The following is a 128,520-nucleotide window of genomic DNA, read 5'->3' on the forward strand; positions in this document are numbered from 1 at the left end:
AAATATGAATTTGGCCTTTGGAATACATGTTTTTTATGTTGTTGTTTTTTATGGTGGAACATTGTTCCAGGGATGGTGTTTATTATTAAGATTAGTATCTCAGAAAAATAGCCAATAACACTAGTTGGACTTTTCATTTGTAAATGCATGAGTGTAATGATTATCAGTCTTTATGATATCTCCCCATCATATTAACCTCTATCAGCTATAAATGAGGTATTCAACAAAGTCAGCAGACTCCATAAAACTCACCTTAGCAATCTCAAAGCTTTGTTATCTAATTTTATTTGCCATGTCATAAATTGCATATAACATGCCAAAAAAAAGTTTTTTAAATTGTAATTGTTTTATGTTAAATAGGCCTAAGTCTTCATTTAGTAATTTCCTAAATGCAATAAATATTTCATTTATTGTGTGAAATATGTGTATCATTAAATCAAAAGGCTCGTAATACCTCAGCGATGAATTCCCCGTTCTTTGAAAATCTTTTTTAATTTTTATTTATTTATTGATAAACATGAAATCTAGACTTGCTTTTAAACATTCTGCATTTCCAAAGAAAACTTGTGCATAAGTCAGATAAGACTGAGTTGATGACTTCAGATATCATCTGATGGCTCTTGACCTTTGATAGGCCACAGCCTTTAAAGATAACTGTACATGACATCAGAGATTTCTAGATACGCTATCATTTGCTTTTTTGGCTGTATGATGCAAATGGTATCTTTGAACTCATTTTGTTGAGCACACCTTTAAGGACCTCAGTTTCCAATGCAATAAAGTTGATTTTATAACACTGCAAACTCATGGTGAAACCATCAACTGACATTCTGTCATACATGAAACCGACCTTGCCCCATGATTGTCATATTTTTGGAGACAATAAATGACCACATTTTATTCTAAGTTTAGAATTGGTGACACTGCTGATGCATTCTGTAATGTACATTCTGTAAATCAAAAAGAACCTCTCAATAATAGTAAAAAAATAGACAATTTTTGAGAAAAACGAGACCTGAATCTGGACAAAAACATAATTTTAATGATATAGTACAGTATAACATTCAATATAAAGTTTTTAGTAGTTAGTCTGGTGGCAAAAATCACATGTTAGCATTGTGGAATGTTGCTACATTACAGACAAAATACAAAACAACACTATAATCAAAATTCGAACAGCGGGCTGTCTACAAACCAAAGTCTGAAATGAAAGGTACGTTGTAAATTGTTGGACACGGTAGTGTGCTTTGGACTTGTAAGAGTCCTCATGTGACGGTCAGTCATGAGTCTATAAATGGCATTAGGGAGACAGCATCTATGGCAATGAATGTCAACACACAATGACAACGAAAAAACACAAATATCAGACATGCAAACTCAAAACGGGGAGAGACTGGGCACTTTTATATTGATGTCCCCGATATTGATGTTACGGGGTATTTCAGGAAGGTTCATATTTTTCACAGCGGAAACAGCTCGTGCTGGTGCTGCAGACAGACCACCCTGCCAAAAACACAAAAATTACTTTTATTTAGTGCAGATTAACAGATCTGTCTATAATATTTAGACTTTTATTTTTACTCTTTAGTTTAGAAATAAAGTACATTTATTATCAATCTTTTGTTGATTCCGAATGTTTTTAACTAATAATCTAAACATTTATTTATAACCTCAAAAAAACTCGGCCCATAAACAAAATCCTGTGACCCAATACAATCAGTCCAGTGGAAATTTTAAGATTGTTCACCCAAAACGGAAAATTCTGTTATTAATTACTCAACCTCATGTTGTGCCAAAATCCATTAGACTTCGTTCATCTTCGGAACAGCTACGCAACTACAACTTTGACGCTTCAAATAGTTCATAAAGAGATCGTAAAACTAATACGTATGAATTGAGCAGCTTAGTCCAAATTTTCTGAAGAGACTCGATCGCTTTATATGATGAACAGATTTACTGTAGGCTTTTGTTCACATATAAACATATCAGTTGTGGCTCAAGCCCAAGCATGTTTGCTTGTCGTGCGAGAACCAATGAGGTTCACACGTTTGAGCTTCTGCAAGAGGTTTGTTCAGGTTCGGCTGAGCTTCTGTTTATGTTCGCTGATCAATATTTAAACGTGAATAAAAGCATTCAAATAAAATTTTAACGTAACCACTCAATTTATATGAATTAGTTTCACAATCTCTGTATGAACTTTTTGAAGCATCAGTGTCAGTTGCGTAGCTGTCAATGGAGGGACAGAAATCTCTCAGATTTAATCAAAGTATCTTCATTTGTGTTATGAAGATGAACGAAAGTCTTACAGGTTTGGAAAGACATGAGGGTAAGCAATTAATGACAAAATTTTCATTTTTGGGTGAACTATCCCTATAGGGCAAAACCCAGCACAATACAAGATATAATACAAATAATATTGTTATTATAATATATAACATTGTATTTAGAAATAGTAATTTTCTTCTTTTTCAGAAATTTCAAACACTAACCAGAAGTTATACAAGAAAACCTGAACCAGCTTGACAGACCATTTTCAGGTCAAAGTCCATAGGGGAAGTCATGAAGTGCCGCCATCACGTTTCTAGTGTCTTTACATAAACATCATGTGTGGATGTTCCTTTGTTCTCAGCCATGTGCGCTTTATTGTCTTGTGCAACATATCCTCATTTTAACCTCTTCTACGTATACACAAGAGTGCGTCAAATGTTGTCAAACATTATTGATCGCCTCGACCCCAGATAGGATATCAGGTGACCATGAATCACTGATATCTGCCCAGACATCTTTCACTATTAATTATATCATTTTAGTTCATTCACATGATGTACTGTTTCAGGAAAAACAAAGTGATACTAAACAAGATGAAATGTCTTTATAGTTTGAGATATCGTTCATATTTCTAGCGTTTCACAAACATTCCAATGGCTCGGTGTAAAACATGCAGTAAAAAACAAAATGAATGTGTACAACACATAATATTCAACAATACTATTCATCTGACTGTACTAACCTTGTTGTATTAGAACTGAACTGAGCTGGACGATGACATCATTTTTTTTGCAGAACTTCTTTATAGATGAAATTAACTAGTAGTTTAATAATTGATGATCTTTACAACGGAACTGAATCAACACTGAACAGACTTCAGCTGAACAACATCATTTGTCTGATATCACTGTAAAGCTGCTTTGAAACAATCTGTATAAATAAAGTTGACTTGACTTGAATACGATTTAACCTGATTTTTTTTTTCTTTTACATTTTTGTTAAAAATGTGCATATAGTATGCGTCACATTAAACTATTTAGAAATTCTCCTTGCTGTTTCAGTTGAGGCAAAGATGTTTGCATGAACTTATGTCAGCTGAACTGGAGTGACTTCAGGTAATGTAAATGTGGAACTCACCTCTGATTTCTCCATTCTATTCTGCAGCTCCACTTGGCCGACTATTTCATTCATGTTAGTTTCCAGAACCATCCCGCCCATGACAACTTCCTGGAGAATGTAATGGACCTGGGAAGAAAAAACTAAAACTTAAACCTACTAGACTATGAGAATCCGGTTGTGCCTTTGTTTTTCATTAGTTAATACAATAATGACGAATGAATAAACAGCTAGGCTAGACCATCCTATTTAAAGGGATACTCCCTTTAAATTGTGAATTGAATTGTGTCCCAATTCATAGGCTGCATCCTTCGAAGGCTGCGAAGGTTGGAATGAGCGTTGTTAAAAGGATTTACTCCACTTTTTTGGAAATAGGCTTATTTTACAACTCCCCCAGAGTTAAACAGTTGAGTTTTACCGTTTTCGAATCCATTCAGCCGAACTCCGGGTCTGGCGGTACCACTTTTAGCATAGCTTAGCATAGATCATTGAATCGGACAAGACCATTAGCATCTCTCTCAAAAAAATGACCAAAGAGTTTCGATATTTTTCCTATTTAAAACTTGACTCTTCTGTAGTTACATCGTGTACTAAAACCGACAGAAAATGTAAAGTTGCGATTTTCTAGGCTGATATGGCTAGGAACTATACTCTCATTCCTGCATAATAATCAAGAAACTTTGCTGCCGTACCATGAGTGCAGCAGGCGTAATGATATGACGCAGCGCCTGAAAATAGGTCTATAGGATAGACAAACTTAGTCCCGGTCACGTTGGAAGTTGCCGAGCTGGGGACTATTATCAGGCGCTGCGTCATATCATTACGCCTGCTGGACTCATGGTACGGCAGCAAAGTTTCTTGATTTTTACGCAGGAATGAGAGTAAGTTCCTACCCATATCAGCCTAGAAAATCGCAACTTTACATTTTCCGTCGGTCTTAGTACACGATGTAACTACAGAAGAGTCAAGTTTTAAATAGGAAAAATATCTAAACTATTTGGTCATTTTTTTGAGAGAGATGCTAATGGTCCTGTCCGATTCAATGATCTATGCTAAGCTATGCTAAAAGTGGTACCGCCAGACCCGGAGATCGGCTGAATGGATTCGAAAACGGTAAGACTCAACTGTTTAACTCTGGGGGAGTTGTAAAATGAGCCTATTTCCAAAAAAAGTGGAGTACATCCTTTTAACAACGCTCATTCCAACCTTCGCAGCCTTCGAAGGATGCAGCCTATGAATTGGGACACAGCTTATGTTTTTGATAATTAAAAAGAACTGGTTTGTAATAGTCACTTGTTGGGGAATCGAAATACAGTACCATGAGAGCGATTAGAGAGCACATGGCTCTGCTTCAAGATGAAAACACCTATTATTGTGTAGTATGGCTTTTTTAATCAAATCACATTCAATTTGGACTGTAAACTTGACTTATTTAAAATCAATACTTTCACACAGCGCCATAAAACCATTCAACTGACTGAACCGGAGCATGAAATGAAACCATAACCCTAAATGGCGAATTCAGAAACAAATCCATCAAGTTACAGTAAAGCCATACATTATTATTTCCCAGTAGTTCCTTAAACTCATAAAACAATATTATTGATTAGATAACTAACAAAGCCAGCATAGTTCACACTTCTATCGTGAACATTTTTTACAATGGTGCCATAATCCAACATGCCATTATCAGAAAGTATATTCTGACATACATATAACCTTTCCATTACATGATGGATCGATTTATGATCACTGCCATTTATTCATGCCCTAATGAACATTTAACAGCACCACTTTTTAGGTAACCAAGGAGGTAAAAAGTTGCACGAGTCATTATGAAGTGAACATCATACACCTGAAAACTGACCTTATCCATGTGAAAGATTAAGTCCAGTTCACACACATTCTCAAAGCACTTGTCCAGGGTTTCCACAAAGACCTGTGTGATAAAATAATGTACAATAGTGAATAACAACATCTTTCAAAGAGATTTCTAAAAGAGATTGTGTTGCACAAAACAAAAAGGAGCGAATCAACCACTCATGCAAAAAAGTACTGTGGCAGTACCATGGTATCAGATGGCAGTGTTATATACTGAATGACTGGTATTTAAATAGTACTTAAAGGTAATACTAGTATTGTTCAGTGAGCATTAATGCAACCTGATATTTCAATGAACAATTGTATTAAAACAAGGGTTGTAAACATTGCCTTGTCTTTATGTAGGCAATATGAAAAACATAATCCCCCTTGTGGCTGTAAGCCATTACTACAACAAGAGAATGGCAGTATGTGTTCACCTGTATGAGATCTAGGATCCCCAGCTCACTCTCTGATGAGTCCACACAAAACACAAAGTACAGAGTGGCATAGTGTCTGTAGATCAGCTTGTAGTCGGAGCCGCCAATCAAACTAAGCAAAAGGAAGAGCAAAACTACAGTAAATTCCCTTTGAGAGCATCCATCTTTATACAGTCATGGATAGTGAAATATAGATGAAAATCATATCAGCAAGCCCTTATGTACAAGCTATTATGTAAAAACCCTTCTGTCACCTTCCGCCCTCCAGAAAATTGCAGACATTATCGTCTCTTTTGGACACCAGATGAAAGGTCTCCCTAATGATCTGTTGCTGCATGTCTTCTGCCTGTGAAAGAAATATGATAAACTGATTTAAAAATCGTTTTGTCCTGGATTTTCACATAAACTCATTACATATATAAAAAATATACAGAGGAGAAAAGCAAACACTATAAGTATACACCACAAAAAATTGTTTAATATTATATAAAAATGACGCTTATGGACATATTACATAGTTATAGATTATTACATTGATAGAGTGGAGATTGTCTAGGCTACATATAATAAGCATTACAAATGAGGAACTGACTTTCCAATAAGAAGTTGGGAAAACAATCAGATACGAAAATAAATATTCCTTGCACGAAACACATTTGACACACATCATTTATCTGAAGCTAATACTGAAGGTTAACTACGAAACATTTAAGAAATATCAATTAATTAAATTTATCTGCTGATAGTGTCTCAATGGTAACGAATCGCATTAGTTGGCAAATGCAGTTTCAGTGTCTTTATGCGCTTATCTTACAAAATATTGGTAGAATCTGATGAGCCTGGGTTTCCCATGGTTGTTAAAAATAAGAATAGCCTTGATCATCCTTGTTTTTTGTTTATTTTTATGTGGTTACTCGTTTTTAAGCGAAGCTTCTGCTTGTCAATAAAATTACTCTGAGTACTTCCGTGTCACGTGACTTACGTTTTTTACATTGTAAAAGTCTTGTAAAACTCTAGACTGGAAAATCAGCTTGTTTCTTCACTTTACCGCTTAGCTTATCTACCAATACCAATATTATTATATGAGACATTGGTAGATGAGCTAAGTGGCCTTCTTTAATCTTTACTTTGTTAATTGGATATTATAATACTTAAATTTAGTAAGCGTTATTTGCTAATATTCATATCAAAACCAATCGTACATATGATCCCATTATACTTTAAAAACTATGACTATCATGGTCATTTAAAACGATTTTATCTAATTTAATCTTCCGTTAATCAATGTCCACATACGTACAATAAACTCAAATTTAATTATGAGCTGAGTACCTTTATTTTGACACGCTCACGGACCGCAACGTGACCCGGAAGTCCTGCATTTCCTCTTGTCGCATCAGCCGTGTGTCGTGTCTGTCAGTTATCTGCTACTTGCATAAACAGCCCGAATTAAAATATGAAGCATTTGACTGGAGAGTGACATTAAACACTCTGCATGTGGAATGAGACGGTATTAATTTGCTTGCTTACTACGGTAAAAAGAGTGTTTTGGTAACGCTGCTGTTTACATCTATACAAACTGATATTTGTATTGTGAAAAGAAGCTTTGTATTTGTTTGGTAAGTGCATCCTCGTGACCTTCTTTATATTTGTCAAGATTGCTTTAATAGCTAACACCGATTTTGTATTCTAATTTTCTTGTGGTCATTCAAGTGCACGTGTAATTAAGCCATTTTGTCATTAGTGTAATTAATATTTATGTATTTATTGTAGTAAGGTGGGTGTGTCTTTAAGAAAAATATATCTAAATGTAAAGAGTTAGAAAACACATGTTCTATTGTAAACAACAAACAATGGTGTCGTTTGTGTCTGGTCTCTTCTTAACTGACCTACATTGCCCTAGTACTGACTTTAATGGTGTTAGTAACCATAATAACACACACACAGATAAGAATTTGTGATTTGTACCAGCATGCAATTGAATGTTAACCTCCATTATGGTGTATTTTTAAATGATAAACCCTCTAGAAATGTGTGTCTTAACCTTTTATAGTTTAAGAAAAATGGATGCAATAAAGTTTGAGGATTCTTTCCTGATAGTTCTTTGGGAATGATTTAGCCCTTTTTTTTTTCAATAGCTGCAAACTGCTTTATTCCTTTTCTGTGTTTTATTCCAGCTCAGGACGGACCATCCGTGAATAATCTACTTCATCTCTGAGTGAGTTTCATTCATTTGTTCAAGCTTGGATGGAAGTCATATGATCTGCACATCCTGGAACGGGTTTAGTGAGCCCTTCAGTGCTGTTTGCAGTGGTGGCAGTAACCAGGCGTTCTGAGGGGTGTGGCAGAGATTTATGAGCTGCGCCCGAGACCTATTTATTCACTTTTGAAACTTCCTTATACCCAAAACAGCCTGTATCAGTGCAGCAAATCACATTTTCTAGCACAGACAAGAGATTAGACCTTACGCTACTTTAAAATTGGATCTTATAATCTGAAAATGAATATAAAAAGGTAACTGTATATTATGCGTATGTGTTTTTATTGTACTTATGGTCTAGTCTTAGTTAATAGGATTGCGAAACAGCCGTTTTGCAGAGACCTGAAGAAATTTCAAAATTTGTTCTAGTAGTGTTTTGGAATGTGTACTAGATGGCGCAATTGGATCATATTTATATTTATTCTCACTCACTTCTCTGATACAATTGATTATCTATCTATCTATCTGGGTTGAGGTAAAGTTTTATAAATCATTGCTTTTGTGTATCCCACAGATGTTGGGGATGTGACCTTCTCTCTCATTATGATCATGACTGTCCACCCCGTCCTGGTCCTGCTGCCCATCCTTGGGCTCTTTGTGCTTCCATGTGCGCCCGTGCATTTGAAGAACGGCTTCAAGATAGTGGTTAATGAGACTTTGAACAGTACAGAGGAGTGTAACGTGAAACTTTGTAAGTCTATTTCTAGGGCATTTGAGATATCCTTTTGATTTTTATACATTAATTATTTCATTAATTTTGTTTTCATTCAAGTATTAACTGAAAGCATGTTGGGATAACAATATTTACAACTTTAGAAACCATCATTATTATTAAGTTTTTTCATTTATTTAAGGTAGCATTTGCCAGAAATCCATGACACAGGGCTTATTTTTACTATTTATATTTTATTATTATATTTGTATTTTATACTGAGATATTTTAATTAATTTCAAGCTTTATTAACAAAAAGAAACCATTTCAAAATATATATTTGGGTCAATGACATGACATGCATATTTCTGTGTCCAAGAGCATTATTTCCTTTTAAAATAATTCATTTAAATATAAAATAATAAATTCTTGACATTTCACTTTACTTTATAACGCCTAGTTGAAATCATTTTTAGTTAAGAGACTTAAGAAAACTATTTAAAATGGTGTCTAAAAAAAATGTGTTCAGATAATTGAAAAACTTTTTGTCCAGCAATTTGTATATTCTCAAATGTCAGGGTGGCACAACTGCAAACATGGCTCTTACCTGTTATGACACGATAATAACCAGTAAACATAATGCATTATCCAGTGGACCCCAACTGATCCTTGTGCCACAGTGAAAAGGTTTGTAGATCTCTCTCAAATACTGGTAAAAACAGGTAGTACGGGTAGGTTGTTACACTTTCCATGTCAGGTGGTACAACTACATATATATACATATAACTATTTGGTTGTACTATCTGACATAGAAACAGTCAAAAAAATGTATTTAAACACCTTTAAATCTTCTTTAACAACTGAAACTTGTTTAAACACATTGTTCATGACTCAAAAAGATGTTTTTTTATTTTATTTTTTAATGTCAATGACCCATTTATATAACATAAATTACATATATAATATTACACGGATACAATTTTTCGCACAAAACCTCATTGATGCAAACCATTTTGAGAACTTTACCATGGTGTCATGTCTACATCAGCAGAATCTGCTAGAAAAGTGTCAGCTAGAATTTCAATGTCAGAGAAAACAATTTTCACCCCAAAATAAACATTCAGTCACCAAACCTGTATGGCTTTCTTCTGTGGAACGCAAAAGAAAATATTTTAAAGAACCCTGGGAACCAAACAACATTGGACCTCACTGACTTTCATTGTATGGATCACTTTTAAAATATCATCTTTTGTGTTCTGCAGAAGTCAGTCAGTCATGCATGTTTTGGAACAACATGCGAGTAAGCGATGACAGAATTTAAATTTTTGAGTGAACAATCCCTTTAAGTTTGCAACATGATGCGTGTGCATGATCAGCTAAGTTCTGTCTTGATAAGGCAAGTGACATTCCTGTGGCCATCCTTATTGTTGACCCCTGCAAATAATATAAGACAGGCGGGAAATGTAAATGACAGATTTGTTTGATTCTTTTCCACTATTTCCAAGAGTTAAAACAGCCGTTTTTTCTTTTTTTGTTTCTTTAAGGGCTTGAGAATAAAATGCAGTCTCTGTGCTACCTTCAGAGATAAAACAGGGTACCTGCAGAATATCATATTTTTCTCAAAGTAAAGCCATATGTTTTGTTTTCTCTTTTTATACATCACGTCTTTCCCTTGAAGAACGTGCACTTTCAAAGAGGGCCATATGTTTCGCATTTAAGATGAAAGAGAGGCCTGGGCTGGCTGTTCTGCTTATGCGCCAGGCGCTGCTTCAGCGGGCCATACCCTTCTACAGGGTGTTTTTTTTTTTTTTTTTTTTTAAATCACTTTTCCTCTCCTCTTGCTTTGGCCACACACGTTGAACTTGACTATCCCGCCACCTCTGTAAACACGCAGACAGCCAAAATGACCCCGGGGCACGCTGGCTTTGTGTTTGTGCGTAGAGCGGCTGGCCCTGCCCCGCCCGACACCACGCACGTACACAGTCGGTATTGAGTTTCCGTCACGTTAACCGTATGGAGATCGAAAGCAAGGTCAGAATCACCACCGCCATCTGGAAGTCTGAAATGTTTGGAATGATGGGGAGCTATAAATACATAAGCATTCCACATTCCAGCTCAGGGAACGGTGTGTTTTTTCGACACGTCAAAGACCAAACGTACTATGTAGCGACCGGTGGCGACTGCTGAAGTCTTGACGGGTCCTCTACGATTTCACACCGGACTCCATTCGCCTTTGCTTTCGTGCGTTTTCTGCTTTAAACAGCTGGAGAAGTGTTTAAAAGGGAAAAAAATGCACACGATGCAGCTGGCCTATCAATTTAGTGCGTCAACGCTGACCAAGAGCTGATTCAACTGGCATTTTTCACCTCACCGAGGTTGACTATTGATTCACCTGGAGCTTTAAATGCTGGATGAGTGTCTGAGAAGGGAAACGGGGGCATTTTGGAGCATTCTGCAGTGCCAGTGCAAGCAAATTCTTTCCAGCCCCGTTGGTCCTGCCGTGCTGCAGCCACCTGGTTAAGTAATCAGGGGAAGTGGGAATAAGGGAAAGAGTGGAGACGGATGTGGAGGTTGAGGTGTGCAGTACCTAACACACACATGGCTGCTGGGAGGGGATCAAAGAGAGGTGCAGCAAGGCCTGTTTTTCTTCCCAGACGTTGCTCGTTCCCGAAGACTGCAGAGCTCAGGATATGCAGTTTGACATCCAGTAATGAGCATTCAGGGAATGTCTCTGTCCCAATGAAAACAACTGAGGTTAATGAGTCACAGATCGCACTGGTCATTTTAGAGCAGGCTGTAAAATATATTTGGACTTGATACTCTAAAAACAGCCTTTAGAAACTTAGTTTTGGTTATTTGTCCTCTTAAATTTGGATTATTGGTAGCACAAAGTGTCCGTTTGTTTGTTTTTCTATTTGATCATATTGGAAATGTTGATGATGCTATTCTGGGAACGTCCATATTGGTGTAATGTACCGTATGTTTCAGTTTTTCATCTCTTGTGCATATATTTGCATATGATACATTTCATTCAGCAACTTTACCTCCTATTTTGGAAGGATTCAGACTGATATTCAAACTGGTAACTCGTTAGACTTTTTGGATAATTTGTTCAGATTGTTTTTTGGGGTTTTTTCTGTGCCACTGATTAATTTACTCAGCAGTAACAATTCAGCAATCTTACATGGTTTTGAAGTCAATCGAAATTGACTGCAAACAAGCTTTATTTTAAGCAACAGCTTCTTTGAAGAGGAAGTCTTGTTGATTTGTTTGTTCTTCATTTTTCAGGTCCGGAAGGTGGATCTTGTTCGGGGGCTATTTTTGATAAAGAAAAATCTCTGTGTTTTCTGATCAGCTGCCCAAATAATACCCAAAACTCTTCTTGTGGAAATGTCACGAAAATCAGCGAGCTGTTCGCGGAGACAGGTGTGACCACAAATGCTTATACCTTTACTTTGGGTTTTCTGCATTTGTGTTATATATATTTGTGCTTTCATCTTTTGTAAGTAATTGATTTTTCTTCAGTAACTTTACCTCTTATTTTGGAATGATTCGTTACACTGTTTCAAAACAGTAAATTGTGAGTCTTTCTAATTGATTCATTAACAGAATTGACTCATTTGTTTTATTAATTTTGTTAAATAAATCATTTATGTGCGGGTTCTTTTTAAAGAATCTAAAACACCACAACCAATGTTGTCCAATTCACAAACAAATGACTCTTAGAGTATTTTGTTTTATGAATCAGACTACACTGGTTGCACTATATATTTTTGATGTATTTAAAAAGAATGGCAAGAGTAATTTGTTTGTGAGTCAGACTACACTGCTCCAACTCAACAGAATGATATGTTTTCTTACGATTTCCTCATCACATTTCATCTCATCTCACTTGTTCCAGAAAATCAGCCATGTCAACCGTTTACCAACTCAATCTTTGTTTTTGCAGAGTCTGACGATGTGGACAATAATCCGACTAGAGAATCGGTGCTTCAGCCAGAGTCTTCTGGCACCAGCTCTTCCCAATCTTCTCCAGACGGTTCTTCATCTATTACCACACTACCATCGGCCTCTGAAGCTAACGTCTCCATCTCCACGACTTCCACTACTACAAAACCGACTACTTTACAAAACAACTTGACAACTAAAGCGACTACCAACATGCTGACAAATTCAACAGAGAAATCCTCCACAGCTGATGCAGTGCCAAAATCAGCGATCAGAACAACCATTCCAACAACACCAGCCATGGCCGCAACCATCCCAACAACACCAGCCATGGCCGCAACCATCCCAACAACACCAGCCATGGCCACAACCATCCCAACAACACCAGCCATGACATCTACCACCACAACTACTCCCAAACCAACCACGACCAGCCCTAAACCCTCTTCAGCAACTACCAGCACCACAACCACCACAACAGTTGCACAAACCATAATTCCAAAACACCCTTCTTCACCTTCACCATCAGGGAACAAATCTTCTGTCAACATCTCACCATTAGTGCCTACAACAACTTCATCCAATTCTTCCTCTAAACCAGTACAAGCTTTTCCCATTCCAACATCCTCAGATGAGAAGCCAATGCCAGCCATGCCAAAAACCTCAATGAGCCCCTCAGTAGTGACATCCAAAAGGGACCAAGCCATTGTTAAGGTGGCCGGAAACTCTTTGACCAGCCACCTGTTGAACACAAGCTCTCTGCTGGCCGTTCTTCTGTTTGGCCTCCTCTTTTTCGTGGTCACGGTGGCGCTGTTTCTCAAACAAGCGTACGAGAGCTACAAGCGAAAGGACTACACTCAGGTCGACTATCTCATCAATGGAATGTACTCCGATTCGGGGGTCTGACCGGGATTTTGTGGTTTACATTTCAGTGTATTTCCGTTTGGTAGCAGATTGACTTTGGTTTGAGGCCCCTTGGTAGCACTCGCTCGCATTTCAAACGCTCGAAAGCCCTGTACGACTTCTAGCTATGGGAATCTAGCTGGTGCTCGAGTGAGTTGGTATGACATATCTTTTGTTTCTATGCAGATTTAGCTTCCACATAATTCTTGGCACACGGGGCTGAAGCCTTAGTATTAACTTAGCCCTCAACCTTCGTTCAACGAATGTCATTATAAGGGATTCATAGTGCAATATTTGGATATGTTTTGTCTAATCTGTCATGTTCAGTGTTTCATCTGCAGCTGATGAGTTGGTTGCAATAATTGCCTTTTTATGTTTGTCGGAACGGTTCAGGAACATTTAAAGAGTTATGAATTAATGCCTCATTTTTTCTTTTCTTTTTTTGTATGTGAGAGTAAGGAATAAATGCCAAACCAGGAATTGTGGCACAGAAGCACATTATTGTAAAGCCAAGGGAATAACTCAGCCATTGTTTATTTAGTGTCTGGAACAAAGAACAGATGATGATCGCGTTAGTTGGGGATCAGAGGATGGTATGAAGTATGATAGTTTGATATGTGCCAAATTGATTTTGTAAGTCTTAATAGCTGCACTGTTAAAAAAGATGTATAATAAATAACTTACTTTGCACTCTGTCTTTTTTATTGTGTGAAATCTGATCCATGTATTGCTGAAATCTGTGCATCATTTTCCACAAAAAAAAAAAGAAAAAGAACTTTCATCATGGAGCTTCTATGTATTTCCCTGCACTTAATATATTAAAGAGGTGGTTCACCCCCCAATATTTAAATGGTCACCATTTGAGTAGCACATTAACACATGACAGGGCTCTTAATAAAAAAAGCACACTAAAATGAAACATTTAGACTAAGTAACTGTAGGCTACAGCCTTGTATGCAAAAAAATAAAATAATAATAATAATATATTGGTAAAAATTAAATGTATTTTAGAATACTATTATTTATACATTGCATGTTGGTAATATGTCTCTTTAGTTACACGTCATGAACAACGTATAAAGTTTTTCGTATAACGTATAAACGATTTCCGGCTCATTTTGAATCGGACACAACCGACAAATGACTCGGTTCAGTGAGGAATCAGATATGATCTCAATAACAACTCTAAAATGATTCACAGACTTAGTGCATCTGATTCAAGCTGATTTCGGGGCTGTTTTATTCATCTTTTTTTTTTTTTTTTTACTTTACTCACTCATTAAAAAGAACTAGTTCATAAGAGTCATTTGGTCTTGAATCAGACATAACAGCTCACATGTGGTTGTTGTCACGGTATCTTACGAAATCGCAAATGGTGCACACGAAGTTGAATTGTTATTTGCTATTGAACTATTTTTGGTTAACTCATTGCTGCCAATAAAAACAATCCTCTAAGCACTGCTTAAAGGGATAGTTAATCCAAAATTCGGTCATCATTTACTCCCTCAAGTTGTTATAAAACCTGAATGAATTTGGAACAACTTGAGGGTGAGTAAATGATGACATATCCTTTTAACACATTTTAGCATGTTTTCGTGTTTTCATAATGATTCTGTCTTCATTCTGGTTCATGACCAAGCAGAATAGGATGCATAAGTTCAAGGGGTCTCCTTGCTTTTGGAGCCAGTGTGCCCCAAGTTTCCCATGGTTTCAAAGTGTTTTATGAGTAGAAGACTACTTATATCAATCAGCCTTTGGAGTAAACAGGATGCCACACATAAACAAGCCACATCTGTCAGCCAATAATTGCACCTTGGATATGTTCAATGCACATTGTTTAATTTTAAAGGTCTGGAAGTTTAATTGGCAAGGAAGAAAATATCAAGTTGAAAGGAAGGTGGGCTGACACCTTTACAACAAGCTCACCAGGGGACGGTTTTGTTTTGGGGGGGAAGCACAACAGCAGTTCCTTGAAATGTGGATTTTATTAGAGAAGCACGGGATAGAGCATGGAGTCCGTTGTTATCTTCTCCAAGCGGTTGTGTGACTAGTTGCTGACCTTATCTGGCCTTAAAAAAACATCTTTTCACAACCTATGATTACCACATTTCTTGTCGAGCGCTGCATTTTCGTAATTCTCAAAGGAATCGTCTCAGGCCTCAAAATTTCCCAATCTCTCGCTTTCTTTTGGCATTTATAAATCCTAAATTTTTACTTCACGCCAAAAGAGAAACAATACTGATGAATGTCCAATAAAAATGTTAACCTCGCTCTCCAAACAAAACAGTGGGCCTCTCATTTGTTTTGATGGTTTGGTATTGATACTCCGCTATTAGCCGTTTATTTGCTACAACTTTCAGCGCAATATTGCTGTTTTCCACGGTTGTGTAACTAAGTGGCAGACACATATTTCAGCACGGCTTCAGGCCGACTATGAAATCCTGACTATGAGTTTCCAGTGAAAAGTATAGGTAGCAAGCATCAGGGTTAGTGCAAAGCACATTGACATGATGCCTCTATAAACCCTTTGTTTTAAGAGGACTTGTTCCAGATGGCATCTGTTACGCGCGAAATATGTCTTGCATTAAGTCTTGGATGCATTAATGCAAAGTCTAATATTCAAAAGTAAACGGGCAGTGGAGAAAGTGATTTTTTATTTACGCGCAGTGCTCGGCGGATCAAAGAGAACGCCGAGAGCTATTGCACAGGTGACTGTAAAGGCAGGTTTCATTACAGCATATTTCTCTAGGCCCGGGAATTACTGCCTGCTTCGCTCACACGCACTACCGCGCACATATGCTTTCACTTTAGATTTGGAGTCAGTTGCAGAACTTTACCATTCAACTCAATGAGGGCTTTCAGTCTGCCAGGGGTTCAGTTTGATCCTTGATGTTTACAGCACCTCAGGACTCATGAAAGAGGCCAAAATAAATTTGCATCATTGTATTTTACCCTTTTATAAAATGAGCTTTCATATGAGCATAAAGAAACATAACAGGCTAGCAACTAAAAGGAGAAGGCTGTGCCAAGCTTGGCATGTTTAAGCTGCTGTTTTCTAAAGTACAGAGAAGAATTGATGTGTCACTCACTCACAAAGCATGTTTTATGCATTTTAAAACTTCCATCTCTCCCTGTAGGAAAGCAAAATGAGATCTCTTTAACATCTCATTTGTTTCTCAGATTGTTCTCCAGAGAAAACGACTCCAGAAGACACTAATTTGTCTCCTAATGTTTCAGAACTCATATGTGACCCGTGATCACAAAACCAGTCTCAAGTCGCACGGGTATATTTGTGGCAATGCCAACAATACATTGTATGGGTCAAAATGATCGATTTTTCTTTTATGCCAAAAATCATTAGGATATTAAGTAAAGATCATGTTCCATGAAGATAATTTGTAAATTTCCTACCGTAAATATATAAAACATTTATTTTTGTGAGTGAATGCAGCACAACGCAAACATAAATAGACGACTTTAAAGGCGATTTTCTCAATGTTTCGATTTTTTTGCACCCTCAGATTCCAGATTTTCAAATAGTTGCATCTCGGCCAAATATTGTCATATCCTAACAAACCATACATCAATGGAAAGCTTATTTATTCAGCTTTCATATGATCTCAAAATTGACCCATGTGACTGGTTTTGTGGTCCAGGGTCACATATTTCAAAATCTGCAATCAGAGAACTCAAATATGTCTCATCAACTTCTACCAAATTCTATACAGAATAATAAAAATCATTCAGGGAAATAAAAAGAGACTAAAATGAGTCAATTGCTAATATACCAGAAGCGCCATACGGTATAAAAGATTTTTATAATTCTGCATCAAACATTGATGTTCCTTCTACTAAAAATCCCCTGAAATACCAGAAGCCGCATGAGATCAGGGTATGCAGTGGAAGGTCTAACATCACTTCCCTTCCACTGAAATGACACAAAATTGAAATATTTCCCCCTTTTAAAAAAAAAAAACATCATAAAAACAGAAATGAAACTTTTAAATTAGTCATGTCATGTCCCTGACTTTTCCCCAAGGCTTAGTGTGTAGGCTATACCATAGTGGACCTATAGTGGGCCCCCTTCATCAGGGCCCAGAACAAGAGGTCCCATTTTCCCTGTTGACAACCCTGGCTATAGTGTGTATATATAGAGTCCTATGATTTAAAACATCACAATTAGTCATTGTACGTCTTTACTATTAAATATAACTAATAAAAAGTTAAATGCACTGATTTAAAGTCAGCATGCATTCTTGAAGACTTTACAATATTTTGAATACATCAGAATTGAGTTTTATAATTCTTCTGTTCTGTTCTTTTTACATTAAAGCTTCTGGATTTATTTCTGAAAGTCTATTTCTGTTTAAACAAACCTAAAAAAAAGACGTTTAGATCATTATTTTACAGTGTTGATGTTTGTTGACTATATTTTTTAACTGTATATATGTCAATAAATCATAATGTTAATATACAAGCCTATTTGAGTGATTAAAATCTGTTTGTTACTGTTTGTACTGATAACTTATTTGGACACCCACATGATAACATAACGAAAGATCACTGTGATACACACACACAAACATATAACACCATCATGGTAACACACGACATCATGATAAAACAGTAAACATTACCTAAAAAAACGAATGCAACATAAAAAAATTCCAATTGACAAAATAAGAAACTGCTTTTTAAATAAAAATTAAATATAATAAATATTTTACTCTAATATACAGTAGCCTACCTGTCAAAGGTTTGGAACCATTACTGTTTCTATAAAGTGTCTTTATGCTCATCAAGCCTGCATTTATTTCATCAAAAATACAGAAAAAATTGTAATATTGTGATATATTATTACAATTGAAAATAATCGTATTCTATTTTAATATAGGCTACTTTAAAATATAATTTATTTCTGCAAAGATGAATTTTCATCAGCCATTACTCCATCTTCATTGCATGATCCTTCAGAAATCATTCTAATATGCTGATTTATTATCAGTGTTGGAAACAGTTGTGCTGCTTATTTTTTTATAACCTGTGATAGTTTTTTCAGGATTCTTTGATTAATAAAAAGTAAAAAAAAAGAGCAGCGTTTATTTAAAATAGAAATCTTTTGTAACAATATGTTCAAAAGTTTGGGGTCAGTAGCCTACTTTTTTTTGTTGTTGTTGTTGTTGAAAGAAATAAAGACTTTTATTCAGAAAGAATGTGTTAAATTGATAAAAAGTGATAGAAAACAAACTTATATGGTTAGAAAAGATTTCTATTTTGGATAAATGCAGTTCTTTTCAACTTTTTATTTATCAATGAATCCTAAAAAAAGTATCATAGGTTCCAAAAAAAAAAATAAAAAATTAAGCAGCACATCTGTTTTCAACATTGATAATAAATCAGCATTATGATTTCTGAAGGATCACTAAACCCTGGAGGAATGAGCCCAATTCAGCTTTGCATCACAGAAATAAATTATATTTTAAAGTATATAAAATTAGAAAACCATTATTTTAAATTGTAATAATATTTCACAATATTATAATATAATATAATATTTGTCTGTATTTTTGATCAAATAAATGCAGCCTAAGTGAGCATAAGAGACTGCTTTCAAAAACATTAAAAATAGTAATGTTTCCAAACTGATGACTATACATTTATCCATTTTACTGTAGTATTTTACGTTTTTCTAAATTACTAACAGTGTGTGTCTTCGGTTGTACTATTCTGGCGAGGCGAACTCGCCACAGCGCAGCACAGTCCCACTTGATGACGTCGATCAGTTTCCGCTGTCAGTCATTCCCTCCTCGTGCCTCCTCTACTATCGCTAGAAGAGTCGCTCGGGCGAAAAAAAGTCCGACTCATCGACCTACGGACTACAAACTTTCTCCTAACACAAATACCTCGAAGAAATGGAGCTGGGATTATGGAATTAAAGCCCGGAGAGCTTGCGATGGAGATTTTATTGCTGGAACTGCTGCTTTGTTGTAGTCTGACGGTGATTCGTGGTGAGTAAAATAGTTTTTGTTAAGTTTTTTTTTTTTTCTACGGCTCTGAGGTGTTGAAGTCATTATATCACCGAGAACAATGTGATACAAAGTAAAACGCACGAGCGCGAAACAAACTAGGGCACGGTTGGTCTCGTGCAGGTTTTTGCCTATTTTGTTTTAGTTTCGCACGAGCGTGTATTTTACAGAAGAAATGTAGTAGTGCAAAAATAGTTTGAGAAGTAACTTTAGTGAGTCAAGTCTGCGTAAAGTTGAGCTGATTTGGTCTCAACTATAACGTTAGTCTGCGGCGGGTCTGTTAACCCAGATGTGCACTTCTGGAAGTTGAGTTGAAGCTTATAAACTAAATTAAGCATTTTGTGATGACTGCTGTAAGGATTTGACATGTTTGATCGGAGTTTTTTTAGCTCCCAGGACGAGTTAACCGCTCTGGTTGTGTGTTATGGAGGCCTCGGTGGTGTCGGATGTCAAACAGCGAGAAAACAGTGTAAAGTTATTAAATGGGCTTTTAAAACTTTTTAAAAGCCTGTTGTTTTACCTGACCTTCATCTGAATACTATTATTGGCTATTTAGCGGATAAACTAACGTTACAGTTTCAACGGAAACGCTGCTGAAGTTCAGGAGTAAAAAGAGACTCAGCAAGCCCAGATACCTCCAATATAAAGAGCCAGATTTGTTTTCTAACACATTTTTAGTAAATTCATAACCTTAATTAACATTACTTGTTCATAGCAGGCAATTCGCTTGAAAGTTAATTAGTTAGGGTACGTCTAAATGGGTAGCCTAGTTGGTGTGTCCTTATTTTTTTAGTTGAACGTATATAAATATTATGTCTGTCTGTAATTAGTCTCCATTTCTAGTTTTTTTCTTTTTTCTTACTTAACTAGTTCGTTTAAAATTGACCTGCAGGGTAATAAATTATTTTTTAGAAGTAGCCTATAGTCTTTCAATATCTTAAGCTACACGAATAGTAATTATAAACTGTAAAACATGATATGATCAATAAGGTATGAAAACATATGTTTTTACATTGCTTTAACTCATCAAAATTAGTTAAACAGTTTTCAACTTTTTAGTTGAAGTTATACAAGAATCAACTTCTTTTTTTTATGTCAGTTTAATGCAATTTAAGTTGACATCACTTAACATTCAAGTTGATTGTACTTAAATCTTTAAGGCAGCAACTTTTTACAGTATAAAAGAATAAGCAAAATAGTTTTTGGTGAAGTATATCACATTTTTGAATGTCAACTCCCTTTTTGAATATACATGTCAACTCCATATTTAGGCTATTGGAACAAAAACTATTAATTAAATCTATTTTAAAAAACCCTGGGCACATATGATTAATATCAGAAAGTTTCATAATGTTATTGAGCAGCATTGCTGGAAACTTTGCTGTTAAAGTTGCTGGTGAGAAATGGGCGTTCAAACAGGCCTGTGCTTAAATATTTATAGTTTTAGCACCATGTACTCATTATTGGTTTGCTGGGATGTTTATATTCACTCCTAGCAAGAGCGAGAGATTGAACTCTGGTTTGGTTTTATTTCTGGGGGAAGCAAGCAGAACCGTGTGAATATTTTAATTCAGTTTCATTGAGTCATTATACGCAATGCAACAACTCGTCTATTTATATTGTATTCAAACTTTCTTACCAGCCACTTCACATGGTCCTTTTATATCAGACTAGTCTACTAAACCATTCCAACAAACTTAATTGCTTAAATAATGCTTAAGATGATCAGTTAATATACATTGGAATAGTTAGAAATGCTTTGATTTTATATATTGTAAGATATATTCAGATTTGATTGTACATGAACATTTGAGCAAAAGGGTTTACGAAAGACTTCTTATTAAAAGTTATAATATAGTGTTACCAAGTTGTCAAAACAACATGAATCCAGTCCATTCCAATCCTATAAAAAGGTAACGATACATATCTAAAAAGGTTTTACAACCTGATTCCATTGGAAAGCCTTTAAGTTCCACAAAGAACAATTTGCTTAAATTGTCTTTATTGTACTAAAAGAACACTATTTATATAAGTGTGCTTTAAAGGGATGGTTCACCCAAAAATGAAAAATTTTCTTTCTTCTGTTGAACACTAAAGAAGATATTTTAAAGAATGTTGGTAACCAAACAGTAGGAAAAAAAAACTATGGAAGTCAATGGGTGCCGCCAATTGTCTGTTAAAATATCTTCTTTAGTGTTCAACAGAAGACAGAAACTCATACAGGTTTGTAACAACATGAGGGTGAGTAAATGATAACATAATCTTTTGTGTGAGCTAGCCTATCCCTTTAAAGAACCCATAAACCAAGATTATAATAAAAAGCTTGTAATATCAAGAATTTGAACAAAGTGCCATTGCAGAACCTTTAATTTTCAAGAGTTAGGGAACAAAACCTCATTCTTCTTGGCCGAAATGTACCTAAATTATTGCAGGCTACTTTGTTTGTATTGTATGCAGCTGTTGTTGCATTATTACAAGCTATTATATTGCAATTATGAGAACAGACCGTCATGTTATTTGTTCTTTTAGATTGTGGGCTCGGTGTTCTTAAATTTTTGGAGGAAAACCTGATTTATTCAAGTCACGTCAATAGCAAGTGGTTCATTTGTTGACATGCCACCATGTAAGGTTTGGTAATGTCTGCCAGCAAGCATCACTGCAAATGTCAAAGCCTCATTTCTGTAGTTTTTTCTAGTGGTATTAATTCAGATTTAATAAGTAGTTGTAACCCAGTATGTGATTTCTTTTTTTGTGTATTCTAAGATAAAAGCGATTGAGGATAATCTGTTGCATGTATTGCTAATTTAACATGCGTGAACAACAAAAGGCCTTGTTAAATTTTAGCATAACAATAACCACAAAACTTTTGATGCAGTTGTTAAGCTCCTACAGCCAATGCCAATCACTCCTTAAGCTAATTAAACAAGTTTGCATATGAATAAAATGATTTATGGGGGGAAAATTAAGGAAATGTAGTATCTAGTCCCTGTTTTTATCCTCTTATGTGACTTTGCAACACTGTAGTTTAGTTTTATTTAATTTTGTAGACTATGTAAGATAGATAGATATCTTTTTAAAAATGCATTTTGAGAATTCAAACGTCTTTAAGTGTGAATTATTCCTTTATTAGGATCATAAGAAGGTGTCACAGAGTTCACCTTGTTTTGTTTTTTTAAACGCTTTGCGTGTTTGCATACTTGCATGTTTTCCTTTACACAGTCTCTTGGCTTTACTGTATGGTCTCTTGCTGATATGGGTTGGAGGAAGTGAGCGACCGGTTTTGATCGTAATCAGACAGATCAGGTAGGTAAAAGGAGATTGAGGACAGAGGAAGAAAACAGATATAGTGAATGAGCTGAGCAGCCTTTCATTTGAAGCTCTTTTACCCACTTTCCAGGAGTCTTCACGTGTTCGTAAACCTCTAGCCTCCTTTGTGCTCCTCCCTTCTGTAGACGGTTAATTCTGGTGACAAGCTCAGACTCCTTCAGCTGTTTCTTTGTGCTGTTCCTCTACAAAGGAGGAGCCCGGTGGGCCCAGGTGCTCTCAAACTACCCCTCCTGGCACTACAAAAGTCGGAGAAGAGCGGAAGTTCCTAAGTCATATGGGTGTTTGGTTATAGAGTGGAAATGAGTTCTCCTAGGGACGTCTGTTTAGAGAGATTAGCGATCTTCACGGTGTGGCTGAAATTTTTTGCTGGACTTTTGCTGGATTTTGTTTCCTCTAGTAAGCCGCATCGTTTAAATATCCATTGAAACGAAGCTCGCTTTGCTTTTGTCCTTATATCTGTTGACTCTGAAACCATTATGAAGTTTCTGGAGTTCATCTGTTTTCCCTTTTCTTTCTATAGTGCACCTCAGAAGTGCACTGGGAGAAAGATTTGTGTCCACAGAACTTGTAGAAACTCCTTAAACGAATCTTTGAGTGGCTTCTAATTATGTTCAATCTGTCTAACTATCTGTCTATCTGTCTGTCTGACTGTCTAAAATTAGTTTTATTCTCCTATAGCTAACTTTCTTTATCATCAAAAAAAGAAAAAGATTTAAAAAAGAAGAAATAAATTGCCTTACAAATAAATAAAATTATGCCTAAATAATGCAAACAAGTCATTGGACAACATTACTTGCGTATAAAGAAACAAAATGTGCCATAGAAAACATTTATAATAGCCTCTGTGCGGACAGTAATGAAATGATTTTAATTTAACCATATTGTTTATGAAAATGATGTGAGAAAAATAAAAGCTGAATGAACACCGGGAAACTGAAGTGCTTTGTTAGCTGGTTAATTAACCATTAACTGTATATTTATACAAAATAAACATACTATTACAATTATATCCGCACAAAATGGCACAAATGCAAAAGTGAACTTGAACTAAGTTACGTGTTAGTTAGAATGTGTAACTCCTGTTGTGGATGCGCTCTTCAATGCACTGAAACACTGCAACTAACTAACCCAAAGAAGTCACAACGTTCTTATTACAATAGTGCTCTCTTCATAATGTTATGTAATATGACAGTCCCAATCATAGGTATTAATGTGTGCATTGCATCATGCGCTGAAGCTAAAGATGATCACCTTTACTACCGCGTTAATTCTTAACTAAATGCATCCTATATGAGATAAATCAAATATGTATACAGACAAAATCCCTAGTTATACTGTAGCATTGAACAACCTTTATATTTTGTAATAAATGTTAGTCACAAGGGCTGAGAATCGAATTTTCTTTAAATAAAGCCTTGCTATCCTTCAACTAATGTGTTTGGTTTTGTCCATAACTGAAGGAAACGACACAGGGTGAGTAATCTCGTCTGTTTAGGTAGGAGATTGTGCTGGGTAGGGGTAGTGGTGGTTTTTATATGCATCATGCTGGTGGCTGACGGTGGTGTATTTTCTTGCACATTTGGGACGCAGAGGTCTGTGTGATCTCATAAAACAGTGCAGCTGTTGGGACGAGGTTATCTTTTTAATCCCCACTGCTCTGTGCTCGCCGGGGAAGGAGGTGTCCGAATCCTCCCAGGCTCTGGTAGACCATTCCAAAGGCTTTTCTGTGCAGATGGAAGCATGTGCTGCAATTATACTGCTTGATTATGCATTGCCAATAGTCCCACCAAACTAGGGCTGGCGATAAAACGATAGCGATGATTATCGCAATTTAGTTTTCCTCTAACACAACTGAAAATGGGTCGACCAGTTAACAGCATGGCGCTGACTTTCTGAACAATACTGACACTAAAAACAGGAGAAACATTGAGCCAAAAGCAATAGAAACCTTTTAAATCGACAAGTCGCCAACTTTTACCATGATTTACTATAGTAACGCTAACTGAAATAACGAGATTGTGGCAGAACTGTGGGATATTCATACCAAATTTGTATTAAATTATTAATGTAGACATTAAATGAGTAATGTAATATAATTAAAAGTCTTTATATTCAGAAAGACAGTGCACTCCTATTACTATGAATGGGAGAAAGTGCAATGCGAAATATGGCGGAATAAGTCCCGCCTTCTAAAGAAAAGAGCCAATCGGCGATGGGTAAAGTCGTCGCATCACTCCAGCTGTCTTTAGAAGCTCCAGTTCCTATAGAAACAGTCAGTGTTCTGAGATGTGCGCTTAGGACTGTGCATGTGCATGCAGGTTTTTGGTCATGATTTGAGCATTTAGAAACAAAATCACAGATTTCACAGTTTTACCTGCCCTTTAAAATGAGGTTGGTAAAATTATTACGTATTTTTCCTGTTTTTGTTAACGAACATAAATTGACTTCTCATCCCAACTAAAGCAACTGCTACTGTCAACTCAAGCTACTGTCAAATGTGCCAATTTAAGAGAGAAAATATATAATATAAATTTCTGAAATGTTCACCTGGCTGTTTGGCAAGTGTTTGTCATGTTCTGATGAAAAAATCTGCCTTTAAACTTAAAATAAATAAAGATTTGACATTTATCGTGTTAATTACGATATCGACTGATTTTATCGTGATAACCTTTTTGTCCATATCGCCCAGCTCGACACCAAACTGTGTAATATGTGAATGCTTAAAGAAACTAACTGATAAGAAGAAAGAATAGACCTGCATCTCCTTTTCAGAGTGATTCGAGTTGGTTGGTCTCTGTCTTTTGATGTATTTGGAAAGCTGGAAGAAAGAAGTTAAAGAAGTGGACCAAATGACTGAAGGAGCAATCTGTGGGCCAGGCGAAGTGAGGACAGGGGGTTTTTGTTTGATGTCTGGGGTCTGTTGTTGCTTACAGCCTGTATACTTCACGCCTCTGTCACTGTTTAGTAGACGAAGTGCTGTGTTTGTATGAAGTGTATACAATGGTAAATCATGCTAAAGTTGCGTTTACACTTGCCAGAAAATTGCAAGACACTTCCTGTGGTCAATGCCGGGCACACAAGTTTGTGAAAAACTGTACGGAAAGGTCAGCTTAAAGGTGTTGTTTTGGACTTAGCATCATTTTGTCTATAGTAAATTTGTCTTGAAATCAGTGATCTTGAATAGTTTTATATAGCCCAGGTTACAGAGAAGGATTGATCAAATCTGGCTTCCTAGAGTGTTGTATTACTAAACAATATGTGTTCTTAGCAGGAAGTCACTGGTGTGTATATATATATATATATATATATGAAATATCTCTTCAGTACTTTCACATTTTTCTTTTGTTTGCTCAAAGTTGGATTTTCAAAGTTAAACAACAAGTCATAAGTATATACTTCAGATTCGGGTTTTTTAATTCCAATTAGGCAAAAGTTAATCAACAATTTAACATCAATTTAGTATAAATTTGATAAAAAGAACACCATTTTTATATTTAATTTTAGTCTATATATATATATAATATGACAACTATATAATATGAAAAAATATTTTTTATAAACTTCAACTCTGTTTTATAGTCATTTTAATAATATGCCTATAAAAACTACTGACTTCTGAAGCCACTTTTTAATTATTATTTTTTTTTGTAATATTATCTTAAGGAGTTATGTTGCAATTATGTGGCTTAAATTATCTTCATTTTATGCTCATCAGTGTTTGGTGCCACACTTTTTAGTAATGAATGGCTTATTTATAGTTGCCTATAATTTAAAAGACCTTGTTACGTTATCCCTGCTGACTAGTGAAAAAATAACCCTCAAGCCCAAAATTGCTGCGGTGTTTGCTTTTAGATAGCACCAAATCACACATCGTGCACTGTTTAGTCTCGTAAGACTGCTTAGTGGATAGCAGCCTGGGCAGAAAGCTGAGATCACGTGATGGAAAATGCCACTTTAAGGACCATTGAAATCTTGAAGTAAGTTACAAATTGCTATTACTTTTCCTCGTACTTTAGGTTGGCATCTAAACAAACCTCTAATCACAGGAATTAAAGTTTGGCGTGTAACTCATCCTGCAAAGTTTTGCTACAGACTTGAGTGATAGCTATCTGAAATCATGCAGTTTGTTGAGGAGAGGCTATTAAGCGATCAGACTTCGTTTTTACCTGGGTGAGGAAAAAACCTGCAAAAAAACTTCCATTCAATGGCTCTCCTCACAGATTTTAACCCTAAAGCATGACATGTAAAATAATAGTCATACATACATACATACATACATACATACATACATACATATATGTATATATATATATGTATATATATATTTTTATATATTTCTAAAAATTATGTGTGGATAATCAACTAAACCTACCGTAATTTGCTTCATTCCAGTCAGTTCACCATGAAATATTACTAACAATATAAAAGTTATTCTTACATTTACTTTACAGTTATACTAAAAGGCCTTTTACTTGCTAAAAAAGTATAAACTATCAATCAGACGACAGAAGGCGTGTAACAGATTGTGTACAGGTTTTTCATGTTGCTAATTTAGAAGCCTTCGAAATTTGCGCATCAAATATGATGAAGTTGGCTTTATAGGGTTAATATTAATCCTTGAGGAGTTTGAAGTGTTATTATTAATAGCATTACCACGAACATCAGAAACCCACAATTGCTTGCCGATGGTGACATGGTTCTTAGTAAAGCGGCATGCTGGTAAACCACAGCAGGACGTCCCAACCCTCAGCGCACTCACCATAGCCATTGTGTCTGCAGCTAATGACATCATATGTCCTCCCCTCCACCCCCTAGAAGTTATTGACTGCGACGTGAGTGGCACTTGCTGGCACATGCGGACGGGTGCGAGGTGCCAACTGGCAGTCCCCGTGGAGATATCTGGGTGCCAAAACGAAGGGCAGACATTTCCGTTGTTTCCTCTGCTATCCTTTCCCTAGAGAGCGTCACATGTGCCTCTCATTTAACTCGATGAGTTCATGAAAAACACTGATTATTTAGAGACCGGGAGCCTGGATTGCTGCTGACAGACGGAGTGGATTACCAAGCACGTTTTTTGAAAGGGCAGATTCCTTGGTAGCAAAAACGCAGTGTCATAATTTGTAACGAAAATGTTATTGTCTGTTGCTCCAATATTTTTTATGATGATTTAACCCAATGAAATGAAACCTTGCCCATCTCTTTGGTCACATCTGAACTTTCGCCACCAGGTTCTCCTTTGCTGCTCTTCGCCAACCGGCGGGATGTTCGTCTGGTGGACGCGGATGCGGGCCGGTCGGAGTCCGCTGTGGTCGTCAGTGAGCTTGAGGATGCGGCCGCAGTGGACTTTCTTTTCTCTGAGGGCCTGATATTCTGGACGGATGTCAGTGAGGAGGCCATCAAACAGACCCACTACAACCTCACTACTATCTGTAAGATCAGTGTTTTTTGATTTGGAATTACTGTAGATGCCAATCAACACACTCACACTGACGCCGAAACGTTTGTCAATTTTCTCTCCTGTCTGTAATAAAATAATTTTAGAGTGCAGACCTTTTTTGCATTTTTGAATTACTGTAGATGGCAATGTAGATATTGCTATTTTTGAAAATTGTATTTCTTTGAGCACAATGCTGCTTTCCATACTACTAGTTATGCACTGATACTAAAATTCTGGATGATACCGATAAACTGATAAATAGAAATGGTTAATTATTAAAAATCTATACCATTTTTCTAAAAATAAAATGCATTAAATAATCAAAAGATAAAAGTAATAAAGCAAAGTTGTGATGCTTAAGCGAATATAGACATCACAACATACACTACTGTTCAAAAGTTTGGCTGCATTTGTGTTAAAAAATGCAATAAAAACAGTAATATTGTGAAATAGGTTTTCTATTTTAATATATGTTGAAATATAACGTGATGCAAAGTGGAATTTTCAGCATCATTACTCCAGTCTTCAGTGTCACATGATCCTTCATAAATCAATCTAATATGCTGATTTATGGTGCTCTTATTATCAAAGTTTTTGCTGCTAATATTTTTGTGGAAAGCGTGACGCATTTTTTTCAGGATTCTTTGATTCTTTGAAATGTCAAAAGAACAGCTTTTATTTGAAATTGATATTTTTTTAAACTTTAGAAAAGTCTTTATTGTCACTTTTGATTAATTTAGTGCATCCTTGCTGAATACAAGTATTAATTCCTTTAAAACGAAAAAATCCTACCCCAAACTTTCAAATGGTAATGGATGTCTAATAATATTGAAATGTCATTATTATAAAAGTGGTGGTGTTGTAGAAAAGCTCTCTTCAAGAAATAGGACTGTTTTGGAGTTAAATATTTGCCATAATCTAGTGCTTTAAGTTAGCAGTAGATGATGACAAAAGTAATGTGAAAAGCAGTTACTAATAAATACAATTTTAAAATAATTTAAAGAAAAAGAAAAAGGCCAATAACTGCAATATAATCTCATTCATGGTTCCACATATTCAAAAATGCATGTGATCAGTTTTGAGACAACCGAGAATCAATGCCGTTTGGCATCATTTCTCAGTCAATTAGGACATTATTTGAATATGAATACATTTTTGCTGGCTGCAACCCTGCTATAGCACAGCAAAAATGTTGGATCATTATCTGGAGGCAGAATAAAACATTTGAGGAATGCTTAAACTGATAATACTGTTATGGAACTGAATGGACGCCTTGTTTTTCAGCTATGAAGGAGGCCACACTGGGCAAAGGGCAGACGGTGGTGGTATCAGGTCTGGATTCTCCCGATGGCTTAGCCTGCGACTGGCTCGGACGCAAACTCTACTGGACCGACTCTGAGACGAACCGCATCGAAGTAGCCAACTTGGACGGCACCTCTCGTAAGGTGCTCTTCTGGCAAGATCTTGACCAGCCCAGGGCAATAGCGCTAAACCCGGCTCATAGGTGAGTTCCTTCCTCTCTGGCCTCATTTCCTCTTTTTCTCATCCCCATTCTCCATTCAGTGGGTGGTCTTCGCATGCGTCCTTCCACCCTTGACCCCCCAGCATTCATTAATATGTGCCCTAGTTGTTTATTTATAGGCCATTAGAACTTCTCCCCTAAAGGGAGATTGGGATGCAACGTAGCGTTCAGGCTGTTTCCTGTTGTTGTGTGGCGTGTAGATCCTGCATGACAAACCTTCACTCTTCTGGTGCCGTTTGTTCGCCCCGAAGTAGATTCCACTTGTGCGTCCACTCTGACTTAGCTGGCAAGTTGGTTTGTTTATATGCAACATGTAACTTGAGTTCAGAGAGATCGCTCTCACTTACATTACTTAAGCCCTGGCTTAGCATGTACGCACGTACTTGGCTTGAGACATGTTCGGTAATGTGAGTCACAGTCTGTGCCATGTCTTATAGTTGGAGGATTGTAAAAGTTTTAGGATTTTATTTTGGGTGGGGGCTAAAACAACACAACGTACATTCACATCACATGTTAACGCAGAGGTCAGGTTATGCTCACGTGAGAGTTATTCACAATCATGAAAGTTTATTATTTGCATGTGTATTAAACCTTGCCGGTTAAACATTTTATTTGCATGCTGTTCTGCATGTGCACACTAAAAGCCTGTCAAACAGCACGCGAGTACTTAAACCAAGTTATATTTTGCGTATTATTGTGCTTAAACTGTCAAATACACACAAGGTTTACATAAACGCAGTCGGTTATGTCTTAAGTGAATGTAAACAGTTGGGAGAAGACCAGATGTGTGTCTGTATATTAGATCCGTGCATGAGGTTATAAAGTGACAGCAGCCTAATAAACCTACTGCCGCTTGTCATTAATGTTAATTAAACAACAAAAGACAGAGAAAATCACTTATTGCTTTTCACTGCATAACTTTAGTAGCTTTATTAAGAATCAGTGTATATATAATTTATACAGTAAAGTTGGTTGTGCTTGATTTTTACATTTAATTACTTGAATATTACTGTTAAATACACTTACTGTGAAAAAATAAAGCACAGTTAATTTCAAAATAGAGAAATTAGTTTGGATGTACTGCTCAGTCAACTGGAAAATATTAAAACCAACCAAAAAAATTCAATCGTGAATCGTGATTTTCCTGAAAAAAAAAAATCATATGATATTTTTGCCATATAGCCCACCCCTAATATTAATTACTTTTGGTCTTTATATATTTCTGTCAAGTTGTCACCACGAACATCAGAAACCCGCATTTATGTATGTATATGTATGTTACGTAATTATTATTTTAAATAAAAATGTATGTTGGAGAGATATATATAGAGAGAGAGACTCTGGGCTGTTTTCTGCCGATTAAATATCAAGGTCATTTTAATCGTGACAGCTCGAGTCTAGGTTAAAAAAACGAAATGCACTGCTGCTGAACTGTGCTTTTCACAATTTTATCATCCATCTAGTTGCGAGCCCAAGGCTTTTAGCTCATTGTGTATTTATGACACCCAAGAGCTAGGACATTTTTCCCAGAATGCATTTCACTTTGTACGGTGTATGATGAAGACATTAAAAATGGGGCCAGACACTGTTCCTGGCCTGTAGCCTAAAGAAACACCTCCATACCGCTTGCTTTTTATCAAAACATTAGTTGCCTGTTTTGTAAAGTTCATTGCATTTGAAAGAACAAGTGAGAGATCCGTTGTTCTCCAGCGCAAAAGATCCCGTTACTTTGCAATTCAAAAAGTTAACGTCTGGCATTTTTGAGCAGACATATTTAATATAAGCTTCGTGCACTTCTATTTTCTTATTGTCACCGCCCGAGAGCTTTGAGTTGAGATTTACCGTGGAGATCCAAGACCTCTGTCGGGGCCCTGCTTCAGATCACTGAAAGGGGGCTCTGCTTTTTACAACCCCCTCAGAGTGAGAGCAACCGCACGCAGGGGCCCCTGAATTATGTTTGTCTGTTCTCAAGACACGTTCATTGTTTTCACATTCTCCGAAAGAGGCTTGGGAGGAGTGAAAAGATGAATTGCCATCAGATGAAAAGAATGGGTGTTTTTTTATTTATTGCCATGCTAAATTTGCTGACTCTTCTTGAATTTTAAAGTATGACCAAAAAAATAGTTTTTATTGCCAGACAGACATGGCACATCCAGATATCTAACAAAAGTGTTTTATTTGGAGTTATATAGCAATGAGGTGCCTGTTATTTAACGTTTGGAGCCATTGTTCATCAGTTCATTGGGTGGCTCCAGTTGATGTTCTCTGTTGCGTGGCCAAGCATCAGGTTTATATCTGTGTATAACACAGACAAAATCAAAACAAACTCGCTCGCACGCACTCCAGAGATACAGACGCTGGTTGTTTGTCAGAGAGTGTTTCTTTAATGTGATATCTGGTTTTGGTAGCAACAGCACAAAGACACTCAGCGTTGTTATGGTACTTTACCTTCTGTAGAGTAAAATCTCTAGAATTGTGGTTATAAATATGGTAAAATATGTTAAATGGACATTTGAGTACGGCACTCCCTGTGGTAGCTAAACACATTAGCGAATTAGCTTTCTGAGGAGTGCTTATAACCATAGTAACATGATCATATTCCTATAGCCGTTACACTAACTTCTGCCAGACTTAAGGACATGTGAGCGAAATCACACAAAAAAGGTTGTCTATTGTTAATAGTGTAGCGATGTATGAAGCACAGATTGAAAGTTACTTTCAAACTTTCTGTTAGTAACCTTGGCAAGGTCCACGTGAGGAACTCTTTTGAATTCCAGATCACATGGATTCCTATCGAAATGACTGGAATTTGAACAGTAAATGGGACCACGTTTCGCAACTGAATCAGACCACATAATTTATCTTATTTGATAGCTGTAGCAATGGTGTTTGAAGGCCATACATTTAATTTCTCAGAGAGGTTTTTTAGATGGCTAGTCAATTAGCCTACCATTGTGACTCATCCCTTGCTAATAGGCTAAGTTGCTAAATTTGAAGCCAAAGTCCCAGTGATAAACCTCACTACAGATTGACATTCGAAGAGTTATTGTCCTTGTTACTGCCTTCTGCAAAACCATTGTTCAACCGGCTCTTTGTTCTGTCAGCCGTCAGATTTCAGCAGTGGTGTAATGCTAAAGTTCCTAATTGAGAAAAATACAGCACAACCGTTGGAGCCACAGGCAGGCTAATAGGATGCATCTCAGGGGAGGAAGGGCTGGTTGAGTTTTCATGCTTGGTCTCCCTGCTGGCATGAGGCTTGATAAGTGTTTCCGTTGGCGACACGCTCGCTGTCGTAGCTTGTACGCCACAAGTAATCACGGCTTCTCTGGGCGAATCCTTCCCTTTATGCATTTTTTTTTTTTTTTTTTTGTCAGTTGTCTTTTTTTTTATTCATTCCCCTTCATTCCTCCTTGTCTTCATTCTCTTTTCTCCATTGGCTTTTTTTTGTGTTGATAAGAAAACTTAACTGTGTTGATAAGAAAACATAACTTTTCAGATTTCCTGTTCCCTCACAAATAGGCTAATAGGGTATACTTGACCTACAAAAATGGCTAGACTCATACACACGATTCTTTACAACATATTTATATTTTATATTTATTCATTTAGCAGACGCTTTTCTCCAAAGCGACATGAACAGGGCATTGTTCTGTTTAAGGAAGTTATAAAACAACTTACCTACATAGTTAAGTTAGTCGACAACGTGTAACAATTCGCTGATATGACGTCAAGACAAGAACAGTTCCATAATTCCATTTGAGAGGTGTAGTGTAGGTGTAAAAGTCATTTGCACGCCCTCATTTTCTATTTTCTGAGAAACACAAATGGAGGTATTTAGTACAGTGTTATTGCTGATCACTTCCATATAGTGAAAGTCAATGATAACAGTGTTTTTAAACTGAAACAATGAGAAAGAAGTAACATAAAAGTGGTCCATACGACTTGTACACTCTATTCCAAGTGTTCTGAAGTAAAAAAAAAAATGCTTTGTGTGAGAAAAAGACTGAAATTTAAGTTGAAATGCATTGAAAATCTCTATTTTATGACTTGGCAAGTGAAGAATCATTGCACACAAGTTTGTCGTCAGTGATACCAAATGACATTGGTTTTTGCATCTTATAAATTATGGCTGTGTATTTTATGTAGGGTTGTATGATTTGGGGGGAAAAATTGGATTGGATTTTTTTTGTGTGTGTGTGGATAATTTTAATTTGCGATGTTAAAAAAAAAATTGCTGTGCTGCTTTGTAGGGCTGTACAATTTGGCTGAAAATGTTGTGATTTATTTATCAATATGTCTAAATTATTATTTTTACTAAATAAATATTAATCAAAATAAAAAATATTCGTATTGTAATATTTCGCGTGAGGAGCAGCATGTGCAAACCGAGCTGCCCTTTTTTTGGTATAAATTTGATATTTGTCATGTTAGTATAGTTAGTTTACGATCCTTTTTGTTTTCCATGCACGTTTGAATTGGCTGCTAGCATTTCCTGAAGACATAAAAAGGCTTTCTGCCAGCAAAGAAGATTAGAGTTGTTGAGCATGTGCTTGGGTTTGGTTGCTGTGTTGTGTTTCCCTCATATGAAGTGTTTCAAGCGAGACAGGCTCTGGCAAATATAACGCTGATATGATTTGCTTTGAAAACAGCCTGCTCTTGAAACGTTTGTTTAGTCTAACTCCAAATCCATGTTGCCTAACCTTGAGCAGCTTCCAGTCAATATGTAAACCGTTGCAAACTCAATGTCCGACCATACTTGAGTGCGTTTGTTCTGATTGCATGTTATACTCCTTGCAAATAGGGATGTGAAAACTACATATTTTCATCGTCTAGTCGGTGGGTTGTCTGAATGACTGGTTGACTACTTTTGACTTTGTTTTCTCTCGGATAATGGAATCCAGCTGACTGACCTCTTTTCTTCTCAGGTACATGTATTGGACCGACTGGGGGGAGGAGCCGAGAATAGAGAGGGCGGGAATGGATGGCACAAATCGACAAATCATCATACACAACAAAATCTATTGGCCCAACGGACTGACCATCGACCTCGAGGAGCAGAAGCTCTATTGGGCAGACGCCAAGCTCAGCTTCATCCACAAGGCCAACTTGGACGGAACGGCTCGGTCAGTTCCCTTATTCCTTCTCTCTTATTCTCAATTCATCTCCTTGTATTTCTCCCCCTTTACCATCCGGTTTGAAGCTGAATGGTATGGAGTCTGTGGCCCAATCCAAACACTCCCTGCACGTAGGCCCTGCTCGGGGGACGACCCCCCCTCCCCCCACCACCACCACCACCACTTCCGCCCACTCTTAACTTGAGATGACCTCCGTGCCATATACCACTGTAACCCGATCCTGCTTGGCATTATGGGTATGATTTGGGCCCCAAAGCCAAAGGGTTACATTTCCTTTTGTGTATGTAGGATTTTGTAGCAACTTCAATAAAGAAAGGTATGTCGGACCCTCTGCTATGTTGAGATTTGCATTGCTAGTCGATCTGCCAGAGTCGTATGGTCTGACTAGGCCTGTAGTTCAGCAGACGTCATTGAAAGAGGAAGCTGACCTATATCTGGAGACCAGAGTATCATAGACGCACGCGTATGTGATTTTATAATTGATTATATGATAATTGATTCCTTAATTTTTTTTTAAAGTGGCCTTCCATCTTTCATTAAAAACCTAATTATTTAATAATAATAACCTAATAATTATATAATTATAATTATATTATATAATGTTTTTTTTTTAAACTTTAAGTGGCATTCCTAGTATTCCTAAAATATTGGAAAAAAAATGTATTATTATTTTTGAAATATAACATTTGTTTCTTTTTTAAGTGGTGTTTCTATTCTTATAAAATACAAATCAATTTAGTAATTTAATTTCATTGTTGATTATAAAAGTTAATTTTTATTCAATTTTAATTCATTAATAATTGATTCGTTAATTTTTTTAAATGCCATACCCTGTCTTATTTTTATCAGTCTGAAAAGTTAAGTTATTTTTGAATTATTCAATTAATAGCTGGCTCCCTTATTTAAGTGAATTCCTTATATGCCAAAAAAGACAAATCAATTAAAAAATTTATAATTTATTATTTAATAATTTCAATAAATAATAGTTGATTTATTTTTAAATGCCGTTCCTAGTCATAGAGTTGTCAGTCTAAAAAGATTGATTGATTTAAATTATTTTTCAATTATTAAATTGCTAATTGATTCCTTCATTCTTTTTAAATCGTATTCCATAATTTATGTAGATGTTTTTTTTTTCTTCTGTTTATTGTATGTTTTTTTCTATCCCTACTGTGTCATGTTTACTTTCAAGTAATAATTTACTCTGCTTGGTTATTCTTTGCCCACATTTGTTGTGTAACCTGGAAAAAAACGGAGAGCATCTAGTGTCATTCTTTAAAAGGTCTTTTCGACTGAATCAGATTTGATTGAGTGCAGTTGTCTTACAGCTGTGGATCAGTGGTGCGCTCTTTATTCCAGCTTCTTAATGACACACAATCCTCACACAGAATTGGCTGGAGAACAGACACTTTGTAGGGATACTGCTTACTGTCACATCTTAATTTAAAATGGTTAGCGCTTCTCTTTAAACGTTTACCCTAGTTTGTTTTTCAAATAAAAAGCCCTTCAAACACCTTTATTTAGTAGGTGTTTCAGATTGCTTGCTTCAAACGTTCCCGTTACTACCAGGAGTGCGTCAAAAGCTGTGAAAAATCTGGTTGTAATTACGTTTTGAGAACACTGACCCCCACACCACCACCACCCCTCCCCTCATTCTGCTGTTCGTCACACACTATTAAAATCGGGAGGGTGAACAACATGTCAAGTCTAACTCTTCCATGCACGCACACTGACTCCCCCGACCTAACCAGGAAAATTTATCCACTCTCGAGCCACTACAGCTTGATGATTGATGAACGGCATTTGTTGGAATGGCAGAATTATGGTTCTGAACACTTGTTGCTTTGATCCGCATCCACTTATTTATGTCGGGTCGGTGGTTCAGAAGGCCGCCGTTCGGCCGGACAAACGCGACAAGCGGCGCTCCGATGGACTCTGAAGGGAACTTCACTTAATAAGGGCAGCTGTACAGTTCGAGCACGGGGATGACTCCCTACTAACGACCGAAACAGATGTGGTCTTACAGGTCGATGACAGCCTGATTTGTTTAATTCCCCCCTCTTCTTGGAAAAGAAGTCCTATGGGGGGTTTCGGTTTCGCATGAGCTCTAGATTTCCTGAAGGGTCTAAAAAAGACTTCAGTCCAAAATGTTGTTGGCTTCTTGTTGTGGTCTTAAATTCACGTTCTATATGCCTTTTTGGAAAGGGTAATACCTTTAGGCCTCTTATGTCTTTGAAATTGAGACATGTAGGACAACCGAAGTCCCTAACTTACATTTACTGGAATTATTTCCAATATAAAGAATTCCGACTGGATTCATAAAGCATGCTGGCTTGGAATGTGTGTTCCCTGCTGAAAAAAACCAGCTTAGAGCAGGACATTCCAAGCTGGTCCAGGCTAGTTTATACACATTAGTGCTGGTATAACTGGTGAATTCTGGTTGACCAGCATGGTTCTGAACGCATGAAACCTGGAAGTGTTGCAGTTTACATGAGTTAAAGGGGTACTACACACACACACACACTCACACACTCACACAAACACAAACACACACACAAATAAATTCTGTCATCATTTACTGAACCTCATGTTGTTTGAAACTTGGATGACTTTGTTTTCTGTGGAACCGAAGATGTTATGAATAATGTTTTTGTTTATACCGTCAAAGTCAATGGGGTCCAAAACAATGGAATTTTCATTTCTGGGTAAAAATATATATTATAAAATTGATTTATTTTTTTAAATTACATTTTGTAAAAAAAAAAAAAATTTTTTTGACAGTCTCTTTTGGTCACCAAGGCAGCATTTATTTGACCACAAATACAGTAAAACAGTAATATTGTAAAATATTTTTATAAAATAATGTTATTTATAAATGTTTTGCTCTCACTTATGATCAATTTGATGCATCCTTGCTGAATAAAAGTATTTTCTTAAAAAAAAAAAACAGAGACCCAAACTTTGAATGGTGTGATAAAGATAAAAGCTTTAAACGTCCAAAATGCAACATGTGTTGGCCATTCGAGCGGGCTGTCTATTTACATATATCTGTTGACGCTTGCAGAGAGGCCGTCGTGGAGGGTTCTCTCACCCACCCATTCGCCCTTACTCTTTATGACGAGACGCTCTACTGGACCGACTGGCAGACCCGATCCATCCACGCTTGCAACAAACACACCGGAGAGAAACGGAGAGAAATTCTTAATGGCATTTACTCACCGATGGACATCCAGGTGCTGGGCCAAGAGCGGCAGCCCAACAGTGAGTCTACACGTCACAAAAACTCACAACACTTGTTGATAGATGGTCTTTCTTTTTTGTCAAACCAGAAGAAAATACAAATTTTTATCCCAGGGCTCATGAGTTAAGTGCTGGCCCTGAGATTCAGACTGTTATGAAGCTCTAATGCACATCAAATTTTCACAAATCATGATTGCGAAGGAACAGAAATGTTCCGTGTTGCGCTCAGGTCAGGTTCCCTCAAGAGATCCTTCACATTCCATGTTTAATTTTTTTGTCCTTCTTTCAGCACTTACTGTACAGTCTCTTTGTAAAAGTTTCGGCCTTTTGGCCCATGAGGCAATCTGGGTAGAATAGTTCTCAGGGACTGAAATTTTTCAAGTGTCCTGCATTCCATTCTGAACAAATAAACACAGCTCCTCAGTGGAGACAGGGAACAGTCCCAGCACGATCCCACCCCCACCTTAGTCTGTGTGTGAGGATGTGGGTGTGGATTGCTCCGGAACATTTAACAGCCTGCAAAAAGCCCAACTATAATGTTTGTTGTGTTGGAGGTAAGATAATAAAGAAAGGATGTAGCAACCATCATGCAAATAAAGGGTGAAGATCTAGACCAGTGAAGTTTGATATATATAATGTATAAACACAGACAGACATACATACAATATATATGAATTTATATATATATGTGTGTGTGTGTGTATATGTATACACACACACACACATTATGTAAACACAAACTTTTATGTCAGATGTGATTAATCGTGATTAATCGATTTGACTGCACTAATTCATACTGTGTGTGTGTGTATGTATATATATATATATATATATATATATATATATATATGTATGTGTGTGTATATATATATATATATATATTTATTTATTTATTTATTTATTTATTTATTTATCTTACTAATTGACATTGACTGATGACTGGTCCTCAGTTCAGGGGCACATTTTTATACTGGCACATTTTTAAGGACAAAGAATAACGATTGACTATGCATCTGTGTATTTAGTAATACAAATAGATGCATAGTCAATAATTATTCTTTGTCCTTAAAAATGTGCCAGTACCAATATTTTGTGAATTTCCTCACATGTCCCTGAACTGTGGACCAGTCATCAGTCAATATGCTGGGCAGACTCCACATCTGCAAGCAGCACTGAGAAGAGGGGGGATGACAAGTGTTGGGTCAGGGCCGCATGTGTTTTCCTGATGGGAGCAGATGCATTTTCTGAGAGGGTATGGCGAGCAGAGCGTGACCTGGTGGAAATGGAAAAACCTGTTACAGGAAATAAAATGTTTTTGCTGCCACCTGCTATTGTTCAAGGGTTGCAGTTTTGTTTAGGAACTGAGCAATGCTGCTTTTTCGAATCACAGGTGAAAAGGAAGTTCATGGCCGTTTGATAACAAATACTCCATCATATGAGGAATATCTCAAGAGTTCCCCAAAAATAACACAATTTTTCAAACAAGGCCTACTGTAGGAAAGGAAAATCACAAAGTAGATCTCTTTATTATCTTAATGGTTTCTCCTAGACATAAATGTAATTAAACTTAGACTGTTCCTTAAATCATCTTCACCATATTTTTCAGATTTGCCGTGATAACAGCCAGTTGATATCTAGATTAAGCAAAACATTTCTAAGAACTCCATTAAGTCTCCTGAGCAACCTTTGAGTAGGGTTAATCTGTTCAAGCCATGGCTATTTAAATACCAGACCAGTATTTACAACATAATTCACTCCTCTAAAACATTAATCGCCCTATCTGATAAACTTTCTCAAATGAAGGTGTTGATGTGGTGAAACATTCACACACTCTTTAGTTTGCTTTGTTTTCTGGTCATTTTTTAACCTAGAGGTCATTGCTCTTTGCAGTAATGTCTAATAAACAACAGTTTTATAGCTTTCCTCTTTCCCTGACTTTGCTCCACAGTTCAAACTCCATGCAGTGAAAGAAACGGAGGCTGTTCCCACCTGTGTCTCCTCTCTCCCATGCCGCCCTTCTACAGCTGTGCTTGTCCAACGGGGGTTAAACTCCAAGAGGATGGAAAGACTTGTCGACCAGGTAAAAAAGACAGATAGATAGATAGATAGATAGATAGATAGATAGATAGATAGATAGATAGATAGATAGATAGATCTCCTTTTCTTTGAGGAGAATGGAAGGGTTGTGTTGCATTTATAATTTTATTATGATGTCCCCGCTCTCGAGCGTAAAATTAGATTTTTATGAACTGTGGCCTTTCATGGGCTGGTTTTGGGATGAGGATTGGCATACTTTGCATCTATAAAACATTTGCATCCTGTCCCGCGCAGAAAACCATGACAGAGACTAATGTTTGACAGATGGCGGCCCCTTTGAGTTCACAACTCAAAATCACTCTCTGATTCAGCAATCATGAATCATAACCTTGTTCCATAACATCTGAACAATTTCCCTCCATTTTCTCATTCTCACATGAGTTTTAGCCTAGAGGTAGAGCTAGTAAACGTAGTTTGGGGCTTTTGTGGTCCTGTGTCAAGGTAACCATTTAGGGGCTGACCAGGTTAGACCAAGGTTTTGTGCGTTTAGGTCCAGTTCAGGAAATCTGTTTGTTTGAATTACTCAGGGGTTTGTATACATTCCCACGTCTCCACACTTCTTAAGGAGTGCCCCTTTGCTCATTGTACAGCACGTTTCAAAAAGATGGACCCGATTTGAAATCGCTACATCTCTGCAACCACGAACCGCCCATGAATGAAACTCTCACCACTTGAAAGGGCGGGGCATAGAGTTTAAATGGCTGCCGCTAGATGCCTCTCCCAGCGCATCAACAGCCTCTAGCCTCAGTTGTTTGTAAGATGGTGAGATCTTTCTGAAACACCCTGTTAATTGTTGATAAAGTCATCATGGGGTGCTCGGAAGTAAAGGGAATTTTACAATGACATTTCCCTGCTCTGTAAAAATCGTTGAAATAGATAAAATCATGGGATTTATCTGTTAATTTTTTTTTATTATTTTTTTTTTTATAACTAACTTTTAATGAAAAAAATCTTATTTCATTAGTGAAATATAGTAATTATAAAAAAGTAAACTGGGGACAGCAGAAAGATCGAGTTGTATTTGTATGCCCAAAAATGACTTTTTCCACAAAAGTGAAATGCATTTGACTGTTTGCAATTTAAAATGAATGCAATTGTTATTTTGTTCTTGATGAGGATGTACATTTAAGCATTAAGGGCTACTCTAAAATCAGGCGTCACCCCTGGCTTGCTTAAGGGTTTTTTTCCCAGCCTCTACAGAACAGACTCATCCATTGTATCTGTGCACCCAGCCTGTTAACAACAGACTGCTCTTTTATTAGAAAAAGTTACATTCGCCCCTTCCCAAGTTGCTCTGCCTTTCTACTTGAATTTATAACTCCTTCAAATTTGAGGTAGTGTATTCCCAGGCCAGGAAACAATAAGATGTATTCTTTAAGTCCTCATTTCAGTGGTGCAAGTGAAACATGTAGCTGTCCAGAATTGCGTTAGTGGAGGACAGGGGAGGTTGTCTGGCCAAATGAAACATATTCCCACTGACCTCAGGATTAAGCAACCCTCCTGAAAAGTTTGACAACTAATCAGAACTCAAACAATACCTCATTGTACTGGACCTTGATTAGCGGCAAGGCAAGGGCACAAGCGGGTCCAGTAGGACAAAGGATTAGCATGAGCAAACGTCCAAACCTTGTACTTGTTTAGCTTGGTTGGCTAAATTGAAGGCATTTGTTTTGGTTTTGTCAGACGTCAACTCACTTTGATAACATGCAAGGCAGAACGAAGGACAAATTAAAACTAAAAGCAGCAAAAAAAGCACAAGAAACCCTAGAGGAGCTGTTTTCCCTCTTCTTATTGGTGTCAGCGCTGATGGATGTCACTACTTATTGGGTGCCGTGGACCGCAGCTGGTGTTGTGGGTACTGAAGCGTACTCGGTTACAAAGAGAGATTAAATAAGGACAAGGTTGGACCTAATTGCTTCCACAGATTGGGTCTAGACAGATTCTACTATTGGTATTTAAACCTGGCATGTGGTTTTTGTAATGGAGCAATGCGATCTCGCAGTGCAACGTCTGCAGGGACAACTCTGCAATTCATGCTACTAATTGCTATTGTCAGCCTTAGTTTTCTTTGACGAGTTGAATTTATGCCCTAGGCATGGTAGTAGTCTTAATATACATCTTTGTAGACCTTTTTGCATGATGTTTTACTAGTTCCTGTCATCCTAATTAATGTAGACAGTGTAGGTCAAAGGCCACAGCATCTCTGGTACTTGAATCTTTTGCAGGATGGACAAAAGAACAGAAGTCTTCATTGTTCTCCTGCTCAACCGTATGAGCAAATCTCTATCTTATTCCCAGGGGCAGAACAGGTGCTTCTACTGGCTCGCCGTACGGACCTTCGGCGGATATCCCTGGACTTACCTGACTTCACGGACATAGTCTTACAAGTCAGCGACATCCGGCACGCAATCGCCATTGACTATGACCCGGTTGAAGGATATGTCTACTGGACGGACGATGAGGTTAGGGCCATCCGCCGCTCCCGAATTGATGGAAGCGACGCCCAGACTCTGGTCACCAACGAGATTAATCATCCAGATGGAATTGCTGTGGATTGGGTGGCACGCAACCTCTACTGGACGGACACTGGCACCGATCGCATTGAGGTGACCAGACTCAATGGCACTTCTCGACGCGTCCTCATATCTGAGAACCTGGACGAGCCACGAGCCATCGTGTTGGATCCAATAAATGGGTATTAATGTTATGCACTTAATTTAAGGTAATTTCTGAGATCTCTAAGGAGATTCCCTTTGAAATACCTCTTGATTCTGTTTTGCAGATACATGTATTGGACTGACTGGGGGGAGATGGCCAAGATCGAACGAGCAAACCTGGATGGCACTGACCGTGTCGTGCTGCTAAACACCTCTCTTGGTTGGCCCAATGGTTTGGCCGTAGACTATGTCGCAGGAAAGCTTTACTGGGGTGACGCCAAAACGGACAAAATTGAGGTAAGTCAGCTAAAGTTTTACTTTAAAGGAGAATTGCTGTGCTGTGGTGTCACATTGTTGCGTGGTTTACTCATTCGATTTCCCTTTACTAAAAGCATATATGAGTACCAATTAAATTTGATGGTGTTCCATGCTCAACAAGGTGAATTGAGACTCTTGCTTTGGTGCTGATTGAATAGTCTGAATATGTGGAGTAATGAGAGGGGACCTGAGAACTGGCAGAGAATCCAAGGGCAAATTCCTTGTCGAAAGTGAGCAGCTAGTCCTTCAAGTACTTCCTTGAAGTGATCATCGTAATGGCCTTGTCGAAGGCTCTTTCTCGAAAACATCCAGTTGTTTATTCGAAACTAACATTTGAATTCCACCCCTATCCTGCTGTAAGTTATCCTGGCAAGCCAGACCTACATCAAGATGTTAGGTCTGGCAACTCACCATAGACACGGCTCAATCCGAGGGGCGGGATAAACGGCTGTCTTTCAAATTCACTCTGCACGCAATAGGACAGCGCTTCAACCAACCAGAGCGTTTTCCCAACAGTGGAGCTAGTTGATAGATTCAACTTTTGCCATATCTGGCCGGCAAAACTACGAACACATCTTCCTTTTTTTAAGAATAACTTAAGTGCCGTTCTTTGCTCTTTTCTCAAAAAAAAGCTTAACTCCAAGTCCTCCAGAGTCGCGGCCAAAGCCGATTCGAAAGACTGTTCTCCAGCAGCCGCCATTCTTTGTTTTCAAGTAGCAGGGAACCGTCGCAACACTGTCGTCATTATGTTAAGCCCGCCCCGCCTACTCCATACACGACGTGATTGGCCTGACCCAATTTAGGTTTTTGCAGCTCTGAAAGTCAATGGAGAGTTGCTAGACTACCCTGGCTGCAAAATACATTTTGCTGCCGCTAGGGTGCGTCTAGATTTCTAGGCTAGCTGTAAGTGAAATTGCAGGAAGATTCTAAAGGGAGAGTCTTGAGACACATGTGAGACTTGAGAGTGCATTAAGTGCACATTCTCCATTGACACTGTCAGCTTATTAAGCTGTTTCAGTATGGAGTGGTTTTGGAATCTCAGACAAGTTGTGTAATATCTCAAAAAAGAGGGACACCAGACATCCGGTCAGTTCCCGAACTTTTGTTTTTGTTCGAAAACCCAACCATTGTGAAACCTCAAGTATATTTGAAAGGATTTCCTGTGTAAGGTTTCATATTTAGATGGATTTTTTTTCTGTTTTAGCATTCTAACTCAGGCCTCAGACCAAACATCTTGATTTATTCTGTCACAATTTCTCTCTGTCTGTTTTCGTTTCCTCAGTGTCTGTTCTTTTGTGGCACAGGCTTCTTGGTTTGGGCGTTTTCATGGTTTGGGCATTGTGTAATTAGTCAGCTACCTGTAGGCACAGGTCCCTGGGTGTCATAATACAGAGTTTTTTTCATGCAGTCAATATGCCTGAAAGCCTGTCTTGTAAACACAAAAGAAGCTAAGGAAACATCCCCCTCTTATTTTCTCGTGCTCTTTTGCTTTTTCTTCTCACGCTGACTCTCAACGATCTTTTCAAACCTACCTCTCAATATATTTCTATACTTGGACTAATATTCTCTTATTCTCTTATGGATTCCATTAATATTTAATTTATTAACAATAGTTAATGCATTAGGTATCATAAACTTACAATGAACAATTTTACAGCATTTATTTAGTGCTAATTTATAAATAATCTATTATTCACTGTTAATTTATATTTTTATATTCATAATATATAATGTTATTTTTTTACAATTTGAAATGTTAAAAATGTGTTTGAATGTGAAGTTAATATTCACCTAGATTAATAAAATTGTTGTTTGTTAGTTGAGGAAACCTAATGTATTAACTCACATTAACAAATGGAGTGCATTATAGATCAATCTGGAATTTGTCAGTCAATAACAGTACAGTCAATTACATGTTATGTAAGCCCATAAACCTGTTAACCTAGGTGTGTGGCAAGTTTATGTAAGCGCACTCAAACTGTGCCTTTAAAGGGTAGGTATTATTTATTGATACACTGAACTCCCAGCGAGCAGCCTGCTTTGGACGTTTTGCTGACAGTCACAGCTAGCAAAATGCCATCACAACTAACCTGTTCGTAACCCAGGGCTTTTTTCAGTCTGCCAGGTTCCCTGCTGTGGCGTTTAAAGAGAAGGGGCAGTAGGACAGGCGGGCCGAGGGTGAACAGCAGGGCAAGGGTGGCCTAAAAACCACCACGACTCTGCGCGAGTCCCTGTTTGCGTGCACTCTGCTTTACTCTCTTTGAGATGCGGAGGTGTTTTCTGTGGCCGTCTAAGGGAGGAGCCTAGGTGGTGTTTTCCAGTGTTAAAGCTAAGCTGAATGAGTTGAGGATTAGGGCACTCCTGCTGACAGATCGAGTTCGGTAAAAGGCCAGATGCTCATTGAAGTCCACGTGCAACACCTTCTAGAATAATCCTCTCCAAATCATCCCAATGAAGGACAACTGAGCACTGGCTCTCTTTAAAGCTGTGTTTCCTATAAAAAATATATTTTTCCCTATTTTTGACATATAGCACGGTTGCGCTTCGGGCGACCCGGGTTCGAGTCTTGGTCCTTTCCTGATCCCGTCCCCTTCTCTCTCTCTCCCAATTCACTTCCATGTCAGACTTCTACACTCTCCCATCTCAAAGGCAAAAATAAATCTTATTTAAAAAAAACACACTGTTTTAGCTGAAGCTTGTATATTTGACTACTGACAGTTTCATCGTATTCTCCACAGGAAAGAGAGTAGTAGGTGTTTTTTGTTAATTTGCAGCCTAGGTTTTATAATCAGTTCCGCCATTGAGCAACAGAAAGCCCTTTTTTCGAGAATCGACATTTGGATGAATTTGAAATTCAGATGGATTGGTCACTCACCATCACCTCGGGAACATTGTGTTGCTCAGATTTAATGAAGAGTTGAGTTATATTTCATTGAAGTTACAATCTTGTCTCGGATGTTTCTTCCTTACTTTTTTGGGAGAAATAAAAATAAACACAAATAAGATATTTATTTACTTAAATGCAGGTATCTTGGTAGATCTGATTGCAGTGTGAGAGATTGTTGAGATCTTCTCTGAAACTCTAGAGGAGACTTGTAAGATTACTGTGGCATTTCATTTCATTATCAGCTTTGTCTTAAATGTTACTCCTTAAGATATATAAAAAAAACATTTTTTTTAAACAAATGAGACAATTGCTCAGATAATTTAGTACAGAATTTAGCAGTTATCTTGGCAGATCTGAGTGCTGCATGAGACATTGTTGAGATTCCTGGGGACTGAGGAGTAAAAGTCTGTTTAATCTCATTGCTGTAACTGAGAAACAGTTGAGACATTAAATAAATCTCATTTGTGATTGTTCTTTCCTATTGGGATCGTCACCCCAGAGGAGCATTATTATTGCTCGTTTGTTGCTCTTTATTGCTTAGTTATTTATCATTTGAGGATCAACTTTGCCTCAAATGTTTCTTCTCAGTTAATTTAATCTAGATGAATTTGATGAGAAATGTTTGAGGTCATACTGATATTTCTGACTTTTGTTTGCAGACTTCAATATCTTGGCAGGTCTGAGCACAGTTTGAGACACTGTTCTAGTGATACTCTAGAGGGGACAGGGTTGTTTTTTGAGGAGAAAAATCTGTTTAGCAGAAGACTTCATTCATTTGCTCCCCATTTAATGTCATTAACGTGTAGGAGAAACAATTGAGATATTAAAGAGTCCTCATTCAGGATTTTTAAGTTTCTTTGAAAGTGTTTTGAAGGGAGATTCGGGACACACTCTTTCTCCTGTCTGGCTGAGGAGGGAAGCCCTGTGGTCATGTGTTCAGAACTGACCCCCTGCCTACTCCAGAACAAAAGCCGCACAGAATAGACGCGAAACCTCGCGGAGGTCCTCCTCAATCCACGCACGCCACCCCACCCCTGTACCAGATGCACTTTTTGGGTGGCTGCGCCACATTCCCCAGGCTCCTAGCAGCTGACAAGTGTGTTCTGTTCTCTTTTCTCACAAGGGTTCTTCAGATTCACCTTAATGGAGGCGGAGGCCATTCTTTAGCTGGCCCACTTACCCTCTGAAAGGAAGAAAAGCCCTTGAAGTGCTAATCGCCGGAGTTGCAGGACAGCCCGGCCATCAGTAATTTCTCATTAAAGATTATCTTTTTTGCATACTGATGCTCGCTTACCTCATTTCAGCTGCCCTTTTTGTTTTGAAAGGGCCGATTCTGGACTGCCTCCGAACAGAGTCACATTTACATGTTACTGTTTGCCTTTTTTTTTAGTTTTTTTTTTTTAACCCGCTTGGCTCCTTTTGGTTGATGGTGGGTATGAGGGAGGGCGGTTCTTTTTTAGGAGCTGAAAACAACATTAAGTTTTAAATGAGGAGTTTTGAAAAGTGCCTTCTGGCATTTGGAATGTGGCTGTTCACTGCCTGAATGGTTATAAATAGAGGAATGGAGGCTTTCGGGCCCTCCTCCCTCCCTCTTGCCTTCTTGCTTTTTTCCCCCCCTTTAACACGGCTGGTGATGGGCCATGTCTGAAAAGGCCCTTTTTTTTACCTTCCTCCATGAAAAGTTGAATTGCATTTGGGGCTAGGGACATTTCCATTGTTAATTTTTCATGTTTGTGAAAGGACAATGTAGCAGTTTCTTCAACCTGTTTTTGAGACATGGTTTTTAGGTTTGACAGAGTAATGTTTCTGTTAAAATATTATGTTTTTCTGTAATATATGGCTGCCTTAATTGGCCTTATAGGGATAATTTGCCCAAAAATGTGTATTCTGTCATCATTTACCCTCATGTCATTCTTTTTAGTCTCTTCTTTAATTTTTCTTCCCGTTTTCTTCCTTTTTCTGAAATAATGGTGAGAATACAAAAAATGTATATATTTATTACAAAAAAACATTTCAAACACTTGACGCTCACTCTTTTCCATGCAATTGCAATTCAATCTATAGAGCATCAAAAAAGATGCAAAAGCACCCTGAAAGTAGTCCATATGACTCGTGCACTCGTCTTCTTAAACCATTTGATAGCTGTGTGTGGGAAACAGACTTAAATTTGCATTACAATTAACTGAAACTATTGAATAAATTAGAATTGAATCAATTATTTATTTTATTTTTGGTTTTATTATTGGTGATTCATCCCCTTTTAAAGCGTCACTGCTACAGTCATGCACTTTCAAACGGACATCCGAGCTTCTCCTTGTGTGTTCATGAATGCAGCTATCTTCAAATCTATCTTCACTTCACTCAGTGACCCGATCACCCAGCAGTTAACAGCTCACTGAAGATAGTCAGTAAATAATATTGACTTAAATATCCTCGCACAAAGCTATTGACTTAAGAAGACTTGGTATGTAGCGCATTAATATTATGAACCACTTTTATGATGCTTTTGAAGGTATGATGCTTTTGATAAAAAGGTTTTTATCCTTACGTTTGACTACACTGAAGCACATCCAGGGGTCTTTGCGTTCACAGTCGACCACCTGGAATGTCCTCACCTTCGCGATACAGATCTCCAACTGGTGTTTCAGGTTCATGGCATGTTCTCTTTAACGACCGAAGGATCATTTTGTGTGCCAAGAGCATCCTCTTTCATCTCAGGTCCTCCTGAAAAGGAGGCTTGATTATTGGCACTTTGCACTGGAAGGTTTTTTCTTAAACCGTATGGGAATTGTGGGGCTTTCATTTCTGTCGCGCTCTCCGTGTGTTTTCGCCTATTTACTGTGCAGTCAAACTCTCCCCCTTCTTCACCCCGCCCCTTTGAACCCTTTAGATGTCGCCGCAGACCCCCTCAATTCACCCCCTCGGTGTAGAGATGTTTAAGATAACTCATTTGACTGATGTGCCGTCCTCGGTTTAGTAAGTCCCTTGCTTTGTGGGGCAGTTATGTAGATTCTGCTTTCACAGAGTCTTTTGTAACCCTGATTGTGCAGTGCCATGGGTGCCTTCTGGGTTCCCATAAAGGCAAATATGTAGAACAGAGTGAAGCAGAACTTGCGCAAAACAGGAGGGCTTTTTTTTTAGGGTCGTCTCAAGCGGAGATGCGAGTATTGTTGAGGAAAACTGTTTGAAGAGGATATCAGAGAGTAGTTTGCAGTAGGTTTGATTAGTTTATTTATTTTAATATATATTTTTAATGGTATCAGGTGAGCCTAAAACCCTTATATTTGTCAACTGGTCGGTGTGTTGCCTAACTACTAACCGACTAGCTACGTAGTTTTGCACATGCATAAACCTAAAATTTGTTGTCCACTTCTTGTGCAGTCTATAATGATAAATGAAATTATTGTATACCAATCCCTTTCTTCAGTACAGTTCTGTATTGTCTATTTGCCTCGCTTAAATAGTCTTAATAGCTACGTTTTCCCCCTTTTCTCTTCCCTAAAAGTCTTAATTTTCCTCTCAATAAAGCCATTTGACTACAATGGATCTTGAAGTGCATTTTGATGGCCCTTCAGTATGGCAACACTGTGACAATGAAAAGCAACAGCTTGAAAGAGGGCTTTTATTTGCAGCAGAACGATGTGAGGTGGCCGAGGGCTCGTCTACTGATGGATGCTGGCAAAAAAACATAAGTGTGAAGAGGATCAATAATGCTTTTCTCTAAAGTCCCCCAAAGCGTCTGCTCCAATGGCCCTGGCACATTGTGGCCGGCGGGAGCCGTGAAACTTGATTTGCACAGGGTTTTTCCAGCGAGGGGCCTCTCGCTAAAACATTGGCCATGCTAATGATAGTTCTTTTGTCTGAGTTAGCGGCACATCCAAGGCCCATCAGAGTGAGGGCTGTTTTGATTTGGACGGTAGTGGTAGAATAAGCTGTTTTGAAGAGGCTGTGAGCTTCAAATGCATCTCCGTTTACATGGAGTTCGTACAGGTGATGGATGTCCCACACAGGTCTGGCAGACTGCCAGAGAACTTCCTTCCCAGGCAGGAAGTTGACATGTTATATTTGTATACTATATTATTATACTACATACTACAATATGCGATTTATATAGCTCATTTCAGATGTAAGAAACCTAAGTAGTCATATAGTTGTTATTAGTAGTACACTGAGTACTGTTATAGTATTTTTTAACTTTTATTTTAGCATTTTATTTAAATTCACATTAAGTTTTAGTAATATTGTTGTGTGCTTTTAGTCATTTTTTTCAGTTTTAGTAATTTTAGGATTTCAACTTAAACTTGCCCAGGCAACATTTAAGCACATGTTTTTCAGAAAAAACAGAAACAATTTGTAATAGTTTTAGTTAATGATGACATATGTATATGTATGTATGTGGATGTATGTTCGTCACTGCAGTCATCTTTGCTTTGATTGCAATCCTCATCCATCAATACTTTACTAGTGAGACACTGGTTTGCTTTATCCAGCTGAGCAAAGTAGTTTGCGTTTCATCTGGCTATACAGCTGTGTTTTGATGTTCTGTTTAGTCTGTTTTTCACACAGTGCAACGCGTGAGGCTTCAGAAGTAATCACACTATGACAATTTTCTTTACATTTGCACTGTTTTGGACTGATTGTTTAAATTAATTCGCTTACTGGATCATTGGATTGAAAACTTTCCCGGAGTTTAACGGTTTAAAATTATCTGATCGCAAAGAGAGAAGCAAAATCGGGTTAAAGGGTTAGAATAGAAATCTCCATCTACCAGGGTTACAGGTGCTTGCACCTTTGTAACTGCTTGTATATACGTTAATGGCAAAATTACACGTGCTTCAGTCATTTATTTGCATTAGATTAATTTCACGTGATAAGGATTGAATTAATTGCATGCATTAACGTGAACAGCCCTTAAAAAAAAAAAAAAATATATATATATATATATATATATATATATATATATATATATATATATATATATATATATATATATATATATATATATATATATATATATATATATAATTTTTTTGTGTATAAATGATGATTTAACTAGGATTGTAAAATGGATTTAACTTGGATTGTAACTTGGCAGTATGCTGACCTTGTGTGTATGTCTTTAACTTAGTCTGTAATTGAATATTGCCCAGAAAACCGTAACATGGTATCGATGCTCACCATGTAGGTACGACGAGTGGTCTATGCTTTCGTTTTTTTTTTGTCACTAGAATCTGCTCAAATGTAACAGAATTGCAAATCCAGCCAGTGGTAGTCCAAGCCAAACAGCACTATAGTTAATTGCCTGGTAACAGTTTGTTGCTGTTGCTGGCTGTTTCACCATGAGGTCTTAAACTTTGATGTTCCAGGCTCCAAGGATACACGGTTTCACTTGAATTATAGGGGTATAAAAGACACCTGACTTTCGTAATATTTTCCATCTCCTGTGGCCAGCTCTGCGCACACAATCCAGCAATTCTTTCGCTAATGCAGTTTTTTTAGAAATGGTTTGAGAAAACAAAAACGCTCAAATGTAATATTTTTTACAGGCGAGCAGGGCTTTGACAGCCTGCAGAAAAGCTTGAGATGGCTCTTATTCATTATTCATGTAAATGAATACATTTTTGTGTCTGCATATATAGTGTTTTATGTGTGCTTAAATAGTAGGCTAACATTTTTAAAAAAACATAACATTTGATATTTATTCCCATATCTATGCACATTGCATTGTGTTTTGGCTTGTTTTAATCTGAATCTTCTGTTCTACAATATGCAATTTCCAATATTCTGTTTGTTTCATGTAGTAATACGGAAAAACAAAATATTTGGAGCAGGATGATTTTTTTGTGTACCGTCCGTACGGCGTATCTTGTTAAAACATTTTTTTTGCAGCTTAAGAAATTTATTTTTGATACAATTAGAGCAAAGAATTGTCAGTTTTAAAACACTGGACCAATCAGATGGATCGTGGGGTGGGATTATCATATTAACATATGGACAAGCATATTATACCTATTGCATTACAGTGTGTTGCATAAATCCACCTGTAAACATGCACTTTTTGAAAAACATGCGTTTTTCAAAGACTTTTCAATATTGTATACTAGATAGGCCCTTTCTAACAATATATGAAACTACAATTCTTTGATTTTTTTATTACCTGTTACTGTCATGATTATTATCATATTGTGTAATAGGAATTTCACAATTTATCACCAAATTAAAAAGCAGTATTTTAGATTTGGTCAGATTGCTTTGCTTGTAAGCATTGTAAAGTCCAGTTTCTGAGCTTTCATGCAACACTGAAAGGGTTAAAATGCAAAAAGTATGACATGAATCAGTTGTCTTACTGACCATAAAATGCTGTTTATTGTCAGTTATCATTATTTCCCTGGAAATGCTATATGGGTGCTTCATGCTTTTGCAACCGGTTACTCTTTCCCTGTCTCTCACATTACAAGTGAGACTTGTGAAAGTGTAACGTCTGCCACCCTTGGCCTGGTTTCACTCAGCTGTCCTAGTCATTCCTGTCCTGTAGCTTGGTTATTGTCACCGCAATCCATCTCATTTCCTGAGGGATGTTCGCCACTGTCCAACATCTGTCAGCGGGAGGGTGGTGAAGGGGGAAGTCGCCCAGCTCTCCGCTCCTGTTCTGGAGATGTTCACGGATTATTAACATAATACAGCAGCAGTCCCAAAAACACAGCAGCAGCAGTGTTGTGGTAAGCAGTCACCGGCAGCTGTCGACTCTGCTGTCTGCTCACAATGCATCCCATATGTACCCCAGAGAAAACACATTGTTTCTGAATTTACAGCCAATTGAGACTTGTAGCTTTCTGCTCGGGTTAGACAAACCTTTGGCTGTCCCAGGCAGAACGGCATACTACTGTAGAAAAATCAGCATGGGAACATTTCAAGTTTACACGAGTCAAAGAACATTACGAATCCATTGATTTCAGTGGGAGTTTGTGGAAATGATGCTGAGTCACGTGACCAAACCATCACGAAACACACACTGCTACATCAGGCTTTAAGTTTACAGACAGGAATTGTATGTTGGATAACAAATTAATTTGTATTGCATATAATCTAATAATGATATTCTAAATATATTCTAAATTAATATGTAATTTATGTAAGTAACTAATAATATATAATATATTTGAATATAAAATCATATGCAATGCAAATTAATATTAATACTATATTAATAAAAGAATATTGTGTATGTATGTGTTTTTTTCTGTTAATTTTCATATTGAGATGGATCGATGCTTTACACCATGTTCACTGTAACACGTAAATTTGATCTTTATATTCATATAATTTATTGGTCACACTTTAAATTAGGGTCCAATTCTCACTAGTAACTAACTATAACTTTTGCCTCAATAAAATCCTAATTACTGCTTATTAATAATTAGAAAATAAGTAGTTAAGTTTAGGTATTGGGTAGGATTAGGGATGTAGAATAAGGTCATGCAGAATAAGGCATTAATATGTGCTTTATAAGTACTAATGAACAGTCAATATCCTAGTAATATGCATGCTAATAACTAAGCAACTAGTTAACATTGAGAATCTGATCCTAAACTAAAGTGTTACCAATTTATTTTCACCAAAGAGAATGAGTCACTTTTATTGTTTCAACTGCCTTATTGCTGTCTATGAACTTAAATGTCGCATTTGTGACAGTTTTGGTAAGACGAATACTTTCCTCTCGACTGTCTGACCTTCTCATCTTACTGCTCTTTGTCAAAACATAAGAGCTCCACTCCCCGAGTCTGGGTGTGTGAGGGGTTTTTTTCTCTCAAAGAAGCATTAGGCATCTGAAAATAATAGCATTTACTTATGTTGGCCTGTTTATGAATAGGTTAAACAGGATACAAACATTTTTGTGAGGTCTCCTTAAATTCGGAGATGGTGCCAGCAAGATTTAAAAGCATGAAGCCCAAATGGAAAATGTCACATACTCAATAAAACTAGGATTTAACTGTAATTAACTGTTTAACATGTTAATTTATTTAAACTTCTGTATTATACATATATATGTGTGTATATATATTAATATATACAGTATATACTCTGTGTGTATATATAGAGTATGTGCATATATTTATTATTTACAATTTATTTACGTTTGTCTTTTTGTTTTTGTCTCCAGACTGTTAGAACATCTTATATGGCAAGAAAACGTATTTAGAATATCATTTTAATATCACTTTTATCTCCCAAGACGTCTCAAGATGATGTCTCAAATGTGGCTCTTATAATAAATATCCGACACCAACTGTTTAACATGCTGGTTTCTGTTGTATGCTGTCAGTTAAGGCCATGGGAATGATAACGTCCCTCTCAGGACTCCAGTAGCCCGTGGGAGTCGCCAGTAAGCGGATGACCTGCAGGAACATGAGTCAATATTTTTGCAATTTCATAACCGTCAAGTCGCATCTTTCATTCACTTTTTGATCCGCCAGCATTTCTCATCGGGAACTTTCTCAGCGCTTGTCTCCCCGAGCTCATTCAAAGTCGGAGGAAGTGCAGACGCAGCGCCGAGCAGAATGGCGAGATTTTTTTTCTCTTTTTTTTTTTTTTTTTTTTTTTTAAAGAGAGAAGCAGAGTGGCCGATCATTCTGTTTGAATTAAGGCAGTGCTGTTCTTGGCCCAGACAAGCAAACAACAGATAAAAAGATAATATCATCCACAGCTGAGTCGGCCTGTCAGAAGAGCCGGCCAAACCTCAGGTGAAATCGTATGATGTTTCAAAGCTCACGCAGAAAGGGGAGGTTATTTTGCAGGATTTTATTCTTGACTGGGTAATTGAAAAAATCTGGCAGGTGACTCCTCAGGGTTTGGCATCCGAGTGCAGATGTGTATGTTCTGTTACAAGGTTTCACATTCAGCGTCCAATCGTTTTGATGCGTGAACACGCACTTTAGTCCTTTAGACAACAAAGAAAACAGATGTCTCTCTCTTGTCAAAATTGAGTTTATCAAGAAATCATAATTTTCTTTCCCCCCTCCAATGGAATATTTTGTAATACGAGTTCTTTTTGTGACTGTCTGTCTGTCTGTCTGTCTGTCTGTCTGTCTGTCTGTCTGTCTGTCTGTCTGTCTGTCTCTCTCTCTCTCTCTCTCTCTCTCTCTCTCTCTCTCTCTCTCTCTCTCTCTCTCTCTCTCTCTCTCTCTCTCTCTCTCTCTCTCTCTCTCTCTCTCTCTCTCTCTCTCTCTCTCTCTCAATAGCTCTGTGTTTTCGGAGGCCATGCTGTCACCTCACTCGCCTTCATATTGAATTTGCTTGGCACCCTGGTGCCAGGACACTTTTTACAATCTGGCTTTGAAGAAACAAACCCCAGCATCTTGACTTTTCGTCGTTATTGATGAGATTTTTGGGGGGCTTTGTTGTGTACCTTTTATGTTTTCCTTCATCAAAATTAGGGTTCGCACTCTCTATTCTTGGTGCATAATTCTCGGTGAAGTGGAAAAAAGGCCGTCAAAGAAAAACAAAAAAGACACACCCTTCTTTCAGTTTCGATGGCCATGTCTAATTGTCTCTGAAAATTGAATAGCATTTTTGTAAGCGAAAAGAAAGACTCCCGCTGATGGGAGGACCATCAAAGTGCAAGTTTTTGTGGTACAATTTATTAGCCAGGCCATGAAATTAGTAGTGTGGAAAAATGAATATTTTTAACTAACACATTTATTTTTGTTTTTTAATTTTGTTATAATATAATTAATTTTAGCATATATGCATACACTGCCATTCAAAAGTTAAAAATGTGTGATTTTGGGGGGGATTTTATTTTTTTGTTTTGAAAGAAGTCTCATGCTCATCAGTGCTGCATATTTATTTGATCAAAAATACAGTAAAAACAGTATTATTGCCAATATGTTCATTACTTTTGCTTTAGTTTAAATCCTACACTGCAAGCACATTTAGCTTCTCTGTAAGTGTTCTGTGTACTACTAGTTTTTATCATTGTATCTAAAGCCTTCAGTCCCCTCAGCATTTGCTTTTGTGTGTTTGTGTGACCTCAGAGACCTTCCTGGGTTTGCTGGGGTCTAAAGGGGGTTCGGCAGCTGGCCGCTCCTTAAACACACACAGCCTCTGTGTGCACTGGCAGCCATGCGTTTCTATAGGCCTCACCTTCCCCCCGACGGTTTCCCCTCATTTCACTCTACCATCCCCCTTTAAATACTCCAGGAACTTTTCTGGGTTCCAGATCGATCAGCTGCAAACTTGATCTCTTGAGCGAACATATATGGTTTTGCCAGAGATCAGCGAATTAGTTTTGTAGCACTCCACCCTTTCCCTTTCACTCAACTCCCGCTGAAACAAGCGAGCAAGTTTGATTTCATAGAACGGGATTTGAGGAATGCTGCTGGGATGCAGTGGTGGAGTGGACAGGAGGGGTCAGTGCAAGAGGAACAATGTCCAATGCTGCGCAGCAAAGGGGAAACAGATGTCGGCAAGGTATGCCATCCAATAAAACTCCTGATTACACAAGTGGAAAGAATTCCTACCTCACTCTAAGGCGGCCATGGGAAAACTGGACCAAGCCTCTTTTTTTGTTGTTCTCAAGCTCAAGAAACGAATATATTACGTGTTTAAGACCATATAAACTGTAGAAGATTGTGTATCCATTTCGATTTGTTACGATTTCTTTTTGAAAGAAGTCTCACCAAGGCTGCATTTATTTGATCTAAAATACAGTAAAAACAGTAATTTTGTGAACCACACAAGATGCCTGATGGGCCTCCATGGGTGTGTTTTGTGTCTCCGCTCTGCATTGGTGCCATAGAAACACCATTTTGTCACGTCATGTGTCGACGGCTTTGTGAAGGAGGTGGGAAAAACCAAACACTTTTGTAGTCTAGGGCCCCTCCTCCGTTGAAAACCCTGTCGTGGCCTTTTCAGAAGACAGGAGGCAGCTTGAAATGCATGTTCATATCACCTCCTTTGGGAAAAAAAGTCTTGTGGTGGTACTGTGTTATAGTTCTAGTATCAGATGCAACTCTAAGATGTGTCAAAAGTCCCGCGCCTGGCCCATCACCTCATGCTTCTCTCCTTCATGAACTGCTGTAGGCCTCTAACCTTTCTCCAGGGTTGAGAAAAGTCTGCATCCCGCAGGAAGGCGCCCGGTTTAAACCCTCGAGACGTCTATGTGTTAGGAGGAGTGTAAGAAAAATGCACCATTGTGGTTTCAGCCCACTGTCTGTGTCTGTTAGCATTCCTCCAGAGTGTCAGTGCCTCCGCTGTCTCAAACTGTGAGGAAAGAGGAGGTTTTCACAATAAGTTTGTCTTTTCCAAGTATTAAAACACCTCAATCCATCCACAAGACCACCTTCTCTGACCGAGACAGAGGCAGTGTTCAGAGTGCATGCTGCATACTGTTCAGAATATACTGTCTACCATTTTTTTATTTAAAAAGTAGTATGCATTGTGGAACAATAAATGTTTCACATAACAATATTACATTTCATGTTTTTTCTTTTGATTCTGCTTGACCTCATTACATATCTCAGAAATAAATATGATTATTTTACATTTAAAATCCGGTATTGTTTTAAAATGTCTTAAGAATGTTTAAAGGGTTAGTTCACCCAAAAATATAAATATAAAAATGGATATTTTTCTTACAAAAACACATCGCTTCGCTTCAGAAGGCCTTTATTAAACCCCTGGAGCCGAATGGATTACTTTTATGATCGATGGATGCGTTTTTTGGGCTTCAAAATCTCAGTTACTATTCACTCCCATTATAAAGCTTGGAAGAGTCAGGATTTTTATTATTTAACTAACTCTGATTGTGTTTGACTGAAAGAAGAAAGTCCTATATACCTAGCATGGCTTGAGGGTGAGTACATTTTGAGATCATTTTCATTTGTGGGTGAACTCACCCTTAAAGTAAAGAGAGAAATGTTAACATTTTATTTTCTGTTCATTTGTCACTCTCGAAATGGAAGTGTGTTGCATCATGGGATACAGTTGTAGTGCCTCTCTGGGTTACACAGTACTTAATGCAGTTCGCTCTGCTCTAAATTACATTTTTGTAAATGTAATAGGTTATCTGGATTTTGCACAATATCAGAGCTTCATGCTTGCTTTTTTTCCAAGTAGCACGTTCTCCCAAGTTAAAATTTTTAGGGAATATTCTAACAAACAAACAAACTTTATTAATAATGCAGGACTTTTAATTATAAACAAGCCCAAAGAGGCTCTTATTTTGGTATGCCTGTGCTTTACTTTTTCCGGCTGCAATCTACAATGTGTTCATTAAGATGTTTGTTATACCATTTAAGATATTTAAGACTTTTTTTTATAAACTTAAATTTCATAAAGCTTCATAACTTTTTAAGATAAATGCATTTTACATTTCTTACATAGTCGCACAAGTGAGTGAAACTCTTGCACTGTCAAGCCCTGAGAATACATACTTCCTTCTGCTGAAATAATACTTGTACTGAGTTCTTATGCTACTTCCAACATAGTATTTGCCTTCTCGGGGGTGGCAAATGTACCAGCTTCCCTCCCAACCCCCACGAGATTCCACCATATTGCCAAAATTACTAAGAAAGGAAGGTGCTAATTTAAAATAATGTGCACTTATTTCTTTTCCATCTCTCTTCTTACTTTCTTCACGGAGGAAAGGCAGCCACTCCGCAGGCCTGCATTACAGAAATAAATCAGGTGGACACCCCTCCCTGGCAGCCGCTGGCAACCGCCCCAATCCCAAAACCCCCTCCACTGGTCCTCACAGGAAGAACTCTGGGTTGGGAAAGACAGCGCACAGGAAGTCTTTGTTCGAAGAGCTACTTTACCCAGGAACAATATGCTGCATTAATACGCCCGTCACTCAATCTTGACCTGCTCGTTTGAGCGTTTATAATCTCATTCATCATTCAGGGAGAAGACATGATAGAGTAAACTGTCATGGGTTTCTTTCTGCAAACAAAGACATCTGGCTGCAGGCGGTTTTAAAATAGTAAAACAAAAACAAAAAAAACTTGCATTTCTTGCAAGAAACTGCATTTCTTAGTGTCTGATTGCACAGGTATAGGATGTCAAAAACTCCCAACAACTTTTGCAACATAAAAAGCATGGATGCTTTCCAGTAATGACTTCATATTGAGTACATTATGTGTATTATCAAAAATAATAATAATAAAAATCAACGCTTTTATCAACTCATAATATTAGTTCAGTGAAGTGGTGGTTTCGGTTATTGGAAAAAGACATTGCAAGTGTTTGAACTCAGATCAGTTGCAGGCCTTCGTAATTAGCCCGGAGAAAGTAGCTTTCGAGGTTTTTCTCGTTTCAGTTTTCGACAGTTTTTTCCAGAATGCATTTGATTAGGTGGGTGGCATTTACTGCAACTGACACCCGTTTGCTAAATGTGAAAAATGGAAAGCCGTCTATTTTGAGAAGTAGTAATGTCAGGACTGTTTCCAGAAACAGTAATTGCAACCTTTTCAGAAACAAACCCAATTCCCAGCAACCCACTTGGTTTCAACCTCCCATCTGTCACTTTCTCTTGCTTTCTCTCTCTTTTTTTTTTTTTTTTTTTTTTTTTTTTTAAGATTCAGGCATGTCCTGGCTCCACTCCCTATATCAGTTTGCGTTATTTTCCTCGCTGTAATGCAACCCTTGTGACTGGAATCTTATTTTGTCACATTCACTGGAGTAGGAATGATTGTGTAGCCTTTCTTTAGTGAAAAAAAACACACTAAATGTAGAGATTCAAAGAGTCATGCTCAAGCTTGCGTACTCTGTAATGACTTAAAATAGCTACTCTTTTGGCAGTTACATATTTGGTTGGGGATTTTTTTTTTTTTTTCCACAATTGGGAAATCCTAGCTGGTTTGGATTAGGATACTGCAATTATGGCAGTTCAAATATCTGAGTATTTGGAGATCTGTCCAATGCTGCATGTGGTGTACAGCTGTTTGGCGAGCGTAAACCGATTCAGGCTGATTTGTTAGTTTATTTCCTGTTTTGTGCTGTTAATTGAATCGTTTGATCTGACCACACATACAACTGTCAATGTTTTTAAAGGGATAGTACAGTAAAAGTGAATAGTGAATGGTGACAGGTGACGAAACCATGTATTCTTTTTTTATTCACAGGTCATAAATGTGGATGGCACTAATAGGATGACCATTCTAGAGGACAAACTACCTCATATCTTTGGTTTTACGCTGTTGGGAGAGTATATCTACTGGACTGACTGGCAGCGGAGGAGCATCGAAAGAGTTCATATTGCCAACAGCACCCGTGAGGTCATCGTCGAGCAACTTCCTGATCTCATGGGTCTTAAAGCCACAAAAGTCTCAGAGACCTCTGGTAAGTTTAAGATGGGTTTAAAAATATTTTGACTTGAAATGGTTTAATGGTCTACCTGAAAGGTACATGGAAAATCAGGTCAATGATATCAGCAAGTTTTACTTTTTTACTATACAAGTATTAATTATATACTTAATATAATATTTTATTTATATATATATATATATATATATAATTTTTAAATATTGAAATTATATTTCTATATAATGTTAATAAAATTGTATTTATTAATACCAATGTCTCATTAACTAAAACTATTAAATATAATTTTTGCTAATTGATAATGCTGAAGTATGTAAAGTATTTATAGGTATTTAATAAAATAAAAATATTAAATATTAGATAAAAACAAAGGAAAATTAGAAATGTTGCCTTAATTTGAAGTACTAAAATGACTAAAGCCAAAACTGAAATAAAATTAAATAGAATAAAATTAAATTAAAAAAATTGGAAAAAAACCATAAACAAAAAAATGACAAAGGCACTTAAAGTTACTAAAACTTAAAATAAAATAAAATGAAAACAGAAAAGATAACAATAAAAGCTATTTCAAAAGAATAATACTAAAATAACACTAATAAATACTAATAGTAATAAATATAATTGTTTATTATTTGATATTGAAGGCAATATTGTGTAATATGTATTTAATTTATAAATAATCTATTCAAAAAAAGATAGACTTCCTGCCTCCGCTAACAGAAATGCTTCAAACAGCTTCAGTATATCACTATGAGATCAATGCATGTCCATGAAGCTGATGCGTAGATCTCCATTTGTGTGTATTCAGGCACTAACGGCTGTGCGGAAAACAACGGCGGCTGCAGTCACCTGTGCTTCCATCGGCCTCAGGGTCTGACCTGCGCCTGCCCCATGGGCTTGGAGTTGCTGAGTGACCTGCGGACTTGTGTGGTTCCAGAAGCTTTCTTGCTCTTCACCAACCGCGCTGATATACGCAGCATCTCTCTGGGCACCAACAGCAATGACGTGCCCATCCCGCTCACCGGGGTCAAGGAGGCCTCCGCACTGGACTTTGATGTTTTAGAAAATAGGATCTACTGGACTGACGTCAGCACCAAGGTATGGACTACTTTTGGGTTCATCATGATTTTAACTTGGTAATTCAGTGTGCCTCACCTCGTTTTAAAACAGAACGTTGTGGCGGTGAGTGATTCTGACATTTTGAGCGTATGATTGTACATTAAAATCAAAGTAATTTTAAAACCCAGGATTATACAAAGTTCTCTGTATCAGTGGAGGATGATGAAACGATTTCATCAGCTTCTAACCCAAAGCAGCTGTTGAGCTCAGATATAAAACGTCAGAGGGAAAGACGTCAAAGGTGTTTCACCTCAAAAGATCTGAAGAAGCCGGCCTTTTTGAATTCCTTCTGAATATCCTTGTAAAACAGTAAGAATGAATATAAGAAAATATTCAGAAACATTGTTGTGCTGGTGAAAACAAAAGCAATCTTGGACCAGCATAGAAATTCTATAGCTGGATTTTTAGGCTGTTGAGACAAGAAAATGTTTTAAAGTGTCTTTTACAATGCAGCATTAAAGCATTAGCAGCTAACCGCACTACAGCCTGTTGGACTAAATGTTTTTCGAATGTTACACTTGTGTTATAAGGGGCTTTCGCACCGGGTTGTTCTAGGAACTAGCCACCAGGGTGCTTCCCCGAGAACTAAATTCCCCTAGGGCCTTTTTCCTGGTTGCATTCGCACCGCCAACATGAACTCTGAAGTGACTCTGGATTCACTTTTGTTTTGACGGTGCTGAGAATGCCAGAGCCCACAGCGCTCACATTCTCCATTAATTTATTCGTCTTCGTTCGGTTCAGCCCATCAGCATACACTTACGTCACTGATAGTTCCTATCGTGCTGGGTTAGACCCTACTCTGAAGTAGGAGCTAATTTAGTTCCCCCGAAAAGGAGTTCCAAGAACTAAAATCCTTTCCAGTTCCTGTGGTGTGAACACGCCAAAAAGTGGGTACTTCTGCCAATAGTTCTAGGAACTATGTAAAGGTTCCTCCAGTGCAAAAGCCCCTATATATATGTATATGTTTTTTTTATTTTGGTCGTTTCTATTTTCAATTATGTTGTGATTTTAGTTCATTTTTAACTAAACAAATATTTTTTTCTTAAATGTATTTAAGAATCTTGCCTTGAGTAATAAAACCATAAGAATGGTTATGATAGAATATGGTTGTTGATAGAAGATGCATCTAATCTAGCATAAACCTCACTAGTCAATAGAGTGGAAATTGAAAACATTGTGTTTTATAAGGAATTGGCTGTTATTAATGCTTTTAAGCATTAGTATTTAGTCACTTTTAGTCACTTTTCTTCCTCAGACTATCAGCAGAGCCTTCATGAATGGCAGTTTGGTTGAACCAGTCATTGAGTTTGGCTTGGACTATCCTGAGGGAATGGCTGTGGACTGGATGGGTCGAAACCTCTACTGGGCGGATACCGGCACCAACCGAATTGAAGTGGCCCGTCTGGACGGCCAGTACCGACAAGTGCTGGTCTGCAAAGACCTGGATAACCCTCGATCTCTTGCTCTGGACCCTGCCAATGGGTAAGATCACTGGCTTTAAAGTCTGTCCTGCTCTGACTCGGACTCTTGTGGCTACAATTGTGCCCTTTAAATTCATTGCCTAGTACTTCTTTCAACCTAGTGTCTGCCATCCTGCACATGCATACACCGTGTTCACCAATCGGATTGTGATGGTTAACCATAGGCTTCCTACATTTTTTAGCCCTCTGGAAGTATGCTAATCGATAATTACCACTACTTAAATATCTGATTTAACTCTCATACTCAAACACAGACACGCTTATTGGTATTACAGTGCTTCCTCAGGGCATCAAGTTGTATGTGTGGCAGAAGACAAGTGGCAACATGCCGCAGCCCCTGCGTGTGGCTCAGAGGAATGAAGTCATGTCTTCCAGTGCCCAGCAGGCATTCCTGTGGCTTCTGAGGCACGACTGCCTCTATTAGCCGACACATTCTTCAGCATTGTCTCTTCTTACCTTAACACTGAGAGGTGTTGAATCAGTTGACTCTTAGCCCAGTGGTGTAATGAGTGGGTTGAGGGATTGGTCTCGTGTGCGTTTTACTGCTTGCTTACGCATTGGGGGGAAAGTAACATTTGTGTTGTTTGACGCAGGCAGATTAGCCCTGCTATTCCTTTTCAGTTTATTTGCTTTTGTTTGATTCAATATTTATCTATTTAGTTGTTTGATAAATATTATTCATTTTATTGTTTTATTAATTTATAGTTTTTAAATAAATTATTAAATTAATAAATAAGTTAATGTTTATTAATTAAGGTATGGTTAATAAATATAGTTCATAATTATATAGCTAATAAAATTACTAACAAATTAATAGTATATATTATTTATTTATTTATTTATTTATTTATTTATTATATATTTATTTTTAATGTCATATTTATGTTTAGTAGCTAGATTAAACATTTATATATTAAATAAGTAACATTTTTAAATATTATGTATAAATAAACATTAATAACTTCATTATCTAATAATGATATTTAATACAATTAATTAATATTTAATAATTTGTATTAATGTTTAAATGTTAAATAAATATATTTAACTATATTAATTGTATAGCAAATAAAAATTACTAATAAATTAATAGTGCTCATTTTTTTGTATTTCATATTTAGTTTTATTTGCTGTAGCCATATTAAACATTCATTCATGATTCATTCATTCATTATATTTTCATAAATGTATTAATATATAAATGAATTAATAAATATTGATATTATTATTATTATTACATATAAATAAATATTAGTAATTTAGTAAAAAAATATTTTAATTACTTGTTATTGTTTATTAAGTGTTTTTAATTTAAATAAATAAATTATATTATATATTTATAATTATATTTATGACTAATAAATGAATAGCTTTATTTATATATTTATTATTTTATATTTAGTAATATGTAATATTTAGTATATGTAATATTTATGATTTATAGAATGTGTTTTCTTGTTAATATCAACCTGCCCAGGGACAGCAGATCAAAATAAATCAAATTCGTCAGTGTGATGGCTGATAAAGTTTATTCTAGTTTTGTCAGATATGCAGTCAAGTAAATGATTTGGGTTTGCAGGTACATGTACTGGACTGAATGGGGAGGTCGACCCAGGATAGCCCGCGCTCACATGGACGGTAGTAACATCGTGACTTTAGTAGACAAAGTGGGCCGAGCCAACGGGCTTACGATCGACTACATCGACCAGCGGCTCTACTGGACAGACCTGGACACCTGCATGATTGAGTCTACAAACATGAAAGGTGACAAATTATAGCTTTTGAAAACCATAAATGCCTCTTGAATCATAGACCGTATTACACCATCCTACCTCCTTTATTAAACTATAAAAGCATTGTCCTCAGGTTTGCAGAGGGAGATAGTGGCCGACGATCTTCCTCATCCTTTTGGCTTGACCCAGTATCGCGACTACATCTACTGGACCGACTGGAACCTGCGCAGTATTGAGCGGGCGGACAAGCGCAGTGGCTTGAACCGAACCGTGGTGCAGGGACACCTGGAGTATGTCATGGACATCCTGGTTTTCCACTCCTCTAGACAAGATGGCGCCAACGAGTGCTCGCAGAACAACGGCCAGTGCGCGCACCTCTGCCTAGCATCCCCCTCTGGAGCCCAGTGCCGCTGCGCTTCCCACTACACCCTGGAGGCAAACGGACGCAACTGCAGCTGTGAGTTTATTAAACGAGACATATCAAGTGTTCAGTGTTGCTAGATTTGTATCATTGTTCCTCCTTTGGCTTCTAATTGTCTTTGCACTCAACAATTTGGGCAGGTAATTAAGATTTTTTTTGCCTTGCCAATATTTTTGCTAAATGTATTATTATTAATAGTAATAATTATTTATTATTCAATATTTTATAATTAATATAAATATTATTGCATAAAATCCAATCAATGCATTTTAATCAGGGTTCAACAATAAGGAAAATGTTATTAAATAAATTATTAAATAAATAATAATAATAATAATAATTGATTATTATTATTTATACAATGTTTTTATGTATACAACTACAAATTGTTATTATTTGTATATCAATGTTATTCATAAAATGTTGATGTATACTACTAGTACTACTGATTATTATTTAATAATATTGTCCTTATTGTTGAACCCTGATTAAAATAAACTGTTTTGAGTTTTTATATTTTAGCAGCCATCGGGGCTTAAGTAATCTATGATCTTTCAGCCATAAAGTTCACTAGGTTTTACTTGACATTAAAGTGAGTCATGGGTTTTAAGATGCATTTGGCAGATTGAAATGGCATTAGAAAACAATGGCTCCCAGCCATGCAAAACTCAGTCATATGCATTTAATTCCTTATAAGCTTAAAAATGACTGAACTTGGATTAAACAAGCACGCCAGGGAGCCCGGTGAGAGCATTTGGCCAAGAGTGCAGAGGTCTTGGCAATGCTAGTGTATTTCTACTTTTTTTAAGTCCCTCTTGTTTCTTCATTCTTTCATTGCCTGGAGGGAAAGGCTGATTGCGTTTAGTTAGTATGATTGCGTTTAGCTGACCTTCACCTTCTGATCAGTGGAATGGAGCTGGCTTTGAATTGTCCATTGTTGACCTGTGCTTTATTCCTTATTCTCGCCTCCCTGTTGTTTTGCTCAACAGCGCCCTCTAGCTTCCTGCTCTTCAGCCAGAAGAGCTCCATCAGTCGAATGGTACTGGGAGAACAGAGTCCAGACATGATTCTACCAATCCACGTTATGAAGAATTTGCGTGCCATCAGCTTTGACCCGTTGGAACGCCTGGTCTACTGGGTGGATGGCCGACAAAACATCCGCAGGGCCCGGGATGATGGCACTCAGGTGACAGTTCAATCAAAGAACTTGATTATAATACTCACCTGAACTGCTCTGATTGCAACAAATATTTATTATTTAATATATTATTTACATATGTTTTACATTAAAACATTTAGTTAAAACAATTATTATAAAAAAATTAAAATAAATTAAATCATTAATTTTATTATTATTATTATCATCATCATCATCACTGTCCCAAAATTAAGATAATACAAAAATTTATCATTTTTAAATAAGATTTTCATTATTATTATTATTACTATGTTGATAATAAATGTTGTTGTTCTTAATATAAAAATTATTTGAAAAATTATTTATAATATATATTCATTAGTATTATTATCATTTAAAACCATTTCTTAATATCTGATCCACTTTTGTATTATCTTCATTTTGCGACTCTGTTTTAGCATACTGATGAATTATTTGTGATCAATTAAATTGATCAGCATACCATATGTTGACGGTCCTAATTTAAAATGATGTCATCTGATTTATCAGACGTCCACGGTGATGACCCCAACCAGTCTTACCCCGAAGCAGCCTCATGACCTGAGTCTGGACTCCTACAGTCGCACCGTCTACTGGACCTGCGAGAGCACCAACACCATCAACATCCATCGCATGGACGGCGACGTTATCGGAGAGGTCCTGAAGGATGATGGGGACAAGCCACGTGCTATTGTGGTGAACGCTGAGAAAGGGTACGATTATTAATTAGCGGAATAAAGTATAGGGCATGATTATTACAACCTGCATTCAATTTAATTGCTCATCCAGTCCAAAACCTCAGGGCCAGATTTTGTTTTTCAGCTTTGGTTTGGCTCCTTTTCATAAACATAACAACACCTTATCAATTGTTTATTGATATATGGCCGGCGGACTTGAAATTACAGCATAGAACTGGATACCCTAATGACGGCGCACTTCGCCATTGCTTTCGTATTGTCGGAAAACTCTTGATTCCATCCAGGCCTCTCCAATAGCCAAATATGTGGAACAGATGGCCCTCTGTGGTCCTCGTGCTGCGGCGTTCGCTAGCGGCTCGACCAAGCACAGGCGTTGGCTGCATGCACTGTAATTGTGTGTGTCCCATTGTTAGTGTGACCGTCATCAGTGGGTTTTCTATTTATGTCTCAACCTCATCTTGGTGGGGTGTAGGGGACTTCTCCCATAATAGTGGCAGGATAGAAAAATTATGGCACAAAAACGAGCATGTAATGTTTGTTTGTGTGTCTGAGATCAAGCTTGTGTTTTTACTGTTGCAGTTATATTTAGTTGCACATTTTATCCCCTAAATTGTAGATGTCTGAATAGAATAAGAGTTTTGTCATGCCTGTTAGTGTTTTCATTTTAGTTCACGTTTTAGTCATTTTATGTGCTTTTGTCATTTTTTTTACGTTTTTTTTTTTTTTTTTTTTTTTTCTATTTAGTTTTCAGTTATTTTTAAGTGTACGTTTACATGACAATGATATACTCAAAACGGAAAAGTGTTTCCTTATCGTATTTCGCATACAGACGACAGTGTTCGAACCCCGTTCACACGGATCCGCGAGAACTGTATTCTGCCGCCAGGCCAGTAGTTGGCGATGGTAAAGGAACACTAGGCGCCTATAGACTGACAATATGCATGCGCATGACGTCACCGTTTTCACAAATCCGTTTTGTAGTTTACACGGAGACAATAATGATATGGTTTTAAAAACTTCAGGCCCCCAAAATGCAGTTGTCATGTAAACGAACAGCCAAAGCGCATTAAAGTTTGGCTGTTCAAGCCAAGTTTTTAATCTAGTTTATAATCTAATTATACGTTTTTAATCTAATTTATATTTTTATTTCAGCTAACGCTAACACTGGCCTGTTATGGTTTGTTTTGTGTTTCATATAATTGATAATCAACTTGGTGTTAAAAGCACAGATTAAAGAAATGTTTCGCTAATCGGTGGATCTGGATCCAAAATGCTGTCAAAATGTCGTAAAATTAATGAAGCATTGGTTTACCTAGTTTTTCAGATCGTTCAGGATCAAAACATCTTCAAAGATGTTAGCATAAGGTTTTGTTTAACATGCAGGTGGGAAATGTAATATGTGATGAGCTACATTCCCCACACTGAAGTCAGGCTTTGGCAGATGTTTAGTGAGTGCATTACACTCCATAGTGCTCTGACTCAGAGAAGGCATCTTCAGATCCATCAGCCAAACCAATGTTGGGGTTTATTCATTTCTTCTGTCCCCTTCTTAGCATTGGAAATGTATCAAATAAAATGTATATCGCCCCCAAACTTTTCCCAGAAGTAACTGTTTTTTTAAGCTGTGCTGTTTTCTCATTTTTAATGACACTCAGACACTGAATTGGCATCGATATCGATATTGCTGTTCAGTTTTTTTTTAAGCCGAACCAAATTGCTAACAGATGCAAATTGTGTTTCTCAGACAGCGACTGAAAACAAAGGAGCAAACGCACCTTTGAGAGTTATCACAAACTAGTCTAGACATAACATTAGGGCTAAAGGGCTTTTGTGATGTGTGAAGATATACAATTCTCCCACACAGTCAAAACAACACGGCCCTATCAAAGTTGTTCTTTCTCTTCAACAAATGAGCGTTTATCCAAGCCTACAGATCATATGTTGGTTATTTAATGCAATAACATAAATTACTACAAACACTTTTATTAGATGTTGAAACATCTTGAAAGATGTTGTTTATAGAATCCAATTAAAATCACTTTGCCTTTACTGCATTTTAAATTAACTTCCAAACCTTTTTTTTTCCACAGCTACATGTATTTCACTACTGTCCAGGATCGTTCGGCTAAAATCGAAGGTGCGTCTTTGGATGGGACGGAGCGTGAATCCCTGTTCACGACCGGTTTGATCCGCCCCGTGGCTCTGGCTTTGGACAACAAGCTGGGCAAGCTGTTCTGGGTGGATGCAGACCTGAAACGGATTGAGAGCAGTGACCTGTCTGGTAAATACTATTACATTTGGCTTTTCAAATACTAATTTTATGTCAAACTGAATTTTGAACAGTTATCTAATACAATTATAATAATAATAATAATAATAATAAATAATAATAATAATAAATAAAAAATATATATATATATTTAAAACAATTATATTAATTTTTATATATGTAAGTAGGGAAGCACTGATATAACAAAGCTGGCCAATAGTGATAAGCCATTAATTATTTTATGTTATGCCCAATATTAAAATATCTACACTACTTTATCAGAATATTTTTTTATAAGCTAATTACTGTAAATTTCCAATATCAGCCAGTACAATAAATAGAAAAAAAATCACTAAAATCAACCAATAAACTGTTGTAACAATCAGTGTTGTTATTGGTAACTAAAACTAGAACTATTAAAATGTAAAAATAAAGCTGAAATAAAATCGCATAAAAAAAGGTTTAAGGTTAAGTACTTAAATTTAATTAAACTAAAACTGAACTAAATATAGCTAATATATATATATATGGCTAAATATTTCAGAATAATAAAAAAGGGAAAAAATAAACATGGATATAAAAATAAAATAAAAGCCAATTCAAAATATTAAAAAATAATAGCACATATATAATACTAAATTAACAATTTATTGTGCCTAATTATCAGCATTTGAGTGAAAGTTGATTTTTGTACAATTATAAAAAACAAACATTGTCTTGGTTGTAATATTGTACCAAATGTCATGATTTAAGACTTACGAAATGTTCCCATACAACTCAATGTTAGTCATTTATTTTGATGTCAGAGCGTTGCCAGAAAAAGTATGTATTTTCACTACGTAACCATGTCACTGAATCTCAGGCTCAGAATGTTTTTGTTTCCTTTCTTGTATTGCATTGCCCATGGGCAAATTGATTGCGATCAGTTCTGAAGTATTCTGGAACACCATGTGAAATAAGGACAACTTTCTGACCTCTCCAATCAGATTTGATCCTCTAACCATGTCAAATGACAGCTATGGAAACCAAACAAATACAGACAGAGAGCACAGGCCAGGTTCAATCTAGATTTACGCTGTATATGTTCAATAGCGGCCAGTCTAAACTAATCAAAACAGTATAGTCTGTGTTGTCTAAACATGGTCTATACATTGACAAAACTCTAATGAAGAATTTGATGGACTGTAACATAGTTCATTCTTCTGAGTTTATTTAAGTGCGTTCGTCACCGAAAATCACTGACTTGTCTGATTTCTCTTACTTATTTCCAATGAGCTGCCAGTAAGCAAAGTCTCTCCAGATGCTGAGCTCTGATGTTTGATGTTAGCATGAGACAGATGATCACACCTTAAGCCACGGCTAATCTCCTTGCGCAACAGAATCCCTCTGCAGCCAAATGACCAACACAAAGGCTGAATAGATATGATTTATAGCGCGACACAGGGAAAAACCTGAATTATGACTCTGCGGATCTCTTTGTTTGCTTTCCAGGGGCCAATCGGATCGTTCTTCAGGACTCCAACATCCTTCAGCCTGTCGGTCTGACAGTGCTGGGCGATCACCTGTACTGGATCGACAAACAGCAGCAGATGATCGAGCGCGTGGACAAGCTGACCGGAGAGAAGAGGACCCGCATTCAGGGGCGACTCCAGTACCTGACCAGCATCCATGCGGTGGAGTACATGGAACCAGAGGAGTTTGGTAAATTCACAGTTTCTTACATTTCTTTAAGACTAAATCATTAGTTCTGTTCCAAACCCTTGTGAGCTATGTGCATAAAAAAATATAATATAATGATTTATGGTGTATAAATACAGAATATAAGATGTCAAGTTATTTACCAATTTAATTTAATGATCTACTATTGTATACAAATATTAAGATATTATAAATTTAAAGAATAAAACTTTGCATATTATTTACTTACTAACATTATATATATATATATATATATATATATATATATATATATATATATATATAACAATTTTAAGATATTTTGAAAATATTAATTACATTTAAGAAGGACTAATTAAAAGGAATGTACCTAGCATATTATTCTATTATAATTAATATATATATATTTTTTATTTTATTTAATATTTATATAATTAAAATATTAATTATTTAAGAATGCTGTATTAATATTAATATTAACGTGTTTATCTATATATATACATACATATACACACGTATGCCAGCAAAACACGTGTGTGTGTGTGTGTGTGTGTGTAAGTAATTGTTTTAACCTGCATTTCACCTTGTTTGAGCTGCACAAATCATATGTTGACAAAAATCTGTATAATTATGTAGTTAATGTCCACATGGCTTCAGAGTTCCTATTATTAAAGAGTATAATTTGTCTTTTAATCTCCTTAACAGCATCCCACCCTTGTTCCCGTGATAACGGAGGCTGCTCCCACATCTGCATCGCTAAGGGCGACGGGACGCCACGCTGCTCTTGTCCCATGCACCTGGTGCTGCTTCAAAATCTACTCAGCTGCGGAGGTACATTAGACATATATACACACACATATCTGAGGCATGAAACCAAAAATGCACAAATCGTTTTTTATGTATCTGCGCTAATCGCATTTTTACTCACAACCTCCATCAGAGCCTCCCACGTGCTCTAGCGAGCAGTTCACCTGTGCTACTGGTGAGATCGACTGCATCCCCATGGCGTGGCGCTGCGACGGCATCGCCGAGTGCGCAGACCACAGCGACGAGATGAACTGCCCCATCTGCTCCGAACTCCAGTTCCAGTGCGACAAAGGCCAGTGCGTGGACTCTCAGCTGCGCTGCAACGGAGAGCCAGACTGCGCAGATGGCTCTGATGAACTGGATTGCGAAAGTACGTTCAACTTTTCCGCAGCAAAAGAGCAAGACAAGCAGCTCTCCTTTACAAAGGGATGTGCAAATACAATTTAACTTTCCTTTTGAATTACTTTCATACTTTCAAATTAAATCAGCTCATATTAATCAATAGTTTGCTGTGTGAATCAGTACAATTATTCTGAAACAACTCACCAGTCAGTCAGACAAATCACTGAATCATCACTGGAGAGGCTCAAATGATTCACTTGAGTCATTTAATGAACAGCATTTTTTTAATGTCCAACTCGATTTTGGGTTGAAAAACGTTATAGGCCTGGTTTCACAGATTAAGCCAGGATTAGGCCTTTATTCAATTAGGACATTTAAGTAGCTTTTATAAATGTGCCTTAGAAAAACATTATGCATCTTGAGAAAAAACAATGGCACTGACATATTTTAAGGTATGTCGCTGCAAGTTGCTTTCAGTTGAAACAGCTCAAACATGCATTCTGGTCTGGAACTAGGCTTAAGCCTTGTCTGTGAAACCGGGGGATAGTGTTAAAAAAAATTAAATAACTGTCTTGTTCATATGACAATGTATAGTTAAAGAAAGAGCTTGACTTTTGTTGCAAATTCCTATAGGAAACACTGATTTGTTCCATTCATAAATTTATGCTGCCTCTTTTTTTTATTTATACACTGAAGCTGTTTTAATTGGCAGTCTCTTATCTGTCCTCTCCCTTTTTTCCCCCATCAGCCATTTGTATGCCTAATCAGTTCCGTTGTGGCAACAACCAGTGTATCCTGAAGAAACAGCAGTGTGACTCCTTCGCAGACTGCACTGACAAATCGGATGAGCTTTTCTGTGGTACGTTGACCATATCATACAAAATAAAGCATATGGTGTTTGACATGCATGCATAACTTGGTGATTGAAACGATGCCTGCAAGACGAAAACATCCGTTTGGCTTATTCACAGATTTCCCTCCGCCCCCCAACGACCTCCCGCGTCACACCAGCACCATCGGCCCCGTCATCGGCATCATCCTCTCTGTCTTTGTGATGGGAGGCATGTGTTTTGTGTGTCAGAGAGTCGTGTGTCGCCATTACAAGGGCCCCAACGGAGGCTTCCCCCACGAGTACATCAGCGGGACCCCTCACGTGCCCCTCAACTTCATCGCACCCACAAATTCACAGCACGGTACTTTTACAGGTAAAGGTCTGCCGTTTGATAGCTGCTGCGGTCTCTTAAGGTGAATGGTTTCTCTGCCTGTGATGAGTCTTGTGGGTGATGAGTCTGTCTCGCTGTGGCACAGGTATTTCCTGTGGGAAGTCCATGATGAGCTCAGTGAGTCTCATGGGCAGCAGCAGCAGTGGGGCGCCTCTCTACGACAGAAACCATGTGACAGGAGCTTCATCCAGTAGCTCTTCCAGCACAAAAGGAGCTTTCTATCCACAGGTACTGTAATATTCATCAGTTTATTGTTTATAAGAAAGGACCAGTGTTTATTTATTTAATTCCATCTAGGACAAAAGGGTTTTGTATTTTAAATTAAATGCTTATTCATATATTTTATATTGTCTGGTTTATTGTTGTTTAATACCATTTTTATTTTATTTTTCTGATCTGTGTGTAGATGCTCAACCCTCCTCCATCACCAGCAACAGATCGCTCACTTTACAACGCAGAAGTCTTCTATTCGTCCAACAGCCCTTCCACAACCAGGTCTTACAGGTGGGATTTAGTACAGAGATCCTGGATGGATGGATGGATGGATGGATGGATGGATGGATGGATGGATGGATGGATGGGATGAGTGGATGGGATGAGTGGATGGGATGAGTGGATGGGATGAGTGGATGGGATGAGTGGATGGGATGAGTGGATGAGTAGATGGATGGATGGATGGATGGATGGGATGAGTGGATGAGTAGATGGATAGATGAGTAGATGGATAGATGAGTAGATGGATAGATGAGTAGATGGATAGATGAGTAGATGGATAGATATATGGATGGATGGATGGATGGATAGATGGATAGATGGATAGATGGATGGATGGATGGCTGAATAGATGACTGGCGATGGACACATAGCTCAAACGTCTCCTCCAGTGACTGATCTGTGAATCTTTCCCCTTGACAGGCCATATTTGATGCGAGGGGTCGCGCCCCCCACCACCCCCTGCAGCACAGACGTGTGTGACAGTGACTACACCACCAGCCGCTGGAAAAGCAATAAGTACTACATGGACCTCAATTCAGACTCTGACCCCTACCCCCCGCCCCCCACGCCCCGCAGCCAGTACATGTCAGCGGAGGAGAGCTGCCCTCCCTCGCCCTCCACCGAGCGCAGCTACTTCCACCTGTGCCCCCCGCCCCCCTCGCCCTGCACAGACTCCTCATGACACCCGGCAAACCGCCACGCTCTGTACATAGTTTTAAATAGTTAAAGAAACAAAGATTTTATTTAATTTTCCACACGCTTTGTTCAAGAAACATTTCAGCTTTTTGGGAGGAACAGGAAACGTTTTCCGGATATTTTCACCCAGTTACGTGATCAGCGGTCGTGACAGGACGAGGCTTGCACGAGTTAATTATATTATGACATTGTTTTTACCCCCCCCCCCACCAATATGTAAGAATATGAACTGAAATGCAACCGTGTCACTGTTTCAGGATGGTCATGATTTAACCATCTTTTTTTCATAATACCAATTATAAAGAAGTTTAATTGCGAACCAAATCGTCTATATAACACCAAAATCATCCGCTGCAGAGGAGTTGTACATATGTGTAATTAAGTAAATAATTAATGTTTTTCGTAATGGCAATGAGGTGTTGTTTTGATTATGTTCTATGTGAATATGATACTATTCCAAGCATATGTTTGGTTTGTCCTGTTTACCAAAAGTGTGTTTGCTGCTATTGTACATAAATCTTTTACTGTAAATAATGACAAATGAAAACAGCCAGCTAAAATGTTTTGTTTATATAATGAGAACTGACCATAGACCATTGTAAAATTGTTATTAATCTCTTATAGAAAAACATACATGTGAAATGCCTTTGCTTTGAAGGAGTCTTGTTTAAAAGTCTTGTCTTAAAGGGATAGTTCAACTAAAAATCTTGTCATTCCAAACCTGAGACACATTTTCCCCCGTGAAACATTAAAGATGATGTTTAGCAGAATGTCCAAGCTGCTCTTTTCCATAATGAAAGTGGATGGGGACCAAAAAGTACCGTAAAAGCATCATACCAAACGATAGCTTTGTGAAATTTAAGTAATTATTAACTATCTTTCTTGGCAGCCGTGGTCACCATTCACTTTCATTATATGAAAAAGAGCAGCTTGGACATTCTGATAAACATCTCATTTTGTTTTCTACAAAAGAAGGAAAGTCGTAAGGGTTTGGGACAGCATGAGTGTGAGTAAATGATGACAAAATGTTCATATTTTACTGAACTATTCCTTTAAAGAAGCAGAAAGTCACCTGCTTTGTAGTGAGCTACATGGATTTATCAGATCTCATGGACTGAACTCATTGTAGGTGTTTAGTAAAAAACTAAAAAATAATAATTATAGTAATAATAATACAACAGTAAAACTAAGCTATGATTTAAACAAGGATATGTGGTTAATTTTACTGTAATATTATGGTAACAAACTGCTTTTTGTAATTCATGAAATGCAATTTTCAAATTTTGTTCCCCCCTTTTTTATAGTAAAGTAAAGTAAACTGTATTTCCCTGTTTATAATGCTAATTCGATGGAGATAATGTTTTTTAGGTTAAAACGTCTTGTAGCACACATTGAAATGCCATGTATGTGTGTTTAAAATGTACTTTTATCTCTTTGCCAAATTGAGCACTTATGGAAATTACATGTGCATAACTAGAATTCTAGATCTAGAAAAAACTACAAGATTGAGTTTCACAGACTGATTACAGTAGTTGCTTTTACAGATAGCCATACAAAAAGACATATAGCAATGTCTTTTAAGGCAAATATTAGATGAAAGGAAATAGTCAATCTAGAAAACTCAGCAAAGACCAATTTAACAGGTGATGCAAATTATTTTCCAGAGTTATGGATCTCATTAAATTGCCCTCAAGGTAACACTATTCATCGTGAATGTGACTGAATGGAGATTATTAGGATTTTATACCACTTTGGCAGGTCAGCGCTTTGACTGAATCTGTCTATATCGTACCATCCACTCTCGAAGAGCTTTTTGCTCATCGGTGCACCACCAATGTCTTTGTTTTGTGTACAAAAATGCCTCATATAATGCACACTTGTGACAATTTTTGTATCAAAAGCATTTTTATATATAATAAAGGTTCTATTTTAAGAAATGCAATATTGTCTTCTTTAACATGGTGATTGTTAATGCAGTATGTCTCATAAGCTGTAAAAAAAAAAAAAAAGTTGCTACCTTAAATTTTTAAGTACAATCAACTTGGATGTTTGAGTCATTTTAACTTAAACTGACTTTAAAAAAAAAAAAAAAAATGAGTTGAATCTTGTATAACATAAAAAAAGTTAAAAAAGATCACTTAACTTATTTTGATGAGCAAGCAGTGTAACAACACATGTTGTCATAACTTATTGATCATATAACTTTTTACAGTGTATGAACTCATATTTACATAGCTGAATAAGCAAGTTATATGTTACTTTACATATGTGTGTAAAAAATGCCTCAAATCATGTGGCTTGTTAAAGGCAGATGTGCTTTTATTTCTCTAAGTGATCCGAAAATCAAAAAAATCCCTTAGATTTACAGTGAACAAAGAGGCCCGAGGCTTCAATAAGGCAAATGTTAATTGAATTGAGCACAGTGTGTTTCAGTCCAGTGGTAAACCAACAAACATGACCAAGAATGCAGAAACACTTCAGATCATTCCAAACAGGGCTTTATGAAATGTTATTGTTGAACGTGACATTGCTGTAGTGGAATTGCATGTTACGGTAATAAAATAAATCTGTGTTTGATCGTTGCCAGTGGTTCGGGATTTCAGCCATTTTGTCTTCTGCTGCCCTCATGTGGGTAAAAACAACAACAAATACAAATGAGGTTGGTATGGCCCTCTTCCCCTCTCATATTTATATTAATATCTTATTCCTATTTGGAAAGTCTTAAATATATTTTCTTTAGTTTTTAGTCTTTAGAAAATAGTCTTATATATATATATATATATATATATATATATATATATATATATATATATATATATATATATATATATATATAAAGAAGCCTATTTAACCCCGTTATACAGAAATTTGTACATGTATATATAATTTTTTGGGGGGTGGGGGGATATTGCCTGTAATAGTACCATTCTCTTGAAAGACATTTGCCCTTACATCATTATTATTTTTTAATAAATGTTTCCATCAGTTTATGAATGTATTACAAATGTCGCTTCACAAGGGCTATAAAAAAATGAGGTCCAATGCTACTTTACAGCAGTTGGGAACTACACGTCCATTCCCCTTTCTCATTTTTCATCTTAAAGGACTGTCTTCAGCACTTGACAGAAGTGAACACATGTTGTCAGGCTCCTGACTGGGCTGAAGGGGGTGGGGATATGTCGACACCCCTCCATGTACCCATCTGTCTTTCTTTGTTTATGATCCATGTAGTAGAGGAGTCAAAAACACGCCTTGGAAAAAAGGCACATGAGAACACGTTTATACATGTCAGGAGGGAAAGAACCCACGGCATCCTGGAGCTCCTGACTATACATTTAAAAACAAAATTGTTTTGCCTAAAATGCCTGGTTTTATTAGTTTTATTTATTTAAATATATATATATATATTTTATTAGTCAGTAATCAGGCACAGCAAATTACTTTCTTTAGGTCTGGTACAATTTTTGGAGCCAATGTTGTTATTCTTAACTAAAACTATTCAAATGTGTTAAATTCCATTAAGTGAAAAAATAAAATAAAAATAAATAAATAAATAATAAAAAAAGAAAAGAAAAAAACATCAGATTAAAAAAAAAAAAGTACAAAATGAATGTAGAATTTTTTTTACCTTGGCAACAAATTGAAATAAAATAACACCGATTGGAGCCCAATATGTATAAGCGCCATGCAAACTAATCTGTGATTAATAACCCCAATTATATAATTGTCCCCAAGATTATCATTCTCTTCTGAACAGGCAATTCTTGTGGAGAGCTTTAAGTTTCATTTCTTTGAGTGTTGTTCATCTGAGAGCAGACAGTACATTCAGAAGATATATGAAGAGAACAAAATACCAGACCGAACTGTGCAATCGTGATAACTGCCTCTGTCTGATGAAAGATGGCATGAGAAACATCTTTCTCACAGCCCCAAAAGCCCAAAGTGCTTCTTAACATTCATTTTACACAACTTTCATGACATGATCTTTGATTAGTATAGGCAGGATTATGTTAGACAATCATATACACATGTTTGATTTTTTACAGAGTAAAACCGCTTCAGTAAATTCATGGTTTTTATCATAGAAACCCACGTCAGCTCATGGCAGTCCGTAATCAGAAACACAGTGGAATCATAGGGTTAATTTGACACATGTGAAACACATTAAAAATGGCTGCTTTTACTCTATACAATGAATCCATTGCAGATTTTGTTATGATTATGGAACATAGATCTTGCATGTCTGAAATACAGCCGTCATCAGCTGTAACAGATCAGTTCCACAGCCTGATGCTGTAGATTTATGCCTCACATTTAACATAAGGGTCATACGTCAGATCCTATTTGCCATGCTACACTAAACCCGTAATTGCCTGTCTGCACTATGGACAGGCTATAGAGCATAAAAATGAGGCCCTGACCTTTTGACCCATATTTTATCAAAGGGCTCAAGAAATAGAAACATAAAAAATACATAAAAACAAAAGAAAGATAGATCAGGTTCTCTTAAAGGGATAGTTAAGTTCACCTGGAAATAATCATTCACTATTCATTCATTCGTTTGTTTGTTTGTTTGTTTTTTGCGTGAACTATATCTTTAAAACACGCTTATTTTATACTATATGGGTTGGTGTGAATTAAACTCCTGTTTTATGTGATCAGCCCTTTGAAATAATGACTTTCTGGCAAATAATTCCAATCTGGCTGCTCCATTCAGTAATATGTGTTTCACGCACTCGTAGCTGATTGGACCATCTGCATGTCAATCACCGTGACGTCTTATTGTTGCTAGGGCGTTGCAAGTAACGAGCCGGTTAAGGCCAGGTTAAGGCAGAAAGCGACACTGTGAACGATGTGCTCTGTGTAACATTGTGAAGAAACTACAAACCCGTCGTCTTTATATTTTGGATATGATGAAATTTAAGAACTCAGTTCAAGGGACGAGCTCTCACAAAGAAGGTAAGATAAAGCAATATGTGCGTTTTGATATCGCCGTACTTTAGTTTTGAAATCAGTACTTGATTGGCATTCTCGTGATCCAATCAGCCGAGCGATTTTAAATCGACCTAAAATACTATTGGCCCTAGGTAATGTGGGTGTGTTTAATTATTTAGTTTCACTTAAATAATGCTTCTAAAAGATATGGTTATAACACTTTTTATATTTCCAACAAAGTGGATGGTGTTTTAAAGATTATCCTTGTTTACATGACGTTTCTAAATCGAAGATTTACCTCACACGGTCCGAGATTACAAATACGACCAGCTTTAACTGGCATCCACTGTAGCCAATCAGCGCGCAGCAGTGGATTTTGATTGACAGCTCTTCTACCTTAGGTGGGGGTTGGGGCTGTTGAAGTTGATAACGCCGCCATCTTGAAAAGTGAACTCTGATGGTCTCTCTTTTCGCGCCTGTCACAATCTGTTATAAACACCTCATTTTCTCATACCTCGACCTGTTTTTTCTTTTTTTATTCCGGTGACCGTTTTATCCAAAGGTTCGCCCGTCTTCATGCCGGGCTTTGGCAATATTCCGCTTTCTTAATCGGTACGTATTTGTGTTGTGTGTGTCTCTGGTAGCTTAGCATTAGCCAGCTGCCACTTCTCTGTTTTGTCGAGTCAAAATGCTTTATATTTCCAGCATTTCTCTCATTTAACTAAATTATTTTTTACATATAATATGGCTAACGGCGTATTTAAACTAACCCAGGCTCTATAAAAGTGTCAAATCTTAACATTTCGCTGGCGGAAGCTCAGTGTCGGCTAATGCCGGGGCCCGACATACCGAAAAACTTCAGAAAGTGAGACACAAAGCCTGTGTATCAAAATATTTGTGAATTGTCCGCAGAGACAACATTTTGGGGCAATATGAGTGCTTATGAATATTCTATTGTAATGTTCGAACGGGCTTGTGGTGCCCAAAAATGCTGTCTAGGTAGGCAGTTCACTGGGTTTTGAGACATCACCAAAACACCAACAGAAAACCCGTCTGCACATGTTCTTTTTAAGATTATATTTTGGAGACCCAACAAATCGAGTGTTTTAGGTACTGTTTTTGTTTTCATATAAAAAAAAGTTATAAATGTGTTCCATAAGGATCATTCAAGGACTTTGGTTATTTTAATTAAAGGGCAAGACATTGGGTTAAATGTAATTCTTTTCTATAATAATCTTATTTCACTGTAGATTTTAAACAGTCGTCAAGCTCTGTGGAGTTGGTTACTATATGTAGTACTGATCTCATATCTTTGTGTTTGCATTTGTTTTCCCACATCCTTATAAACACTGCTAAAATCTTCCAGCTGTTTATTTCTTATCTTGTGTGATGTGATTTTATATGAAAGCACATACAAGACTGTTAGCATGAGCAGATCGCTCACTCTTGTAAAAGACAATCTAGTTGGTTTGACAAGGCAGGCCATTTTTATAGTTCATTCAGGCAGATCATCTTTGCAGGCTCGATTCTGAGTGCAACCGGAGGACTTGTGGTGTTGTTGTGGCCTCTGGGATGCTGGAGAGGTTTGGCAACACTTTTTATAGCCCCTGAGAGGGAGTCACGAGGACTTTCTTCAGCTCAGAGTTGCTCAAGCTGAATGGTACAGGTATATAACATCTAGTGTAGTATGTTGTTCTTCAACCTTTTGCACTAGATAAAGTGAACCTGGAAAGATTTGTACCGAGTGTCAATGTCTTAAAAGATCACATCTAGCTTTGTGATGAAGGTAGAGACTAGTAAATCACAGTTTAGTAGGTCTTTTGGTATAAGGTGATATAAATAGATGACATTAATTTTAAAGCAAGTGTCTAGAATAGATGTTCTTGACGACCAAGATATGTTTACGTTAAATTGAGACTTTTACGCCAGTCAGTTTTTAAGTGCATGTGAAATTTTCAGACTTTAAAAGATGAAAAAGAAATGTGCCTAATTCTAGTTATGTAGAAAAGGTGTTGTATCCACTACTTGTATCCACTCATAGAAGTTTATTGACCAAAAGTATGTTATGTTTCTGTAGTGTTTCGGATGTCAGCTTTATGCATACTGGTAGTATTATTAATATACATGCTTCGGCCAGTCTAGGCTACAGAGAAAAACCTGTGGTGTCTTTTTTTTTTTTTTAATGCACGCATCCAATTATAGATGTTCTATTTGGCTCGTCGAGTCGTCACTACACATTAATTTAAAACTTGCACGTCACTGTTGACTAACGAGTTAAGAATTAGAGGAAGTGCTGCAGATAATCATGATCTGTCACTTTGATTGATTGGTTTTGTTAAATTCCATTTATTGGAGGGTCGTGGGATTTTTAAAAATGTTTTTGAAACCAGCCTCTTATGCTCACCAAGGCTGCATTTATTTGCACAAAATGTACAATATATTATTACAACTGTTTTCTAATCAATTTCCTGTAATGGTTAAAGCTGAATTTGTAGCTGTCTTCGGTGTCACAGGATCCTTCAGAAATCATTTGGTGCTCAAGAAAAAAAAAAAAAAAAAAAAAAAAAAAAAAAAATATATATATATATATATATATATATATATATATATATATATATATATATATATATATAAAATATTTTTGTTTAACAGTTGTGCAGGATTCTTTGATGAATAGAAAATATTACATTTATTTGAAAGAACTTCATATAATGTAAAAGTCTGTCACTTTTGATCAATTTATTGCTTCCTTGGCTTGCTAAATAAGTTTCTTTAAACGGGTGTTTTGACCTGAAACCTTTGAACAGGCCATTTCATTTTGTGTGAAGAGTATTTGTTGATATACCCAGTAACTAAGTATCAATAGGCTATTAATTGTCATTTTTTAATTAATGAGAATATGTGAGCACAACCCCCCCAAACTGCTTCAACCCATGGATGTTGCTTGTGCAATAGCAGCAGTGATAATTTATGCCTATATCATTTGAGTTTGTCTATAACTGCTTAGGCTTGAACAACAATACATTTAAATACAGATTTAAAAGTAAATCAGGGTTGTTATAGGAAATTAAGTTCTCTTTATTAATTCGGTCACAGACTTTTGAATTCTATAGCAAACTTCAAGTTAATGTCACTGTACAGTAAAATGTTTTAACGCTTGTTATTTTATTTGTGACATTGATATCACAAGAACTTTTATAGCAATAGCTCTTTTTGAAGGAGTTTTAGGACGAATTTTGGGTTGTTTGGGATGTTTTTAAAAGTCTGTTAATTGACGGAAAGCATGTTTGCTTGAGAATGGATGGAGGCCAATGTCAAAGCTCTTTCGAGTGAGCCTAGCTCAACTCCCTTAGTCTATTAATAAGCTTTCCTTCCTCTTAACCATTCATGAAAGTCCAGATGGCTGCTTGCCAGCATTGTAACCTTTCACCTCACTGGTGTGTGTCCATCCACCTTGTAGACTGGAAAAACAGTTGGGTACCCTTAATAATGCATAGCTGCGTGTGTTGGTCTCTTCATTTATAATAATTTAATGCCAGAGCTGTCAAATGGTCATATTTGGATTTAACCCGGTATAATTGAATCTCTTATTTGAGATATTCTGTCATCTGTGCCTTATTTGAAAGAAAAACTAACTGAAAGGAAAATGAAACCACAAAGTCATGTGCACATTGAGGTAGTGATAAAGACTAATCAGAGTAGTTAGTCTTGTATTAGTGCAACTGTTTTTGTTGTGTTGCTAGGTTGTCAATGTCGTCATAAGGAACTTGTTTGGTTTTCTTCTAAATTGCTTATTTTCCCCCTCAAACAAAACTACCTTTTGTTTTGTCAGTGTAAACTGGTGCATTGTTTCTGTATTAAATAATACTCTATTGATAGAACTAGAATTAAATTGTCTTTTTGAGAACCTGACAAACTGGAAAAGGGTTTCTTGTTATTAACAGCATGTGTTTTTTTTTAGATTATATTTGTTTTTAATGCTGTGACTAATAATGACTAGCGAGTGTGATCAAAATCGGGCAAGTCTGTTTATAGAAATGACTAATCTTTGATTTGTTTGGGTTAGAGGAGAGATGAATTTCACTGTTTTTTACCGATGGCTAAGGTATGTTAGATGTAACACTCTCAATCCTGTCTGTTCTCTGTTGCAGGTGTGTGTTGAGTGCTTTTGCTGTGGCAGAGGACGTTTCTGCTGCATGTATCCTTTACTTGAGGGTCTGTCCAGTTTCTACCGCCTGTGGTGCCTGTAATGGGCCAGAAGTCCCAAAGAGCACAAGCATTATTTTATTTTTAATCAGAGTTTTTACTCTCTGGTCTCTGCTACACTCAGGTAAGCCTTTTTGTAATTAGTCACCTTTTTAAATGTAGCATCTTCACAGTCACAATGCAAATAAAAAAAACTCATAGATGAACAAAACCTGACTTTGTTTTCAATTCTTGCATCTGAAAACCACCCCCTCCTATTTATTTATTCCTCAGCAGCACCATGTTTTGGAAATTTGATCTGCATACGACGTCCCACATCGACACACTCCTGGAGAAAGATGACGTTACGCTGACAGAGGTAATGGATGAGGAGGACGTCCTACAGGAGTGCAAGGCTCAGAACCACAAGCTTGTGGACTTCCTGGTGAGGCCACCGTGCATGGAGGATCTCGTGGGCTACATCACCCAGGAGCCCAACGATGATGTGGAGGAGAAGATCAAATATAAGTATGAATATGTTTGATGCTTGTTCATACATTCGTGCTAAAAAAGACTGTTTGACCTATGTTGGCTGTCTAGTTTTAGGGTACATTATATTAAGGGGTATTTGACTCATTATTTAGATGTTTAATTGCATGTCTTTTTCATGGAAAGGTATCCCAACATATCCTGTGAACTCCTGACCTCAGACGTTGGCCAGATCAATGACAGGCTGGGTGAAGATGAAAGTTTACTGATGAAACTCTACAGCTTCCTACAGAATGAGCCTCCCCTCAATCCACTGCTGGCCAGTTTTTTCAGCAAGGTCCTGAGCATCCTTATTGGGAGAAAACCAGAGCAGGTACATGATCAGACGTACTGGTTTGTGTTCAGGAGATACGGAGGCATGAAGGTGAACTAAATCTCCTTTCTACCTCTAGATCGTGGAGTTCCTCAGGAAGAGGGAAGACTTTGTGGATCTGATGATCAAACACATAGGGACCTCTGCCATTATGGACCTCCTGCTCAGGATGCTCACCTGCATTGAGCCACAACAGCTTAGACAAGATGTATTAAATGTGAGTTATCATACCTACATGAATGTATATTAAGGTTTCTATGATGCTACGTCTCTGTTTTGTTGAGGTAAAGCGGTTTGGTTTTGTGCATGCACAGTATTTTGTTTTGTAGATCTGGATGTTTTTCATTTGAATACAGCAGGGAATTCATCATGGATTACTCATTTAATCCACTCACTGTCATCATAATACCACCTCACAGTTTCCTCTTCATCTGTTCTCCTGCAGTGGCTAAATGAAGAGAAAGTTATACAGCGGCTGGTTGACATGGTACAACCATCACAAGATGAGGATGTAAGTGAAGTCCAATAAAGATATTAACAAAACAAAAAATTCTATTTAAAATGTATAACATGTACACAAGTTAAACTGAAATGTGTGCCTGACCGTCTCTTATTGTTGAGTCCTGATGACCCATCCCTACTCGATAGCTGCGTAACAGTAATTGTTTGTTCCCTTCACATAGAGACACTCAAACGCGTCCCAGTCGCTCTGTGAGATTATTCGGTTGAGCAGAGATCAAATGTTCCAAGTACAGGGCTGCTCGGAGCCTGACCCCCTGCTGGCCACTTTGGAGAAGTAAGTTTGTCCATGTCAATACATGTATTTCTATTGACTTCATAAAGTGGCATTTTTGGAGGGATTAAGGTTGAGCTCCAGTTTCAGGCACGCTAAAACTGTAGTACTGAATTGACTGTTTGTTTTCCTATTTAGACAAGAGACAGTAGAGCAGTTGCTTTCAAACATCTTCGACAAAGAGAAGAACGAGTCTGCCATAGTCAGTGTAATCCAGATTCTCCTAACTCTCTTTGAGACACGAAGACCAGCGTAAGTACATTTTAGCACAAGTGCATTTTTTTTTTTTTTTTTTGCATTTGCATTTTCAGTTTATGTCTGACAATCATTCTTGGTTTTCTCTTTCAGGTTTGAAGGCCATCTGGAGATTTGTCCCCCTGGAATGAACCACCCATCATTCTCTGTCAATCAGAGTATTCTAGATGCCGTCAGACCAAGACTGAAAGATTTTCACCAGCTTTTGCTCGAGCCCCCAAAGGTGAGTGTGAAAACACTGTGAATGTGTGTTGCAACTTTGGCACGTTATATCAGCTGACCTCATTTAGACTGTAATCTCCAAATTCCTAATTACATTAAGCTTTAGACAACAAGACTTTGTTCCTGTACATAAATAACCTGGCAGAATCTTACCCTTTCAAAGAATAGCTTGTTATACATGCATATGTATGTATGTATAACAATGCATCTAAATGCAATTTAGATGGTATCAAATTCAATGAAACAGTTAAGCCTCACATTTCAGTAAATGATAAATAAATAAATAAATAAATAAATATATATATTGTGTATATGTATGTATATGTGTGTATGAAATGCTTAAAAAAAAAAAAAAGGTGTTTTTTTTTAGCATTTCATTTAGGTCTTTCAGACTTGTCTTTACTGTTTTTTTTCTTTTTTTCTTCTAACATTAGAAAACTGTCCTGAACACCACATGGGGAGTGTTGGATCCACCGGTGGGAAATACTCGTCTTAATGTGGTGCGACTAGTGACCAGCCTTCTACAGACCAACACGCATATCATCAACCAGGAGCTCATTGCCCTCAACACTTTGGGAGTCATACTAGTGAGTGTTTGAGACACAGTTAAGAGATCTGTGACATCTTTTTGCTATGAGAAAAGCTTGAATAGATATGAATAGAAAGTTCAAAAGAACTACATTTATTTGTTAATGTCTTTACTGTTATTTTATCAATATAATGCATCTTTGCTGAATAAAACAATTTCTAAAAAAAAAAATCTTACTGACACCTACATTTTTAATGTGTAGTCAGCTATCTTGCTTTGTACTTACTATATATGCCGTTTTATAATTGGTCACACTGAAACTTTACATGCTCATTACAGTTTAGACTATTTAGGACAGAAAGGATGTTTATAATACAATCTGTGCTTTATAGCCATAAATGTTTTAAAATAAATTTATTTATTTTTGTCTACAGGACATGTACTTCAAATACTTATGGAATAATTTCCTACACACACAAGTAGAAATCTGTACGGCGATGATCTTAGCGATGCCTTCAACCCAAAGTGAATCTCCTGAAATAAACAGAGAAAACGACCAAGAGCCCATAAGAGAAAACATCCTTATTAAACATGTGGGTTTTTCATCCCTTCCACCCGCTCGCTCTTTGAAACACAAGCTGTTTGCTTCACACTTCAAAGTTTAATGTATTCTTCTCCATTCTGATCTGCAGCTCTTTCAGAAGTGCCAGTTAATACAAAGAATTCTTGATGCCTGGGGATCAAATGAGAAGGAGCAGTAAGTAACTCCTAAATCTGATTGGCTACATGTGAAGAAGAGGAACCATCCTATTTACACATCTGCGACTGTGATTTTTGTCTGGAGAGGCCTTTACTGAATCATCCTCCTTTCTTTCTTCAGGGCCGAGGGTGGGCGGCGGAGAGGTTACATGGGTCACCTGACAAGAATAGCAAACTCTATAGTCCACAACAGTGACAAGGGCCCCAATGGGGCACAAATTCAGCAGCTCATCTCAGGTTCGTTTGACAGCATTAACATTTTTATGCAATTATTTTCAAAGCCATTTCCACTCATACTTCCTCATTTGCAGAGCTTTCAGAGGAGGACCGGGAACGATGGGAGGCCTTTACTTCAGGACAGCTAGCAGATACAAACAAGAAAAACACTGTAGACTTAGTAAGTGTGCTCAGTTTTATTCACTGGTTTCTGTTGCTTTTATGATGCTGTTGTTTTAGTTGTTTTATGATGCTTAAAAGTAGCTTTGATAGCATAATTGGCATCTAAACTATATTTTCCCATTGCTTTCCTCCATTCTCAGGTTAACACGCACCACATACACTCATCCAGCGATGATGAGGTAGATTTCAAAGACAGCGGATTTCATCAGGACTCCTCCCTACAGCAAGTAAGTCTGTGCCTGGATGAGCTCATAAAAGCTGCTATCTGCATGCTAATATGTTCATGGTACTGTTAATATAAAACTAATTCCTTCTATTGAAACTGTTAATGCATTTATACATTATTTTTGGTCCTTTTAACGCTTTTTTGATGCAAGATGCTTAACTGCTATCAGCTGTTTTAAAATTAAGCTTGTTTGTAGTGTCAAGACTATATCATTATCATTGGTCCTGGGTTTGCCAGGCCTTTTCTGATTATCAGATGCAACAAATGACGTCCAATTTTATTGAGCAGTTTGGCTTCAATGACGAAGAGTTTGCCGATCAGGATGATGTCGGGGAGTAAGTACCCATCGTGCATGATGCTTTTCAAATTTACCGCCTTTTCTGCTGGTAACATTGGGGAGGGTTTAGCATTATTGGTGGGGCTTTGGTTGATTAAAGGTTGTTTTGGGATGTGATTTTGCTTTTCAATTAGGGATGCACCGATACCACTTTTTCCAGAACGAGTACTATACTGATACTGATTAATTTTTGGTATTCGCCGATACCTGTATTTTCACTGCATTTGTAATTTGTAAATTATTGATATATTATTAATATTTAGAGCAGCTCCAGCAGGGCTCAGTGCTGAGGATTGGGTCAGTGGTTCAAATGTTTAGACACCAGTGAAATATCAATTATTTATTCCAATTTTGATACTGCAACAAAAACTACCAGCCTAATTGATGTGAATTAAAAACATTATTAAAGACAAGCAGTCAGTTATAAAATAAGAACAAATAATCAAATTACAAATAGCCCAAATAGAACAAAGAAAGGCTACAAATAAAGTGTTTTTTTGAGTTTTTCGGGTATCTAACAGGTACAGAAATTTGAATAATCAAATGTGAAAAAAACACTGCATATTCTTTACTGTATAAATTAAATACAGATGGATCTTTTTGCAAAGTTACAGAAGGTTGCCTCTTTAGTCAAGAGCAGTGAGTAATTTTTTTTGTCCTTTGATTAACATTAAAACAGCGGCAGGTTTATTAGACTGCTGCCCCTTTAAGACCGAACGCACGGACCGCATTTGAAAATACTGTTTACGTTCACTTGAGATCTAACCGACTTTGTTTGCTAGGATACTGTGTTTTTACATAATTTTGCGTGAATTCGTCCGTGCAAGCGCTAGGGCTGGGACGGTTACCGCATTACCGCAATACCAAGGTCATGTGACGCCTACCGCGGGTCTGAGCTCGTCACCGTCATCACCGCAAAAATAAATAAATAAATAAATAAATTAAAAAAATTAAAAATAAACACTGGCCTTCACATGTGTTCACGTTGTGTCTAATGGCATGGATTCATTGAGGTTTAAAGCGGTTTACCGCAATACCGCGGGAATTTCTTGCTTTTCAACCGCGGTAAGAAAAAATCCATACCGTCCCAGCCCTAGCAAGCGCAAGACGTAAAAGACGATTCAATTCAGTATTCGCGCACTGTCTGAGACACTGGTTTGCGGGGCGCGTGCTTTGGATGTTTGCGTTCATGGAACTTCTTGACCTGCACACGTCCTGTAATAATATAGGGAACCATACATCAGCTAACAGTTCATGTTCTACTTGCATAAACGGTTTAGTTTTAATCCAAATAACACGTGCTGAGTGAACAAGCAATCAAGAGCATTCAACAGAAGTGGGCTCTCTCTCTCTCGTCAGTTAACGTTAATAATAAGCTACATCCCTCGTTTTACTTTCTACAAACTTTCCACTGACGTCTGTGAAAAAGGAATGAGCTCGACCAGCTCGTGCGTCTGTGCCGCTGCGCGCTCAATCCACCGCGCGCTTTTCTCTTATCAGCTTGCGCACTATATTCTGTTTAATATTCCACTAATAAGATACATTTACTTCATAGACAGCCTTTTTTTATCCCCATTATAGCCTTCTCTCTGTTGTCAGTGTTTCTTTGTCTGGACACAAACACTGTACACACACTCCCTGGTATCGGTGCATCCCTTTTTTCAATGAACTCACAAAGCCTGTTTTGGGGGTTGTGTGTTAAATCATGGATCATACAGTGTTTTATCTGATTACTTAAATGTCTCCGTTCTGATTACCCATGTGTTCTGAATAGTCTGGTGTGGTGGCCTTGGTGACCGTAACACATTTGAATGGGTTCTTCTTTTGTGTTAGTCATGCTGTGGGTGATGGGGTGCTGCTCTAAGGGCCTTACCAAACTAAAACCTGTTCTTTTTAACCTTGCAGTATTCCCTTTGATAGAATATCAGACATCAATTTTTCCTTGAATACTAATGAAAGTGTAAGTATGTGATACATTTAATCAAATTAATTTTAATTATTAGCTGAATTTATTGTAAAGCTCATGAAGTGTTTTTATAGTTTGTTCATGCTGTTCCCATAGGCAAACATGGCACTCTTTGAGGCCTGCTGTAAGGAGAAGATCCAGCAGTTTGAAGATGCCGGATCAGATGAGGAAGATATCTGGGATGAGAAGGATGTCACTTTTGCCCCTGAAGCTCAGAGACGTCCCAGGTATTGTAACCAATGGAACATAACTTTTGAAATGCTTTTCATCATGTTGCTGTTGTTGTTTGTTTTTTTATTCTCCACATCTTACTTCCTACACAGGAGCTCAGGAAGTACAGACAGTGAAGAGAGTACGGACTCTGAGGAGGAGGATGGGAAGCGAGACGCGTTTGAGTCCACTAACGCCACCTCTGACGACAGAATGGAAGTGGACTCGGGGGATGGTGAGAATAGAATTTCTCAGCTGCAATATGCCACCATTTAGCTTTTAGCTGAAGTTCAAGGATCACACATCCTTGTTCTGTGTCTTGCTTCGGATCAGGGCCGGTATGGACGGCAAATTTTGATGACATACCCATGGACACTGGCAGCTCCACGACTCCCAGCGCACCTGTGTCAACCTCACCAGCTGCAGCACCTGAATCTTCAGGCTGGAGCTCTCCAAACGCAGAAACAGAGACGGGTTGGGCCGACTTCTCCAGCTTCACACCCGTCAGGTACATTCATGTGCTGTGTGAATGCATGTTTAAAATTAATTTGCACTGATTGTGCTTGAGGTCATGTGAGTGATCATGCATTGATTTTTTTTTTTTATTATTTTTTTTTTTTTTTTTGAACAGTCTTCTCAATTTTCAATGGTTTTGATTGTGCAAGGCTCCCTTTTCTCCTTTTTAATATTTATATTAAATATTATGTTAACATTTAAATACATGATATCATAATAAATAAATAAATATATTATAATAAATTAATGCATTTTTATGAATTGTAGAAATGCATTCGACCCACACTAGTGAAGATGTACATACTGCAGCTCAAAGCAAGTAAATGTGGAAAAATCATTAGAGGTTCATTTTATTTTTTTTCCTTTATTTAGCCCCAAGGATCCTTTGAGGAGCAATTCCCCTGTAGCCATGGATACCAGCATAGAAGCGGTGGACCCTCTGGGAGTCAATGCGCCCATGCAGCAAGAAAGTAAGAATAGACCCTCTTACTATTCCTCCTGTCCATATGTCAACTCTCACAGTGGTTCGAATAAAACCATCTTGTTTGTTTAGACACGGATCAGTGGCTTTCCAATGAAACCACCCCGACTTCCCCTAGAGGGAAGGTAGGGGATGGCTCGGACCCTGAGGAAGAGCCTGTCAGTGACCGCATCACAGAAACAGTCACCAATGGCTCTATGAAGGAGACGGTCAGTCTTACTGTAGACGCCAAAACTGAAACTGCTGTTTTCAAAAGGTGAGTCCTGCAGGTTTCACACGCACACAGTGCCTCGCATCACTTCCTCTTCTCCCCTTTGAGACACAAGCTTCACTTCACTCTGCATGTAGACCTGATTTTTCCTTGTCACGTATCGTCGTCCTCCTGTACCTAGAGTCAGACAGGCCCTGGACCGCCCACTGTCTCTTTTTAACGGGGGCTGTTAAGATGCAGAGCTTTGTAACATCTGTTTTGTCTGTTTGAGAATGCAAAAAAAAAGAACAATCTGTCCTTCTTGAACTGCAACTCTTACAACATGAGCTTCCTCTCTCTCTTTGGCGTGCGTGTGGCTTCAGAGTGTTGAAATCGTATCGGTATGTACAGCCAATCAGGGGGCGTGTCTTGTTTTATTTGGTTTTTTCCCATGTCAGCCACTGCGTTTTGGTTTGTAACCATGTTTTGTTTTGTTTGTTCGTTCGTTCGTATGTTTGTTTGTTTTTCTTTTAAGCCGTAATGTATCCATCACCATTTGCATGTTAATGTCAGATGTACAGGTTGTTAACGGCATGAAATGCCCCATACATCCTTTTAGATGTAGCTCATTATGATTCCAAAAGATTTAAGCCCATATGTTTCCCAGTCTTTCCAAATCAGCAGGTGGTGATTTATGGTTTCCCTCCTCATCCTCTGCTGAGGTTTGGTCCCAGGGTTCTTTCACATGGCTAAATGAATGAGTATGAGCAGACCCTTTAAAATCCAGGCACTGCGTGAACTTAAATTTGTGTAAATCCGTCTTGATAAAGGAGGATGCTTCTCTGTAGACCTTCCCTAGACCAGAAATATGCCATAATCTTCTTAAGTGGAGGATATAGTTGTTACTGAACCCTAATTAAACACCTTTTTGCTGATGCCACCCTAAAGGTAAAGATGGCTGGCATGCGATCACTTTGCAAAAATGGCTAGCTTTATTACACCATTTCACCTACTAAACGTACTAAACGAGCTCATCGTCTAAACCAGTTCTTGTGTGGTTCATAGTCACTCCCGTCTCTGTAAGTCGGTATGCTCACATCTCATTTGTCCATCGAATCCCATTTCAGAACATTTTTCGTTTTGCCCCGTTGCTTTGAATGTGGTCCGTTACGTTCTGCATGTTTGTCCAGGGATTTAAAATGGGGATTTTCGTATTTAAGAGAGCGGCAATGAAAGCTCCTTAAAATGCTGTCCTCTCTGATTGTCCTGTAGCGAGGAAGAGAAACGATCTACCTCTGAAGACGCATCTGCAAAGTTGTTTGTTGCAGAGAGTGGGGAACCTGAGAAAAGCAATTGTCCTCCTGGCAACTGTCAGAAACCAGGGTAAGAGTCTTTATTGTATTTGTTTATGAAGTCAGTGTTAATAAAACAATTAATTTTCTTTTAGTGGAGTCTAGGAACTGGCCCATATGGGGCTTTCAGTGATGTTACTGTAATGCCAACATAAACATAATTAGGGTTGTTCCGATTCCGATACTAGTATCGGAAATGCCGCCGATACCAATAAAAATTCTGGCATCGGTATCGGCGAGTACATCTACCCATGTACCGATCCGATACCATTTTATTAAACAATACCTAGTTATGCACGCTAGCTTTGCTTAACGCTGCAAATCGGAGATCAATTCTTCTTCGCTGCTCTAAACAGTGGTTGCTTGTGGCAACACAGGAAGTTGTGCTGTTGCCACATGCAACCACTGTTTAGAGCAGCGAAGAAGAAATGAAAACGTGCACAGTATGAGTATTTCAGACTGGACCAACCAGCCAGTAAAATGGCGACATGTCTCATATGCCATACTGCAATTTCGAGGCACAAGTATTAGCAACACGGTTCGTTGGACCATTTTTCCTTCCGACCAAAATTTCGTTATTTAAAATGTAGGCGCACGGCAAGCGCATAATGTAAGAGACGCTGGCGCCCAACATCAAATGACAAACGTAATGAAAACGCTACTCGTTATTTTGTGCTTCACGGACCATTAAACAGTTTGGAACAAAGCAGCGCGAGCCGATCGTGATCAAGCTACACTGTTACTACACAGCGCTAAGAGATCCAGTGAAGAAAGCATTTGAATTTGCCACTAAAGTAATAACATCGCTGCGAGATCTAGTGAGAAGTATTCACATTCTCCGTTATTAACGGATCAAACAGCGCTGACGTGGAAACCAGAAACATTGTGCTTTCAGGTAACGTTACGTCGGTTTTATTTTGACATTATGAATAAAATTGCTGCCCTCAAATGTTAATCTGAAATAAAATAAACCTTTGTTTATAACTACTACAATATTACATTTCATTTTTTATAAGGAGCTGTTTTTGTTTTATATGTCAAGTATAGCTCCATCATTGCTCAAAGTAAAAAATTATCATACTTTATGTTAGTTTTAATTAAAAAAAAATGTAAATCAAGGAAATTTCTCTGCCATTTCTTTCTTTTTGCTGTATTGAAAACGTACCGAACCGTGACACCAGTGTATCGTATCGAACCGAACCGTGAATTTTGTGGACCGTTACACCCCTATTATTCATATATAATTTTTTAGATTCTTTTTATACAGTTATATTGTAAAACTAAAATACCTTTTATAAAATAATTCTATCAATTCATACAGGGCTAGTATGAATTGCAGCTGTATAGATACACACCCAGGTATCGGATTAGTACTCGGTATCGGCCGATACCCCGAGTCCAGGTATTGGAATCGGTATCGGGAAGGGGAAAAGGGTATCAGAACATCTCTAAACATAATGCAATTGAATTTACATAAAAGATGCTTATTTACAATATTTGTTATTCATCGACAAGACTTTCAGTAGATTTTAAAACTGCCTCTTCTGTTTATTGGCCAAAGGTGTCTCTAGGTGGTCTCTAGGTTTTTAGGTTGTCATATTACCAAAAGTACTGGCTCCCCTTTGTGTAATTTCCTGAATCTACTGACAATCTTGTTGATGGATAAATACTGACCCATAAATATATTCACTGTTATAATAGTTCAGTTATGTATTTATAACACACAAAATATGTATAAATATATTAATTTCAGATATTGTCTAGATACTGAAAAGTTCATCAATGTTTTCCTAATTTGTCATGTATATGGGAATTTCGGTTACACTATTTTAAGGTGTCATTGTTACAGTAATAGCAATATTAATTATTAACGTACTTACTAGGGCTGTAAAATCGATGAATCGCATTTCACATAAGTCTGTTTACATAATGTGTGTATATATTATACATTTCCCACACACACAGTATATGTGTATAAAATATGTATAATTTACTGCTATTACTAGTTTGTACATGTGTAACAAGAACACTAATATTAAGTATTACATAAATTTCTTTCCCCACAATTTTTATGCTTTTTCTTTTTCTCCTTCAGTCTAAAGCACTTAGAAGAGAAAGCAAAAGCCCATTGCGAAGCTCTAAATGGTCCTCTTGAGGATGCGGCCGCTATGGATGAAGCCAAGTAAGTTCTGTGCCCTCCACCTTTTTTCCATTTCCTCTAGTTTTGTTGCTTCCACCAATCACATCAAGCCCCTCCCCTTTTCCCAACCAGATCAGAGCAGCGCACGGCCAACCCCGAGGCAGCAGTGAACGGTCCAGCATGAGAGAGTAGCGCTGTCAGTCCGCTCCTGCCCCCGCACACCCCTCCTCCAGGGTCACCCGGAGAGGCCAGTGTCAGACTGGAGCCCCCAAGAAACCACCATCTTCACCACCGCTGCTGCTGTCGTCTCTTACTCCAGCACTGCACTGACGCCACCAGATCAGGACCAGCAATATTCATATTAGACAGTTGTACAGAAAATTTGAACTGTTATGAAGAGAAACATACTCTAATGATTTTTTTCAGTCGTTTATATACTATTGTTCTTATTAGGTGATCTGTCTGACATCTTGCCACTTAAAAGTGAATAGTAATGTTGCTAGTTAAAAATGATTGTATGAATAAAAAAAACAAATATTTTATAAAAGACAAATGTATACAGAAACAGAGGATTGTTAAAAAACGAAATATACCGATTGGAACGTTAAAGTGTGACCAAAACATAAGCTGTCTTTTTGATAGGATTTTCCTCTTGCACAAAAATCTGCTATTTAATTTCCAAGTAAAAGCAACAGCTACCACAGAAATCTTAAATTGGCAACCTATGTCGGTCTGTTTTATTCTTAAACTTATTGTTAGAGGAAACTGATTTAAGATATTCTGAAATTGATTTATTTTGCCACCGGTGTTAATTGTAAATGTTTCTTGTATCCTTTCAATATGAGCAAGATTTGGACAAAGAAACACATTTTGGTATAGTTTTTAACTTAATTTATTCTTAAAAGAGATGATGTTACATACATGCCCTCCCGCCCTTTGATGAAATTTGAATCTGGAGTGAATGAACAGATGGGTCTCCATTTGCATGTAGCTAGTAAGACTGATTCTTACCTACGGGCCTGCATTAAATACAGCCCAACTTTTATAACCATTATCCTCCCCAAACAAGTCAACCTTTCTACCTGAAGAGTGATGGGAATGCAACATATTCCTGGTAATGCTACAATGATCATGCATCAACTTTTTTTTTCTTTTTGTAATAAAACGCTATCTGTGCCAGCAAGAAAGAAAAGGTTCTGTCTGTGAATCAAACATATTTGTGAATGAGAGTTGATTGTGCCAGTGATCTGGGCAAGGCCTGTCCTACTTCACTCCAGGTCTGGTATGTGCCGCCATCATCCTGATCAATATGGTGGAATTATTTCCTACTGGCTGTTCTTCACTGGCAACTGGGCTACTGTTTACATGTAGGCCTGATTTATCTGGGAATCTTCAGGATACGTCGTTATAAAAATCCGTAACATAGTTTGCTTTGTGAAGGGAACACATTGCATGGCTTCAGTTTGCAGGTCAGTACACAGCGCATTTTTGCTTTGAGTCCAATAGGTGGCAGTAAAATATTGCAAAATAGCATGGAAATACGCACGGTCACACTTGAAAGGCTTTAAATTCTTAAGTTTCATAACTTAATGTATTTCTCTTTATGTTGTAACCATAGACTGTAAAAAATGGTTGTAACGCATAGGTTGTGTAAACACTAGGCAATTTATTTCTTCTTTTTTTAACTCGTGTTCCAGACTTGTACATATTATTTGGGACGAACTGTCCCTTGAAGAATCCTCTACAAAAGAGTAACACACTGTCAGTAGCTGCCGCTACTCATTAAATAAGGTTTTAGGTTGTGAATTATCATTATCATTAATCAGCATACGGAATAATAATGATTTAAATCTATCATTACAATCCATCGTGTGTAGTGTTGATTATAATTGGAGCGATTTAGTTCCACATCTCCATCTTGAATCGGTCAAATCCAGTTTTCTGCTGTTATCTGCTCTTCCTGGCTTGTTAAGCTGCGAATTTGACATTAGTTCAGGTTTGTTCTTGGTCTCATCATTACTAGCAGCTCCTGAACTGAGTTTTTCTGATTAACGAGACACCTAAAATGCTGCAACCTGTAGCGCGATGACGTACTTGATTAATCAAAATACGTAGAGTTGATGTTCGACGCGCATGCGCGAAAATGAGGTTTTTAACGTATGTATTTATCTCGTATTTAATGTAATTTAAACTGTAATGCCGAGTTAAAGATAGAATAAATAGATACAAATGGTTGTTTCATTAGACACTACTAGCTATAGAGTATTTAAATTTTATTTAAGCAACGAGGGTGTTTTGAATAGCCTATAACCTATTATTAGGCTATTATTTGTTTAATTCGTTTAATTACGTTATTTATGAATACAAATAGACTGAAAATATCTATAACTATTGTCTTTATTTTTTCCATTCATAGTCTGTCTTATAAAGTCTTCTGTGTTATGTGTTTCATATTTATGTAATGTAGCATTTAATTCAGAATATGAATTAATCAAATATATTATTTTTCTCTCTCACTCGCTGTGCTATAACCTAACATTACAGATTAAGAGTTTTACTAAAATACGTGGGACATCTTTTTTATACCATAAGAGATTTCATAAATGAAGATGAAAAGAAGAAAAACGATCTTGTGTCTGGTATCCGATCTTTTAAAACATCCCAATGTCCAACAAATTCACAAACTGTTGGGGACAATGTCACGTGATAATATTAATACAATGAAAACAATTACATTTTTTTTTATGCAAATGAAATCCCAAGAGATCAACGTTCTAATGAATAAAGACAGTTTATATTGATAGCGTTGAATGCTCTATAAATAATTATTATAACTTGATAACAAACGATAGCTTATTAATTAGCCTACATTAGCCTACTTTGCATTCCGTTTGCATTCAAACCTAAGGATTCAATGATCCAATCAATTTCTGATGAACATTATATTTCCTCCTGTTGTTTTTGAAAAAAAGTAGGGAAAAATGCTGAAATTCAAATCAATGGACTGCATTGTTTTCCACGCATTATCAAAACACTGCTAAAAATTAGATTTTGCCAGGCAAAATATTGGCATTTATGCTCTAAGCAGATGCTTTCTCATCAAAGAGACTTATTATACAGAAATATGTCTGACTTTTCGTTGTCAGCTCATGAAGTGTTGCAACTGAAATGTTAAAGGGGTGGTTGATTATGATTTCACTTTTCTAACTTGTTAGTGTGTAATGTTGGTGTTTCAGCATAAACAACATCTACAAAGTTACAATGCTCAAAGTTTAAAGCAAAGGGAGATATTTTATTTCACATAAATCCCTTTTTAAGCAACACAGTGAGCTTCTTCATGGGTTAGTGACATCACTAACCCTAAAATTTACATAAACCCCGCCCCCGGGTACGCAATTAATAGATTATCATGACAGAATATGCTAATCAATGACTAGAAGATAGTTAACTCCTCATCAGCTACATAAATTCATCAACTAACCATTCAGAAATGTCCTGTCTCTCCATCTTTGTCCGACTCCGGTTTGAACATAAAAGGCTAAAAGTTTTTGAAATTTTCAGTGCATGTCTGTGTGAGGTTATCGGAGCTGCTAACACACACACACACACACACACACACACACACACACACACACACACACACACACACACACACACACACACACACACACACACACACACACACACATACTGGTATATATGGTTTAAGAGGACAGCATGTAACCACTATGGTTTAGAGGGACACCCATTGCCTAACACTCTACAAATTAAACAGACATGCTAAACAATGTTATATGGTCTCTTTAAGATACATCTCACTTAAAAGTGTTGTTCAAACTATAAAATCATGGAAAATAACACACCTGATTTTATATGGTTTACGAGGACAGCATGTAACCAATGTGGTTTAGAGGGACACCCAGTGCCTAACACTCTACAAATTAAACAGACATGCTAAACAATGTTATATGGTCTCTTTAAGATACATCTCACTTAAAAGTGTTGCTCTAACCATAAAATCATGGAAAATAACACACCTGATTTTACACAGGCTTCCATGGTCAACTGAATCATGGTTTGCTAGGACATCCAGGTTTAAAGGGACAGTTCCCTTTCGTTCAATCACTCTGAGTTACGTAAGTGATTGACGAATGGGGGTTTCGCTTGGAAGCCTATCACCTTCGAGATCTTACAAAACGAGCCAATGGCAAAACTTGAATTTGCATAACGCAACTCCGCCCCACCGCGTGGGTATAAAAGGAGCAGCGCGGCAATCTCGCATTATGTTTTTCCATCGGAGCCGAGTGTTTCTTTACTTCTCTCCACTGCAAGCTGTCTACGAGTTCTAGATACTGTACGAGACGAGTGACTCTTCAGCGGTGTTGGTTTGATGGCGTGTTCCAGCGAGATCTCTTTCCTGCTGCTGGTCTGTGCAGTGATCTGCCAACAGTGTGTGTTTTCTCCTGTCACCGCGGAACACTCGTCCTTCCCTAGCCTCCTCTGTCTGGACGCGGCCTTGCTGCCCCATTGAGGGTATGTCTGTGGTTCACATGATATGCGGGAGGCTGAGCAAAACACGTTCCTCAACACCCCCATATCCTAGGCTGGCCTCTTCTGCGGCGCATCCCAGGACTTTGCCCAACAGTTTTCGCCCACCCAGGAGCAGCCCGAGGCCATTAAACATTCTGCCCCGGCGGCCAGCTGCTGCTTCCACCCAGCCGCCGACTCAGCCGCCTCAGTCCGCTCACCGCCGAGGACGCCCTACTGTGGCTCCCGCTCCTCCCGCCCGGACCCAGCAGCAGCATTCACCAGCCCTGCAGGCTGTCAAACGGCAGGCAAAGCGGCACTCCTGATACGGGCAGATGGAAATGTGAAAGCTCCACCTCGCCACTCTCATCCCCCTCTGTCGCCAGACTCGTCCTTCCCTGGCCTTCTCTGTCAGGACCAAGCGTGCCGCACAAGCCCTGAAAAGTGAAGCCAAAACGTCTCGATCGCCCCCCGGTGACTGGTCCTAGTATAGGTCATAAGCCCCGCCTCCCCGTGTTATTCAACGAGACGTGAGACCAACTAAACAATTAAATTACACTTCAAATATCTTTTTTCCAAAGGTGGTTTCTTTCATTTGCTGTCGTTTTTATCACGCTGATGTAAGTTCAAGTGTCTGTTTCAAAAATAAGTTGTTTTTTAGTTAGTTACGTGATGTGGTGGTGTAACGTCATGATTGACAGCTGTGATTGACAGGTTCTCTGAGCGAAGTAGTCACTGAAGCACCAACGGACATTTTTTTCGGGATCTTCGGAGGACTGAGGAGATTGTATTTACTTTATTTTAACAAGCCTCTTTTAATTTTTAAAAAAAGTGTGCAGAACTGTGAGAGTGAGGGCGGAGCGTTGATTTTGCGGCTTTACTTCCTGCTCACTACTGCGCAGGTCTGGTCCCGAGATCGCTACTGCGCAGACTCAAGTTCCAATATGTCAGCGCCATATCGGGACACTGGCGGCTTCAGTTCTCATCAATGGAAGAGAGCGAAGGGGCGTCGTCCATCTTTTTTTACAGTCTATGGTCAGGACGCAGCCTTGCTGCCCCATCATGGGTACATCTGTGGTTCACATGACCCCGCTGGTTCAGTTTTTGGGAGCCTGGCTGGAGCTTCCTAAGCTGTCCCGCTGGCTCGCGAGAACCATCAGGCTCGGCTATGCATTTCAGTTCGCAGTCTCCTCCCTGAAAGCAGGGAGTCTGCTATACCATGGTGGGTGGCAATGCCCCTGTCATGCGTGCAGAGGTCACCACCCTACTGGCGAAGGGTGGAATCGAGACCGCCCCTCCGGCCGAAATGTAGTCCGGCTTCTATAGCCCCTACTTCATTGTACCCAAGAAGAGCAGTGGGTTACGGCCAATCCTGGACCTGCACATTTTGAATATATATACAGGCTCACAGGCTTCCATTCAAGATGTTGACAGCCATACGCATTTTTGAATGCGTTCGTCCGTTGGATTGGTTTGCAGCGATCGACCTGTAGGACGGATACTTTCAAGTCTCCACTCTTCCTCGACACAGACCGTTTCTACGGTTTGCTTTCGAGGGGCAGGCATACTAGTACACGGTACTTCCATTCAGGCTAGTGTCTCCTTGCATCTTCAAGTCGTTGAGGCACTCCTTGTGCCACTCCGGCAACACAGGGTTCACAACCTGAACTATCTTGCCCGTCTGGGCCTTCGGGTCAACTGGGAAAACAGCAAACTTTCCCCCGTGCAGAGGATCACTTTTCTTGGTATGGAAATTGACTCGGTAGCCATGTACGCACAGCTTACGAGCGAGCGCGTGTAGTCACTGCTGAACTGACTCTTGAGTCAATTCAAGGGCAAGTTTGCGGTTCCACTGAAGTTATTTTAGAGGCTCCTGGGGCATATGGCATCCGCAGCGGCTGCCACGCCACTCTGCACCGTTTACGTTTGCTCAAGGACCAACACATACTAGTCCGTTCAGACATCATGGCGACAGTAGTGTATATCAACCAACAAGGTTGCACTCCCGCTGTATATCGCAACTCACCCTTCACTCTTATGGAGTCAGGTCGCTTTGAGCCATTTACAGTCCGGGAGAGCTGAATTGTGCAACCGCAGGCTCTCACGATTTCGTCCACTTCCCGGGGAATGGAGACTTCATTCCCAGACGGTTCAGCTGATTTGGGAACAGTTCGGCGAAGCACAGGTAGATCTGTTTGCCTCCCCAGACACTTCCCACTTTATTCCCTGACCGAGGGGACCCTCGGCTTGGATGCACTAGAACACAACTGACGGCTGCATGTGTGTGTTCTGGACAGGACGCGGCAGGTTTGAGTACCCTACCACCTCAGGTGGTGGCCACCATCACTTCTGCTTGGGCCTCCACAAGACACGCCTATGCTCTGAAGTGGAACCTCTTCATCACCTGGTGTTCTTCTCCATGTATACCATGATTGTGTTTACACAAACACATTTGATAGAGAGGAACTGTCAGCTGTAGAACTACATACACAAGTCCTGCTAAACCATGTGTCCTTGTAAACCATGATTGTGTTTACACAAACACATTTGATAGAGAGGAACTGTCAGCTGTAGAACTACATACACAAGTCCTGCTAAACCATGTGTCCTTGTATACCATGATTGTGTTTACACAAACACATTTGATAGAGAGGAACTGTTGGTTATAGAACTACATACACAAGTCCTGCTAAACCACGTGTCCTTGTATACCATGATTGTGTTTACACAAACACATTTGATAGAGAGGAACTGTTGGTTATAGAACTACATACACAAGTCCTGCTAAACCACGTGTCCTTGTATACCATGATTGTGTTTACACAAACACATTTGATAGAGAGGAACTGTCAGCTGTAGAACTACATACACAAGTCCTGCTAAACCATGTGTCCTTGTATACCATGATTGTGTTTACACAAACACATTTGATAGAGATGAACTGTCGATTATAGAACTACATACACAAGTCCTGCTAAACCATGTGTCCTTGTAAACCATGATTGTGTTTACACAAACACATTTGATAGAGAGGAACTGTCGGCTATAGAACTACATACACAAGTCCTGCTAAACCATGTGTCCTTATATACCATGATTGTGTTTACACAAACACATTTGATAGAGAGGAACTGTCGGCTATAGAACTACATACACAAGTCCTGCTAAACCATGTGTCCTTATATACCATGATTGTGTTTACACAAAAACATTTGATAGAGATGAACTGTCGATTATAGAACTACATACACAAGTCCTGCTAAACCATGTGTCCTTGTCAACCATGATTGTGTTTACACAAACACATTTGATAGAGAGGTAAACCATGTGTCCTTGTAAACCATGATTGTGTTTACACAAAAACATTTGATAGAGATGAACTGTCGATTATAGAACTACATACACAAGTCCTGCTAAACCATGTGTCCTTGTAAACCATGATTGTGTTTACACAAACACATTTGATAGAGAGGAACTGTCGGCTATAGAACTACATACACAAGTCCTGCTAAACCATGTGTCCTTATATACCATGATTGTGTTTACACAAACACATTTGATAGAGAGGAACTGTCGGCTATAGAACTACATACACAAGTCCTGCTAAACCATGTGTCCTTATATACCATGATTGTGTTTACACAAACACATTTGATAGAGAGGAACTGTCGGCTATAGAACTACATACACAAGTCCTGCTAAACCATGTGTCCTTATATACCATGATTGTGTTTACACAAACACATTTGATAGAGAGGAACTGTCGGCTATAGAACTACATACACAAGTCCTGCTAAACCATGTGTCCTTGTAAACCATGATTGTGTTTACACAAACACATTTGATAGAGAGGAACTGTCGGCTATAGAACTACATACACAAGTCCTGCTAAACCATGTGTCCTTATATACCATGATTGTGTTTACACAAACACATTTGATAGAGAGGAACTGTCGGCTATAGAACTACATACACAAGTCCTGCTAAACCATGTGTCCTTATATACCATGATTGTGTTTACACAAACACATTTGATAGAGATGAACTGTCGGCTATAGAACTACATACACAAGTCCTGCTAAACCATGTGTCCTTATAAACCATGATTGTGTTTACACAAACACATTTGATAGAGAGGAACTGTCGGCTATAGAACTACATACACAAGTCCTGCTAAACCATGTGTCCTTATATACCATGATTGTGTTTACACAAACACATTTGATAGAGAGGAACTGTCGGCTATAGAACTACATACACAAGTCCTGCTAAACCATGTGTCCTTATATACCATGATTGTGTTTACACAAACACATTTGATAGAGATGAACTGTCGGCTATAGAACTACATACACAAGTCCTGCTAAACCATGTGTCCTTGTAAACCATGATTGTGTTTACACAAACACATTTGATAGAGATGAACTGTTGATTATAGAACTACATACACAAGTCCTGCTAAACCATGTGTCCTTGTATACCATGATTGTGTTTACAAAATATTAATAGGGAATAGGTAAGCAGTTTGAATAGAAGAATAAAATAGAAGACAGATAGAATAAACTCATTTACATATTTATTTATTGTAAGTTAGGGAAGCAGTTTGAATAGAAGAATAAAATAGAAGACAGATAGAATAAACTCATTTACATATTTATTTATTGTAAGTTAGGGAAGCAGTTTGAATAGAAGAATAAAATAGAAGACAGATAGAATAAACTCATTTACATATTTATTTATTGTAAGTTAGGGAAGCAGTTTGAATAGAAGAATAAAATAGAAGACAGATAGAATAAACTCATTTACATATTTATTTATTGTAAGTTAGGGAAGCAGTTTGAATAGAAGAATAAAATAAAAGACAGATAGAATAAACTCATTTACATATTTATTTCTTGTAAGTTAGGGAAGCAGTTTGATTTGACGGTCACTTACTGAATTGTGACAGATAGAATAGAAGATGGATAGAATAAACTCATTTACATATTTATTTCTTGTAAGCTAGGGAAGCAGTTTGATTTGACGGTCACTTACTGAATTGTGACAGATAGAATAGAAGATGGATAGAATAAACTCATTTACATATTTGTTTCTTGTAAGCTAGGGAAGCAGTTTGATTTGACGGTCACTTACTGAATTGTGACAGATAGAATAGAAGATAGATAGAAAAAAATAATTTATATACTTGTTTCTTGTAAGCTAGGGAAGCAGTTTGATTTGACGGTCACTTACTGAATTGTGACAGATAGAATAGAAGATAGATAGAATAAACTCATTTACATATTTGTTTCTTGTAAGCTAGGGAAGCAGTTTGATTTGACGGTCACTTACTGAATTGTGACAGATAGAATAGAAGATAGATAGAATAAACTCATTTACATATTTGTTTCTTGTAAGCTAGGGAAGCAGTTTGATTTGACGGTCACTTACTGAATTGTGACAGATAGAATAGAAGATAGATAGAATAAACTCATTTACATATTCGTTTCTTGTAAGCTAGGGAAGCAGTTTGATTTGACGGTCACTTACTGAATTGTGACAGATAGAATAGAAGATAGATAGAATAAACTCATTTACATATTTGTTTCTTGTAAGCTAGGAAAGCAGTTTGATTTGACGGTCACTTACTGAATTGTGACAGATAGAATAGAAGATAGATAGAATAAACTCATTTACATATTTGTTTCTTGTAAGCTAGGGAAGCAGTTTGATTTGACGGTCACTTACTGAATTGTGACAGATAGAATAGAAGATAGATAGAATAAACTCATTTACATATTCGTTTCTTGTAAGCTAGGGAAGCAGTTTGATTTGACGGTCACTTACTGAATTGTGACAGATAGAATAGAAGATAGATAGAATAAACTCATTTACATATTTGTTTCTTGTAAGCTAGGGAAGCAGTTTGATTTGACGGTCACTTACTGAATTGTGACAGATAGAATAGAAGATAGATAGAATAAACTCATTTACATATTTGTTTCTTGTAAGCTAGGGAAGCAGTTTGATTTGACGGTCACTTACTGAATTGTGACAGATAGAATAGAAGATAGATAGAATAAACTCATTTACATATTTGTTTCTTGTAAGCTAGGGAAGCAGTTTGATTTGACGGTCACTTACTGAATTGTGACAGATAGAATAGAAGATAGATAGAATAAACTCATTTACATATTTGTTTCTTGTAAGCTAGGGAAGCAGTTTGATTTGACGGTCACTTACTGAATTGTGACAGATAGAATAGAAGATAGATAGAATAAACTCATTTACATATTTGTTTCTTGTAAGCTAGGGAAGCAGTTTGATTTGACGGTCACTTACTGAATTGTGACAGATAGAATAGAAGATAGATAGAATAAACTCATTTACATATTTGTTTCTTGTAAGCTGTGCCCTTGTTCCGGACAAAGTCTCTTATGTTTTGGCTTGTCCGTGAAGCAAGAATGGGGTGGTCTGCCTTCTTGCAAGCCTCACATTCAGTCAAAGTTGCCAGCTTCCCTTTTGTGATGTGGTTTCCAAAGAATTTCATGACTGATTTGACCTCTGAAGCGGTCCATGGTCTTTTTACATAGGCCCTTTTTTTCTTTGGTCTGTCAAGCTCTATTAGAAATGTATTAGATGGTTAAAGTACAACATAGTTAAATCCAATGTATATAAGAGAGAAATGAATACCAAGGTAATGCAAAGTTGAAACAAAACCAGACATACCTTTAACTTTAGTGGATGAAGTAGCATCTCTGCAGACTTGTTCATCTCGCACATGTTCACCTATACCGTGTAAAAAAATTAAATTAAAACCTTTTTTCATGGCATATTTACCAAATTTCATTGCATATGAAATCATATGACATTGTTTCCCTCTCAAAAATCAGTTGCATGCTGCATAAGAAACATATACTACACTTTTATTCATAGATGATTTTAAAGGCACAGTATGTAACTGTAAGTTGTGCCGCTACAGGTCGCTTATTCAAAAAGATAAAAGGCGTAGCTTGATGCAGTGAATGATTATGGAATCTCATTCAATAGGGACAGAGACAGAGACTTGAGGACAGAGACTTGGGGTTTCCACGGAGGAGAGAGGTGAGGGGGCCGGTGATGACACTGTAGTTCTTGATGAAGAGATAGATGTTATCAAAACCAAGAAATCTCTGGAGTTCCCTTATGGTGGTGGGAATTTAGGATAGTATCCACCTTCCTTTCATCCATGGTGCCTTGTTTGTTTATGACGTACCAGAGGAACTGGATCTCTGACTGATGGAACTGGCACTTCTCTGCTTTCAAGAATAGTTGATCCAAACTCCGGGAATAAATGAGGATGTTGTTGTAGTAGACCAGTACAAATCAGTGGAGGAAATTCCGGAGCACCTCATGCGTGAAGTCTTGGAACACGGAGGTGGCTTTTACCAGCCCATCAAAAGGTATTTCACGAGTTCACACTTACATATAATTAGATAGAGTTAAGGTTTATGTGTATTTGGTGTGCTGTCCAGGGCAGGGGTTTTGAGCACGGAATTTGGCCCGAACCCAGAGTACTCCCCCCTGTTGTGGTAGGAATAGTAAGAAGTCAGGAGATGGGGTGGTGGAGGGATGCTGATAAACTGTCAACAAACAGAGGCAGGTCTGCTGTATATATACCTCTTATCGTTAATGGAGTTGATTTAACTGAATGCCCTCCTCTCGTGTTAATTAGGTTAATTATCTGAACATGCTCCTCCCAAACTTTGTTAATAAAACATCATTCAATGTGGCCTGTAGGTGTTACCACGTAGTTGTTTCAGGGCTGAGTGAACTAAAGGAAGGGGATCTCGGAACTATGAGGCATTTATTCTATCTAACTTATTTGTAAGTGTGAACTCGTGAAATCACAATTCTCCAGTGGCAGTCATCTTTGTTGTAAACTAATTCAACCCAAGCGCTCTTTGGTTATGTGGATGATTACGTAATTGTAGATCATCTGTCCATCATTCGTATTCGTACTCCTCAACGGATCAAGTCCAGACCGAACTTCCCGAACAAAGAAATGTTGTGGGCGGGGTTCGGGCTGGCATCCAGGCTAGTGATATCCAAGGAGCAAACAAGGAACACGGAACCAGGAAATCGATTGGGAGGTAGGTAGCACAGGTAAGTAGCTCATCGGAACGTCACGAAAGTCCTTGTCGCAGTCGAGACCTGACAATGACTGTGTCTGGTGTCAGTTTATACAGAGGTTATATGGTTGATGAGATGATTGGATAAGTGAAAGGTGCAGGAGATTAGAAGTCTGGTAAGGCTGAATGGAGTGAGGGTGGAGCATGGTGATTCCTTGACACTTGACACATTATGCTTGACATAGTGATGCAACTAATCAGGGGTGAAAAATGTTACATGCAAGACCTGAGAGAAGTTTTCTCTGTAGGGTGTCTCGGCTGACCCTGAGAAAGAGGGCGAAAAGCTCATATATGCTGGAGGTACTGGGAGTAGAGCAGCTGCTCCTCCAAGTTACAAAGAGCCAGCTAGGGTGGTTCAGGCATCTGGTTAGGATACCTCCCGGATGGCTTCCAGAGGATTTTTTTCCAGGCATATCTAACTGGAAAGGGACTCTGGGGAAGACCTAGAACATGCTTAAGGGATGATATCTTTCTGCAAGCCTGGGGACAATTTTGGTTCCCACAGTAGGAGCTGGAGAAAGTGGCTGGGGAAAGGAAAGTATGGAAAGCCCTACTTGGCCTGCTGCCACCGTGGACTGGTTCAGGGTAAGTGGAGGAAAATGGTTGGATGAATGGTAACAAGGTAACATTAATAAAATGTTGATTTCTCATCCAAAACAGTTTTAGTTGATGCTTAAAGTTATGTTTGACCAGCAGTAATTGCAACTTTTGTCCAGTGTCTAATCCTGCTCCCGGAGGGTCATTGCTCTGCAGTTAGCTCCAACCCCAATTAAACACACCTGCTTCATATTTTAACCAGGATATATCAAATATTGTCCAGCTATTATCTTTGCCTCCCCTCACATACCCTTGCGTTCTCCCCTTCACACTTTGAAAATCCGTTTCTGACTGCAATAAGATCCATCACACAGACAGAATGCTAAAATGAACTAAAATTAATCATCATACATACACGTTTACACAAATATTAAATAACATTAACCATTACTGATTGAGTTGAGCTCCAGAGGTCTGGCTCCATTGGAGTCTTCATCGCTGTCAATGTCCTGGTCGTCATCTTCGTCTGTAAAATCTTAGAAAACACAATGGAAAAATAAGCTTAACATTGCTCATTTCATGTTAGTTAGTACTCATTACTTAATTGATTAAAAAATTGTATAGTAACTGTACCTTGGATTTCATCAAGAGATTTTCCTTTTAATTCTGTCAGCTTACCCTTTTCAAGGGCTAGAAGCAGTTTTGAAATTTTGGTCACCTGGATGGTTGCCTCAGGTAGTCTGTAATATTCTCTATGCACATTAATATTGTGGCCTAGAAAGTCTGCCAGTTGGTCCAGTTCATTATTTTTTAAATTAAGAATTTGGGAAGTTGTTGCAACTTGTTTCCTCAGTTGTGTCGATCTCAAGTACTCTGGGTGAGTTGCACCACACTCAGCAGCAAACCTCTTGAGACAGTCGTGACCTCTGTAGTAGCTAGAGCACTTTGGAATGGCAAAGAGGAATTCATTTTCTTGCAGTACTCCACATTGTGCCCGCTTCTCAATAAGCATTTCCAGAGCTTTTGTGATGTCTGGGTTGAGCAAAACAGCTACTTTTCGTCCTCTTTTTCCTTTTAGCTCAACTCGTGTAAAATATTTGCACAAGCTCTTCTCATAAGCTGAAAGACCCAGCTCGTCAGATGTGTAAGAGTCATCTCTTTGGAGGAAATTTTTTAAAGGCATCTTGGAGACCTCTCCAACCCGTCGTCTGTTGAACAGGATGATCCTGGTCATTGTTAGCTTGGTGAGACATGCATAGTTGCACTCTGAGGTATTTTGGCTAAGTTCCTGGAAGGCCGATTCTGCACTTCTTTGTAAATAGTCATTAAGCTTTTCAATGTCTTGAGTGAGTGGCATTTTGGTCGGCTTGTTGTATTTCGAATCATTAATGGTGCTTAACGCTGAGTTAGATATGAATTCCGACCACTTTGATTTGTACAGTTTCTGGAATGCTTCTGCACTGCTTGCCAACTCTGCATTTTCAGCAATAAGAGCATGACATTGGATAATTTCGCTAACTTTTAAGAGGGAGTGTCCGATTTTTAAAGCTAAGCTTGGAATTTGGAAAGAATGTGTATTTTCATGAAACCCTGCAGTTTCTCTAACTGCTTGAATGACATTCATGAAATTTGCTGGCTTCATGGCATCATCCAGAGATGCAGATGGGCATTTTTTACGCAGTGTTATCATGAATCTGCCAAGCTCACGGACCTTCTGGCGGATGTATTCATGCTTTGAAGTGTGAAATCCGTGGCGATTATATAGGGACTGAGCAAATTGAAGAAGGCCAGAATCATGTCTCACAACATGGGCAATTTCATCTTCATTCATTTTACTCAATATTTTCATTAACCCTTCCTCTGTTTTACCAGAGAAGCAAGATTTGGCCACTGCAGCAATGGTGAGGACTCTCTGTCTGCCCTCAGTAGCTTTATCTATCTTAGCTGGTTTGGACTTGCATCCTCTCATGTGCCTCCACAGCTCATTTCGCAAAAACATTCCCTTGCAATACAAGCAGTATTCATATGTCTTCTGGGTTGAACCTGTGTTTTTAAATGCTCGTCGTTTTACTTTTAATGTACCTTCTCCCTTTTTAAGGACATTGTTGTTGTGGTTGAAGTTGCCTCTGTTTCTCAATTTTTCAAGCAGTTGTTTTCTTATTTTCGATTTTGCAGGTAAACTCAGAGCCTTTGCTATATCCATGTCTTCTTTGGCATGGACTTTAAAGTGTCTTGAAATTTTGGACTGAGGTTCTCCACACACAAAGCAAAAATTCTGCCATGCTTTGGCAAGTGTTGATGATGTTTGAGTTTCTGAATAGCTGTCAGGAAAGTAAATTTTTTGTGTTGTATCTTGAACTTCTGTGTAGTCCATAGAAATAGGCTCATCTGGTGTCGTTTCATCTGGTGTCGTTTCTACATGTATTTTACATGTAATTGATGCATCAAGTGGACTACTGACTGAGTTTTCACTTTCACTGTCTGTGTCATTATCAGATGCAGAACAGGGGACATATTCCTCTCCAGAGGACCTTTCATCCCCCTCACTTTCATCAGCTGATGCTGATGTATACTGAAGAAACAGTGTAGTAGATTTATAGAATTAAATTTCATATGCATGCATAGAAATTTATTAAATATATTTTAATGTAATTATTTATGGTAATTGCTTACATCATTTCGTAGTTTTTCAAAACATTTTGCATGCCATACTGTGAAGCAACCTGAGAAGTAAAAATCACTTAATCAGTTCAAATGAGATTTTCAAATATGGTAAATGTAATTTGATTATTTCACAATAACAAACTGTTCACCATTCATTGTTGTTGAGAACTGGACTATAATTTAGTGTTATTCAAAATATCTATAAAAAAATCCAGACAATTTAAAAATTACCTATACATTTGACTCCAGACCACTTTAGAGAGGAGAATGGTCCATGGCAAGCAAGACACTTCTCAAAAGAGGACAGTTGTTCAGGTTTTATAGTGTGTTTCTTACAAACTGAAAGAAAGCAGAAAATAAACACTTTCACTTTTGAAATTGATAGATTCAGCTAATGTCCTTAGCTATCCTTGTCAGGATAAATCACACTGAGAGGGTGATTAAACTCAACAAAACTTTATTGAACACTAGGGTGTGTGAACCTTGACTGGTGTCACGATTTGATTAGAATAGGATTATCATGTCAACAATTCGGTTCAATTTAATATCACAGTGCATTGATGGTGTGTTGCATGATTTTGATTACATAAACTGAATTTGCGTTGCATGATTTTGACTACATTTGAAAGAGGGTGGCAAACCAACATGAGGAAAAAAGGTAAAGTGTGGCTCTTACCTGATGTACCTTGAGCAGGCTCATCGGCTTGACTGAATTCTTTAGGGTGCCAATGGGCTGGATCACGCTCTGGAGTGGCCTCATGGGCTGGATCACGCTCTGGAGTGGCCTCATGGGCTGGATCACGCTCTGGAGTGGCCTCATGGGCTCGATGACGCTCTGGAGTGGCCTCATGGGCTGGATCACGCTCTGGAGTGGCCTCATGGGCTCGATCACGCTCTGGAGTGGCCTCATGGGCTCGATCACGCTCTGGAGTGGATTCTGTTGTGTTAATAGAAGTTGTGTTGTGTGATTTTGACTAAATTCAAGAGGGCTGCAAACCAACATCAGGAAAAGAAAATAAGAAAAGCGGTGCTCTTACCTAATGTACATAAAGCGGGCTCATGGGTTGGAGCAGATTCTACAGTATGTTCTTTGGCAGGAACGGGCTCTGGAGCTGATTCATGGGCAGGAGTGGGCTTTGGAGAGGACTGTTTTCAAAATATATTCAAAAGTATATTCTTAATACATAATACCCAGATAGCAGACAGACGTCAATTCAACATTGATTTTTAGTTGTAAAGGTCTGTATCAGTTAGGGGTGTAACGGTACGCGTAATCGTGTTGAACCGTTTGGTACGAGGCTTTCGGTTCGGTGTTACGCATTTTCAAACCGAACGGTTATTTCAAATGTACGCGCGTCGCGAGTAGGAAATTTCTCTGGCATTTCTTTCTTTTTGCTGTATCGAAAACATACCGAACCGTGACACAAGTGTATTGTTTTGAACTGAACCGTGAATTTTGTGAACTGTTACACCCCTAGTATCAGTCATGAACTTTTGTAAACATACCTTGTTTTTTGACGTTGTGTTAACACGCCACGGCAATCCAGTTCCTCCATAATCATATGTGACTTCTTCTTCAAAAAAAATGTCCTTTATTGCAAATAAACATAAATGAGGGAGGCCATCAACTTCAAGTTTTTTCATTTTTGCGTTGGGTTTTGCGTCATCATTGACGCGTCTTCCTAGGGACCCATCATCCATTAAGGCATCAATACTGAAAAGAAGTAAATAATAAAACAATCATATAAATTAATAGGCTACTTCTTACAGTATTTCTGAATCATATGGCTGGTTAAAAATAATCCTCCAATTAATTACAATCTCTTTTTAATAATCTTAATAATAATTCCTAAAACTCCAAGATTATTTATGATAATATAACAGAGAGGAAGATCAACTAAGCAAAGAACTTGTTGCATATATAGGTAAACAGGTATTACAAAAAAGCAGTAACATTTCACTGAAAATGTGCCCAAATAAAATCTTAAATTTATGGTCAACTATTTCACAGATGAAAATACATGGCTTAAAGGAAATTAGAAAAAAAAAGTGTTCTGGTTTTAAAATAAAACTACCCCTTCAGTAGCTAATGCTAAATAGGGGAATAATAAGTAATCAATTCTTCCTTACCCCTCATTTACACTGCAAATGTCTGCGGCGCATTACGGCTGCAACACGGCTACCGGAGCTGATCGCGCCCATTCTAGTCAATGCTTGTGTTTACACCGGGCGCGACGCGGTGCGTTTCAGAAGCTTCCCAGAAGCGGCTCTCCGCACCGCTTCGCTAAAAATAGGCGCCTAGTCTATTTTTGACGGACGCGCGTCCAAGTCGCACTGGTAATACAAAATAAAAGTAAAAAAAAAAAACTCAATTTCAAAATAAAGACGTATATTGGCAATATATCCTAGGAGGTAAAAAAAAGTAAATTTTCAGGGTATTTTTTTATTTATTAAGCACATAAATATGTAAATGTATTTTTAGTATACTTATAGCACACACACACACAAACAAATTTCCAATACATTAAATTATATTTTTTTTCCTCTATGGTGGACATTTAAGTGTATTAACTATGCCGGCAACAGCACAACAAAATAGGACATATCAAAAAACATAACAATAAACACAATTACACCGGACAAAACATAAACATTTAGCCATGGTATCTAGAAACCCCAAAATCAAGAAAAAACACGTCGGGGTCAGGCAAATAACGTGGTCTCACGCATCCAGTCGCTCCGCTTCTGATATGCTCCCGGTGTGAGTTGGCACCGCGTGAAGGACGGAATAAAACCTTGTCGCAGCCGTAATGCGCCGCAGACGTGTGCAGTGTAAATGAGGGGTTAGAAGTAATGCTTTAAACATACTTTAAGAATAAGACTTTGCATGGTCACTAGTACTCACCAGAAATCTATATTGTGGTGCCTGAAGTTGTATGCATACGGATTGTTAACCTGTTTTTCCACAAGTTTTCCTTTATACTCCAAAATAAAGTCTCCTTTCGCTATGCTTTGGGTAGCAAATACTCCATGTCCTGACAAAAAAAAAAATAGGCATCATTAAAAGTCATTAAGTATGTATATAATTGAGTCATTCCGTGCCATAATTTTTTTTTTTTGTGGAAAAAATCTAGACTCAAATGTTTCATTTTGATCATTTTTCTTCTGATGAAAGAAGTACATGTATGATGAAGAAAGGTAAAATATTAAATGGAGCCAAATTACTGGTGAGTAAAAATGACTTTATAAGATGGCAGTAGGCATGTGCCGGTATCAAATTTTCATGCTGCGATTAATTGATTGTAGGGCTGTAATCTCTCAGTCGTCTAGTCGATTAATTGGTCGATACGTTCTTGCTCGACCAAAATTCTGATTGGTCGATGTGTTTGCCGTGTTAATTTCATCAGGTGGAAAGCAGGAATTGCTAATGGGGGTGTTTTCAGAGCACTCCTGTTTCGCAGGTAACAGTCTGTCTTCAGAACAACCCCCTTGTTTTCGAGACGAGAAGCGCCGCGCCATGTCTTTACAATTTGAACACATTATTCTCAGTGTACACACACTGGCGGCGTCTGACTGTCCGCGGCGCCCAGCAACAGCTCAGGACCGCGTTCAAAATCTTGCCGCACCACAGAGCGCTATTTACATAGTTTTATATTTAATTGACATTATATTTGTCTCAAATCGTCGTTAATGTATATACTGCCTTCACCATGTGCTGCAATATACATTTAGTTTTACATTCATTCACAGAAATCAGCTGATAGAATGAAAATTGCAGATGTTATCGGAATTATAGGTGAGATTCTCAATTCATTCAGTTTTCTTTGGTTGATTACAGCCCTAATTGATTGAGCTTTTATCACAGTATACAGTATTATCACAATATATTATTTGCACAAGAGAAACGGATAGATTGGGTGGGGATGTAAAAAAACCCGGTAACTAAACAGAATTTTATTCATTTTAGTGACAACATAATGTACCATGTAATAATAATAATAATAATTCATTACATTTAGGGATGGGGCCGATCCGATCCAGTATCGGTATCGGGACCCGATACCAGCGTAATTCACGTATCGGATTTTCCCGATCCAACCTGCGGAGATTTCCGATATCCATGAGTCATGTCTGCGCTCGCTTTAACGTCTGCTGAAATGACTCCAAAAGTGATTCCCGCTGGATAGTCTGCTAGCTGGCTGCAAACTGCGGAATGGATTTCCTGAACGGAGGCGCGGCTCAATGAGACACAGAGTTATGAGACACGCTCCCGCTCAGGAAATCCATTCCGCAGTTTGCGGCTAGCCAACAACGTCTGCTGTGTGGATAAACTTCACACTGGAAACACCGCAGAGCAAGACAGCAAAATGCAATGATGCAATAAGTCCTTTGAAGCTCCCTCGCGTCGTACAACACAACGAACTCAATAAAACATTTAAAAAAGCACAACGTTACTGTGCGTTCACACCAAACGCGAATAGCGCGTCAAATTCACGTCTACCGCGTCTAGTTGGACGCTTGAATATTTTGAATCCATTCGCGTGTCCAGAGAAAAATTGACGTGCGTAAAAAGCAAAAGTTTGAAGCGAAGTCGACGCGCGTCTGAGGCAAAATCCGCTTGTTTGTTTGCACGATGCTGATGTTGATCGAGCATTTACTGCATCGGAGCGAGGATCACCCTTCAGATAGTGTGTGTGTGTAATATGTTTACACTTGCACTTTTCTTTCAAGACGCAAGTATTTGACATTTTGGGAATGTAATAAATATTGACATGACAATCAATTTGAAACCTCAGTTGCATATTTGTTTTCAGAATGGGATTTTTCCTGTTAACAGGATTTCCTGTTTTTCTGACTTCCTTTTCTGACCTTATAACTTACCTCAAGTTGCCTTTTGGGACATACATGCATACATAGGCTACATACATAACATATTATTACTTGCCTGTTGAGAGAAGTTTATTTCAGCCTCATATAAAATAAACAAAAATGAAATTAATAATAATATTAAAGCAAACACAGCTCTGGTATCGGAATAGTATCGGTATCGGCCGATATCCAAATTCAGGTATCGGGATCGGATCGGAAGTGAAAAAATGTGGATCGGTGCATCCCTAATTACATTTATATAGCGCTTTTCTCGGCACTCAAAGCGCTTTACATAGCTGGGGGAATCTCCTCAACCACCACCAATGTGCAGCATCCACTTGGATGATGCGACGGCAGCCATATTGCCCCAGAACGCCCACCACACACCAGCTTACTGGTGGAGAGGAGACAGAGTGATGACAATGTACAATGTTTACATGGTACAATGACTGGTAGGCTACTGTTTGTATTATTGCTCAACACAATTTTCACGATTTCAATTCAATACTTGGGATTTGATTTCAGTCTTGACTCATTTGAATAAATATTATGTAGGCTACAGTTACAGTAGATAGCCCATGTTATTTTTTCTCATGAAAAAAAAAAAAAAAATCAAACATGTAAGTAACCATACAGAGAGCCCTATCAGCTGGTATTATTAAAGGTTAAAAATAACACATTAAATCAAACATAATGTGGTTTTCATTATAATAACAATTATGTAAGGACACAAGTAAAAATATAATGAATATGTAATAAAGGGCACCTATTCAGCAAAATACTCCTCTATAGCTATTTCTTCTAGTCGACTAACGTGCTGGTCATTAACCCTCTGGAGTCTGAGCGGTTTTCTGGGCCCTTGAGATGTTCTGACATGCTCTTACATTTGTGCTTTTTTCAGTTGCTTATAAACATATTAATGGCAAAGGTGTAAATTCACTCTATAAAGCACAAACAGGGCTACCATAATATGTGAGCCACGTGTATGTACATGTTTTAATTTTTGAGAGAATAATGTTTATGCGTGGATATTGAAAAAACTAAAAACTAAAATTTCTGAAATAAGGCCACAAAACACATAGTAAATATGTGTCAATAAGACTTTTGACCAATGGATGTCGTCGCCTATAGTTTTTTCTTCAAAATTATGTGAAAATAGTCTTGCTTTATCGTTCAAATAAAACCATACATTGATTTAAATTGATGTAAAACAGGTTTTGCTTGGAAAGCCAATATGCGAGGGGGCGTGAACGAGGAGTGGTTTTCACCTGAATTACCACCCACTCTGCATAATGATGAGCCATTCACACAGGTGTGAAACTGGCTGAGCCACAATGCTTGGACAAAAGATATTTAGAAGAAGACTTATATTGACCATTTAAGATTTTGCTTACATCTATCTTGTACATATGTTGTGCTATTTTATTAAAAAGGTTACAATTACAACAATAATTACAATTTCAACAATATTTCAAGTGTACTCTTTCTTTGTAAAAAAAAGGAAAGATTATAGGCCTACATTTTATCTATGTATTCATTACTTTGAATATAGCCAACATTGGAACAGCTAACATCTTAGTTGATGACTTTATTTTTGACAAAAATATTAGGCTATTTTATATATAGATTTTTACTCATCTCAGTATAGCAATACAGTTTGCTAAAACATCATCATTCGTTGAAGATAGGCTTATTTACTTTAAATCCAGGAAAGTTGTTAGTGAAAAAATTATTAAAATTAAGATACAATTGATACAAAACGAAATTCGTTTTAAAGAAAGGATTTGTACTTTCTGTTTTGAGGTCTCTGTGAAAGTTTGAAAGTCTTTTAGTGTTTTTTTTTTAGAGCTCGCGTCCATAATGGAGAAAAAACAGAGCGCATGCCGTTCATTCGTCAATAAACAGAAACCCGAGAAGGAAAAACTTACTAGTATTCCTCAGCTCGTATTCCTCGTATTCCTCATTATTCCTCACAGCGCTGCAAGACGGTGTAAGCAAGTAATGTTCTGAATAAACTTGTGTTTTGGTTTTCTCGAGCTGATGGGGGCGTTCACAGGATTGCGCGGATTACCTCAGCCATTTGCGTTTGAATAGCGTGCGCTCTCCGTGGGCGGAGTCACATTACATTTGAATTAGCTCTAATTAGGTCTACTGGAATCGCTCTCTTTTAATACAGATCTCACAAGATGAGAATATTTGTTTTTTATATAAATTACTTCATTTAAAAGAAGAGATTTCAAGCTTCATAAAGACATATATCACTTGTATGTGTGAGAAGTATTCACTGAGTTATGGTTCATTTTCGGACGCGTTTCAGAATGGACTACACGGACAGAGAGAAGGCAGAACTCGCTTCGTGTTTATTTTTCTTTATTTGTCGAAAAGCACAACACTATGTTTTTATTGTGAGTATACATAAAAATAATACACATTTAACAGAATCGATTGATGTATGGAACTCCTATGGAAAATCAAAGTCAACAGAGTATTCATGAGTTTCTTTTACACTGATAAAAAAAAAAGCGAGCTGGTATCGCCGGCGATACCGTCGACCTCAGGGGGTTAAATGGCTTTGCTGAGGTAAATGTGTTTTTTCCCTCAAATTTCCCATGTGAGGATTGCTTACATTAGACTAGAGTGCGCACTGCGCTGCATGCTCACAGTGCTTATAAACATGTGGCGATTGTTTACATCAGAGTGTGCACGTGTTTCGCGCAGATACGCAGTGTTTGTTTAAGCGGTTAATGGAAAATAAGCTAATGCGCGTTCTAAAAATCTAAATTCGGATCTATTATTTTTCACGGTATTTTAAAGTGCCCGCGATAACAATATTGTGAATATTCATTACTGCGATTTATCGCATTACCAAATACCGGCACATGTCTAGATGGCAGCATAGTTTTACACAGAGATTGTTAGGTCTATTTGTGAAACCTGTTCAAAAGTCAATTGAAGAGTTCAATCCAGTTGTTTCAACTGGTTTTGAAGAGTTTTAGAACGTTTGAGCAGTGTGTATGATTGTCAACAATCAGGCACTATCTAAAATAGGGATGGGCATTTTTCAAAAATATTGCTTTCGAATAATCAGGCTCATAAAAATAGAATATACGAATATTTGTTTATTTAAATGAAGTTTAACAAAAAATACTATTTTTTTTATATATATTTTAATATATATAAAGTATTTTTATATTATTTTATAAAGTATTCGTATATTATATTTATAAAGTATATTCTGGTCCATTCTCATTCGTGTTTCTTCTGCCGGAATCTCTTCATCATCTGGGTCTGATTCCGGTTCATACATGTACGGCTTAATGCCATACAGAACAGCGGGTCTCTCACTCTCAGCCATTCTGCTTCTACTGACTGTTTATTGCCATAGGTATGCAAATTATTATTTTTTAAGTTACGCCCTCATCCAAAAGCAGGGCGGGGATATGCAGCTCATTCCCATTTAAGGTGGTACACACCAAAACAGCTCTTTTTAAAACAGGCCTCAGTGTTTCCCACAGACTATAAATCAATTTGTGGCGGGTGGTAATAATCTCCGTTGATAATCTGTTACACAGAACTTTATTATATTAAATATTAATCAAAAATGATTCACACCTTCACAAAATCCAAATATTCAGTGTAAGAGTAAAAATTACATAACATTATTTATAGTAAGTTTATTTGATTCACAGCTTATTTACAGTTTTGACCTCGACAACCCAACTGCATTTACCGCAAACAGTCTAAACTAAAAGATTGTTTTGGTTGAATCGGTTTAAAGGAGTCATTAGTTCGCGAATCGGACGTGTCATTAGCGGACTTGTACGCGTTGAGTGATTATCCGGCAGTTTAGGACATCGCACAAGATTTGTCAACACAGAAAACATTTCATCATTGGATAGGTTTTTGTTTAGTTTATTGAAAGTGTTTTTTATGTCAGCTGAATGGGCAGAACGCTTTTCAGAGAAGAAGGCAAGGTAAAAAAGTTTTTTTTTGCACAATTCACACCCAGCGGTAATTCAGGAAAAAAATATCCGAATGCTCCACGTGAAACTTCGTTCTTCCGATCTTTTACCATTGTGTCAATTCTCAATTGATTTAGATTAATAAGCGCGAGGGAGTGAGAGAGAGCAAGACAGTTTGAAGACGCGCGCGCGACCGGGCCTCTCTCTCTGCTCGTTCTTTCAGTAATATGCGATTTTCCTCAGACATACGTTTTTCTCCCACACAAAAACAGAATTTTATTCCAAATATGTAAAATTCCGCAAAATTCCGCGTTGACACTAGATTCCGCGTTAATTTGCCAATTCCGCGATTCCGTGATCGCGGAAATTATAGGGCCCTAGTTTAGGATGTTTGCATGGAAGGATTGTACAGGGAGAATACAGATATAAAATCTGCTGACTCGTTAAGTGATTCTTTCCCTCATTAAAATCAGATAATTTCCAATTAATTCTAAATACTAGGGAATACCAATATGGTGGCACAGTGGCTTCCCTATTTATGGTGTCATGAGCAATCCAGTCATTTATATAGATCAGTGGCGTGAACGCAGTTTGATTTTGGGAATGCTGCTAGTTATTATCAGGACTAAACAGGATCTAGAATGCAAACAACATGTCTGGATTTTAATTAGAGAAATGTTAATTGATAAACATACATTAGAATAAATAAAATTACTTACCTTTCACATCATTTATAAAAACAGCTTGGATACAATTCTTGTCTCTACTCTCCTGTATATAAAACAAGGCCTCTTCAATGGGGGTACGTCCGCCCTTTGATCTTGTACAGATCCTTGTCACTAAATGAACAAAACATTGAAGATTAACATCTAAGGCTACATGACATTCAACAAAAACTTTTAAATGAATAAAAAAATATATATATATGTAGCTATAGAATTACACCACATGTCCTTGTAAACCATGATTGTGTTTACACAAACACATTTGATAGAGAGGAACTGTCGGCTATAGAACTACATACACAAGTCCTGCTAAACCATGTGTCCTTGTAAACCATGATTGTGTTTACACAAACACATTTGATAGAGATGAACTGTCGGCTATAGAACTACATACACAAGTCCTGCTAAACCATGTGTCCTTGTAAACCATGATTGTGTTTACACAAACACATTTGATAGAGATGAACTGTCGGCTATAGAACTACATACACAAGTCCTGCTAAACCACGTGTCCTTGTAAACCATGATTGTGTTTACACAAACACATTTGATAGAGATGAACTGTCGGCTATAGAACTACATACACAAGTCCTGCTAAACCATGTGTCCTTGTAAACCATGATTGTGTTTACACAAACACATTTGATAGCTTCCATTTCATGTAGTAACACAAACACATTTGATAGAGATGAACTGTCGGTTATAGAACTACATACACAAGTCCTGCTAAACCATGTGTCCTTGTAAACCATGATTGTGTTTACACAAACACATTTGATAGAGATGAACTGTCGGCTATAGAACTACATACACAAGTCCTGCTAAACCATGTGTCCTTGTAAACCATGATTGTGTTTACACAAACACATTTGATAGAGATGAACTGTCGGCTATAGAACTACATACACAAGTCCTGCTAAACCATGTGTCCTTGTAAACCATGATTGTGTTTACACAAACACATTTGATAGAGAGGAACTGTCGGCTATAGAACTACATACACAAGTCCTGCTAAACCATGTGTCCTTGTAAACCATGATTGTGTTTACACAAACACATTTGATAGAGAGGAACTGTCGGCTATAGAACTACATACACAAGTCCTGCTAAACCATGTGTCCTTGTAAACCATGATTGTGTTTACACAAACACATTTGATAGAGATGAACTGTCGGCTATAGAACTACATACACAAGTCCTGCTAAACCATGTGTCCTTGTAAACCATGATTGTGTTTACACAAACACATTTGATAGCTTCCATTTCATGTAGTAACACAAACACATTTGATAGAGATGAACTGTCGGTTATAGAACTACAAACACAAGTCCTGCTAAACCATGTGTCCTTGTAAACCATGATTGTGTTTACACAAACACATTTGATAGAGATGAACTGTCGGCTATAGAACTACATACACAAGTCCTGCTAAACCATGTGTCCTTGTAAACCATGATTGTGTTTACACAAACACATTTGATAGAGATGAACTGTCGGCTATAGAACTACATACACAAGTCCTGCTAAACCACGTGTCCTTGTAAACCATGATTGTGTTTACACAAACACATTTGATAGAGATGAACTGTCGGCTATAGAACTACATACACAAGTCCTGCTAAACCATGTGTCCTTGTAAACCATGATTGTGTTTACACAAACACATTTGATAGCTTCCATTTCATGTAGTAACACAAACACATTTGATAGAGATGAACTGTCGGTTATAGAACTACATACACAAGTCCTGCTAAACCATGTGTCCTTGTAAACCATGATTGTGTTTACACAAACACATTTGATAGAGATGAACTGTCGGCTATAGAACTACATACACAAGTCCTGCTAAACCATGTGTCCTTGTAAACCATGATTGTGTTTACACAAACACATTTGATAGAGATGAACTGTCGGCTATAGAACTACATACACAAGTCCTGCTAAACCATGTGTCCTTGTAAACCATGATTGTGTTTACACAAACACATTTGATAGAGAGGAACTGTCGGCTATAGAACTACATACACAAGTCCTGCTAAACCATGTGTCCTTGTAAACCATGATTGTGTTTACACAAACACATTTGATAGAGAGGAACTGTCGGCTATAGAACTACATACACAAGTCCTGCTAAACCATGTGTCCTTGTAAACCATGATTGTGTTTACACAAACACATTTGATAGAGAGGAACTGTCGGCTATAGAACTACATACACAAGTCCTGCTAAACCATGTGTCCTTGTAAACCATGATTGTGTTTACACAAACACATTTGATAGAGAGGAACTGTCGGCTATAGAACTACATACACAAGTCCTGCTAAACCATGTGTCCTTGTAAACCATGATTGTGTTTACACAAACACATTTGATAGCTTCCATTTCATGTAATAACACGAAAAAGCTTTGATTTATATGCTTATTATTGTTTGATGATCATGTTTGATCTTATACACCTGATCAGTGCGTCTGACGCGATTGGATCTTTCACTTTATGAAAATAAGATTTTGATATTACTATTATCACCTTTATGAAAAATAATTTAGTACATAATTATAGATGATATAACTACTTACTTTTATTTGTCGAGCTTCTGTCTGTCCCTCCACTCTCCAGAAGCGCAGATAAACAGCTGACAGGACTTTCCCCGCGAAGGTTCTGTGGGACATTTCCATGTGTGGCGGGAAAGAGAGATGACGTGTACAGGTTTAAAGGATAATATATATATAAACGTAATAATATATATATATATATATATATATATATATATATATATATATATATACACTTATTCTCATAAGAGGCAGAGTGTTCATGATGGCCAGTTTCCAAAGTGTGAATTTATTTCTCTCACACAAAAAGGTCATTAGGGTGGCTAGAAAAAAGCCAAATTTGTTATACTATTTAAGCTATTATTATTTTTATTATACAATAATAGTGTACAAACACATTTGATAGAGAGGAACTGTCAGCTATAGAACTAACTTACATAACGTTACACAAGTCCTGCTAAATCACATTTTCTTGTACACTGATGTTTACACAAACATGTTTGATTAGCTTCCATTTCATGTAATAACGCACAAAAAGCTTTGATTTAACGTTATATGCTTATATAATGTTCGATGATCATGTTTGACGTTACACCTGATCACTGCGTCTGACGAGATCTCCTCAGGCAGGGATCGATTGGATCTTTCACTAACTTTATGAAAATAAGCTTTTGATATTACTATTATCACCTATTTATACTACAGGGCCGTTGAATGCTTGAATCTGATTGGTTGACAAACGTTCTAAGGTGTGCATTATTTTCAGGGAAACGCACAGCTAAAGTAGTTCCAGGCAGGTCTTGACCGCATTACAGTTCCATATCACTTCGCGTAGTCAACTGTAATAACGGAAAATAGGATACAATTCATAACAAGAAAAAACATTTAGCCCCATGCGCTTGATCTGCAATTTTCAATGTCTAGCTTCACAATCAATGGAAACATGCAGTTTAATTTTAATAGATAAAGTATAGTCCTATATAATCAATAGAAAATTAAACTGAATATAGGCTAAATAAATGGATAGTCCTGCAGCACGGATTTTTATTGCAGATAATTTAACAAATAAATAATTATTGATAGGCCTACTTGTTAAAAGAGCTTTGTGTTTCATTTATTTGGCTAGTCTACTGTCATCTGTCAATAATAGAAAAAAAATTAACGAATTAATCAAAACGAATTGAATTAATAAATAAATAATAATAATGACGAACATGCTTTTCTGTCTCATTATTGCAACATCTCTCTCTAATAACTGCATTAATAACTGCATTAAGCCGGGGACACACTTTAAGGCCGGTTATGAATGTAATTTGATACTTATGATATGACTGATCATGCCCAAACGCGCGTTCAGCGCGTTCAGTCTGTGTTCAGAGTCGGTGTTTAAAATCTGCTGCAGACAGTCGATGAAAACAGTCAGAGAATGTGTCAGCTAGTCGTGTGTCCAAGCATTAGTCTGCTATCAGTGGCTCAAACCTCCGTTACTAGCTCTAATATGACGTTTTGGAATTAGCAACGGAGGCATGGGATTAGATGCGTAAGAAATTAGTCCTACATACAAGAGCGTTTTAATGACAAAAACTTTACAAACATCTTGAAATACATAATCTGAACAATGTTTCGAGGTGTGGTAACTGTAGTATAAGCGGAATAATTGACTTCAGGCCGTTGAATTATTATAAAAATAATGCACACCCGAGGTATAACGGCCACTCCGCTTCGCGTCGTGACCGCATTACCACCTCGGGTGTGCATTATTTTTCTAATAATTCAACGGCCTGTCGTCAATTATTCCTTACATAAAAAATGATTTAGTTAATAATTATAGATGATATAACTACTTACTTTTAATTGTCGAGCTTCTGTGTCCCTCTCCAGAAGCGCAGATAAACAGCAAGCTGACAGGACTTTCCCCGCGAAAGTTCTGTAGGACATTTCAATGTGTGGCGGGAAAGTGATGATCACGTGTACAAGTTTAAAGGATAATATAAAAAATATTATTATTTTTTTCATTCAATCATTCTCATAAGACGCAGAATGTGCATGATGGCCAGAGTTTCTAATATGTGGTGAATTTATTTCTCTCACAAAAAGGTTATTAGCCGTTTAGAAAAAAGCCAACTTTTTTTTAGCATTTATAACAATAATAGTGTATACACAAACACGTTTGAGACAGTGAGGAACTGTCAGCTATATTACTACACACAAGTCCTGCTAAACCACATGTCCTATAATAGCCTAACGTTACAATGATTGATTGTACACAAACACGTTTATGACCATTTTGTTGACAGCAAGGAACTCCACTCTCACCCGTCTTCAAAGCGCTGCAAATCTTTCTCCCTCGCGCATATTAATCAAAATCAATTGCATGGTAAAAGGGTGGAATAAGACCGAAGTTTCACGTGGAGCATTCTGAGATAAAAAAAAGTTGCCTTATCTTCTCTGAAAAGCGTTCCGCACATTCAGCTGACATAAACCACACTCTCAATAAACAAACAAAAAACTATCCAGTAATGACCACAAATCTTGTGCGATGTCCTAAACTGCTGTGATAATCACACAACGCGTCGTAGCCTATAACGTTACACACGTGCTAAAAATGTGCGTCCGATTCGCGAACTATATGACTCCTTTATACCGATTCAATTGAATTAGCAGCTAATGGTTCAAACAACGGATCTGTTCAACACTGAATTCACAAAACGTCTGAATCGGTGTATAACAATTACAAATCGGTAACACTTTACAATAAGGTTCCATTTATTAAACTCTAGTTAACGACATCAGTTAACATTAATTATTACTATTAACTGATAAACTGCACTTCTATTTATTAATCTTTGTTAATTCACCAAATTTTAATAGTAGTCTATAAATCAAAAGTTGTATTTGTTAACATTAGTTAGCATAATGCACTGTGAAGTGACATGAACAAACAATGAACAGCTGTATTTTTATTAACTAAGAATAACAAAGATTAATAAATGCAGTAAAAAATGTATCGCTCATGCATGGTTCATGTTAGTTATAGGCTACATTAATGTTAACAAATCACATTTACTCAGAACACCTCTTAATATGATAACATAAGTGAGCTTACCCCATTTGTTTTTAGTAAGAGTGTTAGCAAGATTTAACCTTAATAAACTACAGTATTTACAGTATTTTCAGGTTACTTACATGACAATGTGAAGAAAAGTAACCCAAAAAACTTTTTGTTAAGATTAAGACTGAGGTGAAACCAGAAAAAAATGGCAAAGCAAGTTGTTGTTAGCTAGCTGCTAATTGTATTCAATTGTATATGGTAGAAAATATAGACAATTAGTTAAAATGTACTTTTTTTTATTCTATTTTTTTATATTGATATATACCAAAATAATTATTAGGTCTAGCAAAGAAGGATTTTATCTTACAAAGCTATGAAATCCAGTGGTAAAATCACAGCTTTAAAAAAAAAAAGAAGGCAAGAAAGGACGACAGCCACCACCAAAGACCAATTTTGACCCAGGAAAAACCCGTGGGTTCATTCTCACTGCATTCTAATAGGCTTCATCATGCAGTGCTTTTGGAGTATTTAATTTTTTTTTGCAAAAGTGACAATGTCAGCTCGCACAGATCTCTAAAAACTGCACAATTTGCCTTATAGATATTTGCAGGCACTGGCTTCAAACACAAGAACTCATCATTCTCCAGCCATTTTTCATTAAACTTGCATGCATTACTCATTTTAAACTGGAGTCTGTTCAGATAGCTCAAGTTCTGCTTTCTGCTTCTGTCGGATAACGCACTAAATAGGAAAAAAAAATTCTAGATCTGTCCATGATTGTATCTTGATGGGACATGTACAGTACATTCATGCTTGCACATCATATATAACAAGTGTTGAACACTAGTGTGTACTGCAGTGTAAATGCTGACAGGGGAGGGTATAAAGGGGTAGGTAGGGTATAACCACTGGTCACCTGATGTGAGCAAACTATTTAAAAAAAATCATCATTTATAAAAAAAAAAAAAAAAAAAAAACACATATATATATATATATATATATAGGAAACGCATAGTCATGTTTTGTAAATGATTAGCTAGATCATTAACTAATCAATTGTAAATGACTTAACTGAATCTACAAAACTTACATAGAATAAAGAACATATCACTTATTAATAATTTATGATCCGATAGTCGTTTCATAAATGATTCGTTAATCATATATTATATATATAAATAAACATACATAAAATGTTACTATATCACTTGCTAATCATTTATGAATTTATGAGTTCATCATTAACTAACCATAACTTACTTACAACTGAACGTTATAAGTGTTACCCTCACTATAAAAACTAGACAACACCACTGTACACAGGTATTATATGTTAAGTCTCAAAAATCTTAATTTCAAATTGTAATAACAGTGTCTGTGTCAAAGTGTTCTCAATATTTTGTACATATACACCAAAATCATTACCTGGTTTGAGAGGAATATTTACACATTCACATCATGGTATGTAAGGTCATAGTTGTATTCATACACATTCACATCATGGTATGTAAGGTCATAGTTGTATTCATACACATTCACATCATGGTATGTAAGGTCATTTTTTAGAAAATGATCAAACTTCATATGGGCATTTATTTATGCCAGAAAATAACATATATGACCTCCGAATTACGGGGACACTGAGGTGTCCTCATAAACCTAGGTGTCCTCATAATGCTGGTGAGTAACCTGACATATTGTCCTTGTAAACCATATACACAAGCACACACACACACACACACACACACACACACACACACACACACATAAATATATAAACAGGCAAGGTGACATTTAAATTTCATGAAGAACAGGCAATCTGATTCTGAAAAAAAATGTGAAGCTTGTCATGCAGTTCTGTGTGGACCGGCTGAGAGCTAAATCTTATCACTGAACACATTGATAGCATTATGGTTATCACATACAGTATATATCAGCAGTGATATAAAATTCAGTCTTGGCTATTGTAGTCCCTGTAGATAAGCGTTTTACATCTGTAATCAACTTGATATTTGGGATAAAAATTTATTGTTCTATTCAATTTGTTCCTTCCAAAGACACATGACACAATGGTGCGGAGGCAGATATGATTTTACATAGATGTTGAGGAGCATAATGAGTGTTTAGCGGTCCTTATTGTTTCTAATAGTGTGTCAGCCTTAAATGCCCATTGAGTAAAATCATTTTTTTTCCCATACAATTCAGTATTTGCAAGAGAGAAAGAGAGAGACATACACAATAGAGCCTCCATTGTGATGAGTATTACTCAGAAAGTCCTTGTGGGTGCTTTTGTACAGTTACATTTTTTTTTTTTTTTTTTTTTTTTTGGAGCCATGGACATTCATAATTCAAGTGCGTAAATACCTGAATACCAAAAGAGCTATCAATGAGTGGAAAGGCATTTCAAATATTTGTTTTTCTGCTTGTCAGGAAAAACAAAATCATTGTTTAAATAAAGGGACGATCACCTTTTTGACATGATGTGCTTTAAAATTTATGTAAATTCCCACCTCATTTATTATAATTTGAAGTTCAATTCATGTCTGAAGCACAAACCGTGTGGGATGAGTT

At 37.5% G+C, this 128,520-nt stretch overlaps 5 protein-coding genes across 20 annotated transcripts; 3 read left to right on the top strand and 2 right to left on the bottom strand.

The window, feature by feature from the left end:
• Nucleotides 1–1,022: 1,022 nt before the first annotated feature.
• ap3s2 (adaptor related protein complex 3 subunit sigma 2) lies at nucleotides 1,023–6,667 on the bottom strand. The gene is made up of 6 exons (XM_084095562.1): nucleotides 6,499–6,667; nucleotides 5,939–6,030; nucleotides 5,685–5,796; nucleotides 5,252–5,323; nucleotides 3,406–3,513; nucleotides 1,023–1,503 (listed from the first exon to the last, which is right to left on the bottom strand). The coding sequence occupies exons 1-6, from the start codon at nucleotides 6,565–6,567 to the stop codon at nucleotides 1,378–1,380; spliced, it is 579 nt and encodes a 192-aa protein (XP_083951688.1). The 5' UTR covers nucleotides 6,568–6,667; the 3' UTR covers nucleotides 1,023–1,377.
• Nucleotides 6,668–7,074: 407 nt separating this feature from the next.
• On the top strand, nucleotides 7,075–14,137 carry cUnh11orf24 (chromosome Un C11orf24 homolog). The gene is made up of 5 exons (XM_084095922.1): nucleotides 7,075–7,303; nucleotides 7,862–7,902; nucleotides 8,459–8,635; nucleotides 11,885–12,022; nucleotides 12,546–14,137. The coding sequence occupies exons 3-5, from the start codon at nucleotides 8,488–8,490 to the stop codon at nucleotides 13,448–13,450; spliced, it is 1,191 nt and encodes a 396-aa protein (XP_083952048.1). The 5' UTR covers nucleotides 7,075–7,303; nucleotides 7,862–7,902; nucleotides 8,459–8,487; the 3' UTR covers nucleotides 13,451–14,137.
• Nucleotides 14,138–19,258: 5,121 nt separating this feature from the next.
• lrp5 (low density lipoprotein receptor-related protein 5) lies at nucleotides 19,259–76,487 on the top strand. Its single transcript, XM_084095404.1, has 24 exons — nucleotides 19,259–19,455; nucleotides 28,029–28,229; nucleotides 29,522–29,741; nucleotides 34,685–34,882; nucleotides 37,959–38,155; nucleotides 40,083–40,214; nucleotides 42,530–42,926; nucleotides 43,014–43,185; nucleotides 60,217–60,433; nucleotides 61,224–61,513; nucleotides 62,790–63,016; nucleotides 64,595–64,779; nucleotides 64,882–65,205; nucleotides 66,159–66,355; nucleotides 66,857–67,059; nucleotides 69,135–69,325; nucleotides 70,805–71,014; nucleotides 71,696–71,821; nucleotides 71,931–72,167; nucleotides 72,888–72,998; nucleotides 73,111–73,344; nucleotides 73,448–73,590; nucleotides 73,769–73,866; nucleotides 74,278–76,487. Exons 1-24 carry the CDS (start codon nucleotides 19,374–19,376, stop codon nucleotides 74,537–74,539), a joined length of 4,854 nt encoding a protein of 1,617 aa, XP_083951530.1. The 5' UTR covers nucleotides 19,259–19,373; the 3' UTR covers nucleotides 74,540–76,487.
• A 2,847-nt stretch (nucleotides 76,488–79,334) lies between these two features.
• ppp6r3 (protein phosphatase 6, regulatory subunit 3) lies at nucleotides 79,335–95,631 on the top strand. 16 transcript variants are annotated; one of them, XM_084094179.1, is made up of 26 exons: nucleotides 79,344–79,512; nucleotides 83,640–83,818; nucleotides 83,968–84,201; nucleotides 84,349–84,535; nucleotides 84,615–84,752; nucleotides 84,981–85,046; nucleotides 85,219–85,331; nucleotides 85,467–85,580; nucleotides 85,677–85,806; nucleotides 86,240–86,392; nucleotides 86,769–86,927; nucleotides 87,027–87,091; nucleotides 87,215–87,330; nucleotides 87,405–87,490; nucleotides 87,633–87,719; nucleotides 87,956–88,053; nucleotides 89,961–90,015; nucleotides 90,118–90,248; nucleotides 90,345–90,466; nucleotides 90,565–90,739; nucleotides 91,120–91,217; nucleotides 91,301–91,484; nucleotides 91,802–91,819; nucleotides 92,691–92,801; nucleotides 94,866–94,952; nucleotides 95,043–95,631. In XM_084094179.1, exons 3-26 carry the CDS (start codon nucleotides 83,975–83,977, stop codon nucleotides 95,092–95,094), a joined length of 2,772 nt encoding a protein of 923 aa, XP_083950305.1. In that variant the 5' UTR covers nucleotides 79,344–79,512; nucleotides 83,640–83,818; nucleotides 83,968–83,974; the 3' UTR covers nucleotides 95,095–95,631. The 16 variants fall into 16 exon arrangements, with proteins under 16 accessions (XP_083950308.1, XP_083950305.1, XP_083950312.1 ...); XM_084094186.1 differs by having other exon boundaries at nucleotides 87,974–88,053; XM_084094175.1 differs by lacking the exon at nucleotides 79,344–79,512 and adding an exon at nucleotides 79,892–80,100 and having other exon boundaries at nucleotides 88,007–88,053.
• Nucleotides 95,632–105,675: 10,044 nt separating this feature from the next.
• On the bottom strand, nucleotides 105,676–123,032 carry LOC311070896 (uncharacterized protein). The gene is made up of 12 exons (XM_084095006.1): nucleotides 122,922–123,032; nucleotides 120,339–120,458; nucleotides 113,694–113,823; nucleotides 112,295–112,502; nucleotides 111,826–111,934; nucleotides 111,465–111,725; nucleotides 111,020–111,127; nucleotides 110,798–110,847; nucleotides 108,758–110,696; nucleotides 108,570–108,659; nucleotides 106,146–106,205; nucleotides 105,676–106,037 (listed from the first exon to the last, which is right to left on the bottom strand). Coding segments are annotated over exons 1-12 (3,315 nt in total). The 5' UTR covers nucleotides 122,923–123,032; the 3' UTR covers nucleotides 105,676–105,798.
• Nucleotides 123,033–128,520: the final 5,488 nt, after the last annotated feature.

Source organism: Abramis brama, assembly GCF_963993115.1.
Source record: "Abramis brama genome assembly, chromosome: 20".
Taxonomy (NCBI): Eukaryota; Metazoa; Chordata; class Actinopteri; order Cypriniformes; family Leuciscidae; genus Abramis; species Abramis brama.

Bases quoted from the DNA above. Each gene is read 5' to 3' on its own strand.
- LOC311070896 (XM_084095006.1), bottom strand. The intron at 112,503-113,693 runs GTGAGTACTAGT...ACTTCTTTTCAG, and splicing joins CACCACAATATAGATTTCTG to TATTGATGCCTTAATGGATG. The intron at 110,697-110,797 runs GTAAGCAATTAC...CTGTTTCTTCAG, and splicing joins TTGAAAAACTACGAAATGAT to TATACATCAGCATCAGCTGA.
- ap3s2 (XM_084095562.1), bottom strand. From the start codon at position 6,567: ATGATCAAGGCTATTCTTATTTTTAACAACCATGGGAAACCCAGGCTC. The intron at 6,031-6,498 runs GTAAGATAAGCG...TTTCTTTCACAG, and splicing joins TCAGATTCTACCAATATTTT to GCAGAAGACATGCAGCAACA. The intron at 1,504-3,405 runs GTGAGTTCCACA...TGTTTTTGGCAG, and splicing joins ATAGAATGGAGAAATCAGAG to GGTGGTCTGTCTGCAGCACC.
- lrp5 (XM_084095404.1), top strand. From the start codon at position 19,374: ATGGAATTAAAGCCCGGAGAGCTTGCGATGGAGATTTTATTGCTGGAA. The intron at 34,883-37,958 runs GTCAGTTCCCTT...TGACGCTTGCAG, and splicing joins AACTTGGACGGAACGGCTCG to AGAGGCCGTCGTGGAGGGTT. The intron at 61,514-62,789 runs GTATGGACTACT...TTTCTTCCTCAG, and splicing joins GGACTGACGTCAGCACCAAG to ACTATCAGCAGAGCCTTCAT.
- ppp6r3 (XM_084094179.1), top strand. From the start codon at position 83,975: ATGTTTTGGAAATTTGATCTGCATACGACGTCCCACATCGACACACTC. The intron at 84,536-84,614 runs GTACATGATCAG...TTCTACCTCTAG, and splicing joins TTGGGAGAAAACCAGAGCAG to ATCGTGGAGTTCCTCAGGAA. The intron at 92,802-94,865 runs GTAAGAGTCTTT...TTTCTCCTTCAG, and splicing joins GGCAACTGTCAGAAACCAGG to TCTAAAGCACTTAGAAGAGA.
- cUnh11orf24 (XM_084095922.1), top strand. From the start codon at position 8,488: ATGATCATGACTGTCCACCCCGTCCTGGTCCTGCTGCCCATCCTTGGG. The intron at 8,636-11,884 runs GTAAGTCTATTT...TTCATTTTTCAG, and splicing joins GGAGTGTAACGTGAAACTTT to GTCCGGAAGGTGGATCTTGT. The intron at 12,023-12,545 runs GTGTGACCACAA...TTGTTTTTGCAG, and splicing joins CGAGCTGTTCGCGGAGACAG to AGTCTGACGATGTGGACAAT.